The 144,179-nt window shown below is 44.6% G+C and overlaps 3 protein-coding genes across 6 annotated transcripts; 1 reads left to right on the plus strand and 2 right to left on the minus strand.

The window, feature by feature from the left end:
• Nucleotides 1-2,737: 2,737 nt before the first annotated feature.
• On the minus strand, nt 2,738-12,673 carry CRIPT (CXXC repeat containing interactor of PDZ3 domain). Its single transcript, XM_088477266.1, has 5 exons — nt 12,552-12,673; nt 9,711-9,776; nt 8,485-8,539; nt 5,056-5,159; nt 2,738-3,135 (listed from the first exon to the last, which is right to left on the minus strand). Exons 1-5 carry the CDS (start codon nt 12,565-12,567, stop codon nt 3,071-3,073), a joined length of 306 nt encoding a protein of 101 aa, XP_088333392.1. The 5' UTR covers nt 12,568-12,673; the 3' UTR covers nt 2,738-3,070.
• PIGF (phosphatidylinositol glycan anchor biosynthesis class F) lies at nt 12,661-39,670 on the plus strand. 4 transcript variants are annotated; one of them, XM_088477262.1, is made up of 7 exons: nt 12,661-12,743; nt 20,164-20,231; nt 22,975-23,209; nt 24,312-24,403; nt 27,203-27,319; nt 29,061-29,169; nt 39,363-39,670. In XM_088477262.1, the coding sequence occupies exons 3-7, from the start codon at nt 22,982-22,984 to the stop codon at nt 39,474-39,476; spliced, it is 660 nt and encodes a 219-aa protein (XP_088333388.1). In that variant the 5' UTR covers nt 12,661-12,743; nt 20,164-20,231; nt 22,975-22,981; the 3' UTR covers nt 39,477-39,670. The 4 variants fall into 4 exon arrangements, with proteins under 4 accessions (XP_088333388.1, XP_088333387.1, XP_088333390.1 ...); XM_088477261.1 differs by having other exon boundaries at nt 12,683-12,777; XM_088477264.1 differs by having other exon boundaries at nt 12,715-12,749.
• On the minus strand, nt 38,414-97,558 carry RHOQ (ras homolog family member Q). The gene is made up of 5 exons (XM_088477265.1): nt 97,016-97,558; nt 85,537-85,595; nt 60,980-61,144; nt 50,119-50,214; nt 38,414-39,864 (listed from the first exon to the last, which is right to left on the minus strand). The coding sequence occupies exons 1-5, from the start codon at nt 97,155-97,157 to the stop codon at nt 39,709-39,711; spliced, it is 618 nt and encodes a 205-aa protein (XP_088333391.1). The 5' UTR covers nt 97,158-97,558; the 3' UTR covers nt 38,414-39,708.
• Nucleotides 97,559-144,179: the final 46,621 nt, after the last annotated feature.

Here is a 144,179-nt window from a genome sequence, read left to right on the forward strand (position 1 = left end):
GCTCATTCTATAAAACAATAAGTACAAGCGGATTAGTTGCTAGTGAGTATGGAAAGAAGTGATGTAAAAAATTGTTCTCTAAAAAAATATTTTGTTTTTCTAGTCTGTGAGCTCTAATGAGCAATACTCAACCGTATAAGTCCCCATCTGATTTTTGTGTATGAATTACAGTATATTCTAAACGAATTGTAATAGACAATATGACACTGAAGTGCCATCTTACATATATAAGCCACACACATTTATTAATATATACACTAGCTGATATACCAGGTTTCGCCCGGGTAGACCTTAGATATGTACTGCTTCCATCTCACCTCTACAATAACAATCCTTCACGTCTATAGTACTGCATCACTGCTATGGTAACAAATAACTATCTCTCACCTGTGTACTAACACAATCCACTCCCTCACCTCTGTAGTAACACATTTCCCTACCTCGTCTATGTTGTAACACATTCCCCTCCCTCATCTCTGTAGAAATACAATCCCTTCTCACCCTGAACCCACTACTATATGCTTACCCCCCTAACCCTGTACCCAATAGTGTGTCCTTATCCCTTAACCCAATACTGTACCCTTATCCCCTAGCCCTGCACGGGATGCAGTCAGGAAGCAGACTGTCGAAATTCTGGCCGCTGGCATCCCGATTGTGCAATACCGACAGGGGACTAATGATAGGCATCCCAACAAAGGTCGAAGGATTAGGCACTTACAGGGAGTATTAGGCACATGGGGGGGAGGTTGCCAGTCTTCCGACATCGGGATTTGAACCGCCGGACACATGTCATACAGATTCCTCCCTGCACACATAAAATTTAATGCTGTAACAATTAGCAGATAATGCTCAACAACACAAATCCCACCCGGCAGAAAGGAGCTTAATGTATAACCTGACTACAGAGAGAGGAGCCCTATAACTACTCTCCGAAAACAACTGCAGCAGGCACAGATTAAACAGCTGCTCAGCGTCTCAGCTTGTGTGTGTGTGTATGTGTGTGTGTGGGGGGGGGGGGGGGGGGAGAGTGTGAGAGAGAGAGAGAGAGAGAGAGAGAGAGAGAGAGAAAATATGGCAGGACTTCTGCAGTGAGTGAGTGCCCTTGGTGAGTGCACCAAGGGAGCGGGTTAGGAGTTAATGGGGAGAGCCTGGGGCAATAGTTGTTTCAATAGAAGCAGCCCATTGCCTGTGCCCTGGTGGTCTTGCGGAGGGCGCCAGGCGGCCTGGGCGACCGCTGTCAGCCCCGCTGGTGGTCTCCCACACCAGCGTTGACAGCCACTACAGCTCTTGCCTTGTTAGCACTGCTCGCCCCGGTGTCCGGCTGTGGAGCGGCACCATGGGCATCCTATAGGACGCCTAGCACTGCTCACTCATAGTATAAGAAAATAAAATAAAACTAATTAAAATAAAGCTATTCTGCTTAAATGCAGTCTCTAAAACAGTGCCTGCTCCTGCAAGGCACCAGCCTGGCACTGGGCGGGGTATAGGAGGAGAAGCCGGGGCTGCTGAGTGAAAAAGTTTAACTAGTTGGTGCCCGAACTACTCCTGCCCCAGCCGTATTATACCCATGGTAAATGCCTGTATCCCCTATGGCATGAAGAAGAAATAAATATAAGTTTAATTTAACCAGAAAACCTGCCCCAGGTCTTCCTTACTATTAACATTCTGACAGACTCAAAAAAGCCACCGTTAGAAGCAGGTTATATTATTAGGCTTCAACATACTGTGGGGAACAATCATAAGCAATTATTAGTACTGCCCACTTCCAACATTACATACAGCCATCGGGATACCAGGATCTGCAAGTTATAACTTTGCGGGAACCTCAGGCTTTGTTATAAACCATCTGCCTCTATATACTTAGCCATATCTAGCAGCTATCTGGTCGCACAAGAGATCATATATTTCTCCCACTGTCTGATAGTGATACGCCCTAAATGTTTGAATGGGGGGTGCTACCACGGACATATGTTTTATAGCAACAAAAGAACAAGAGAAGAAAATGAAATGTCCAAATTGGTGCACTGAAAATAAATTGTATTAAAATTGAACTTTTATTATTATATTAATAACACATAATTATGAAAAAGTAGCGAAAAATGATTAAAAAGTAGAAAGAAAGTGTAAATAGACTGAAAAGTGTAATAAAATTAAAGCAACGCCCCTACAATTCATGTAAATTGTATTGCTGGTGTTCCTATATTTTACATATAAGCTAGATAGGGTACATTGTAACCCAATAAAAATGGTATTATATAATATAAAGATTATCCTATAAAGTTACATTTTAATACAATTTATTTTTAGTGCACCAATTTGGACATTATTTTCTTCTCTTGTTCTTTTGATACTTAGTAGTTAGAAAGGAATTAATGGTTTTAGAAAGAGAGATTCTACCAGCAAGACCAGAGAAATCCGTGACATGACAAGGTAGACTCAGAAAAGTGCAAACATGTAACTAAAATTATTTATTTACTAAACAAATCTGTTCTGCTGACAACAACATAATTCCCCCTTTATTACAAAGGTAGGCAACCTGTGACTGCACAGTTGATGTGGAACTACAAGTCCCAGGAACCCTGCCAGAGGTCGGAGATCCACAGGTTGCACAACCCTGACACACAACATAAAATAAACACACAATTCGGTTTAGTTGCAATGTAAAAGCTATGAAAAGAAGATTCTTCTTCTGTGTCTGAAATGGTCTAAAACAGTAACGACTTCGGACGCATATGATTCAGAAATGTACAGTTTATTTTATAAATGAAGATACTGAATGTGCAGAATATTTCCTATAACTCTGTATGACTAATATAACTTACTGGGGAAAAAAAAACCTCGATGTTTACAAAGAAGATCAATAGCAAATTCTTACATAACAAAAACAAAAAAAATTAAGATACAGTATTAATATCTTGAAAACTAAAATAAGAATCAAGTGTAAATAATTGCTCTATTAAGTGTCCAGAAAAAAATATGGTTATCTCAAAAAATGAAGAACAGGGAAAAAAAAAAAATAATAATAATTTACATTCACCAGACAATAAAAATGGCGTAGTCCAGGCCTTGATTACACAGAGGTTTGCTTATAATTCTTGGTGTCCAGGACTTTCTTTCCACACATTGCACAAATCCCTAGAATATAAAAATAAGAAATTAGACTGTAGCCAATATGAAATCAATATAAATTACTTATTTTAAAACAGTTACTACTCTTAACATTTTAGTAGCACAAAATACACAATTATAATCAAATCCTATGTATAATAATGAGTAAAAGGACCCAGTACTCCACACTCACCACCGTGCAATTTGGCACAGCCTATTCATGTAGAGCAAAGGTTCTCAAACTTGGTCCTCAGGACCCCACACAGTTCATGATTTCCAGGTCTCCTCACAGAATCACAAATGAAATAATTAGCACCACCTGTGGATCTTTTAAAATGTGTCAGTGAGTAATGAATACACCTGTGCACCTGTTGGGTGACCTGGAAAACGTGACCTGTGTGGGGTCCTGCGGACAGAGCTTGAGAACCACTGATGTAGAGTATTCAGTTCGTGCTCATAAAACCCTTCCCTTGACCACACGAGAAGATTTCCAGTGCTACAGCTTGATTCATAGTCAAGCAAACTATTTTATTGACAATATTGTGTAGCAGAGTGCTTGTATATCGCCCTGGATTTAGTAAAAGAACTGAAGAATTTCAGGGCTAAGAGGGTATTGAGAAACCAAAGCAACCATCTTGCAGATGGTAAGATATGTGCTCAAAACACATTTATGTTTTCCATTGGTCAGCAGGAGTATGTATTGGCTTGGTCTGTAAATTAGGGTCAACTAAGTTCCTTGTCCCACCATCAGTACCTGAGTGGACCTGGGGAGGAGGCCTCACAATAGGGATATCATTGAGCTATACTCCACTACAGAAAAGCCTTCTATAATGCAGGGACACTATCCCCTACACTGCAGAACACTAAGGAAGTCCAGCTCCCCTCTTTCATATAATGTGGCCCCTTTGTAGTTATTTCCCCATCTTCATAATGACTTCTGTAATGCAGGGATGTTCTTTGGAGATCACACAAGGAGGGGCAAGAGCTTAATTATCTAAATCGCATCCCTGTTTCAGTTAGTCTCTGACTATGGTCCATAAACACCAAAAACAACGGTCACCCAGCGGCTAGATTACCATCAAAGACACAGAAAAACTGCAGGACATTTTCCAGCAACAATATCTCAGCAAATTATCTGGTGAACAAATTAAAAATTACTTTTTGTATTATAAAGTAGTTTTGAAGAAAAAAAATGTTTTCCCGCTTTAAAAATGCCTTGTCCTAAATCCACTCACTTCCCAATAAAAGAACTTTGGCAGGGGCCCCTCCATTGGAACCCCCACCATTTGCTGCATTTAATAGTGTACTGGTAGTCACATATGGCTGGGGCCTATGTCTGCAACTATTTATTATGAGGTATGGGACAATCAGCACGTACTATAAAACACGCAAGAGCCCAAATACCAACCCCCCCCCTGGCTTTCGTCGATGCCAACATCAGCAAGCGTGTATGCACATACCGCTGCAGTTATAGGCTCATACACACATTGTCTAGGGGGTATGAGCCTTTATACTGTAATGTTCCTTTGGTAGGAAGGAGAAAAACAACAGGTTTACAGAAACAAGGAACATTAGATGGCCTAATATACAGTCTGAGAACACCCTCTGCATGAAAAACAAACCTGTATTAATCAAATGAGCACAATGAGGGCTATTTACTAATACTGTTAAATGTGTTAATCTGCACTAACAACTAGCACAGCAATAAGCAATTCACTGTCACCCATCTAAGGCAAGCTAGACAGACAATAAAGCAAACGTATGCACAGCTGAGCAATGTCAGCAAATAACTTTCATTGTCTGTGCAGGAAAGGTCCATAGCTCTGTAACTAGCTTATCAGTCCATTAAGAAACTGGATCTTTACATTGACAAGAGCATGAATTACTTGTCTGATGCCTGCTCACAGAAATGAGCACAAAGTAATCAGTTTTTGTTGCATTACTTACCCTTCTTGTAGGCACATCCCTGGCAATAGTGAGAACCTGGCTGGTGAACGGAACTTTTACAAATACGGCATATTGCAAAACGATTTTTACCATATGGGTCGAACCTGTGACAAGAGTTGGACATCTATGAACTTCGATTAAATGATCAAATATGTTCTCAAACACAGCAGCAGAAAACATAACAAATATTCCAATGGACACATAAGCGTATCATTCAGCCATATCTTGCCTATAGAAGTCATACAGACTACTATAATCTGACCTACCAGAGCATAAATAAGTAACAGAGAAATGCCCAGATAAGCAGTTGATCTTGTCCAGTTCAGACAAGATCTTGTTGTCCATTGTTGCAGACATTATTTGGGGGCTACTTCCATTCTACATGTGCAGAGGACAGGTTTAGAAGGGCAGCACATCAAAGAACTCATCTCATTTTCTGACCTATTTCCTTTACAGTTTTCTCATTTAGGGCTGTGTTTGGATAGCAACAGGAAAAACTATTTTCTAGATAACCTCTAAAAAAGGAAAACAATAATGTAATACTGTCAATTTAAAAATCTAAATGAGATATTATGAAAATATACATATTAAACACTGATAAATGCTTACATGAAAAACAAGTGACTCATTACATATTTCAAAATTAGGGATATATTCAATAACGAGTGTTATTCTTGTTATCACTTGTTACTAATCAACCAACAGTTAGGAGCCGATTGGTTAGAGCACCATTTAAGATTAGTGTAAGCATTTATCAGTGTGTAATGTATATATTTTATTAATTATACCCCCTAACTGTGGAAGTTAAATGCAAATTAGCTAATGAATTATCCAATTTCTGTTAATCCTCCATATACCTGTGGTTCAGCTCCATACTGCATATGCACACAATGTAAATTGAGATCTGGGGAATTTAAAGGCCAAGTCAACAACTTGAACACTTTGTCATGTTCCTAAAACCATTCCTAAACAATTTTTGTAGTGTGGCACATCATCCTGCTGAAAGAGGCCACTGCCATCAGGGAATACTGTTGCAATTAATGGTTGTACTTGGTCTGCAACATTGTTTAAGTAGGTGATACTTGTCAAAGTAACAGCCATATGAATGCCAGTACCCAAGGTTTTCAAGCAAAACATTGCCTAGAGCATCACATTGCCTCTACCGGCTTGCCTTCTTCCCATAGTGCATCCATCTCTTTCCCAGGTAAACAGTACACACGCACCTGGCCGTCCACATGATGTAAAAGAAAATGTGATTCAACAGACCAAGTCACCTTCTTCCATTGCTCCATGGTCCAGTTATGACGCTCACATGCCCATTGTAGACACTTTTAGCTGTGGACATTCCGACCGGTCTGCGGGTACGCATTCCATATGCAACAATTGGAGATGCACTGTTCTGACACCTTTCAATCATAACCAGCATAAACTTTTTCAGTAACTTATGCTAAAGTAGCTCTTCTTTGGGATCGGACCAGATGGGCCTTGGACACCCATGACCCTGAAGTCGGTTAACCAGTTGTCCTTCCTTGGACCACTTTTAGTAGGTACTAACCACTCCATATCGGGTACACTCCACAAGACCTGCCATTTTAAACATGTCTGACCCAGTCGTCTTGCCATCACAATTTGGCTCTTGTCAAAATCGTTAAGCTCCTTACGCTTGCCCATTATTCCTGCTTCCACCACATCGGGGCGATTCAATTGTCTTGGACGTCCCCTGCAGGGCGTCTATAGGATTGGTACCGTATTGATTATAGTATAGGATTGGATCATATAGATGCCCAGCAGGGGGCGCACAAAACATTTTAATTATCCCCATCAAATTCAAGAACTGACTGTTCACTCACTGCTTAATATATTCCTCCCTTAGACAGGTGCCATTGTAACAAGATAATCAATGTTATTAAATATTATATATGAAGGAAGTAAGGAGTACACAACTGGCTCTATTTTATTCTCTGGTTCAGATCAGCACAAAATTCACTTTTATCAGTACAGGGCCAATCACTTATGAATTGACACTATACTATATTGGTTATGTTTTCTACACTAGGATGCACCTTTGTTGTTATTTTTTACAGAACTTTTCAGTAATCATTGTGTGATTATCAATAAGGTGCTGCCACCTTATGCAAGGAGTCATTTATGCATGGGAAGGATATTTATTACAGCTATATTGAAGGACATACCATATTATATCTTGGTGTGTGCACTTTACTTAGGACAGTGGTCTCCAACCTGCAGCTCGCGGTCTTAATTCTGGTAGCTCACCTAGCTGCAGTACTGCCGAGTCAACTAGGAGGAAGTGACCTCTGATGTGTGCTCCCGCGTGGCGTCAATGCCATGGGTGGAGCCACAGCAAAGCACGTCAGGTGATTTCCGCAGCCTCTACAGCAATCACCTGACGTGCTTTCTCGTGGTTCCACCCACAGCGGCTACTCCCGCCCAACCCTGCCAGAAAATCACACAGCAGCCCTGCCTATATCTTTTGCTTCTCTACTGCACGTACCTCCTTGGAGCCAGTGATTAACAGTGAAATGTGCCGGTGTTTGAATTTTATTTATAAACTACAACAATATCACTGTAATAATTAAATGCATTGTTATTCTGTGAAGCATTTTTTCATTTTCATTAAATAACCTTCAATTGTTCGGTTATTAGCCAGATTTTTTTTTTCTACAAATTTAATAGCTCTTCAGGAGGTTTCATTTTTCTAAAGTAGCTCACACCTCAATTAAGATTGGCGACCACTGACCTAGAACAGACTGCGTGCCTCATCCTGCAGTTAACTGAATCTGCTCCAAAGTGTCTCATTAGTTAAAACTTAGAGTATATAAATAAATAAATAATACAATAAATTTATTTCAAGGAAATCTTATGTTGAAAAAAAATGTCCCATTTGTCTATAGTGTGAATTGCCTTCCATGTAGCATTGGGAGTCACTGGGAAGCTACAGATGTAAACAATTGAAATGTGTCTGTATGTATAAATTGTTTCAGTTCCAAAGTAGATTCCATAGAATAAACTATGGTAAATAACAGAAAAGCACAGACACTAATGCTGGGTACACTGGCAGATATATTGTCGATCAATTGATTGGCCAGTATATTGTGTGCCCGTTGGCCAGTCTGTACCAGCGATATGTCTGTGAACGGCGTCGTTCACAGACATATCGCGACGGCTCTGCTGCACAGCCGATGCTCAATATATCTGCAGATATACCGGTCTAACATGCTGTGTGTATTTGGCCAGATGATGGTTGTTCAGTATGTATGAACAACTATCATCTGCAGATATATCGGTCAGGTATGTACTCAGGTTTACAAACAATATACGGATAACAATAAATAAAGTAGCTTTCTACTAGAAACTCTGCACTTTAAGATAATAAAATACAGAATTACAAGTGTCAGTCACTGGACTTACCTGGCCTTCTTTGAAGTCAATGCCTTGTTTTCATTCAGTTTTCGGCCTCCACTTTCTAAATAAAATGCATGACACAGTCACATATAGCAATACAGCAAGTAAAAATAAAGGCAAGAGTTTTTTTTTTTAAACAACGAACAATTAAAATGTTTCATAAAAATAATCATATGGATAGACACAAAATACAAGTCACACACTATATTGTAACAATCATATATTATCTGTAATAATAATTATTAAACATGTTCAATATATCATGGTTTCACAATACTTCTTATTAGACAGAAATATATTCATGTACTGTATGTTTGTGATAAGTATTGACAGACCATGATGGCCATAACATGCCTGAAAAAACCTGTGTGTAAGAAACAAGTTGGTAACAAAAAAACTCTACCATGCTCTCACTCCTTTGCCGCAGGATGACATGTTAGGAGGCAGGGCTTTTGTACTCGAGCAGACAGTGACTGACAGGCTTTATGCGTTGTCCTAGAGATGTAGGAGAAGCTTCAGCTGCCTATAGTGGGGTGTGGGAAGTGACATATTAATTTGAAACAGAGTTGCAGGGGAATGCCAGGGTAACAATGTATTTTACCTTTATGGTTCATATGTGAACATTTCAGTTTTGGGAAAAGATACATTTGTTTTGTTGGGTTAAGGGGGCCGTACTTCTACATGCCGATTCTCTGTTCTGCCTACGCTGATCTGCGATCAAAATCGATGATTGGCGACATCGAAGATTGGTGATTCGGCAACATACAGCATGTTACAAAAAAAACGACTCGCCAATTCTAAACATTTGTGGGTCGGAATCTGCGAATCATGAGTGTTCATGTTGGATTTCACTAATTCCCCAACCCAGGCATCAGCAGAACGGGGATCTGCCCCTATAGCTGCCTGATATATGGGCCCGATAAGGTGTACACAGGACGATAGAAAGGAAACGTCAAATAAGGAATGATGACTGGGAATGGAATTTCTGCATTGCATCTGTGGTGATGTGGGGTGCTGAAGAACAATTTGAAATTTAAGGAATTTAGAATGGTTTTATCATTGTAGACTACAATAGCATGTGTCAAACCACATTCAGGATTAAAAAGAGTTTGACTTCCAGAAACAGTCATTATCCATGGCACTGAAAACAAGGCTTTAGAATATACATTTATATTTTCATTATGTCCTGGAATAGAATAACTTCCCTATGATTCTACTGAAATGCAAAATACCTGTGGTATTCCTGGCACCAGTCTTCCATGTATCCGGAGTAATAACTGTGCCCAACTTCTTCTCACCTGTCATTAAATAATCAATAATCATTAATAATCAAAATGTCACATCTTAGTTTCAATGGCAACACATCTAAATTGCAATTACACTTACAGTATATGTAAAATAGCAAAAGTTCACTGACTTTTATAGGATTTTACACCTCCACATGACTACATTTATTGGGTTACTTACAACCTATGTAAACTTATAGTATGTGCATTACTTTCCCTTTATGACTTACTTCTATGCTTCTCAGGCACGTTTTATATGCTCGGTAGTTACTTTTTCTTTGACAAAGCTCAAACATCTCAATATCCGGTTATCACACACTTGTATTCCTCAAAAAAGGTACAAATAATCAAATTCCTAGATATGAGGATTACTTCATAGCCACTGAGTTGCTATACCCATTATAGATTTAGCTTACCATAAAACCATAATCACAACTACTGGGTTAAAACAACAAAACGAAAAAAATAACTAAGTTCTCACAATCGTCAGATCAAATTAAGGGGAAATGTATTAAGCTTTCTGAAGAGTTAAAGTGGAGACGTTCCCATAGTAACTAATTATCTTCTACCTAACATTTTACAGAATGTACTTTAGTGTTCCCGCTAGGCTGCTTAAGCAGTGCGCCACGTCCTACCCGAATTTAAACGGGCAAATTGCGCCCTGCCCTTTTAGCGCGTCCTGATAAAACAGCCTGCCCTGTGCCTTCCCCATCCGCGGGCCGCAGTGTGATGATATGGGTGCGCGTCACAATGACACGCCCCTCCTCGGCCGGCCATGTCCCCTTTTCGGCAGCAAGCACACCTTTGATACGCACATAGACTCCCTGTCTGCCCCCTTAGCGCTATGCCCTGCCCACAGTCTAGCGGGAACACTAAGCTGATTGGTTGCGATCGGCAATTTCACCAGTCTTTAGATGGTTTGGTACATTTGTCCATCAGTTCTATTACATATGTCTTAGAATGACAAGACACCCAGATAGTAGTTGCAAAATGTATCTTGTGTGACATGTACTATGCAGGGTGCTTAGTTCCACGAGGCTGTGTTTTTCCTGTCAGGTGACAAGACAGGATATATAGAGAATGATTCTAAATGTAAAGGGCAGGGATACACTAGCGTCCTTTACAACACAGCGGTTCCTGCCTCAGAAACAGACACAACATGGGCTTCTATAGTATGCCCACAGTATAGTAGAGAGTTTCCCAAACACTGTCCTCAAGGCACCCTAACAGTTCAGGTTTTTAAGGATATCAATATTTGTGCACATATGGTTTAAATCAAACTGACTGGGGTACTAATTAAATCAGCTGTGCTTATGCATGGATATCTTTAAACCCTGGACTGATAGGGTGCCTTGAGGACTGAGTATGGGAACCACTGTACTAAATAAACAATAGCTTGAATCTGATTGCTATGGGCAACACCTCCCCATGTTCTCTTTAGAAGGTTAGAGAAATCCCCCCCCCCTTTTAATGTGATGAAACAAGATAGTTATAGTCATAAAGAAACAAACAAACACTCCCATCTGACTATCAACATTTTAAAATAAATTCCAGGGCTACATTGGTTCTGAGATGTCTCATGACCAGAATCTCTATAATAATATGCTTCTGAAGTTGGTTTTAAGATAAGGCATTTGTTTAGATATAGAGGTTCTCTGATTCAATATGAACTTACATTGAGGAAAGAGAACAAAAATATAAATAGTAGGGACCTACATTCAATACACAGAATAGGGATTATTCCATATTGGTTAAAAAGGGACAAAGCTTGTTACAGTGACACAAATGACTCATCTCCACCTTCTAGAACTCAGTATATTGAGCAGTACAGATATATGTACTAGCTGGATGGTTTTTTTTATATCATACATAAATGTTGGAACCATTAATAATAATATTATTTATTAACAGTTTCTTATATAGCACAGCATATTCCGTTGCGCTTTACAATTGGAACATTAACAGAACAAAACTGGGTAGTAACAAACAGATATATAGGTAGGAAGGCCCTGCACGCAAGCTTACAATCTATAGGGAAATAGGCATTGATACACAAGGATAGGTGCTATATATTGCATTTTGGTCCAGCCAGAATGCACAGTTTCTTGGTTGGCTGCATGATCCAGTCACACAGGAATATCGACCAAATATCATGAGGATGTGAGAGAAAGACGATGTGTGAGATTGTGTGTGGACTGTAAAAGGGGATGTAATTAGATATGGAAGCTATGAAGGTTATGTGGTAGGTTCTGGAATCTGATAAGCTTGCCTGAAGAAGTGAGTTTTCAGGGAACGCTTGAAGGATTGGAGACTAGAAGAAAGTCTTATTGTGCGAGGTAGGTTATTCCATAGAGTGGGGGCAGTGCGAAGAAAGTCCTGTAACCGTGAATGGGAGCAAGTAATGCATGGGGATGAGAGACGCAGATTTTGTGCTGAGCGGAGAGGTCGGGTTGGGAGATGTTTTGAGAGGAGTGAAGAGAAGCATGTTGGTGTGGTTTGGTTAATAGCCTTATGTGTAATTGAAAGTATTTTGTATTGAATACGGTAGAAAACCGGCAACCAATGATATGGATAATGCCATCATGATATAATGAATGAGAGACACACTTCTAGGTTATGGCTGTAAATGTCAGCACAGGGCCTAGAGATAAACATTACTGTCTACATATCCTGTAATCAGGTGTGGGGGAGAGGGAGATTTCAGCAACCTATGACTCTCTAGCTGCTGAAGAACTACAGGTCCCAGCATTTCCAGGCCGTCTGGCTATTGGATAGGGGTGTACTCACACTTGTCACACACCATTCTCGCTCAGTGTGCGGTCACCGCTACTGCCAGCTGAGGCTGAGCAGGGGGCTGGAGCAGGACTGTAAACAAGAAGCGCTTCCTATAACGTCACTTCCGCCCTCCCTCTGACCCGCTGCATGTCACGTGCACCCCGGACGTGGCATTGATTGGCTGCTGCAGGCGGCGCCGCTCAGGTACAGGTGAGGGAGGGCGGTGGTGACCGGACAGGTGAGGTGTCGCTGTGGTTACCGGGTGTCCCGCTCCCGGTCAGCTCTCCTTACTCGCAGTGACAGTGTTCTGTGCTGGCCTGGGCAGGTGCGCTGCACCGGGACCTGGACATGATGTGTGTACCGGGAAGCGCCAGGGGGAGCTGCCGCCTAATACTATATACCATACTGTTACCTGGGGGAAACTTTATACAATGATTGGGGAGCAGACATTACATCTATTCTATGTGACTCAGATATGCTCTGCAGCAGCAAACCTGCTCGGGCAACTTACTTAGCTAGCTCCTATGAATTGTAATGTTTATAACTATAAGCAGCATGGCTGTAAATGCTGTCTATAACCTTACTGTAATGTAATGCAGCGTGGCTGTGTACACTGTCTATAACCTTACTGTAATGCAACGTGGCTGTGTACACTGTCTATAACTATACTGTAATGCAGTATGGCTGTGTACACTGTCTATAACTATACTGTAATGCAGTATGGCTGTGTACGCTGTCTATAACTATACTGTAATGTAATGCAACGTGGCTGTGTACGCTGTCTATAACTATAATGTAATGCAACATGGCTGTGTACGCTGTCTATAATTAATGTAATGCAACATGGCTGTGTACGCTGTCTATAACTATACTGTAATGCAGCATGGCTGTGTATGCTGTCTATAACTATACTGTAATGCAGTATGGCTGTGTACGCTGTCTATAACTATACTGTAATGCAGCATGGCTGTGTACGCTGCCTATAACTATACTGTAATGCAGCATGGCTGTATATGCTGCCTATAACTATACTGTAATGTAGAGTGGCTGTGTACGCTGCCTATAACTATACTGTAATGCAACGTGGCTGTGTACGCTGTCTATAACTATACTGTAATGCAGCGTGGCTGTGTACGCTGCCTATAACTATACTGTAATGCAGCTTGGCTGTGTACGCTGTCTATAACTATAATGTAATGCAGTGTGGCTGTGTACGCTGTCTATAACTATACTGTAATGCAGTATGGCTGTGTGCGCTGTCTATAACTATACTGTAATGCAGCGTGGCTGTGTACGCTGTCTATACTGTAATGTAGCATGACTGTCTGTAACTGTTCAGGGTCTTCCACTGGATGGATTTGGACAACCTCACATAATGAAACTTAATAACTTGAAGATTTAAACCCGGGCAACACCGGTTACTTCAGCTAGTGCAGGGCTTGACAAATCTTTCTAAAACCTAGGAGCCAGGATGAAAGTGTAGGAGCCAAACCCCCCCCTTCCCCCGGGACAGCATTGCTGAGCATCTACGCCCCAGGCAACCAACCTCCATGGCCACACCACTAACTGGGTACCCCAGGTAAACCACCCTCCCATAGCCACATTACTGAGAAGCTAACCCCCTTCTCCAGGCAACCAACCCCCAGAAAGACAACCCCTCCGCAGCCAAAAAACCCCGGGCAAGCAAAGTCACCACCGGCAGTGGCCGAACTAGAGAGTGGTGGGCCCAGATGAAAGAATATGCCTTGGGCACTCCTATGCAGTGCCCCCAGTAGTAGGGCCCCCAGCAGTAGTCCCCCCCCCTATGCAGTGCCCCCAGTAGTAGTCCCCCCCCCTATGCAGTGCCCCCAGTAGTAGTCCCCCCCCCTATGCAGTGCCACCAGTAGTAGTCCCCCCCTATGCAGTGCCCCCAGTATTAGTCCCCCCCCTCTATGCAGTGCCCCCAGTATTAGTCCCCCCCTCTATGCAGTGCCCCCAGTAGAAGACCCCCCCTATGCAGTGCCCCCAGTAGAAGTCCCCCCCTATGCAGTGCCCCCAGTAGAAGTCCCCCCCCTATGCAGTGCCCCCAGTAGAAGTCCCCCCCTATGCAGTGCCCCCAGTAGAAGTCCCCCCCCTATGCAGTGCCCCCAGTAGAAGTCCCCCCCTATGCAGTGCCCCCAGTAGAAGTCCCCCCCTATGCAGTGCCCCCAGTAGAAGTCCCCCCCTATGCAGTGCCCCCAGTAGAAGTCCCCCCCTATGCAGTGCCCCCAGTAGAAGTCCCCCCCCTATGCAGTGCCCCCAGTAGAAGTCCCCCCCCTATGCAGTGCCCCCAGTAGAAGTCCCCCCCCTATGCAGTGCCCCCAGTAGAAGTCCCCCCCTATGCAGTGCCCCCAGTAGAAGTCCCCCCCCTATGCAGTGCCCCCAGTAGAAGTCCCCCCCCTATGCAGTGCCCCCAGTAGAAGTCCCCCCCCTATGCAGTGCCCCCAGTAGAAGTCCCCCCCCTATGCAGTGCCCCCAGTAGAAGTCCCCCCCTATGCAGTGCCCCCAGTAGAAGTCCCCCCCTATGCAGTGCCCCCAGTAGAAGTCCCCCCCTATGCAGTGCCCCCAGTAGAAGTCCCCCCCTATGCAGTGCCCCCAGTAGAAGTCCCCCCCTATGCAGTGCCCCCAGTAGAAGTCCCCCCCCTATGCAGTGCCCCCAGTAGAAGTCCCCCCCCTATGCAGTGCCCCCAGTAGAAGTCCCCCCCCTATGCAGTGCCCCCAGTAGAAGTCCCCCCCCTATGCAGTGCCCCCAGTAGAAGTCCCCCCCCTATGCAGTGCCCCCAGTAGAAGTCCCCCCCCTATGCAGTGCCCCCAGTAGAAGTCCCCCCCCTATGCAGTGCCCCCAGTAGAAGTCCCCCCCCTATGCAGTGCCCCCAGTAGAAGTCCCCCCCCTATGCAGTGCCCCCAGTAGAAGTCCCCCCCCTATGCAGTGCCCCCAGTAGAAGTCCCCCCCCTATGCAGTGCCCCCAGTAGAAGTCCCCCCCTATGCAGTGCCCCCAGTAGAAGTCCCCCCCTATGCAGTGCCCCCAGTAGAAGTCCCCCCCCTATGCAGTGCCCCCAGTAGAAGTCCCCCCCCATGCAATGCCCCCAGTAGTAGTCCCCCCTGTACAGTGCCCCCAGTAGTAGTCCCCCCTCTGCATTGCCTTTAGTAGTGCCCCCCTGGACAGTGCCCCAGTAGCGGCCACTCCCTTATGCATTGCCCCCAGTAGCTGTCCCCCCCTATGCAGTGCCCCCAGTAGAAGTCCCCCCCTATGCAGTGCCCCCAGTAGAAGTCCCCCCCCTATGCAGTGCCCCCAGTAGAAGTCCCCCCCCTATGCAGTGCCCCCAGTAGAAGTCCCCCCCCTATGCAGTGCCCCCAGTAGAAGTCCCCCCCCTATGCAGTGCCCCCAGTAGAAGTCCCCCCCCTATGCAGTGCCCCCAGTAGAAGTCCCCCCCCTATGCAGTGCCCCCAGTAGAAGTCCCCCCCTATGCAGTGCCCCCAGTAGAAGTCCCCCCCTATGCAGTGCCCCCAGTAGAAGTCCCCCCCTATGCAGTGCCCCCAGTAGAAGTCCCCCCCTATGCAGTGCCCCCAGTAGAAGTCCCCCCCATGCAGTGCCCCCAGTAGAAGTCCCCCCCTATGCAGTGCCCCCAGTAGAAGTCCCCCCCCTATGCAGTGCCCCCAGTAGAAGTCCCCCCCTATGCAGTGCCCCCAGTAGTAGTCCCCCCCATGCAATGCCCCCAGTAGTAGTGCCCCCAGTAGTAGTCCCCCCCATGCAATGCCCCCAGTAGTAATGCCCCCCTATGCATTGCCCCTAGTAGCGGCCCCTCCCTGTATAGTGCCCCAGTAATGCTCCACCCCCCTATACAGTGTCTCCAGTAGCGGCCACCCCCACCTATGCAGTGCCCCCACAGTAGAGGCCCCCCAAACTATGCAGTGTCCCCCAGTAGCTGCCACCCCCCCATGCAGTGCCCCTTAAAAAAAAAACCAAAAACCCCACAATTTACCTGATCCCCGCTCCTGCCGACGACCGCCGCTGTCCGCTCCTCCAGGCCCGCTCTGCCCTATGGGAAAGATGTCATGACGTCTCTCCCATCACCTATATGCCTTGGGCACTCCTTGCAGTGCCCCCAGTAGTAGTCCCCCCTATGCAGTGCCCCCAGTAGTAGCCCCCCCTATGCAGTGCCCCCAGTAGTAGTCCCCCCCCCTATGCAGTGCCCCCAGTAGTAGTCCCCCCCCCCTATGCAGTGCCCCCAGTAGTAGTCCCCCCCCCTATGCAGTGCCCCCAGTAGTAGTCCCCCCCTATGCAGTGCCCCCAGTAGTAGTCCCCCCCTATGCAGTGCCCCCAGTAGTAGTCCCCCCCTATGCAGTGCCCCCAGTAGTAGTCCCCCCCTATGCAGTGCCCCCAGTAGTAGTCCCCCCCCCTATGCAGTGCCCTCAGTAGTAGTCCCCCCCCTATGCAGTGCCCTCAGTAGTAGTCCCCCCCCCTATGCAGTGCCCTCAGTAGTAGTCCCCCCCCTATGCAGTGCCCTCAGTAGTAGACCCCCCCTATGCAGTGCCCCCAGTAGTAGTCCCCCCCCCCTATGCAGTGCCCCCAGTAGTAGTCCCCCCCCCCTATGCAGTGCCCCCAGTAGTAGTCCCCCCCTATGCAGTGCCCCCAGTAGTAGTCCCCCCCCCCTATGCAGTGCCCCCAGTAGAAGTCCCCCCCCTATGCAGTGCCCCCAGTAGAAGTCCCCCCCCCTATGCAGTGCCCCCAGTAGAAGTCCCCCCCCTATGCAGTGCCCCCAGTAGAAGTCCCCCCCCCTATGCAGTGCCCCCAGTAGAAGTCCCCCCCCTATGCAGTGCCCCCAGTAGAAGTCCCCCCCTATGCAGTGCCCCCAGTAGAAGTCCCCCCCTATGCAGTGCCCCCAGTAGAAGTCCCCCCCCTATGCAGTGCCCCCAGTAGAAGTCCCCCCCCTATGCAGTGCCCCCAGTAGAAGTCCCCCCCCTATGCAGTGCCCCCAGTAGAAGTCCCCCCCCTATGCAGTGCCCCCAGTAGAAGTCCCCCCCATGCAGTGCCCCCAGTAGAAGTCCCCCCCCCCTATGCAGTGCCCCCAGTAGAAGTCCCCCCCCCCTATGCAGTGCCCCCAGTAGAAGTCCCCCCCCCTATGCAGTGCCCCCAGTAGAAGTCCCCCCCCCTATGCAGTGCCCCCAGTAGAAGTCCCCCCCCTATGCAGTGCCCCCAGTAGAAGTCCCCCCCCTATGCAGTGCCCCCAGTAGAAGTCCCCCCCCCTATGCAGTGCCCCCAGTAGAAGTCCCCCCCCTATGCAGTGCCCCCAGTAGAAGTCCCCCCCCCTATGCAGTGCCCCCAGTAGAAGTCCCCCTCCCCCTATGCAGTGCCCCCAGTAGAAGTCCCCCTCCCCCTATGCAGTGCCCCCAGTAGAAGTCCCCCCCCCCTATGCAGTGCCCCCAGTAGCGGCCACTCCCCTATGCAGTGCCCCCAGAAGTGGTCCCCCCTATGCATTGCCCCCAGTAGCTGTCCCCCCTCTGCAGTGACCCCAGTAGTAGACCCCCCTATGCATTGCCTCTAGTAGCGGCCCCACCCTGTATAGTGCCCCAGTAGTACTCCACCCCCCCATACAGTGTCTCCAGTAGCGGCCACCCCCACCTATGCAGTGCCCCAACAGTAGAGGCGTCCCAAACTATGCAGTGTCCCCAGTAGCTGCCACTCCCCCCCTATGCAGTGCCCCTTAAAAAAAAACAACACAATTTACCTGATCCCTGCTCCTGCTGACGACCGCCGCTGTCCACTCCTCCAGGCCCGCTCTGCCCTATGGGAGAGATGTCATGACGTCTCTCCCATCACCTGTTGCGGGGTGAGCCGGACGGCAGAGCTATTGAGTGAGCTTCAGCCGGCTCACTCCGTGGACGACGCAGCAGCCAATGAGGGTCTGTCTGACTCTCATCTGCTGCTATAACAAACATACAGCCGCCGCTGGCGGCTGTGTGTTTGTTACTCTGCAGTGTGGACCGCACTCACGGTCTGCACTACAGGGCCCGGGGGTTGCTGAAAATCTGGTCGCCAGGCAGCCAAATCTGGTCACCATGGCGACCTGGCCCCAGGTTTTGTTAAGCCCTGAGCTAGTGTGTGTGTGTGTATATATATATATATATATATATATATATATATATATATATATATATTTGTAAAAACAAGTGGACGGCACTCAGGGATTTAAACAAATGCAAAAATATTTGTATTTAGCATAAATAAGGATGTTACATCTTGGGGTAAGTTATTTTGCATTTGTCTAAATTGCTGAGTGTTATCCATTGGTTATCTCTCGTGTGTGTGTGTGTTTGTGCGTGTATATATATCATACACATAATACACACTCTCTGAAGCCACTTTAGTAGGTACGTCTTTCTAGTACTTAATAGAACCGTCCCTAACTTGCTAGCATGCTCCCAGATTTTAAAGTTTGGTTTCTGGAAATTTGTAGCTCAGAAAATGCCCCTTCTTATTATATCTATACTAGCATATTGGATCCAGCATTTGCCAGGTCAAGGGTTCTCTCCCCTTCCCCTACACTTACCCTGGCTACACCATCTTTTGGACAATCCCTGACTTCTGACCTTGACGCGTCTCGACCCCTTACTATGATTGGGCTGTCCCTTCACTCCGTTCCGCACACTGGGATCCGTTGACAGAGGTGCTTTCTGATTTCCATTGCACATGACTGAGATTGGACTTACCATAGCAGATTATTGTATGGATACTGAATGCAAAGATCGCTAGCTATCCATTTCTATTGTCAATGCAAAATGTATATGTACTGAAGAGGAACAAACTACAAAAATATGAAAGCATGTTGTAATGGTGGTTTTTGTACACTAATGTCCTCCTTTGATAGCTCCATGTGTGAATTGTATAAAAGCACCTGCGATACAGCGTAGTATCCCTGTAAACTATAATACTTATGTGGTTGTATTGGATATGACGTACAAATTCAGCATATCAAACAGGATAATCTGTCTGGTGCCAGAGAACAGATGTCCCTGTATCCTAGATGTGTGTGATGTGACTGCAGCAAATCTCCTGCAAAAAACAGTTCAATGTCTGCATTTCAGGGGATTTATTTTTCAAGATGAGATCTGATCAATTTTCCAGAAAAGGACAGATGCAGGAATGGAACTGGAGTTCTGGTTCTGTTTGGCTAAATCAATGGACCCAATTCACAATCTGCACCTAAACCTGCCTGCCCAATCATCCCTTCATACTAATTATTTCCAACACACCTTTGCTGCTTCATTCTGAAACCTGACCCCTTGAAGCTGAGCAGTGACACAGGAAATGGTTGTACCATCCAGTAACACACAGACTGGTCCAAGCTATAAGCTTGTGCGTCTGACCTGTAGTGAGTTGAAAACCAAACTCTTTTGAAGAATGTTCTTGCTGCAACAGTTTACATTGTGTGTACTTGAGCTGCCGGCCTTATGTTCATTTGCATTCGTGTATATTCTTTAAATAGGCTACTGCAGGAAGTGTAGTGCATATCACAGCTTACAGAATATTGTATTGAAGCAGTGAAAAAAATTTCGGTAGGATATCGTTTTTTTTTTAATGTGTAATTATTCTATTTTTCCTAGATGTAACCTGCTAAAAATAATCCATACGTGGCAACCTGTCCAAAGCGATTGAATGCTTTCCTTGTACTGTGAGTAATTACAAGTTGCTGATCATTTATGGCTTTGGTGCAACTAAATGTTTCCTACCAATGTTCTGCTAACCGCTGCATTGGTCCAACAAACAGATTGTCAGACCAGCTAAAAGTGACTATTGGCTGTCAGGATTAAGTATTTTATGCTTAATCTTCTATTGGGTCAGTTGTTTATAGCTCAATATAAGGGGTGTGTTCTGCGCTATTCTCAGAAACAGTAAGGGAAGGGGAAGGGTAATTCTCTAATGGTGTAATCATAGGCTGCCACAGACCACTGCGATCCCTGTCCTGATCACAGAAAATAGCAAAGTAGGTTATGGGTTTGGTCTTACTAGGCACACATGGGGTGTAAACTTTATATATGTGGATTAAGATAAGAAATGAGTGTGAAAAAAACAATGTTTCAAATTTAAATTAGTATATAGTATTAGTTAGAAAATGTCTGCAGGTCATAAATATGTTGATAATAAAACAACAGGATATGAGTGCATATGTGCAGTAAAATTGAAATTGAACTGAATAAAATACTGTGAGCAAAAATAAACAGAATATACAAATTAAATTGAAATAACACGCAATATTCACATAAAAGTAGTCTGCGCATATACGTAAATGAATAGCAAGTCAGCTGAGTATTCTTTATATAATTAGCATAGTCCAGTTCCATATATAGGCCCGTATTCAATTTGAAGCGAAAAGCCGTTTTCGCGTGTTTTTGGCGAAAACATTTAGCCGACGACGTCATTTTCGCCGATTTTGATTTTATCCGTATTCAATTTGAAAGACTTTTCGCCTAAGCGGAATGTCAATGCAATGTAATAGGCGAAAAAAATTCGCCTGTGAATAGCAGATGGAAAAAAGTGCAGAATTGGGGTTCTGGGGTTCAACGTTGCGGGAACCCCCCGTGCAGCCTTCAGACAGTCCCCCAAAGGTAAACTGTGTAAAAAAAAAAAACACTTAAGGACACCCTGAAAAATCACTTTGAATTTTGGGGGCGAAAAAAAAAATGTTGGACAAAGATAAAAAATAGCGAACTTGACTCTGGGGGGTCCCCAAGTATGCCCCAGGTGTTTTTTTTTATCATTGCAGGTGCTTGCGGCAGGTGGATTTTTCACGATTTTTTTAAACTTCACTTTAGCAACTTTAAAATATTCTGGCCCCCATTTTCAAGTACCCAAAATTTGCTGGGATAAGTTATTTTCTACAAAAAAACACCAGAATACTATTCTGCACCACTTATACAAAAACGCTATTTAGCAGCTATTGAGCCCGTTTTAAAAACACCAAATACCTTCAGCAAGCAAAATCGGGGGGTACCATAGTGAACCCCCATGTCAGAGCATCTTTTGGGGGGTATCAGGCTGATTTCCCCAAATCTGACAGGACTCTCCGCTTGTTTAAGTTTCGCTGGGTGCCGTTTTCACGTCCTTTGAAATTGAATACAGCGAAAAGCAGGCACGTGCAGAAAGTGTTTTTTCCAAAAAGACGCGATGTAGGCGGAAAGTTCGGCAGGCGTAAAGTCCGGGACTTTTCGCCTCAAATTGAATACAGGCCTTAACAGCACAAGCCGCCCGTGCCTCCGGCACTCACCCCCGCCAAGGAAACAGAAACAGAGACTGTGCACGGAGGACGGAACGCTGCCCGAACATCGTCGGAGGAGAAAGCCCAAGCTAGTAACACACACCGCTCCAGGACTGATGACAGTTCACGGAGGACGTAGCCCTGGCTGAACATCACTGCAGGGGGAAGATAAGGCGGTTAACCCCCACAAGTCCAGGACAAGCCTGCAGATACCTATGAACGGGTTAAGGTAGGAGGTGCGCGCACGGTTTAGTGTGGCCATATATTTTACTCTTTGCTTTTTTTCTCCACTACTTGCATTCCGTTAACACAGAAGTCTCTCTATATGGAACTGGACTATGCTTATTATATAAAGAATAGTAAGCTGACTTGCTATTCATTTACCTATATTTGCAGACTACTTTTATGTGAATATTGCGTGTTATTTCAATTTAATTTGTATATTCTGTTTATTTTTATTCACAGTATTTTATTCAGTTAAATTTCAATTTTACTGCACATATGCACTCATATCCCGTTGTTTTATTATCAACATATTTATGACCTGCAGACATTTTCTGAAATCACAGAAAACACCTCAGCGCTAATGAGCCAGTAATTCAAATATCAGTGCAGCAGTATTAAAGAGGTGATTGCCAACCTCACAAGCATAAGCAATAGAAGAAAAAAATTGCGCTGTGATATTTAGGTTGAGACATGGGAATGACACATCAATATATAAAAAAGTTTAATACTTTAAAATAATAACAAAAACACAATAATAAACACAAATGCAAACACAATATAGTGGATGTGAAATAAATAATCAGCACTGCTAAATTAGCTCATAAGAAATGTAACAGGCAGGTAATTAACAAGCATGCAGATTTAGGGAGTTGATCAGGCTCCAAAATCTAAAAACACACTCTCCTATATTAATGGCTAAGCCATCTACCTGTATAGATCATTACAGTGATCATTATTTTAGGCTTTCAGCCTATACAGAGTTGCAGCTAATATAAAAACTCTTTACAACACAAATTCTTTCGTGGTATGGAAACTTTCTATATGTAGATAATTGTGGAATATTTGCAAAGCCTTACATCTTTCTCACTAGGGCAGGAAGGCCCAGTTCCAAAATGTCAGTTCTAGTCATACTCTTTATTTTTGTGGTTTTAAGGGACATCATGGATGAAATAGAGCTAAGGCGGCTGTCGGTTGGACAAGTCCTGTGTGTGCTGGCGGTTTTATTCTCGTTGTGTGTCCCACCACTCCTCCTAGATGACTTCTCACTTCTGGGAACGCACCTCACGTGGATGGGAATCTGCTCCACCTGTGTCCTCGCTGTTAATATTTTATTATTACTTACACTGAAACCAAATCCTTCAAACAAAAGAAGCTCCTTTGCAAATAAGGTAAAAATCTGTTTGTTCTAGAAATCTGTCTAATCGGGGAGAATGCCATTGTTTTTTGCATACCAGGAAGTAATTTGCGCTTGACAGTTATTCACAAGTTTAGCCGACGGGTACGAGTGCCACGTACGCCCATTACTTATTGCCCTTGTCGCGCAGAAATAAGGTCCAGGTTAGAGCGCCCATACAACCGACATTTTACAGATTTCTGCTTGCCACCTCAGGAGGGTGCGAGCAGAAATGTGGGTGCCCGTCGGAAGAAACAATTGAATAGCTCCCGATGGGCTGGATAGAGAAATGAGCTGTGAACCTGACTAGGTGGACTTGGTGTCTACAAAATGCACTAAATTACCTGTACTTGAGGTCTTCATGAGTTTGTGTGATGTCTTTTTACACTTCTTATATGTCATATCAAGTTATCTTTTTTACACTTCTTATATGTCAGACGGTTACTTTTTATTTAAGTTTGTACCTGTAGTCTCTCCCTTCTTGCCAAAAACAGTAAATTGTGAATTGCATTCTAGACCATTCAAAATTTGTCATATGGATCTACTAATAAAAAGTACTTTATGGAGAATGTAAAATCTAGGAGCCAAATGTAATAGGGTGAGAGTTTAGAAAATGTGAGAGTTTAGCATTAAAACTCTCACACTAATACATTGATCAAGTTGTATTTTCAAAACCGGAAACACCTGGATGAAAGTTTTTAAATCTTGAGTTTTTTTATTCTGAAAAACATATAAGTTTGCATGTTCTGTAACGTTACTACATTGGCTGAGTTTAAATATGTGAGCGTTTTCTCTCACATTTTCTAAACTCTCACCCTATTACATTTGGCCCTAGATTTCATTTGGGACATAATAGGGCCAGTTCTGTGCAGCCGAGTGATAGATGGTGGTAAACCAATGCTATTTGTGTAGCTGGCATGTATGGTTGTCTGTTATCCATTCAGTATCTTGACACACATCCTAGCTGAGCTTTCCTCCTGCTAGATTTCGTTACCGAGTGAGTCTCCTGCTCCCATTTACTTCTGTCTAACTTATGTAATGCTACAAGTTCATGTAAGAAAAGTGACTTTGTGTATATATAATTATTTGTTTTGTAGGTCAGTAAGCTGTACAGATCCTGTAAATATTTCTTGGTTTCCTGCCTGCTGTTTCATGGGATTATAGTTCTGTATGGCGCTCCTCTTGTAGAGTGAGTATTTTTAAGAAAGGTCCTCATTTAAACAAATCTGGTTATTTACTGGTTGTCTTTGTATCTGTGAGTGTGATTAGTGATCAACTTTTGTTACATTAAAGGCGGGTAGGATATTTATTCTTTGTGATATCATTATAATCAGTGTGTGCATGTTCAGATCAGTGTCAGGTTTAGCTTTTAGCTGTTTTTAAGGGGTTGGGTATGAAATCCCGGCCATTCAATAGCTGCCTGGATGAAATGCCGACGCCGGAAGCCCGACAGAAGAGAATTCCGCCGGAGCATGTAAGTACCCTAACCCTACCATTCTCACCCTCCCTAGCACTTCCTTAGGGGTGCCTAACCCTAAAACTCCCGGGATGGTGCCTACCCCAAAGTCCCCTGCGGGGGTGCTTAAACCTAACCCTCCGCACCCTTAACCTAACCCTCCAGGGGGTGGCGGGTGCCTAACCCTAACCTCCCCCCAATGGCGCCTAACCCCCTTTCCCCTACCCTAACCCTCCTGGGGGGTGCCTAAACCTATCCCCCCGCGGCTAAGTGCTAAAGAAGGCTGGACTTCGATCAGTTAGGCATTCCAGCATCGGGATTAAGATGAGATAGGTGTCGTCCTTTTTTGCCGACGACGTTCTTCTAACTCTAATTTCTCCCCATACGTCTCTACCGAAACTCTTTCAAGTTTTGTCTTAATACGGCTCACTCTCTGGCTACAAGATCAACCTTTCCAAAACTGAATCTCTCGCACTCAATATCACCCATGGCCTTGGATCTCCTGCGTCACAATTATAACTCCTCTAAAATTAAATATCTAGGAGTCTATATAACAAGCAGATATGACACCCTATTCTCTGCAGACTTTCCCCCTCTGCTCAAAACAATGAAACTGGACCTCCTCCGATGGCGTGATCTAATTACTTCCTGGTTAGGTAGGATAGTGGCAGTTAAGATGAACCTCGTGCCTAGACTACTCTACCTCTTCCAGACCCTCCCTGTTGCTGTTCCAAATTCGACTTTATTGCAATTACATAGGTGGTTTGTTCAATTTGTATGGAAATCCAAGCCTCCCCCTATCAGTTTTCTCACTTCGTCGCCCCACTACCAATGGGGGCAACGGATTTCCTGATGCTAACCTTTATTATGCTACCCATTTAAGTCAGGCAATAGCCTGGTTTGCTTCCAAGGTACCTAGGTGGGTAGAAGTCAAAGCCAATTTGTGCGATATCCCTTTTATATCCGCTATTGTAGGATTGGCTGCACCTGACAGGCCTCAGTCTGTTCGCTTACATCCGGTTATTTCTTTTACATGCTCCGTTTGGGATCACTGTACATCTCACTATAATATTACCTCCTACCCATCCCCTATTACTCCTTTATGGTTTAATCCGGCATTTTCCCCGGGTTTCAACCTCGCCCGCTTCTCTAAATGGATTAAGAGTGGGGTTAGGGTGTTATCTGATATCCTCGACTCGGGTGGGTGCACCTCTCTGGGTTCCTTACAGAATAAACTCGACATATCTTCTATCAACACTTTTGCCTATATTCAAGTTCGACATTTTAGCAATTCCCTCCCCCCCAATTCAATTGATAGATCTTTTACATCATTTGAGTCTTTGTGTCTCCGTAACCCTCTCATGAAAGGTATCATATCTGTTATTTATAACCTTTTGCTCTTTGTTAAACTCCCAGATACGCCAAATCATGAACTTCAGTGGGAAAAAAATTTAGGGAGTCCACCTGATGGAGGACACATGGTCTGTGGTGCGATAGAGGGTGTCTAAGTCCTCTATTTCTTCTTTAATTAAGGAAAATGCCTACAAGGTGTATTATAGATGGTACCTGCCCGTTTGCACAAAATGTATAATTTAGCCTCTGATCAATGTTGGAGAGGTTGTGGCGAGATAGGTACTTTCATACACATATGGTGGTCATGCCCTAAAATAGCCCAATTTTGGGATGGGGTTACCAGTCTCCTCTCGGGAATTTTTCAAATACCACTGTTTAAGTTTCCCTGGTCTTTCCTCCTTGGCTGTCCACTTGAGGGCCTTAATAAACATGCTGATAAGCTCTCTTCACATATTTTAAATGCAGCTCGATGCCTAATTGCAAGACACTGGAAAGATCTTGACCCTCCTCCTCGCACACAACTTATAAATAAAATTTGGCACGTGGCGGCCATGGAGAAAATATCAGCTTATATCCACAATACGTCTCCTAAGTTCCTCATAGTTTGGTGTGACTGGTTCCTATATAACAGCACCACGCCACACGGGATCCTGCCATCATGCTTTTCAAACCTCCTACTCTAACGTTCACAATTAACTTATTTTAGTTATTTGTTTATTTTCTCTCCATTTTACTCTGGCGACTTTTATTCAAGTTTTCCCAATATACAATGTAGACCCGGATTCGGCCTCCTTCCCACTTATCCTGTTCCCCATCTTATTCTTCCTTTTCTTCTCTCTTCATTTCTCCCTTCTCTCTTTTGCTCATTTTTCTGTTTCCTACTTGTTCTCTTTTGTATTTTGTACTATTATTTACAGTCTATTTTGAATTTGTGCTATGATATATAGCAATCTTTTTACTCTTTTTACTTTTGCTTTCCTGCGAGTTATAATAGGTCTTATTATGACACCACATTATGATCCTGCCAGGAGAGCCCAGAGAAGCCAGAAATGCCATCGCTTTCTATCAGTAATACATCTTCCAGCTTTTGTGGAGAGCTATTATCAGTGCTGATTGCAAGGTAGATACGACTTACTGGCATTGGTTTACTAATCTCTCCTTGCTATGTTTTCTTTACAGATCATTTGCAGAGACCTTTTTATTTGCCGTTCTGTTATCTTCCTTCACCACATCCCGCTGTATTTGTATATTGGGACCAAACTTCCACGCTTGGGTCAGGGTGTTCAGTAAAGATGGGTATGTTTTCATTTCTTTTATTTCTTTTAGGATTTAGTACAATACTGCAGTTGAGTATACTTTTTGATAGTTTTCTATTGTGCATAGTTTGATTTTTTTCATTTGTTTTCTCTGCAACATTGAACCATTTCTCATATTACTTTTGGAATATCCGCTCTTTGCTCTATTTAGCAGGGTACCAGCACTCAATGCTGGGGCCTTAATTTAAAGGCCAGAAAGATCTGCAAAGGCCCTGATTGTGAGAGCTGGAACCTTGAGAGAATGGGGACAGACCCACTAAAGTACTAATATTGGCATTTTAGTACAGGTTATAATAAAGCAGAAGTTACTAAGAGGGTTACACTGTGTGTGTCAGTCTTATGCCAGCCATAGATGGCACAATTAGTGCAGACGACCTGACTGATTTACTAGGGGAGGAGCAAGATGTATAGATGAAATCTCCATTCATAGCCTGAAGATGGTTGTGCGGATCAGGCAGGTTTGATAACTGTTATCAGGCTGAACGATAATTATTCATGTCCATACACTAAAGTATATTCGTTCAGAACAGTTGATCCATTGGATGACCCCAACGATTATCATTCAGTGTATAGCCAGCTTCAACCATTATAAATGATCATTACATAAGCACCTTTTTGCTAAATGAATAAATAAATGTACACTGTCTTATCCTATTCTTAACAACTTAACTGGCAAATATTTTTGACCCCAACGATTATCATTCAGTGTATAGCCAGCTTCAACTATTATAAATGATCATTACATAAGCACCTTTTTGCTAAATGAATAAATAAATGTACACTGTCTTATCCTATTCTTAACCACTTAACTGGCAAATATTTTTACCAAAAAAAATGCTGAGAAATTGTCAGGGTTTTTTATGATTGAATTTGGTCAAGAACATCTATTTAAAACATACCCATCAGGGTTTTATTAGAACAAAAAAAATATATATATCTTTTTTTTTAATCACCTCAATATCAAACTTTAAAACTTTGACCAACAATATATTGAATCTGACGTGTCTATACCAGGCAAGTAGTTAAAAAGATTTCAAAACAGCAGATTTAAAATGTAATGGGAACAGAGTCAAATATTGCTATCCGTATTAGGTATTTTGCTACATTTTAGATATGTCTTCTTCTAATATGACACAATTATGCACCAGTGTTGCTTCCTGAAGCTTGCAGTATTTATATTTTTATTACAGGTGATAGGAGAGCATTAAGTGGAAATAGTTATTTCTTTGTCATTACTTTGTCTTAGGAACCAAATGAAAAGACACAAACTATTTCACATTGTGTGAAAATAATATAAATTGACTATTCATAGTGTATATAATGACACTCTCCTTCTGTTAGGTGAGCGACTAGTTTAATTTCTTCCTCCTCTGTGATTTATACGGATTCAAAGAATATAAAGCAATACAGTGCTACCTGTAAAGAGAGAAAATCTAAAGAACAAATAAATGAAATGTCACTCACCCTTTGAATAGATGAAAACAACCCTAAAGAGCTGACAATCTCTTGCAGGATTATTTTGACAATCAGTGCTTCTGAAAACGCTATTCCATTAGCAGTTAGTGATGTGCTCCCTCTCCTGGCACCTAGGTAACTGCAGGAGTTGGACCAGTGATGTTCTTCTAGTCTAGCAGTAATTTATAATGTATTATTTCTTGTACATGATAAATTATTAAATACAAATGTTGTGCTAATTAACAGTGTTTAATTATTTGTTTCAGTGCAATGTCAGTCTGGGATCACAGTCTAAGGATCACTACCGTCTGCAGTATAGTGGGAGCTTGGCTGGGAGCATTTCCTATACCATTAGATTGGGACAGACCTTGGCAGGTTAGTTGTTCATACAGAGATGATCTATCCAACTATTAAGTACATATGCTTTACACTACTTCATAGATCATCAGTCATGCAAGTTTTTGTTACAGAAGTTTCACGTAAGGGGAATTAAACTTGTGTGAAGTAACCAACAATACGGGTTGGATTGAGTTGGTCCCACCCCGCGAGTCGTGCAGCTATATGCTGCAGTCACCGTAGCTTTCCACTCGCTTATTTTAGTTTGCTACCCATAGGGCTGCCTGCAAATATCTGTTGTGTCTGGGGGGAGAGATCAGGGGCTTTTGCAGTCATTTCCACGCCATTACAACGGCATCTCTCCCTTCTCACAGCTAATTGAATCGACCCCCTACCTGTCCGTTATTAATCTGTGGGGAACTTTATGAAATTTATATTTATAAAGCGATCATAGTAAATTCCTACCCAAAAACCCAATGAGCTTACTACTGATTGCTGGTTTAGATAAGAATCCGTTATTGTAAGGGTGATGTAACTGTCAGCGTCTGATCATAATTATGTCATTAGAGATGTGTATAAATGCTATAATAATCCTCTGATCCTAGTACATCCCCTCCTGCTTGTATAGGTGTTCTCTGTCTATTAGCTAATCAGGTCATCACAAAATGATATATACACACTACAGGAGAGCTGAAGATTAATAGAAATAGATAGAGCAATGTCATCACTAACACCATGACCATCGTGGAAGCTGCTTACTTCTGTAGGAAGCGGGTGTAAATACATGCCATAATCCATAAAGAACAGAATTATTAATGACCGTATTCAGGCAGGAAGTAGAATCTTTTAATCTGTGAATAAATAATGACATATGACAGAAAACAGAAGAGAACATCTACCCGTTCTCTATGAGATGCTGTATGCCAGGTCCTCATAGTAACAGGAAGCTGGCGTGAATGAATTATGTGGGTTAATAATGCTGTTGACAGTATAATTAAGACTTAGGGGTTGATTCAGAGGTGGGCGCAGTTGCAGCCACATCTACGTCTGCATGCCAACACCGTGGCCGATGGACTTCCTACTGAGATGCCCACTGGTTGCTGTGCTAATCTGTTGCTGTGCGTATGTAGACGCACCATCGGTCTCACCATTGAAGACTGCAACAGCCCTGTGGAGGTGCAATTTCTCTGTCTACACTCGGGCGTCTGTGTCAGGGCACCTGCTGCTTTTAGGCACAGTCTGTGACTGCTATACGCCCACTTCTGGGTAGCCACCCAGAAACGCCCACTGAAATTACGGCTCCCGGCAGTAATCATTGAGACGTATGCGCAGTGCGATCGGACACATGCACAGTACTTATAACATCGGGCAATTGAATGAATATTGGCATTGCATGCAGGTACCGCACACTCCTGAATCAGGCCTGTAATGTGGCACAGTAGAAATCGTTTTCAAAGTATTCTTTAAAAAAGGATATCCAAAGTACACGAGCGTGTAATACCAGTTCATCAAGTTACATAATTGTAGGTAAATGCTTATTCGCTCAGTAAGTATAGTGTACAAAGTACCTGTTTGCATTCTGTAACGATCTTGCACAAACTATTTTACTTTTGTTTGTGCCACTTGGCTAGAATCACTATGCCCCGATGTATAACGTTAAGGAGTTCTGTTTTTATACCGTAATTTGGCCACTTGGCTAGAATCACTATGCCCCGGTGTATAACGTTAGGGAGTTCTGTTTTTATACCGTAATTTGGCCACTTGGCTAGAATCACTATGCCTCGGTGTATAACGTTAGGGAGTTCTGTTTTTATACCGTAATTTGGCCACTTGGCTAGAATCACTATGCCCCGGTGTATAACGTTAGGGAGTTCTGTTTTTATACCGTAATTTGGCCACTTGGCTAGAATCACTATGCCCCGGTGTATAACGTTAGGGAGTTCTGTTTTTATACCGTAATTTGGCCACTTGGCTAGAATCACTATGCCCCGGTGTATAACGTTAGGGAGTTCTATGACTTGATTGGATGCAGTGCGGTGCCTTGTTCATGGAATATCTAAGGTTCTGCATTGAATCTACCATTCTACCAATGTGATCTTCCTGTTAGTGCCATGGTCCTAAGCAGTGACATACAGATGTGTCTTTGCTGCAATCACGCTAAAAATCCCCTCTCTGCGCACCAGGTCACGTCAGACTCTACTAGCGCTGGTGTCTCTTTTTTTTTTTTTTTTTTTCCAAAAAGGCATCTAATTTGCAGTTTGATGCGACTAGGACATAGCAGCAGACTGCTGATTAAATTTGATATGTGACACTTGTGTATCATCTGTGTGTTGCTGAGTCTCTGAATCTGAAGATTCTATAATGTAGCAGCAGCATTTTTATTTTTTTTTTAATTTCAAATTCCGTTGTGGTTCATCTACATACAGACTCGGCCACACACAGATATACTAGTGTCATATATCAAATTAATCAGCACAGTCTGCTGGTGCATCCTAGTTGCATCGCTTTGCGGCTCATTCACGCCGGGCAAGTTACGCTGTGTGGCGTATTGAGGCTAGATCTATGAGGACACATCTGTATAATGAAACTGATCCAAGACCTAGAGTATTCAGCTGTCTGATACATACTCTCTCTTTTCCCAAGCATGGGAATCCGCTCAGCAGCAGGAGATGAATGTGCTGATCTTATGGGAGGCATGGTCCAGTCCGTTACTGTGATTGTGTCAGTGGGGACAGGCTGCATGCAGAGGGCCTGATACCAAGCTGGAGTTGGTATCAGGAGTTGGTGCAGTTTAGAGTCGGTCACAAACGACCATTATTTTGTGGTTTGCACATGCGTCGGAGCCACACTGCGTGTGTGCCGCTATGGACTTGCCATGCCAGTCGCAGTGTGGATTAGGACACAGGGTGATTGACAGACAGCGACTGTTTAGGGGAGTTGTGTGTTGCGACCATTTCGGAGGCATGTCCCAGCTAGTGACTGCATCTTCGGACGCAGTGTCAGTGGCCCCAGCATCTCATCTGTGATGGACATTCTGAGCAGCCATAGGGTTGCACGGAGGTCCGATACTGCGTCTTCGCACACAAGTGGCTGATCTGAGAAGCTGACGGTGGAGGGTCTTTTTTTTTGTTTTGGTTTTACACTTGACGGCTGCTGCAACGTTTGCATAACTTCTCAGATCCGCTGCGTAAGAAGACACAGCACTGACTGCCTTTTCGGCCACCTCTGAATCAGGCCCAGCGGCAGTGACATGATGTGAGGAGAATGGGACAGCAGGAAGTCAGACCACACACTTAAAGGTATATTTACTAAAGTGCTGGTTTTTAGAAGTGGAGTTGTTGCCCATAGCAACCAATCAGATTCTAGCTATTATCTTCTAGAAAGTGCTAGATAAATGATGAGTAGAATCTAATTGGTTGCTACAACTCCATTTCTAAAAACCTGCACTTTAGTAAATATACCCTCTAAGAGTTATATAGTGGAAAGAGCAGGGTCCCCAATAGCTATTCCACTGCACTTTATAATTGAGAATAAACACAGTAAGAAAACAATGCTGCTCATTAACATAAGCTCTTCTCTCAAGCTTTGGGTTAATACATTAGGTTTATTGCTACACACTACATATTGGTACAGCCAGACTGGAAAGTAAGAAGCTATATGATCCAGTCACACAGCGATGTTGGTCAGGGGGTTGTTGTGGTACAATTGCTTAATGAAGCTATGTGGGAATTTTATAAGTTTGTCATGAGTTCAGGGAACACTTGTGGGTTTGGAGGCTGGAAGAAAGACTTGTTGTGCGATGGAGAGCATTGCAGAGTGGGTGTAGCCTATAATCGTGAATGGGAGCAGGTAATGTGTGGGTGAAAGATGCAGTGAGAGTTGAGATGGGAGATATTTTGAGATAGGTAAAAAGATTAGTGCAGCGTGGTTGATAGCCTTCTACAGTACGCTACGCAAATTATAGTTTGGATTCAGTAAAATTCAAGCAATATAAGGACTGGCAGAGCAGCAGAACATCAGTTTAGCTGCTACGCTAAAAATATATTACAATAGTGAAGGCGGAAGATAGTGAGCGCATGAATTTTTGGCAGAGCCATGTGAACATATTCTGGAAATGTTGCGAGGACCCTGTCACTGTGCGGCAGGAAGACTGGTGTCCAATGCACCTTCCAATGCTGTATTCTCTTCAATTGTGAATTCAAGTTACATTTGTTGACAATCGGTTCTGTAATTTAAATGAAGTGTACAGTGTGTGTTTTTTTTCCCCCTAAATAAAAGGAACCATATGCATTCCATACGTAGGACCCACATGGTGTGGTGGATAGACACTCCAGCCAGCACTGCAACAGAAAGTTTTCCCAAGCTAGATGGTAGGAAAAAGGCAGACTAATGTATACCCTCCATTATAAGGATCAGCTGCCTGCACTTGCCCAACAGGCTTCACTACCAACCTTATTGGGTAGTCCCATTTATTTGAAGACCTTTCCCTGATCTTGTTCTGGGAGAAGGTTCAGATATGATCCTGCTGCTGTATCTGCAGTACCACAGGGTTTCTGGCATTACCAGATTTTTTTTTTTTTTTTATATTGAAAACATTTTAGACTTCACATGGTTATATTGGCCTACAGCATTTACTATCGTACAACTGGTATCTGCTGTCTCCATGTTGTTTAATGTGCATTTCTGATCATTTCACCAACTAACAGGTGTATCACAAGTCGCATTTTAAAATGGCCTCTTTTGGAGTTTTTTGGCCATAGATAAACTTTATTTGGAAATATGTTTTAACTACATGACATTTTTCATTTCCATCAGCATATAGATTATCTATTGGAACACAGCTAACTGAAAGCTTGAGCATTTTATTTTGGGTATTTATTACCCATAAGGCATTGCTTATGAGGGCATCTGATCAAAAAACAAACTCTTAAGGGGGAATTTGATTATTTTTGGGTGCCTGATGGGCGATATTCAATTGTTAAGAGCAAGTGCCACAGGCACCTATTTATTGGGCATGTCACGTCCAAATGCTCCAGGATTAGTCACGTAAAGCAGCTAAACCCGTACAAACTACTGGGCGTAATGAGTTTGGACGCCTGCTGTAACCTCCTTAGACTTGTGTATATAGTAAACCATACTTAAATTACATCAGATATATGAACTTGCCAATTATAAAAGGAAGTGCAGTAATGCGCTACCTCAGAGGTTCCCAAACTTTTTTCAATCACGGCACCCTAGAGTATCAGAATTGTTTTCAGGGCACCCCTAAGCCAAAAGTTTCTCATTGAGAAATTCTGAAAAAATAAAGTAAATTGTGCTACCTGTCATCCTTAGGCTCAGTTATGTGGTAATATACAGGTTTGTCCTTCTGTTTGTCCACATATTTACATTGCATTGACTATAAATAATTTGATTTTGTGCTAGACCACCAACCTGAGGTACCCCTGCAAATGTCCCGAGGCACCCCAGGGTGCCACGGCACACACTTTGGGAACCACTGCGCTACTTCATATCTCAGTGGTAACTGGGGAGTGATAGCACAGTACTGGGGAGAAAGCGTTTGTACTAGATATGTCATGGTGGATAGGGTCCTACCATGGACATAACCTTACACGTGGTGTTTGTATGTTATCTAAGTTTGGTGTAATAGTAGCAAAAGGAATCCTAGTGCCACATAAAAGGAACATGGTGAAAAAAAGCAATCGGGAATGTATGGAGCAGGTCCTGTTGAACAAGTATATATTGCATAGATATGTGGTCATCTCTAGACAGTATCTTTCACATTCAGACTGCTCTAACTCCTAATTAGGTGTCTAAGGTAAAATGGCGTTGGTGTCATCAGACTGTGGTTACACATGAGGAAAGAAATCTTAAATTATCTGAATTTTCTAACACTAAAGTGCACTTGGCTTAATATTCATGAGATTGCAGACTGTCAATACTCTATGAACCAGTGCCTGCTGTATCTTTGGCCACGAAGGTATATAGAGTTGTCCCTGATTCCTTAGTCACTTTATAGAATGCATCTTATGGCCATCATTTCAGCCCACACCGTGTGTGTGTGTGTTGAGAATACGATGTCTTTTTAGTACATGCTAAGGGTGTAACTATTATCTCCTCCACTGGCTTCATCCATTAAGTCCACTGTGTAGGAGTTACCCCTGATAATTGTGGCTTAGGGCCTGACTCAGAGGTGGAGGCTATGTTAATTTTTTTGTATGGTGTATACAAGATTGAAGTAATAAAAAATATTATGTTTTCTAGTTAATATATATATATATATATATTTATTTGTGCAGTAGCTGCATGCTTGAGGATGAGGAAAGCCCCCACATTTGTATATGCAGGTTCCACATTTCTCTATAACTGATCAGTGGAGCCTGGTCTCTGCCTTGGACTGAACCACTATCCCAGTGGGTGACTTTAGCGGCACGGGAGTGCACCCTGTTTCTGTTTGAAGATCTGGCTATTGAAGTGCCACTCTTACAAACAATACTTCAAGTATTCACGATTAGAACACATGCTTTAAAGAATTTTGACTTAGGTTATTTGATTATTGACCATTTCATATAGCTTTACCTTCAATTTTTTATGTATTTTTACCGCACACCTTTGTATTCTTACAAGTCCGTTACAAAAGTGTATAGTCACCTTTTTACAGGCGCTTCATAACCCAAGATATACACCAACCACCATTAGAATGCCTTTCCAGAGAGGACGGCTTACACAACATTCAGAAGCTAGGAATAAATACTACACAGGTTTATTAGGCATGATATATGAACTATGCTTATCACATCAGCAATAGTTGCTCCGAAGAATGACTGAGGCACATTGGCATGATCAAGTTGTGCAGAGGCTCGCACTGAGGTTGTGCCACGCTTGCTTGTGTGTAAACTAGTGATGCACATTTCACAAGACATGTACTATACCTCCGCTCTAGGCAAAGTTGCTTCCTCTTCATATTGGGGATGGCTACTTTGCAGAGCCTTTACTTTACAAAACGTTACATTTCAGCTACATCATTTGTATGGTATTACTATATGGGGAAAAGTGTTCATGAAATCCATTCTCTTGCTGACGAGATTTTCAGGGTATTAAAATAACCACATAGTGTTTCTTTTAGCCTTTGAATGTAAAAAGAGCAATATAAAAAGTGCCTTTTCAGTTATCCAATAGAAAATTATGACACAGTATCTACGGAGAAGTTTGTTTTCAAATCTACAACATGCAAATACATATAAAATGCAGCTATAGAAAAAAAGCCACACTGGTTTAATACTCTTTATAGGTAAATTCTGCAGCACTAGGCCATTTCCCCCATCTAGTGCTGCACCACTTTAGTCTGGCTGCATACAGGCAGTAAGGACACACCCAGGGAGCCATTCACATACATTGTGGTGCATACCACTGTGCTTTATGCCTCCTGTGCACATACACTAATGCTGTCTTTCCGTATTCTGCTGTTTTAAAGTGCAACATTTTGGATGTCTGCAAACATATGTAAGCACATGCCAGCTAAAGTAACCACCACTGTCTGGCGTCGCTCTTGGGTCACCTACTTAATTAGATCTTCTCCTTCTTGCATTATACTGCTAGTTTAGATGGCGTAAGGGGACACTGGGACTGCATTTAATTCATGTCCTATTGTGCATTTAAATGTGCTTTCAGGGGATGTGCAAATATTTGGTTCCACCCCATTAAAAGCTCTACTCTAACCTGCTAAACTAGTTACTCCTCCAAAACAGCCCACAATCTCCAATAGCTGATGTAAGATTTAGGAAGATAATCTAATGAACATATTTGTTTTTGGTTGTGGAATCCAGTGTGTTATTGCAGGTACCCCTGTAGCCCCTGCTGTCTCGATAAGCTAACTCACACACATGCAGTTAAAAGTATAAATGTATAATTAGGTTTGTGAAGACATAAAAAGAAATTGTATTTAAGCTTACAAACTCAAGTAAACTACAACTAGTCAATTCTCTAAGTACAAGTTTTTAAATATCATTGAACGGCCAATGGTTCCCAAACTTGTATTTAATAATGGCGCCCTAGAGTATAGCATTGTTTTCATGGCACTGAGATATTCAGCAAAAATGAAACAAAGTAAATTGTGCTTATATGTCACTCTTAGGTTTGGTTATGTGGTGGGTGACAGGGCTGCGCTTCTTTTTGTCCACATATTTTTTGATCGGTAAAGCCCAATGCTAATGACGGCCAAACACACTCACTAAAAATAATTTATTTTTGTACTGGACCACAAACCCGAGGCACCCCTGCAATTGCCCTGAGGCGCCCCAGGGTGCCATGGCACAGAGTTTGGGAGCCACTGAGCTACTCTGAAATTGCTTCTTTCTATATATTTGGTTAGTGGGCACTTTTTTTTTTTTTTTCAATATATATTTATATACATTTGTCTCAGAGTACTTATCTACACTGGAGGCAGCCATTTATTTTTTTTTACCATTTCTCTAATGACCTCACTGAAGCACCAGTTTCTGGTGAATAGATAGACTGCATGCTTTTGAATAATAGCTTGGCCTGTATAATGGCTGGCCTTCCCTGAGTGCAGGGTCCACGCACACTTAAAAAGGCTGTGGCAATACCATTCCACTCTATTGAATTTTGTTTTTGAAAATGCCTGGATTCATTTATTTTTGAAAATCTGATTTGAGTGCTGTAAGAAGAAAGCCTGCCACCTAGTGGAGTAGGTTGATTTGTTACAATATTACTAGTACACAAGTTATGTAGGGTACACACTTGAAGGATGTGAGGAACGACTGACCAATTTAACTATGTAGGAACGATATTGTGCTTACATTCTTGCTAATCGGCCGCACGATGTATCTGTTCAAAAGAATCAATTTAAATATGCCCACCAAGTTTTCAAAGGTTCCTGCAGCAAACACATTGTATGGTCATTTGCAAGCACAACAATATGTACATGTTGTGTGTGTACGTATATGTGTGAGATATAATCTATATATATATATATATATATATATATATATATATATATATATATATATATATATATATATATATATATATATATAATGATTTTGTTCACAGATGTATTGGATGTTCACTCTTATAGATGGATGTGACTATTTATCATTCATCGGCTGTACAAGTGATCTATATGTCCCCTAGTGCGATGGTGTCAAACTCTGGCCCTACAGCTGCTGTGGGACTACATATCCCAGCATGCCCTGCCACAGTTTTAGCATGCCCTAATAGCAAAACTGTGGCAGGGCATGCTGGGATGTGTAGTTCCACTGCAGCTGAAGGGCCAGAGTTTGACACCACTGCTCTAGTGTGTACCCAGCATTAATGTAACCATGGTGCAACTGTGTGTTTCACTAAACCTATATGTGAAAAGTAGTATCTGCAGGGCTACAAGCCTACATGTTTTAAGGCAAAAGAATTACTATTTACTGAATTTCAGAGTTATATGCTTTGTGCCAGTCTGTTATTCTTTTTTTTAAGTTTGGGCACCCTTTCTGCAAAGTTTTTTTTTTTTTTTCCCCTTGTTGAAACCTTCCTGAGCCTATTTTCAACAGCTATGGGCTCCTAAGCAACTTACTGCAGGCTTTATTTTATAGGTTAGATTGTTAGAAGGCATTTTGGTTTTTATAGCCATCCCCTGCTTTTTATCTTGGGATTACCACTGTTGGAAAGGTCAAAGATGTCAAGTGGAACTTTGATATCCAGTTAAGATTGGGACATTTTGATTCCTATGGGTGAGGTGTGTGTGCCCTGAATGATGTCAAAAGTGGGTGAAAGTATTTAAATACAGTTACATGGAGTGACAGGCTTATATAATACACTTTTACATTCCACCTGTCTTTATGTAATGTAGTACAGGGCTTCATTCTGGGGCTCTACTGCTGTATATTATGATCTATCAGAAGGAGGTCCAAGTGTTGACCAGATTGGCCTGCACTATACTGTGCTTAATACGTGGTGGTCACACACTGCAAAACCCACTCCCTTCCTTTGGATTGTTACCTCTGGTTTATATATAGAGGATATGTTCACAACTGTTTGTATCTTGACAAAGGTCCTTGTACAGGACCAAAACATCGATGACAATGTATTGCATTATATTAATAAATCCTGCTAATGTTTCAAAGACTGGTGAGTGCACCTCTTCATTTATACATGATACAGATATAATAGCGTATTCCTGACATTGTCCTAATAACAGCTTGTTTTCTTACTTCCTGCAGGTATGGCCCATCTCCTGCTCGCTGGGGGCTACGTTGGGGTACTTGGCAGGTCTCCTGCTCACACCATTCTGGATTTACTGGAACAGGAAACGTCTCACATACAAAAGCAGATAACAAGAGCAGAAGACCAGAGCTTCGGTTACAATAAGACTTGAGGCGCAGTCACCACGCTGCACACATGTAGATCTGAGAACCTGCATCTTTCCATCAGAAGAATCAATGAGCAATCATGTCCCCATTGTTTTGCTGCCAATGTTATATTTGCATATCGGGTCAATAAAATCTTTGTGCAGCTGTGGTGCAAGAAATCCGTACCATATGTTCTCACAGGAGCCATGCATGCATCTCACGTGATCAGACAGCAGTTTATACATCTTGCGCCTATTCTCTTCTTCATACGGTTTTTCTTTGGAGTTAGTATAGCTATAATTGACTCATCAAATACAGCCTTCAGTCCTTTCTGCGTTAAAGCCGAACACTCGACGTAGCAGCATGCCCCGATCTGTTAATGAGAAACTTATTTAGGTACAATACCAATGAGGTTACAGTATATCATCATCATCATCATTATTAACTGGTCAATATAGCATTTTAATCACAAACAAAATCTTCCCCTTACATCAGCCCTGGGCAAAATAGAGACCTGTCCAGTCCATAGGTATGATGAGACCTCTGCCAGGTAAGCCATGACGGAAGAAGATGGAATATACAGTTTGTCTTTGTGGACTTTAAGGTAACAAAAGATTATCCCTCAGTGGTGACAGGTTCCCTTTAAGTAATTCACAGATTAATGTCTGATGGTTACTATTATTGGTCAATGTCTTATGTTTCCACAGGCAGAGTCTATACTAATAAATGTATTTAACACAATGAATTGGTTGTTTAGCAAAGGAAGGCTATTGGAGGGATTACTGATACCATACAGCACATGTTGTGATGTAAGCAGTCAGGCGTGATTCCTCTGACTTCCTGACGTTATGCAGAGAGGTGGAGGGGTGGGTGGTTTTGTTTCTCCTGTCTAATATTTCATTTATAGTCACATATTGTGACAATAATACTTTTAATAAACACTTATGTCAAGTATCAGATGGAGTTGTATTAAGTAGAACATTAAAAAGTCAAATTTTCCGGTATAATGAGATGCAAGTGCTGTTATACCAGAACAGGGCTGGTTTATCCTGCAGAATGTCACCAGGCCTGGTTGACCCTTACAGGTTTTGAGAACCTACAAGTCCCAAGTTGTCCAGGTGTGTCTTAATCCAAATCTTAGTTTATGCAGACAGCATACATTTATTTATTTTTTTCTATTGAAAAGCGAACTGTATAGTTGCACTGCAGGAGTTAAAGCAACTCACATATTTTAAAAGGCATCTCTATAATGCATAGTATAGGCAGCAGCATATTCAATAGTATTCGTTTTATAATTAACTATGATTGTCCTGGTTTTATCTGTGTATGATTCAGTCAATTTAGATAAATGGACATTTAGTAATGGCCACATGTTTGAGCATGCTATTGCCAGCCCAATGATCCAGTGCGAGCACAGGGATCAATTGTGGGGGAAATCTATATCGAACACTATTAGAGCAGGTGATCTGTAGATCTAAGTGCATTGTCTGCATGATAAACGCTAACCAGTCATGTGTAAAAAACAAAACAAAAAAGTCTGATAGTAAAATTTAAAGAAGCCCCAAAGTTTCCAAATCATCCTAAGAATACCTGTCCTCCTAGCCCATATAAGTATTTATTACCAGTTATTTATATAGCGCATACGTAATCTGTATGAATTACTGCTGGACCCCTGGCCGGCGGTTCAAATCCCGACGGCGGCTGGCCGACAGAAGAGGAAATCCCGATCGTCCCTAGGTAAGTATAAACCTATTTTTTTCCCCCTAACCCTCCTTTAGGGTGTCTAACCCCCCCCCCCCCACTGCCTGTCCCCCTAACCCTCCCTCCCCCTACTCTAGCCTCCTGGGGGGGTGCCTAACCCCAAATTAATGTTATTGAGGTTAATAATAGCGTAGGAACAAAAAAAAAAAAAACCAATTTATGTGATTTTAGCTGTTTTTATGCTTTTTTTTTTTTTTTTTTTCCCCAAAGAAATACAGATCCAAAACACAGAAGGGTGGTTTTGGCAAAACCAATCCAGATCCAAAACACGAAGAAAGATCCAGATCCAAAAAAAAAAAAACACGAAAAGTGGCTGGTGCACACCCCTAGTTAAAAGCAATGTACCTATTGAGGCTCACTTACATCTCACAATGCTGGTCTGTGTATCTGCTGCAATCTATTCCTAACCAAATTAAACAAGAATGAAATTAAAATAATTATTGATATGCCATGAAGTAACATCTACTAAGGTGTAGCTGAAAAGCGGCCAGTGCTTAAGGCAGGGGTTCCTGAACTCTGTTCTCAAGGCACCCTGATAGTCCAGGTTTTAAGGATATCCATGCTTGTGCATAGATGGTATAATCAAAATGACTGAGGTACTAATTAAGTCAAATGTGTATGGAGTTTAGGAGCCACTGGTTTAAGAAATAAGTTCCTCATTGTTTGTTCGTTCTGTCTCTCTCTCTCTCTCTATATATCACCAAAGAGAGAGGGCACTCACCAGGTATTGTAGTAAAAGATTCAAATCACATCTTTCATTCTTATCTTTAAGTAGCAGACCTGCTACTTAAGGTGGTTCCTGCACATTAGTGATCAGTACTTGTGGAGAAATCTCTTTGTGTGTTGTGTGCATATCCTGAAGATGGTCCTGATGTGGACTGAAACGTCAGCCTTTTCCAAGAATTAAAGATGTGTTTTTAATCTTTTACTACAATACCTGGTGAGTGCCCTCTCTCTTTGTTTGGATCCCTGAGGAGCACCACACTGTTGATTGATTTTTGGCTTGTTGTGCAGACACTAGTGTGTGTGTGTATGTGTATATATATATTCATTCACAGGGGGCTCTGCACTCACCGTAATAACTACCAATAATACACATAAGAAGCAGTGGGGTTTTGTTTCATGAATCTATATCTATCTATCTCCCTCCCGTTCCAGTGAGCAACTTTGATCAGAGGTTCTCAAACGCGGTCCTCAAGACCCCACACAGTTCATGTTTTCCAGGTCACTGAGCAGTTGCACAGGTGTATTCATTACTTACAGAGACATTTTAAAAGTTCCACAGGTGGAGCTAATTATTTCACTTGTGATTAAGTAAGAAGACCCAGAAAACATGCACTGTTTGGGGTCCTGAGGACCGAGTTTGAGAACCTGTGCCTTTGATAATGAGGTGTAATAGGATTCCTCTATTATCAATGTTGCCTATATTCAATTCTTTGCGAGTTCCTGGTCAATACTGGTTTGTTGGAATTTCAGGTCACATAACAAACAAAGTATTAGTATGAAGTATTCTCACTTTTGCCATCTTCAGAGCTGTGCAACACAAACAAACAACTGCTAAAGAGCAATTAAAGCCCCCCCTACTGGAGTCCAATCGGTTTTAAAAAATATTACACAGCACAGCACTGACTGGAAGCGCAATGATAAATACTCAGCAATTGTGTCCATTGAACATAAGAAAACTGCACTCAGGCAGGAGAACAAGGAACAATAACTATTGTGAGGATGTAAAGCTAAATTGCCTGGAAAAGATCGCTAGAAAGACACTGTCCTTGAAATGGGACCACTTTCCTAAAAGACAATTTATCTTCCTGTTCAGTGGGTAACAAAAATTGCAAACTATGAATCTCCGACCTGTACAATGTATGCTGCAGTTAGAGGTTGGCTAAAGAATAGAAATTACAGCTATAAGAGAAAACAGCGTGTGAAGTACACAAAGAACCTGCTCTGCAAAAATATATGGAATAATGGTGTTTTCATCATCAAAATAATAAAGCATATATCTCCTAAAAAATGCATTACTTCCTCCAGCACTTTATAGAAACTAAACATGCTGATGTCTTGGAAGAAATGGGTTATGCTTATGTGGTGTGTGTCACAGAACTATGCCGGGCATATACTATACAATTATCTCTCACAATCTGGCTGGTTGGAATAAAAATCTGGTAGTGTACGAGCAAATTACAATCGACCATTTGCTCACAAACACTGGAAAATAGACAAATGTTTTAAAAAAAAGATTGTTTACATTTGTTTGATTTGTCTGTTTTCCAGTGTTTGGGACCATATGGTCGAATGTAATTTACTCCTATACATTACCAGGTTTTCATTCCAACCAGCCAGATTGGACAGATGTCTGACAGAAAATTGTGTAGTGTATGTCCAGCATAAGCTGCTCTGGTAGCTGTTAAAAGTCACAAGCAGCATTTAGGGCTAGCTGAAAATGAGTCACAAGCAGCGTTTAGGGCTGGCTGAAAATGAGTCACAAGCAGCGTTTAGGGCTAGCTGAAAATGAGTCACAAGCAGCGTTTAGGGCTAGCTGAAGGTGAGTCACAACAGCGTTTAGGGCTAGCTGAAAATGAGTCACAAGCAGCGTTTAGGGCTAGCTGAAAATGAGTCACAAGCAGCGTTTAGGGCTATCTGAAAATGAGTCACAAGCAGCGTTTAGGGCTATCTGAAAATGAGTCACAAGCAACGTTTAGGGCTAGCTGAAAATGAGTCACAAGCAGCGTTTAGGGCTAGCTGAAAATGAGTCACAAGCAGCGTTTAGGGCTAGCTGAAAATGAGTCACAAGCAGCGTTTAGGGCTGGCTGATGAGTCACAAGCATCGTTTAGGGCTGGCTGAAAATGAGTCACAAGCAGCGTTTAGGGCTAGCTGAAAATGAGTCACAAGCAGCGTTTAGGGCTAGCTGAAGGTGAGTCACAACAGCGTTTAGGGCTAGCTGAAAATGAGTCACAAGCAGCGTTTAGGGCTAGCTGAAAATGAGTCACAAGCAGCGTTTAGGGCTATCTGAAAATGAGTCACAAGCAGCGTTTAGGGCTATCTGAAAATGAGTCACAAGCAACGTTTAGGGCTAGCTGAAAATGAGTCACAAGCAGCGTTTAGGGCTAGCTGAAAATGAGTCACAAGCAGCGTTTAGGGCTAGCTGAAAATGAGTCACAAGCAGCGTTTAGGGCTGGCTGATGAGTCACAAGCATCGTTTAGGGCTAGCTGAAGGTGAGTCACAACAGCGTTTAGGGCTAGCTGAAAATGAGTCACAAGCAGCGTTTAGGGCTAGCTGAAAATGAGTCACAAGCAGCGTTTAGGGCTATCTGAAAATGAGTCACAAGCAGCGTTTAGGGCTATCTGAAAATGAGTCACAAGCAACGTTTAGGGCTAGCTGAAAATGAGTCACAAGCAGCGTTTAGGGCTAGCTGAAAATGAGTCACAAGCAGCGTTTAGGGCTGGCTGATGAGTCACAAGCATCGTTTAGGGCTAGCTGAAAATGAGTCACAAGCAGCGTTTAGGGCTATCTGAAAATGAGTCACAAGCAGCATTTAGGGCTAGCTGAAAATGAGTCACAAGCAGCGTTTAGGGCTATCTGAAAATGAGTCACAAGCAGCGTTTAGGGCTAGCTGAAAATGAGTCACAAGCAACGTTTAGGGCTAGCTGAAAATGAGTCATAAGCAGCGTTTAGGGCTAGCTGAAAATGAGTCACAAGCAGCGTTTAGGGCTAGCTGAAAATGAGTCACAAGCAGCGTTTAGGGCTAGCTGAAAATGAGTCACAAGCAGCGTTTAGGGCTAGCTGAAAATGAGTCACAAGCAGCGTTTAGGGCTAGCTGAAAATGAGTCAAGCAGCGTTTAGGGCTAGCTGGAAAAAAAACTTGAGCAAAAAAATGCTTCAATAGACATCAGAAACTGTTGTTATTTCTTCCACCACGGTGCTATGAGCAATTAAGCCTAAACAGGCAATCTATTATTATTTAATTAAATCTAATGACCTATAAAAAAAAAGAAAAAAGTTGAAGAGCGAAAGAAGGAAGAGCGAGGAAAAAGTGGGAGAGAGAAACTGTAAATAAGGGGTAAAGAGACTGGGGGGGTAGAGAGTGAAAGAGATGGGAAGGGATCCGGAAATAATAGACTGGTACACTGTACACAACAGGCAAATATAATTTATCATTTAAGCCATTCTCTTCTTGAAGTCACTGGCAAAACATCACTAATGATAATGTCTAAATGCACTGTATTTTTAGAAACAATGGATTGGATACCTGGAAATAATTATGCATAAAAGTGTCTGGCTTCCGGACAGCCTCTCAAGTTTATTGGAATGAACATATTTCTGAGTTCACAGGTACAACTTTGTTCTGCTGCCACTTATCTCAGTGGTGACCGTACAGAAGCGGTCAGACATTTTAATAAGTGCACAGCTGGAACACAGGTAAATATTTCGGCAGGGTGTCGGATTTCTATAAACGTCCCTCGCGTTTACGTAGCAAACAACTTTTACTACCATCATACTTAGGCTCCCTGCAGTTCATCAGCAGTGTGCAGGGAAATAACCAATTATCCAATGGGAGCGGTGCCGACAGCTGTATCAGGAAGAGGGAAATTAAACTACTGTGGTTTCTAATTATAATGAAATGGGGCATTACTTTTATGACCATATAGATGGTGCATCTCCTGTAACACGTATTCCAGCACTGGGAATAACTGGGTTTTTGTATGATGCTCTATAACCGGGACATGTCACATAGCAGGCCTCCCCCTATCCAATTCCCATAAAAAAACAGCGTGGGCCAAATGTCATAGGTACTAATGAGGCAAAACTGCTGATTTCTCAGGATTTAAAGTTGCAATTTTATATTTATTTTATTTTTTAAAGAAAACGCAAAGTAGTTTTTGCTTTAAAAACAAAAAACACAGAAAAGAATTGCCATGTTTGGCAAATCGGAACCTACAACATTCGGCCCACCACTTGGATTAGCAGAAAATAATGATTGTGTGTGAGCAAAGCATGTAATATCTATTATATAATCGTTTATGGTGTCCATCAAGAACAGTAGAGCAGACGGCACTGGGACACCCAACTGTTGACTGCTACCCATTGGCTGCAGCAGGATACCTGACGGGCCTTCCCATCCCTCACTCCATGCATGCCCAGCACCACACTCCCACTTTAGGCAAAGCCCAGGAAGCATATTCTGGTAAGCACCGGAGATCAGCTGTGTTCCCCAGAGAGGAAACTTCACTGAAGAACCTGAGGGAGGAAGGAACTATGGGCGATGGAAGACACTAGAGGCGCCACTGATTGAAGTGATGTGTGCAGTGAAGCAGTGTCCTTCAGACGGAGAGAGAATTTCACAGCATAATCTGAAGGAGCAGCGGGGATGGAAGACACTAGAGGCGCCACTGATTGAAGTGATGTGTGCAGTGAAGCAGTGGCCATCAGGGGTGGGGGAAGAGAATGAATAGGAGGAGATGGGAGAAACGGGAGAGAGAATGAATAGGTGGAGGCGCAAATTGAATTGAGATGTGGTCTAAAGTGGTGACCATTGCAGGGAGGGGGGTCTGGGGAGAGAATTAAAATAAATATGAGGAGATGGGAGAAACAGGAGAGAAAGAATGAATAGGTGGAGAAGCAAATGAAGTGAGGTGTGGTCTGAAGTGGTGGCCATTGGGGATAATTAGAATGCTGGCTATTTGGGATGGATAAAGAGAAAGAAGCACAGGAAAAAATGTACAGTGGGAGATGGGAGGAGAAGGGGATTCGGTAGGGAGGGGGGAGAGACTGAATAATGAGAGTTATGGTAATAACTTACCTTTGTTAACTCTCTCTCTTCGAAGTCCATAAGGTCCACAGGGAGACCTTGGGATGTAGGTGATGGGAACCAATACGGGAACCACGCAGTTAAAGCTTTTCAGCTCCCAGGATGCATTGGGTCCACTCTCCCTATACCCCGCCCCCGAGCCAGAGGCACCTCAGTTGGTAATAAGCCAAAGGCCAGAGGAGGTTAAGAGAGAAGGAAGACTGCTACACTCAAGAATTACATTCTCACACAGGAGACGGAAAACCAGTGACCAGCAACATAGCCCATATGAAGCCAGGTGCGTCAGGGCAGGTGCCCTGTGGAGCATATGGACTTCGAAGAAAGAGAGTTAACAAAGGTAAGTTCTTACCATAACTCATTTTCTTCTTCAGGATCCATAGGCTCCACAGGGAGACCTTGGGGATGTCCCAAAGCAGTTATATTAATGGTGGGGACGCTTCTGTGCTGAGAGGAGGGGTCTGCATAATCAGTGGTAGTCCCCGTGAGTGAGGGACGGGCTGCTGTGGTACCCCCATCGGAGGAACAACAGCCAGTCCATAATGGAGGCCAGCAACTGAGAAAAAAACGCCCAAGGGGGCTTCTGTATGGATGTCGGGGAGTACGAGGCACATGGTGGGTTATAACACCACATACATAACCAATCCCGAAGAACATCCTCCTCACTGAAACCTGCAGTACATAATCTGCAAGATTGCGACATAAGTACTGTACAGGAATGCAGGAACCCGTTGCCAAAATATGGCACAGTGCAGCACACAACAGTATGTGACAGACCTCAGATATATTGAATTTATATATTATATCTGTGTGTCAGGTAAGAGCTACCCTAACAACTACTGTATTAGGGCAGAATGAGAGGGTATAGCCATAAGTTGACATATAGAAAAAAAAAAAGACACCGATAGCGCTAGCACAAGTCACATACAATGCAGGAAAGACACTGCAAAGCGGCACTAAACTCAACTACACAGACGCAGTGTCTGGTAGAAAATAGTGATACATGCACTGACCCTGGGGAGAGGTATGCGGGGGGACCGGACCATGCGCTGTCCTGGGAGAACTGCGACTGCACCATATAAAGTGGCCGCCGGAGACCTCAGAGGGGGCGTGTCCGGAGGAGGAGCGCAGCTCAGGGAAGTCAGGCTGCAGTGGAAAGGCGCGCTGAGCTGAGGTGAGAAGCCGCTTAAACAGGGAAGCTGTCTCCCCTGGCGAGTTATTAACCGCTGGGACACTGGTTTCCCGCACCAATATATCCCTGGTGGTCAAGTGGAGCGCGATGGCCGGAGCCTGCGTCCACACTCAGCACCTCCGGTCTGTCCCCTGAAACTGGAGGTATCGACTGCCATTACCCGCAGAAGGGCAAAAGCTTAACTGTTTTTATTTCCAACTTTCAGAGTTAGAGGAAAGAAATTCTACAGTATGTGCGGTATTGTACAGTAGCTAATGAGAGGGAGAGATATATACATCTATATGGCAAGCGGGATGCAGTTACCAGACCGGGGGATGGAATGCCGCCAGTCTGAATCCCGACGGTGGAAGCCGGACACGGGACTTAAGATAGGCGTCAAAATACAGACACCTATCTTAATCCCGATGTCAAAATACAGACAAGACGCCAGCCCGAACGAGGTAAACGGGGACGTCTTAGCTGTTAGCCGTGAGGGATGGGGGAGGCTGGAGTGTTAGGTTTAGGTAGCATAGCAAGGTTGGTGTTTTTTTTTTTTTTGGGGGGGGGGAAGAGGTTAGGGTAAGGCACCACTGAGGGTGGGGTTAAGCACGTAGGGGGAGACCGCTTTAGGCACGAATGGTGAGGGTTAGGCTACAAGAAGGAAGGGTTAGGGAGAGAAGGGGGGAGGGTAAGTATACTTACCCGACCCGTCAGGATGCTGCTGTCAATCCTGAAGGATTGATATAATTGCAGATATACCATCCACTGGATATGCATTATTGAGAGTTCTTTTGAACTTGGAACTATTTTCACACCCCCCAAGTGAGACGGAGCTGTGCTGCCTAAACTACCGGAGGAGACAGTGTTTCTGTAATCAAATACTGCCTGGGAATTACAAATCGCAGCCTGAGTAAGGCGATCACTGGATGAGACAGCACACTTGTTATCGGCACTGCCCGTGGAGTACAAGCCGCAGCGAGAACAAGGTAAAAGACTAAGTTATTTTTGTTGGGAGAAAGCTGGGTATTCGTACCGGGATACTGTGACTCCTAATTGATGCTGACCAGCTGACCCTAACAGGACTGAAAACTGTTTCTATAATCACAAACTCCACTTGGATGTGGGTGTATATATATTGCTCTATAACGGAATAGACTGTCTGCAAATTATATATTTGTTGAAATTTGGAGTAATTCCAACCTCCAGAATCTCTGTAGTGGATTAAAGGTATATATGCACTATGGTGCTCTTGAGTATTTGAAAGTGAAAATTAGTGCAAGTCTGTGTTTTATGGTTGAAATTTTTATAATAAAACTTTCTTTATGCCTATGTGCTCATGTAACATCGTGTAAGCGCCCCCTATGATATGTTACTTAGACATATCCAATTTTTACTTTCTTGTAACAACTGTAATCAGATACATCTACTGGGAGGCTGCTTTAATTTGAATACAAATAGATAGTCATTATGTACAAAAGATTGCGCCTAGTTCTAATTTAGTGAATTAATCAGCACAGTCTGCTGGTGCGTTCTAGGCACATTTCATTGCGACTTAGAAGCATATTCGGTTTAAAAAAAAAATACGCCCGACGCTAGTAGTCTCATGGGACCTGGCGCACAGAGATGGGCTTTTGGCGTGACTGCTGCAAAGATCTATAAGGACATATCTGTATTTTGCATATGTGTTCAAATAGATACTTCTGGAGGTCTTTGCTTATGTGATTGTAGTTTGCTTTGTATAGTAATAAATAATAATAATGTGAGACTTTTGTACACGCAGTAGATTATCAATGAAAGAATGAAATGGCCTCTCTTTCCCTTTAATTCTGCACGTACAATGTACAGAGCATATAAAACTGATGGAAGAACATATTTTTATCTCCTTACCTCTTTGGCCAGCTTATGTCCTTGCTCAACGGTAATGGGTTTTTCCTTCACATCATTTAGCTTTGCTAGAGTCTTGGGATCATCTCGGAGGTCAATCTGCAAATCATAAAAATAAAAGATTTTTTTCTTCTCTCTTTTTTTAGATTCTATATGAAAAAAGTCAAATCAGCGCATAGACATAGCAAACGGAAAGCACAAACTACTCCCTTGTGCCCTCTGTAGAAACTCTCTTTTAGTAACACATTTAATGAGAACCAAAAACTGAAAGTAACTGATGCAGCCAGACAAAATGTCACACAGGCACTGACACCATGTGTTCAGCCAGCTAAACACCTTTTAATGCCAAAAGACCAAAGAATAGTCTATCTGAATGTCCTGAATGCATGCAATTTTTGACAAGTGTCGGGCCAATTTCAATGTTGCCTGCAGCGTTCACAGACATTAATGTATAATAGAGTTCCATGGGAGCACTCATTAAGTATACGGTGCCGCAGGGAACTGTAGAAATTATGGGCATATTATGGTGTATTGCAAGTTATGTTCTTTTGAGGCGTTAGAATTCTGTCCACACAGATAAATAGGAAGTTTCAATTACCCTTAGGAAGCCCAGAGGTGGTCCTGTGTAATTTCAATTAAAATGTACATTCCTTATGATGTCCTGCGAGCAGGAAAAGTCAATTACCTGAGAGGAGATCGTACACATTGCCTGTAGGGTAGGTGTACATATAGATAACTGGAGGATGCTTACGTGGCTCCTAACACAGTGGGAGGTAAACAAACAGTCTTAGGACTAAAAAGTTATTCAGACTATAAGCAGATATCAAAGCCTTGTCATATTGTATCTGTTTCTGGCTAGAAATTTATATTTCTACCACAGCTAGGGGTTCCCAAAATCAGAAAAATATACCTGAAGTCTGTACACTGGGCTGGTGTGATTTGAGAGTCACTAAGATGTATGGTTTGGGAGACAAGAGGTATCTAACCAATCACACATTTAACCTCATATAGTATCTTAAATAATAGAGATTAATGTGAACAGTGGCGGTTGCAATGTGGGGGAGGGTTGTTTAAACAATAAAATTAGGTCTGCTCCTAAAGCTGCTGCCAGAGATCAATCATTAAAACTCAAAGATCAGCTGGGTCTGTGTGATTGACAGGTGCACCGGATTAGCCCACCCCCTGGAGCTAGCTGATATAGGAGTCTGGGGAGCCAGGCTAATAAGGCATGCCTGTCAATCGCAGAGAGATCCAGCTGATCCCCGATGTCACGAGTTGTGGTCTTAGCCACCCTTAAAGAGTTAAACATTCATTCATTGCTGTGTCTAAACCTCCAACAGACTATCCCAGTGATTACCGCTCACCTGGCTGCCCATCCTGACCTGTAACCACTCCCTATATATTTCCAGGCCTAGGAAAGACTCATTGGGGCATATTCAATTGCCAGCGAAAAAGTCCCGGACTTTTCGCCTGGTGCACTTTCCTCCTACATCGCTGGTTTTGGATCCGGAAAAGTATTGCGTACGCGGCCGCTTTTTCTCCCTATTTAAATCCAAGGGATGCGAAAATGGGACCCGGCGAAACTCAAACAGGCGAAAAGTGCTGTCAGTAATCAGCCTGACACCCACAAAAGATGCACTGATGTGGGGGATCAGTATGGATACCCACGAATAGCCCGCTGAAGGTATTTGGGGTACTTAAATGGTCTCATTAGGTGCTAATTAGCGTATTTGCATAAAGGGGTGAAAAATAGCATTTAGCAATATTTTTTCATCAAAATAACTAGTCCCAGCAAATTTGGAGTACCTGAAAATGGAGGCTAGCCTATTTAAAAGTTGCTAAAGTGTAGTTTTAAAAAACATGGAAAATCTACCTGCCGCAAACACTTGCAAAAGTAAAAAAAACACCTGGGGCATACTTGGGGACCCCCCTGAAGTCTATTTCGCTAGTTTTTAAGTTTGTCCCCCAACATTGCACTTATTCGCCCCCAAAACAAAAAGTACTTTTTTGTGGTGTTCAAAGATTTTTTTTAAACTTTGATGCAGTATACCTTTGGGGGACTGTCCTAACACTGCATGGGGTACCCGCAACTTTGCACCCCAAAACTGCACTTTATTCCGCCTCCATTCATAGGCGAATCTTTTTCGCCTATCTTAGCTTAGGCGAAAAGTCATTGCAATTGATTTGGACGGAAAGTCTCCAACTGGCGAAATGACGTCGTCGGTGAAAACTTTTCACCGATCACGGCTTTTCGCCTGCAATTGAATACGGCCCATTGTCTGAACAACTGTGTTCCTTCCTGAGGATCTTTCCAGGCTCAGTGTCTCATGAGTTTCCAGAGCTTTCTCCTGTGGATACTTTCCTTGTTGAAACTCAACCATTACTCACTTGTACCATCGCTGTTTACCACTCAGCGCTGTGGCTTCCACGCTGCATTCAGATTACCACTGGGACGGTTTACCATCGCAGCGCCACAGCTTCCACGCCGCAGACAACTTGCTGTTGTCTGCATTCCATCTACCGCTGTGCATCATCTGTCAGCACCGCAGCTTCCACACCACACAAACCACTCACAACCCCAGCTCCAGTTCTACCAGTGTACCTGCGGTGCATACCATCTGCTGTTGCCACACATCTTATCACCTGCGTGGATTCCACTCTGCATTGTGCGGGCATCACTACACTCTGTGGCTATAGTGGGTTAGTGCATAATCTAGGTTGACTATTTTGGTTATCCTGTACTGTAGGCTCTTGTATTGGGATGACAGTCAGCGTTCTGGTTCAAGGTCTGGAGAACATGATCGGGTCTCGGTCTTTTAGCATAAAGGTGTTTAGTACTGTGGGTACCTGAAATGTCTCTCTATCCTGAATTCCCCTTCTGGATTATCGTCCATGTCTTGTGTCAGAGGTGTACCAGGGATATAGCTTCATTAGTTCTTTCCTGGTTACATAAGACTCAGATTCCTGGCTTGGTTCCCAGTTTCAGACTGTCAGTCCTATACTGTTTTGAGTTCAGGCTCTTCTTGTCGCTGGAGTAGTTCTCTGGCCCAATTAGTCCTTGGACCTGCCAGTACCTGTATTACCTATGAGTCGTGGTATCTTGAAGCCTCGCTGTTTCCTGTACTCTTCAGATAAAACCCTGGACCCAGTGCCAGATCTACAGAAAACCAGAACCGTGATACCCGGCTAGTTTAACGATCCCTGGAAGTAGCATTTGGAGCCGGGTAGACTTAATTTTATTGCTAAAACGCCACCCTCCCTGGCAGTTTTGAACTGTCCTACAGCTCCTAACTTGTAACCGCCACTGAACAGTCCATACAAAAATGTTGCTATTACACAGGGGAAATTATGTACAGTTATTTATACTTAGTTTAAAAGATATGTGGGCAGTTATGGTAAGAATCCTGTATAATTAACTGATCAGCCAGTCATCAGGGACTTGGTCATGACCGCACTTTGGCAGGGGGAACAGGTAACAAAAAGTATGGGAGTCTTTTGTTCTGTGTCAGACTTTGGGGGGGTCAATTCTGAGCTGAAGTTTGTACCTGCATTTTCTTCTGTCCCCCAACCCAGAGTAAGATGCGTGTAATTCTGTTTAAGTTTCTCTTATTTATTTTGAAATTGCAACACGTATGTAATCTGTAAGCCTTTTTATCTATACCATTTCTGTAACTAAGCATTGTACTTTCTTTTGTAAATAAGCTGTTCCTTTATTAGTCTATTTTCATATATGCTCAAGAACCAAGTCTTTGAAGAGGCTATTAGATTGCTCAGGTTACATTATAATTATAATTTATTGCTGGAAGCAGGGGGAGACCAGCTGTGTGGTAGTCTATTTCGCCGAGCCAGCGCAATTGTGATAGAGTGTTAAGGGACCTGTGGCTCCATCTGGGCACCACATCCAGACATTTCCCAGGTTTGAAATTCAGGAGTCTCACTATCAGTTTCAGGCTCTCCCGTTCGGCCTCTCGCTGTATCACTGACGTACCACCTTCTGCTGCGACATCAGTGGTTCCTGCCACTGCTTTGGCATACGCTGTGAATTATCTAGATCCACTTGTTGAGCAGCCAGGAAAGAGACCGCTAACAACCGCCGCACTCTGCTCTAAGACTCACTCCCACTTCCAGCCGCGGCTCCCTGTGGGGTAAGGAGAAAGAGCCAGAACGGACCTCGGCGTGGCCTCGCCAACTACAGTGATCCGTTCACTGCGATACAATTGTGTACAATAAGATACCAGCTATCAAACACTGAAGTCAAATTATTATTAGAAGCTTTCTGGCTAACACTCCGTAACACTGGGACGCCAGAGTCTATCAATCACAATTGACGGCTGTGTATTAAACAACCGGCATGCCTGCATTATAAAGTGAGGATCTTGAACTGACTTATGCTTTACTGAATTGATACTTTTCAATTGTGGAATGTTACATAGGAACAAAGTAACCTATTCACGTGGCTTGTAATCCAAATTGAACAAATAGACATTCTATATCTAATCTCAAGCTGCTAGGATCCAGTCATATATGCATGTGAAATTGTTATGTGCTGCTGTACAGGTTGAGTCTCCCATATCCAAATATTCCGAAATACGGAATATTCCGAAATACGGAATATTTTTAGCATGACTGAGATAATAAAACCTTTGATTTTTGATGGTTCAATGTACACAAACTTTGTCTAAGGCACAAATGATTAAAAATATGGTATAAAATTACCTTCAGGCTGTGTGTATAGGTTGTAAATGAAACATAAATTTATTTCATGTATGTACACAAACTTTGCTTGAGCCACAAAATTATTGAAAATATTGTATAAAATGAGCTGCAGGCTGTGTGTATAAGCTGTATATAACACATAAATGCATTCTGTGTGTAGATTGGGGTCCCATTCCCAAGATATTTCATTATGATATGCAATTATTCCAAAATACAGAATATTCCGTTATCCAAAATACCCCTGGTCCCAAGCATTTTGGATATGGGAGACTCAACCTGTATATGTATAGTCATTGTTTTTATATCACATCTTAACTATTTGTCCATGTTTTAACAATTAAACCATTAAATTGTATTTTCTATTTAAAACCTACTGAGAGCAAACAGTTTCATATTTATTTTTCCTATATTGGTTATCAAATATCAATACCAAGCGCAGTAATCATTGTATTTGTTCTCCCCAGGGCCTTTTTGATGGGCGCTCAACCAGCACTTTTCTTACACCGCCTGGAGACAACCCAGCTTGCAGAGTGCGTTGGCGCCGGCCACTGGGGGGTGGTGAGGGCAGCTGGGGTGCTCAATGAGCTTAACCCACCTTGTACAGAAGGTGGGCTGCAGGCAATGCGGACTCGCAGCCTCCCTCTCTCCTGCCTGGATCCGGGTAGTGGGTGGGATGGATGGGCTGTTGCTCGCTGCCGTGATGGGGTTCGGTCCGCAACCCCCCTCACCCCTCAGCGATCCCAGCACTCCACCCCCCAACACCCACACACTGGCAGCATCATGGTGCCACCCAGCATTAGGGAACTTTTGGGGAGAATACTGCATAAGTTTAAGAAAATATAATTAGAAATACTTCTTTTTACTTTATTTCATTGACTTTAAAAACACAACTAAACCTGAAATACAGTACACGATATTGCAGTAAAAAAAATGCCCACAATCTGACAAAACTGATATTTTACACATACGAGGGTGAGTCAAAAATTATCCGCACTCTGGCTATAGAATTTATTTTAATCAACTTTCAGAAAAGACAAATCCATTATTTTTCGACATAATCTCCCTGCTTTTTAATACACTTTGTCCATCTGTCAACAAGCTTTCGTATTCCCTCATTGTGACCATCGCCATGGGTTACGGCGATTCATCAAAGCCACGTGTCATGACTGTATGTATTTTGTGTGCCAAGGACAAAGTGTGTGTATTATAATTCCCCTAAAGTATATAGGCCCTCATTCAGAGCCGTACGCTCTGAGCAGAGCGCACGCTCTGAATGAGGGCCGGGCTCCATTTTCATGGAGCGTCCTCCTGGACGCTCGTATAGCTGTGGGTCACCACCCACAGGCTATACGAGCGTGCATTGTGATGGCCGCGATGGTCGAGACCATCGCGACCATCGAATTTGCGAGCCGGAGCCTGCGGTTGAGGTTTTCAACCGCAAGCTCCGGAGTGATTTTGGCTCTATCAGAGCCAAAATCACTCCCACTGACATCACTAGTGATGTCAGTGGGCCGGCTTCTGACGGGAGGCGTTCCCGTGGGAACGCCCCCGTCAGGGAGGCACGCCCCCGGCACGCCCACCAAAGGGGGCATGCTGTCAATCAACATTGACAGCACGCCCCCTTTGATCGGACACAACGAGCGAAGGACTTTCCTTCGCTCGTCGCGTCTGGCGCATGCACACGACGGAGCTCCCTCCGTCGTGCGCATGCTCAGTCCATAACATCGACCCACTTGCGAGCGGACAGCCGCTCGCGAGTGGGTCTGAATCAGGCCCTTAGAGCCTGATTCAGAGCTGGACGTTATTTGCGGACGGTCGTTCCAAAAAAGGGGCCAGCTATTTAAATTGAGCGCTCGCTCATTGCGGTTTGTTGACGCCTCTATGTCTGAGCGAGCGAAGGAAAAATGCGCTCGCTATTTTGTAAAGACGCCCCTTTGCCGTTCGCATCATACATCATCTCCGCTATTTATTAGATTAATGGGGTACATCGAAAAGGAATCTGAACTGCTCGCAGTGCTTGTGGTAGGTTTTTCCTACCGCTATCACTGTGAGCAGTTCAGGCTAAAAGACAACCAAGTGACGTGGTCGATGACGCTCCTTTACTAATTATGCACTCCCATTAAACGCCCTTTTTACCGTTAGGCACGCCTGCGTTCGGATCTCCACTCCCCCGTTTTTAAGCACCTTCCCGTTACCACGCACAAACGGTACATTCTGTCAATCAAATTAGCAGCCCCTCGCTGTTTTGCGAGCGCACGATTTCCGACCGCAATGACTGGTTTGCGCATGTGCATTAAGACCATACGCATGCGCAGTTGTGCGAACATCGCTCATAGCGAACGAGCGGCTCTGAATCAGGCCCATAGTTCAGAAATGGCTGCTTACTATGAATGGGTAGTATGTCAAAACTGGATTGCATAAGCTAATCAGAACAAGTGACCAGGTGACACCTAGCCTTTGAAGACAAAGCTTCATGGACGTAACATCTGCTCTCACCCTAGATGGCCATGGTCGTAGAGCAGTGCACAGTCCCACTGGCTGCTAAGAGGGTCATTTGTAGCACCTTACATTATCAGGTTTCCTACAATAAAATATTGTCAAAGCCCAGAGTGTATATGAGGTTTAGGTGGGGGCTGCTGAGGGAGAGGGGGCTGTGGAACCATAAGAGTCAGCTACTCCTGCCTGTCTAGGTTCACTCTGCAAGGGAGTAGCTGCGTGGTAAGAGTGCTACCCTATCTCTCTTAGGGCTTCTTTCAGGGGACCAAACAGGTGATAGTCCGATGGGGCAAGATTCGGACTATAGGGAGGATGCTTTAAAGTTTTTGGAGAGTGTCGACAGAATGAACAGCGATGTGAGGACATGCATTGTCATGCAAGGACACAACACCCTTGGATAGCAGTCCTCCACGTTTTGTTTGAATTTTAGGCTTCAGCTCTTCAGTGAGCATCTCACTGTAACAAGCACTGTTGATTGTTGAACCTTTTTCCCGATAATGTTCCAATACTGGCCCTTGAGGATCCCAGAAAACTGTAAGCATCAATTTTCCAGCTTATGGTTGACTTTTGAACTTTTTCTTGGTTGGCGATTGAGGATGTTTCCATTCCATACTCTGCTGTTTACTCTCAGGCCATAGTGATGAATCCATGTCTCTTCACCAGTAATGATTCTTTTTAAGAAACTTTCATCTTCCTTAGAGTATCGGTCCAAATTTTGTTTGCAGATGTCCAAACGCTTCTGTTTGTGCTCTACCGCGAGTTGTTTCGGTACCCATCTCGCACAAACCTTTCGAAACCAAAGTCTATCATGGTTTATTGCATAGGCAGAGCCATGGCTGATTTGCAAATGATTTGCAACACAATCCACTGTCACTAGTCTATCTATTCCCCCCCACCCCTACCCCCATTCTTTTTCATAGGTATATAGAGTGTCAATGTCAGAGCAACAATGAAAGAATGTGTGTTGTAGGGATTTATCTCTTATTCTATTATATTGAGTATATTAATTATTTGAGAGATTAGCGCTATGCTAATTGGAAGGGTGAAGCTGTACATTATTAGTAGTATTACGCTATACTCTTAGATATGGGAATCCTGGAATGTATTCTGTGGTGTCCACTGAATATTCAGTCAGAATAATTAAATAACCTTGTGTCATGTGGGATATTGCGTTTCTTTTGTCTTTTCCCCTGTCATGATTATCATTTTATACCCCTAGACATAGGAATCCTGGTCTTATCTTATGATGTTTATTTAATATTCAGCCAGAATAATGAAATGACCTAGTGTCATGAGATATGATGTTCTCTTCTGCCCTGTTCCTTTGTTCGTCTGTTCTGATACACTAGATGGTACCTATCAAGAGAGAACTGGTTCTATAGATACTTAAAAAATCCATTTATTTTTATTGTATTTCATTTGTGTATTCATAAATGGATTATATTCATGTGCTTATTGGGGTGATATATTTATGTATTTTAAAAGGGAAAGCCTTGAGATGTGCTTTCTGAATATAATTATATGAGTCCTCTCTCTCCCCATATTTATGGGTTATTATAATGTGTGATGAGAGGTTGGACTCTAACAAACAAATATAATATGTGATTTGAGTATTGAGTAATGTTTTTTATATATGTTTTTTTGTTTTTATTTATCTGTTTAATATGTTCTGCCATGGTGATGTCACTTACTTCATGTGTATAAATTAGAAGATTCAAACATGTTGTAATGACCATCGTATATGGAAGAGTTAATAAGGGGTTAATAATAACCCTGTCATGTCTCAAGAGTGGAATAAATTGGGATCTGATTAATTAAGCTTAAATTGATGGTCTAAGATGGGGAGTGTTACTTCTGAGGAAACAGCTTGTCCTATACGGCTGAGAAACGCGTCAAGACACCCCCCCCTTTTTCATATGCACCAGTGATGTGTTGGAAAGAAGATCTGCTTACACTCTCCTACCCTGTCAGCCTGATCCTCGGGACATTGGGCTTCCCCGTCCGAGTGACGCACAGTCACGTGCCGAGTCACGTGTTCGGACATCAGCTGGTTGTTGCCAGCCCCGTGTGGAAGTGTGGAGGTATACACACGGCGAGTGTGGAATCAGACCCGGTGCACAGTACCACAATAGGAGGGCACAGTTACAGAGGTAGCGTGAGAGTACTACGAGCAGTCTGGCAATACGACCGGTCGTTTATGTCCCCATTGCCAGCACAGCGGTGTGCCACGTGAGTACTCACATTGAACTTTCAGTAAGAGCCGTGCACTGCCAGAGACTCAGTATCATCAAACGTGGTAGGCTTATAAGCCAAGGGGAATTGTAGGACAGCTATCCATTTAGGAAAGTGACTGAAATACCGGTCCAAGCACCAACGGAGTCCGGTCATTGTCATCCATGACACTATTTAGTTGGGCATAGATCAATAGTCCTTGTTCATGACATTATCTCATGGTTTATTCTGGTGTGGGTAATACCAGTCATTATTCTAATCATATTCATTTTTTATTGGCTGATCATTTTTGTCTGCCGGACTGGGTGTTTAAATACTGTGTTATCTGTACCCACAGAAAGAATCCTATTGGTTATTGAAGGGTGCTATGCCATAACAATTTCACTGGTGCTGTTATTAATATATATCAGCTGTGAATTCACAGTGTGCTTTGTCTTAGAGCCTTTGTTTTATGCTGTTATTTATATTTTTATATATGTAATTAAATATTGTTTATAGGATTTCTGTGGTCAGCGCTGTTCATCTGTTCTACACTAGTCTATCCAACAGACCCGTTCACGTGCACGGTCAATGTTCTTATCAGTCGTGGACAGGCATCCGGCTCCTTCTTCATGGCTGACACTTGTGTGACCTTCTTTGAACTTCTCTATCCATTCATACATACTTCTTCGTGACAAAACACTTTCTCCATAAGTCTTCAATAAATATCGGCACCAGACACACAGGAAACAAATCACTGCATGCTGCGCTTCTGTTGTGCATATCACAAGTGGGGCAGCCATGTTTTCTTGCACTGCAGTTACAAATTAAATAACGTAACACGTTCACACCTGCGTTGATAAGACAGTGTGGCCAACAGAAGTTTTAATATAACTGCAGTGCAGGTCATTTTTGAATCACCCTCGTGCATTTGCTGTTTCATTTGGGCTACAGTTCTCAGTTATCAGACATTTTCTACACCTGAAAGGTTCCCTGTAATATCCTGTAAGTAGTGTTCATTCTAGCACCCTGCAACTATTACAAACCGTGCAGTTCCTCTTTCCTGCCTGGGGTGTCACTCTCTGCTCTGCTGCTTCCAGCACACACAGCTAATGCAACAAACTGCTGAGATACAGACCACTGTTTGCTAGAAGCACCAGAGCAAAGAGCGACACCCCAGGCAGAAAAGAGGAACTGCACCGGTTGGGACATGTGCAGGGTACTAGAATGAAGACTACTGTAAGGACAGTGAAAATGAAAAAACTTAATTAATTTAATGCATGGCTGGAGGGCATGCACAATCCAGTACATTTAAATCATCTGAAGGCAGACAATCACTGAAAAGATTGCCTGAATGTTAATTACTGTTCACCTTATTTATACGACACTTTGTACATAAAATTAAATATAAAAGTTAAATAAAAAATGTGTATCTATATACCTGGGTGCCCACCAGTAAGAAAGGTACATTTGGGGCATACTCCTTCAGCTCAGGGACCCATTCCTCCTTCACATTCTGAAACGAGGCCGGATTTACCACTGAGAAACAGATCAAGAAAACGTCGGTCATGGGATAAGACAACGGTCTCAAGCGATCATAATCTTCCTGAAAAGAGAGAGAATAGCTCATGCTCAGCTGACCCAACGTAAAAACATACACTGGAGATCATATCATCTGGCAACAATCTCACAAACACTTTATGTATACATACTGTACATGCCTAGTCGGAAGTAATCTGTGCTGCTGTTAAAGTCCTGATGAACGGAACAGTTTCAAAAATGAGTTCACAGAAACCATGTTATCAAGATAAAAAAGCCCAAAACACCTTAAAGCAGTAGGATTCGAAGGTCCTATTACAATGTTTTTTGTTTTACTACATATTGCACTGTTTCCCATCTCCAATCCACAGGGAACCCTAACAATACATGTTTTACAGGATGCTACCAAATTCACAAGTAAAATAATTACTACTAGCTGTAGATCTTTAACCACTTAACTGGCTAATATTTTCCCCAAAACTAATCAGAAATTGTCAGGGTTCTTTTTATGTCTAATTAGGTCAAGAACATCTATTTATAATTTATCCAACGCAATTTTATAAAAAATAAATAAATATATATTTGCCTAAAGCATGTTTATTCAAGAGAGGAGTACCGCTGCTAGTGCATGTTCCGGTGAGAATCAGGTATTTCAGCAGGCACCCCTACAGGATTACATTACCATGTTATATGACCGAGTGCAGTGAGTGCCGGTATTCTCGTCTATATCTGTATTATGTACAGTATACATAAATATGTGGTATTTAGAAAAGAAGGCACTCAAAAGGGACTTTAAAACAAAACTTATCTTATGGAATATACATTTTGGCCCAGGACATTACGCCATAGATAAGTTCAGGAACAGAGTGCCTGTTGAAAATTAAATATTATATATATATATACATATATACAGTCAGGTGCATAAATAGTGGGACATTGACAGAATTTTCATATTTTGGCCTCTATTCACCACCACAATGGCTTTGAAATGAAACAAGCAAGATGTGCTTTAACTGCAGACTTTCAGATTTAATTTGAGGGTAATTACATCCAAATCAGGTGAACGGTGTAGGAATTACAATGGTTTCTATATGTGCCTCCCACTTTTTAAGGGGCCAAAAGTAATGGGACTATCAACTCAAAAGCTATTTCATGGACATGTGTGGGCTATTCCCTCGTTACTTCATTATCAATTAAGCAGGTAAAAGGTCTGGAGTTGATTCTAGGTGTGACATTTGCATTTGGAATCAGTTGCTGTCGACTCTCAATATGAGATCCAAAGAGCTGTCAGTGAAGCAAGCCATCATTAGGCTGAAAAATCAAAACAAACCCATCAGAGAGATAGCAAAAACATTAGGTGTGGCCAAATCAACTGTTTGGAACATTGTTAAAAAGAAAGAACGCACCGGAGAGCTCAGCAACACCAAAAGACCACGGAAAACAACTGTGGTGGATGACAGAAGAATTATTTCCCTGGTGAAGAAAAACCCCTTCACAACAGTTGGCCAAATCAAGAACACTCTCCAGGAGGTAGGTGTATATGTGTCAAAGTCAACAATCAAGAGAAGACTTCACAAGAGTGAATATAGAGGGTTCACCACAAGATGTAAACCATTGGTGAGCCTCAAAAACAGGAAGACCAGATTAGAGTTTGCCAAACAACATCTACAAAAGCCATCACAGTTCTGGAACAACATCCTATGGACAGATGAGACAAAGAAACATGTACCAGAGTGATGGGAAGAGAAGAGTATGGAGAAGGAAAGGAACTGCTCATGATCCAAAACATACCACCTCATCAGTGAAGCATGGTGGTGTGGTAGTGTCATGGCGTGGGCATGTATGGCTGCCAATGGAACTGGTTTCCCTTGTATTTATTGATGATGTGACTGCTGACAAAAGCAGCAGAATGAATTCTGAAGTGTTTCGGGCAATATTATATGCTCATATTCAGTCAAATGCTTCAGAACTCATTGAACGGCGCTTCACAGTGAAGATGGACAATGACCCGAAGCATACTGCAAAAGCAACCAAAGAGTTTTTTAAGGCTAAAAAGTGGAATGTTGTGCAATGGTCAAGTCAATCCCCTGACCTGATTCCGATTGAGCATGCATTTCACTTGATGAAGACAAAACTGAAGGGAAAATGCCCCAAGAACAAGCAGGAACTGAAGACATTTGCAGTAAAGGCCTGGCAGAGCATCACCAGGGATGAAACCCAGCGTCTGGTGATGTCTATGCGTTCCAGACTTCAGGCTGTAATTGCCTGCAAAGGATTTGCAACAAAGTATTAAAAAGTAAAAGTTAGATTTAGGATTGTTTAGTTTGTCCCATTACTGTTGGCCCCTTAAAAAGTGGTAGGCACATATAGAAACCATTGTAATTCCTACACCGTTCACCTGATTTGGATGTAATTACCCTCAAATTAAATCTGAAAGTCTGCAGTTAAAGCACATCTTGTTTGTTTCATTTCAAAGCCATTGTGGTGGTGAATAGAGGCCAAAATCTGAAAATTCTGTCAATGTCCCACTATTTATGCACCTGACATATATATATATATATATATATATATATATATATATATATATATTCTGCACCACAAGTTATCCAGCAAAGGTAAAACCTGCCACAGACTGACCCTTGATGAAGGTGTTCTACCGAAACAGGCCGTCGGGATGGCCATTTGCTGCCCTTACATGCTGACATTACTCGCCCACACTACAGGGATGAGTATTATGCCTTCATTATCATGATGGCTTTTTATATGAAGATGATTATCTAGCTGCTCCATTAAATAATACCCTTTTGGATATCAAACTAAATGGTGGTGTGCTGGTCTCCTCAGGTTTTACCTTTGTTGGATAACTTGTGCTGCAGATATTGGATAAATTGACCTGGTACCTACTGATCTCAATTGCAGGTGTATGCGATCTGACACATGGAGACATGGAGATATATATATATATTTTTTTTTTTTATTTTTTTTTTGTTGAAGCACAACATTAATATTGACTTTTAACATATCATTCAACGCGACTTTGCATTTCCCCAGTGGCAGCCGCCACGTATACACTAGGGCACAGGTTCTCAAACTGGGTCCTCAGGACCCCAAATTGTGTCAGTGAGTAACAAATACACCTGTGCGCCTGCTAGGTGACCTGGAAAAAGTGAACTGTGTGGGGTCCCGAGGACAGAGTTTGAGAACCACTGCACTAGGGGCTAAGGACTGCTGGATTTATATTCCCCTGGTAGCTGCTCCTCTCTGCAGCCGCCGGGTGTGGAGTGCAGTGATCGACAGCACGGCAGACACTAGGGGGGAGGGTGCAGGGATGCAGAGGGGGGCCGGAAGGTCCCTCTGCAATTGCCGGCTGCTGGAATATTATCTTCCATCAGTCGCCCAGAGTATGTTTCTGGCTGGTCGCATTGTTTGCAACCATGTCAGATAAAGCACAGCCCGGTGTGGTTGCAAAGGCCAGGCTAGTGGTTAAAGTGTGTCAGTCAGTAATGAACACACCAGTGCTCCAGCATGGAATATGGGAAAACTTGTGCACCAAATGCCTGATGCATTGCTCAACTCAAATCAACCGCAATTGCTTCTGCATTGTGCACACAACTAAAATGTATATATTTGCCCGTGTGCAGAGCTGAAGGCATCTTTCTGGATAACCTGCTCCTTGTCTGTAAACTTAGTTGGATAACAGTCTATGGGCCTGATTCAGACCCACTCGCAAGCGGCTGTCCGCTCGCAAGTGGGTCGATGTTGTGCACTGCGCATGCGCACGACGGAGGGAGCTCCGTCGTGCGCATGCGCCAGACGCGACGAGCGAAGGACTTTCCTTCGCTCGTTGTGTCTGATCAAAGGGAGCGTGCTGTTGATGTTGATTGACAGCACGCCCCCTTTGGTGGGCGTGCCGGGGGCGTGCCTCCCTGACGGGGGCGTTCCCAAGGGAACGCCTACCGTCAGAAGCCGGCCCACTGACATCACTAGTGATGTCAGCGGGAGTGATTTTGGCTCTGATAGAGCCAAAATCACTCCGGGCCTTGCGGTTGAAAAACTCAACCGCAGGCTCCGGCTCGCAGTGGCGATGGTCGCGATGGTCAAGACCATCGCGCCCATCAAACTGCACGCTCGTATAGGCTGTGGGTGGTGACCCACAGCTATACGAGCGTCCAGGAGGACGCTCCATAATTATTGCTCAGAGCGTACGGCTCTGAATGAGGGCCTATATCGCCATCAGCAGGGTGCACTTGCATTAGTCTATGCTTGGTGCTAATGATACACCTAGAAACAGGTGCATTTACGCTTCGGTCCAACTCTGTATAAATTGCAAACCATCTATGAACTTTGCCTACGTGATAACGTCCCATTACAGCCCAGTAACGCTCCTTCAGTTGTATGGGGAAATGAATCTGAAAGCTCTGCATCACCCGCACTTGCGTACACCTGGTTCCTGAACATGTGCAATGCAAAAAATCAATATATGTAACGCAAACAGGCATGTGTTCTGCACCAGCTCCTATGTAGGGAAGTGCATGTTCTGCAGCACTTGCTGCTCTCTCCTGGGCAGGTTTTCTACAGCCCACACAGCAGGAGGCCTGCGAGGCATTCATGCTGATGTAAAGCTGGGTACACACTATACGATGTGTATAACCAGCAACAGAACAACGCAATGTAATGATACATCACACTCGCTGTACACAGTGCACAATCCAGTGTACGCCAGCGCGATATATCACTACATGCTGCACGTAGCAGCATGGCGTCATTCATTGCATCGTCCCATCTGCTGTGCAGAACAGCAGATGTGACTATGAAATGAACGACCATCACAAACTAAAGATCGGATCGGAATGATATATAGTACGGATTGTTCTATATATCATTCCGATCCGCGATGGAACAATATATCATACGCCGGATCGTATAGTGTGTACCCATATTAAGACATCAGTGAGCAAACGGGCTCAAGGATGAATGAAAATAAAAATAAATTGCAATTAACGAAGAGATTATCTCAGGGGGTTGGGTACGGAATCAGAATCCCGACACCGGCATCCTAACAGGGTTAGGATACGGACACTTGTTGGTCAGTAACCTAACCCTACCCCCACTCTCCTCAGTGCCTGAACCTAACTTTCCCCCTTGTGCCTAAACCTAACCTCCCCTTCCCCACACCCTAAACCTAACCCTCCCCCCTTTAGTGCCAAACCCTAACCATCTCCCTAGTACCTTACCCTAACCCTCCCCTTAACCCCAGTACTTACCGTAGGAATGCCAGCGCTGGTAATCTGACAGGTGTCAGGATATTGGGGCCGGCATTCTAAGCGCCGGTAACCAGACTGTCAGGATATAAACCGGATCCCATCTCAAGAGGCTTGTACAAGAACAGGAAAGAATCTATGCCCTATAGGCACACAGTATAACTTTCCTTGCATTCAAGACTTATGCTAATGTTACATTAGGTGCAGGGTTAAAGTTAGGGGTAATTAGGATAGTCTTTTCTTCATCCCACAAGATACTGATAGCATAATTTGCCTCTCTCATTCAGGTCACAGCAAAGTGAAACCAATGATTCATTGCAGTGGGACACCAGGATAAAGATGCTATTATGCTGTGCGATATGCCCAGGGTGACCTAGTATGGATTAATAAGGAAGTCTTTACTATACTGGAGACTACAGGACTCTAATTCACTTTATTACCAGCCCATGGAAATGGAAGAGAATTACCACTCAGATCAGTTGCACCAGCACTTGGGACAAAAAACAGAATAGGTGGTCTGAGAAGAGGGTGGAAATGGAAAGGCATCCATATACGTATTATAGCACAGCTGCACGCATCTGACATTTGTGCCTGCTTCATACTGGAGAACCAAAACCTGAGAGGGAAGAGTGCCGTAAGTACAGTAAGGGCGTATTTGCATTATGCCAACTAGATGTGGAACGAAAGGGAGAAGCATATATACCTGTCAGTAGCCGTATTATCGTGGGTTCCTGAGGCATAATACACATACGTACACGCTGTCAATTTTCAGAACTAGCTGCCACTTCTGATTGTCCGATTGCAAATTCACTTTGTAAGCATATAGGTCTTTCTCTGCTACCCGTGCATAGATTATAGGTCTTTCTCCGCTGCCCGTGCATAGATTATAGGTCTTTCTCCGCTGCCCATGCATAGATTATAGGTCTTTCTCCGCTGCCCGTGCATAGATTATAGGTCTTTCTCCGCTACCCGTGCATAGATTATAGGTCTTTCTCCGCTGCCTGTGCATAGATTATAGGGCTCTCTCCGCTACCCGTGCATAGATTATAGGGCTTTCTCCGCTGCCCGTGCATAGATTATAGGTCTTTCTCCGCTGCCCGTGCATAGATTATAGGTCTTTCTCCGCTGCCCGTGCATAGATTATAGGTCTTTCTCCGCTGCCCGTGCATAGATTATAGGTCTTTCTCCGCTGCCCGTGCATAGATTATAGGTCTTTCTCTGCTGCCTGTGCATAGATTATAGGGCTCTCTCCGCTACCCGTGCATAGATTATAGGGCTTTCTCCGCTGCCCGTGCATAGATTATAGGTCTTTCTCCGCTGCCCGTGCATAGATTATAGGGCTTTCTCCGCTGCCCGTGCATAGATTATAGGGCTCTCTCCGCTGCCCGTGCATAGATTATAGGGCTTTCTCCGCTACCCGTGCATAATTATAGGGCTTTCCCCGCTGCCCGTGCATAGATTATAGGTCTTTCTCCGCTACCCGTGCATAGATTATAGGTCTTTCTCCGCTACCCGTGCATAGATTATAGGGCTCTCTCCGCTACCCGTGCATATATTATAGGGCTCTCTCCGCTACCCGTGCATATATTATAGGGCTTTCTCCTCTACCCGTGCATAGATTATAGGGCTTTCTCCGCTACCCGTGCAAAGATTATAGGGCTTTCTCCGCTACCAGTGCATAGATTATAGGTCTTTCTCCGCTACCCGTGCATAGATTATAGGGCTTTCTCCGCTGCCCGTGCATAGATTATAGGGCTCTCTCCGCTGCCTGTGCATAGATTATAGGTCTTTCTCCGCTGCCTGTGCATAGATTATAGGGCTCTCTCCGCTACCCGTGCATAGATTATAGGGCTTTCTTCCGCTGCCCGTGAATAGATTGTAGGTCTTTCTCCGCTACCCGTGCATAGATTATAGGTCTCTCTCTCTGCTACCCGTGCATAGATTATAGGTCTTTCTCCCTAGATTTGCCCCCTTTTTTTTTTTTTTATATAAAATTTGGGGCCCAAGCAAAATTTCTCTGGTGTTGGGAGCCGCCAATGTAGTCTCACCTTCTCAGCGTACCTGCAACTCTAGTGATCAGTCCATGGCTTTAGTCATATTGAAGCACTGTTAACCAATCAGAGATTACTTACTTTTACGCCAGCCATGGCCTGATCAATAGAAGGAATTTCCTAGAGACATAAAAGGCCAAAACAGGAAAATCCGCACACTCCTGGTCACAGTGAAGAGTGGAGCGCTCATGGGCACAACAGAGGAGTCGTGGGCCAAGGAAATATACTTACCCAATAATATGTACCTATACATTGTTCTATACATATGTAATGTTATCTTGATTTTGCATGGGGCATATGTAGTGGGTATACCTAGTATCCATTGGAATAGGTATCATTTACCGCCAGCCATTCGATTCCCGGCAGCATCAGGCCGACAGAGGAACAGATCCCGGGAGCGGCAGCCTTACAGCGCTGGAAATCCCAATCGTCCCCAGGCAAGTATGAACTAACCTAACCTACCCCCCTAACCCTAACCCTCCCTTTGGGGTGCCTAGCCCTAACCTCCCCCCCAAGTGCCTAAACCTAACCCCCCCTTCCCCGCTGCCTAAACCCGAGTCCCCCCTGGGGGGTGCTTAACCCTAACTTCCCCCTGGGTGTGCCTAACCCTAACCTCCTGTGGGGGGTGCCTAACCCTAAGTCCCCCCCGGAGCCCTAAACCTAACCCTCCCCCCCCCCGCGGCTGTCCACTAGCGGCACACGGCGTCCCATCGATCGGGATGCCGGGCGACGGTCTCCTGGCGACGGTGAAATGAGCGAAGTCTACATCTAGACGCCGGTCATTTCACCCTCGCCGGGATATGACAGTCGGGAAGCCAGCTGTCGGGCATGATTCAGAGCCGCTCGTAAGCGGCCGCTCGTTTGCTCCAAGCGATGTTCGCACATCTGCGCATGCGTAGGGGTCGTAATGCGCATGCGCCAACCAGTCATTGCGGTCAGAAATCGTGCGCTCGCAAAACAGCGAGGGCCTGCTAATGAGGCGACAGAATGAGGCGTTTGAGGGTGGTAGCAGGGGAAGGTGCTTGAAAACGGGGGGTGGAGATCCGAACGCAGGCGTGCCAAACGGTCAAAACGGGCGTTTAATGGGAGTGCATAATTAGTAAGGGAGTGTCATCGATCACGTCACTTGGTTGTCTTTTAGCCTGGACTGCGGGAAGTAAAACCTACCACAAGCACTGCGAGCAGTTCAGACGCCTTTCGATGTATTCGATTAATCTAATAAATAACGGAGATGACGTATGATGCATCTGTACAAAATAGCGAGCGCATGTTTCGCTCGCTCGCTCAGACATAGAGGCGTCAACAGACCGCAAAGAGCGAGAGCTCAATTTAAATAGCCGGCCCTTTTTTCTGAACGACCGTTCGCAAATAGCGTCCGGCTCTGAATGAGGTCCTCTGTGCATCCAAACATCATGCATGAGGGAACCTCCTGTCTGAGGGAAATGTGAGTAGGTGTAGGGTCACCAGATCAACCATGTACATCTGCACATACCTGAAATAAACATTCTTTGCTATGTACATACGTTTACCAATATGGTGTCACACACAGCACTTTACAACTCGGCATTAGCAAAACAATGCATATTGGAAGGAACCAGGAATCAATACAAAATACTTTTACTTAAAAATAAGGCTATTAACCAAACCACACCAACATAAGTCTCACTTCTCTTATCACAAAATATCTCCCAACCCAACCTCAGCACAAGATCTGCATCTCTCATCCCCATGCATTACTTGCTCCCATTCACGGTTACAGGACTTTTTTCGGGCTGCACCCACTCTATGGAATGCCCTACCACGCACAATAAGACTTTCCTCTAGTCTCCAAACCTTCAAGCGTTCCCTGAAACCTCACCTCTTCAGACAAGCTTATCAGGTTCCAGAACCGCCCACATAAACCTTCATAGCTTCCAAATCTAATTATATCCCCTTTCACAGTCCACACATAACCTCACACATTGCCTTTCTTTCACATACTCCTTACCTTTGGCCAATATTCCTGTGTGACTTGCTCATACAGCCCACCAAGACACACTGCATTCTGACTGGACCAAAATGCAGTATATAGCACCTATTCTTGTGTATCAATGCTTATTTCCCTATAGATTGTAAGTTTCTGAGCTGGTTCCTTCCTACCTATATATCTGTCTGTTATTACCCAGTTTTCTTCTATTAATGTTACCAATTGTAAAGCACAACGGAATATGTTGCGCTATATCAGAAACTGTTAATAAATATAGGGAAAACAATAGGTTTTAAGTCCCTGACCACAGAGCTTACAAACTAAATCGGTGATAGAAGACACCGTAAAATAACAGACTCAAAAGGGTGAGGTAAAAAGTGATGAGGTCATAAAAAGTTCACAAGGGCTGTGATTCTGCCCAAATTTTCTTTAACTCGCAAATCAATTGACCTGGTTGTCCTAGCAGAAGCCTTCCAAATAAGTGACAGGCCTTGTGAGCCGGGACCAAATGACAGGAAGGAGCAATTTTGTAAATAAAAATGTACAAGACGCACAGACATTATTAAAGGGTGGTGTTATGTATATTAACAAATCACAGCTTACAATGACCAGCAAATGACTGCACATTACCCACAGTCTGCACCCATTACATTATTCAGCACATATTATTACACTGATCTAAAGCCCCACAAAAATGGTTATGCAAACAGCTGCTGATGCAGAGAGGAATGTCCATCCATTTGCATAGCGCATCTCGGGTGAATTCGCACTACACATACTCAGCAAATATGGCTATGCAGGGTCGTACACAATTTGTGCAAATTGAACCTTACACCTGGATAAGCATAACTTGGACGGGAAGAAGCCTTCCCAAGTAGGCACAATTCAGTGATGTCGTGTTCAAGCAGATGCAGGCTGGTGATAACTAGTAGCAAGCTAGGATGCCCGCGGGTGGTGTAGGGGGCAGCCGGCTCCATGTGCTGACAGGACTCGAGGAACAGTCCTGTGCATGGGACTGCGCTGGCTGGAAATGAAGCTGTCATTGCATCTAGCGGGCAGCTGCCAGTGAGAGCTGTGCGGGGGTGGAACTGTTATATAAAGCTGTAAGGCATGTGCCCAATAGATTAAAGGGGTGGCATGGGTGCATTTTGTGGGTGTTCCCTATTGAGCGGGATGCCAGACTGCATTTTTACCCACTTAAACTCTATAAATACAGTATTCTTAGATGGTGGAATCTACTTTTAATAAGAAACTTAGTACATTCTAGAAGCACTTTTACATTAAAGTGCATTCTTACCTGCACTTTAAGCGTTATTCTAAAAGCATTCAAAAGTAATATGTGTAATAAATGGTGATTTCCCCTCACCCTCCTGGGTAATATAAGAAATAAATGTGGGTAGTCCTAAAGTGATAGCAGCCTGATAGCTATGTCCCATTGCTCAGAGTGCAAGGAGAATTGGCGGCTGGACGGGAATGGACTATAAAAAGATGATTCTGAGGCAGGAGCAAAGCAAAAAAAAAAAAAAGCAAGTAACTTTGTATCTGGAACAAACCAAGTTACGATGGAGGTGGTGGAATTATATTTATTTTTTACACATGCAGGATAAATACTGGCTGCTTTTGCATGTAGTCCACAAATAAAGATAATAGCTTTATTGTTACACTGCAATGTAGATTTCAGTTGGGACACTTTTCTCCCAAATCTAAATCTCTCTGTAAATTTTATATCTGCCCTATGTACAGTGTAACATGGTTTTGTGAAGGTGTAAGTTACTTGCTCTCTTTTGCTTTACCTCAGAATCCGCCCCTTTGTTACGCTCTCCACCATGCACACTGGCCGTGATAGTGTATGTGCACATTGGTTTCTTTGGGCAGTTAGATGTGGGTGTGCAAACAGAAGTGTTGAATTGCACTTTTATAAATAACCTTTGGTAACAGCAAATTTCCGATTGGCTTAAATATTAATATGGTGCTGGGGGCCTGATTCAGCACGGATCGCTATTGCAATCGCAGCTACGATTACGCACGCAGCGAAGATATGCTAATGTCTGCCACCGCTCAGCCAGCATAGAGACACCCACATACGCTATCTCACATCTGTAATAGCTCGCAGTCCTGCTTATACATCGGTAACATCGGCCCCTCACGCACAATTACAGCAGCTCTGACCAGTCTCAGAAATTGCAAGTCTCGTTGCACGCAGTGAGTACTCAAGCTGCGTATGGCGTCGCAGTGGCTAATCTATGCATGCCCAGGAAACGGCATTCAAACGGACTGGCAGGCCTGCATTTCTCCGACCACTCCCCGGTCACCACCCCCAAACGTCCCGTCACTGACTCTGCGATGGCTTTCTATCTGCGTGCGTGATCAAAGTGCGATCACAATTCTATCCTGCGCACACGCACTGCGTTGCATTCGCAGTACACACCATCGGCCGATCTGCGTACGTGGTTGCAATTGGGATCCCTGCTGAAATCAAGGCCCTAGGTCACCACTGCTGGTTTAATACTGACTTGTTCACATGTGCTCATTATCCTTAACATAATTAAAAAGACAATATCCTGCAGAGTCTCAGGAACAATTTAACCTGAAACCGCAGTCATCTTGGCCTCGTTTATTAAACACCACATCTCAATATTTCCAACGACCACTGAAAAAAACTGAATGCAGCATGGATGGATGATGGGCTCTTTTTAGTAAATTAAAAAAAAAAAAAGTCTCCAGTATTTTGGCTAAAGAAAGCATACAGTATTGTCTTTTCATTTGTGTGTACAGTCTCGCAGCCCCCATAGGTTTCAAAGGGGGCTGCGCACAAATGATATTTATATAACGGAGAGGAGCAAAACTTCAGCACAGCCAGACGTAACGCCATCCAGAGATCTCTTACTGTTTCTGAGAGGAGAAAAGCAGGGAAGAGACAGTTCTCTTCTTGCTTTATCCCGGAGTGCAGGGCTTTCACGGGTCCCTAGGACCCATTCGGTGCATGTGCAGTAGGTGTTTGGACCTGTGCCGGTAGGTGTTTGCACAGGGGTCCACCGCCCCCCTCCCTTACCTGTCAGCAGCTAATGTCAGTACAGCCCAGCATCAAGGGTCAGGATCCCGGCTGCAGAATCCTGGCAGCTGCAATACCTAAGGTAAGTATTAGGGGTTAGGCTGCAGAACCAGAGGGTTAGGTCTAGGCTACGGGAAAGAAGGGTTAGGGTTAGGCTGCAGGGGGGAGGGGTTAGGCTGCTGACCAGAGGGTTAGGAGAAGGGTTACCTTACTTACCTGCAGGCAACAGCATTTCAACCATCGGTGTTCTGGCGTCAGTATTGTGACCACCAGCATTGTGTGTGCCAGGATCGCGTACCCAACCCGGACTGAGAACCTCCTTTTTCTACACGCTGGGACTTCCTATAGAATAAGTAATGCTGTACATTCAAAGCCACCATCTGCTCTGGTCTTTGGACTGTATGATGTTATGAACCTTTGAAAAAGGAAGTTACCACTAAGGAATTTAAGGACGGGACTTAGTGACAAATTATTCATACAGTATATACCTTATGTGGAATGAGAACATTTTGAGTGAGCGCATGTAGTGGCTGTGTTAGATCATTTATGTTTATGTATTTATCATTTGTGTGTTAGGTGACGCATAGTTTTTTTGCAGCTCCAAGTGTGCGCAGTGTGTGGTCGACAGTTATCTTGTAAACATGCCTCAAGTCAACCAGTCCATGTCCACAATGCATCATATCTACACGGATGACATATGGACATCACAGACTGTAGACAAATAGTGGTGTCTTACCTGGTCCCAGCAGCATCTCCAGCGTAGTCTTCCGGGTCCTGTCGGTCACGTGAAGAGCAGATCCGGCGGAGACATTTGAGAAATGGCATTCCGGTGAGTAGTCTTCCTCCTATGCCTAACCCCCTCCCCCTAGTGCCTAAACCCTGCGCAGCTTACCCCTAAACTCCCCCCACTCTAAACCTCTGCATATTGAAAATATTTACATTTCAGATGTCGATTTTATGAACATGTTTACATGATGCCTGTCGACATGTTGACATTGTGGTGCCTATATTATGCATGTCAACATCGTAGCGGTCAGCCATGTGATCACGTTTGAATTAAATATAGAGACAGAGATGTATGCACCTTTTTACATGCCGGCATCATATTATCCATGTGGCATGCAGCTATAAATATTCATTATGAGACGTCCTGGCAGGAGCATGCTCACTGTACTCCAGAGAAACATCCGGTGACATCAAACTGTGGGAAGCCTGCCAGCACACTGGCATCAAATAACCACATGACCCTCTACTGTCACAGGGTCCTCAGATTACACCAACTGTGTATGTAAGTAATTCCTCATGCACCCTGGCAGAGTAGAAGACATAAAGGAGGGGCACCGTTTTACAGCTGGTGTTCCCAAGAATAGTTTGTTTGGTTTGTACATTGCAATTAGGCTTTTACTGAAGCTGTACTATTTATGTTCATTTTTCAAAGTTAACTGGGTGGGTTCTTTACATTATACCCATGGATGAGGTTTAAAAGATGTCATGTACATAGATTTTAATCTTTAGAAAATTGTTGCTCCACCCTTCAACTGAAACCACCAAATGTCCTGTTTCAGCATAGGGCGTAAATACGCCCTAAATTATATATAGTGCACCATCTTTCCATCAAGCTCACTTGTGTGACCTGAAGACCATGACATGCATCATACACAGTGGGAACCTAGTCCTACTCATCCGGTTATGTTGGGTGCATGGGAAGTCTGCATTACGTGACAATATTCATTGTGAGCGCATCCTGGGCCTGATCCTGAGTCACATGCAATGCCGATATTCACAAAACCCCCACGGTGCCTGCGTTACACAAAGTGTACACACGAGGGTGCTGTTGTGATCGATTCAGATGGTATCAGAAATGGCGCAGAAAAGTGACAGGCATTCCTGGGCAGTGGAAAGATGTGTGCGCAAAAACTGTCCATCCCATGGGCGTGTCAGTGCAAGCGTCTAAATTCACAGATGCACAGCTGCAGCCATAGGGGGCCAGAGTCAGATGGAGAAAGGGCACCTGCTATAGGGCCAGTGCAAGTGTCGATGGTGCGAGTGATGGTTCTGATGGTGGTGTCTAAAGAAGCACCTGCGGAATTACAGCGCGCAGGCACACTGAAAGTGGCCGTCACAGTCCTTGCACAGTCAGATACACGCTTGTACACTAGGGGGAAGGCCGATACTAGCATTTACATATAACTTGCAGCCACCACTCCGGCAACAGACAAGAGCAAACACAGGGCCTGATTCAGAACCGGTCGCAAACACTGAGCGCTCGCAACCGGGACGATGGTGGCCCAGAGTGCATGCGCACGACGGCGCCGGCTCCGTCGTGCACATGCGCGAGACCCGAATAGCGACAGGCTCTCCGTCGCTCCGGGTCTCACAACAAAGGGGGCGAGCTGTCGATGTTGAGTGACAGCACGCCCCCTTTGGTGGGCGGGCCAGGGGGGGCTGCCCAAACAGAGGCGTTCCCATGAGAACGCCTGTCGTTTGGGGGTGGCCCCACTGACATCACAAGTGATGTCAGCGGAGAGCTTCCGGCTCTGTTAGAGCCGAAAGCTCTCTGGGGCTTGCGGCCACGAGACTCTACTACAGTGATTTTCAACCTTTTTCAACTCGAGGCACACTAGGCAAAATTTTAAATTGCCAAGGCACACCATACGGCGATGCGGCATGCGCGACCTATGCAAAAACATACACATTGGCTCTCACATAAAAAAACAAGCACTGGCCTTCACAGGAATAAAACACACATACAATGGCCCCAAAGATATAACACACACATACATTGGCCCCCACATAAAAAAACATAACATAGGCCCCCACAGAAAAAAAAAACATAGGCCCCCACAGAAATAAATAACATAGGCAACCACAGAAAAAAAAAAACAACAAGGACCCCCACAGAAACAAACAAAAAAACAACAACACATTGCTCTCCACAAAATCAAATCATACTGGCTACCACATCAAAAATAAATGTAAATTTTTTTAGACTTACCTGTCTGTCATCGGCTGCAGGTTCCCATGGTGCAGAGCTGTCAGCAGTGGCTGGCTGGTCGCGGACGGCTAGGAGGAAAGGGCTTCCTGGCCGCTGGAGGGAGAGATGTACTGGCTGGCCACGGGCGAGTGGGAGAGAAGGGGTGGCTGGTCGCGGGCGGGTAGTACTGGTTGGCCGCAGGCAGGAGTTAGTGAAGGGGTGGCTAACCGCTGGCGAAGGTGGGAATACTTCCTGGTCGCAGGCGGGAAGGAGAGAAGGACTGGCTGGCCGCGAGCGGGAGGAAAGGACTGGCTGAGACTCTGTTGGGGCGGGCAGGCAGGCCAGGCAGGCAACGCGGCATGCGTGACCTGTGATGTCACGCTGCCGCGTTCAGGCAGGTCACGGCCCGGGCGTGCCCCTGAGCCTCCCAGAGGAGCTCAGTGGCAGCGCTGCCCGGGCCGCAGCTCTTTAATGTCACCGGCGGCTCTAGCGCTGCTGCACACCTCACAACCGCCCGCGGCACACTACTGTGCCGCGGCACAGCGGTTGAAAACCTCTGCTATACCACAAGGGTCTCGTCGCAAGCCCGATGGTCTTGACCATCGCGACCATCACCATGGCCGCTCGCTCTAGCTGTGGGTGGTCACCCACAGCTATGCGTGCGGCCAGGAGTCCGTTCTAAAAAAAAAAAAGCCCTGCCCTGACTCAGAGCGAGCGGGTCTGAATCAGGGCCACAGTTCCTTCCATCTCTGAATCAGAGTCCGCTCTACCCAACAACCCCTGCTCCATTATTTCTATTACAGAAAATAGGTGCTTGTTAAATGCCAAATAGCTAGGGAAAATATGAAAATTAAACCTGAACTCCCAGGTAGGATGAAGAATGAATCACCCTATCCACCGCTCAGCGGACCCCCAGGGGAAGGAGGCGACCATGCGGCCACTTTTCTCCCCCAAGAATGCAGGGTCGGTTAAAAAGCCCAGCCCAAACTGTGTAGGCGGTGTGACGCTGAGAGGACCAATACACAGCCATAGCAGCTACACATTGGTCTGCCAGACGCTCACACCCATCCCAGTGCCCATTTCAAACTGGTGAGCCATAACTTCCACATCTGACTGGGAGTATAGTTTAAAAAATAAAAAAAAAGCAAATACAATGAATAAAGCAATTTTCTCACTCTACACCCCCTCCCTTGAACGGAATCGGTATGTAATGCCGCAGGATGAAATGCCGGCGGACTAAATACCGACGCTGGAAGCCCAAACCGTCAGGATCCTGACTGGGGCTAGTAAGTACCCTAACCCTCCCTTAGTGGTGCCTAACCTCCCCCTGTTGAGGCCAAACCCTAACCTCCCCCCGGTGATGCCGAAACCTAACCCTCCCGGGCTAGTGCCTAACCCTAACCTCCCCTCAGTGGTGCCTAGCCCTAACCCCCCCTCCCCACATCTTAAACCTAACCTTCCCAGGGTGGTGCCTAACCTTGGGGTTTCCTAACCTAACCCCCCCCAGCCCCCCCCGCCCCCAGCGGCTAAGCACTAACACTGCCTGGCTTACCTTCGTTCAGGAAGTCGTCTGTCTAGACTCCGGCGTCGGGATCTAGACGGGCATCGGCATTTTGACGCTTGTCTTTAGTCCCGCGTCGGGATTCGCCGGTATTTAGTCAGACAGCTTCCCGGCTGTAGGCATTTTTACCGCATCCCCCCTGAACGGCCCTGTCCTATGCAGGTGCCTATTTTGGCAAACACAGCCCTGGTTTCCTCTGCCTCTGGAATAATAGGAAGGAAATCTATATAAATCATTCTTAATCCCGCATGGAGTCTGCTGCAGAGTACGCCCATTTCTGCAGCGAATCTTACGCATATAGGCAATGTGCATGTTCTGAATATCGATGGCAAAGTTCAGTGAGGTCGAGAGAGTGCAGAGTTGGACACAAACGTAAAAATCACTGTTTAAAAGGTGAATCATTTGCACAAGCTATAGGCTGTTACAAGTGCTCACTGACAACAATGAAGCATGAAACCAAGCATATGGGGTTGTGGGCACCACAAGATGCATCCAAGTCTGCATAAGGCCCTAGATTACAATAGGTGAAGTTGAACTTTAATTCCGATTGTACATTTTAACTGCAATCAATGTGCGGAGTAATATCCAAATTAAATTACAAACTGGCAATTCTTCCGTTGCGAACTTTAAATCACAGACCATCTGCTTTACATCTGCGGCTTAAAAAGAAATTCTAGTCTGACTGTTCAGCAAGTGACACGATTCTGTGCAGCCAAAAATAAATACCAGGGAGAAATCTAGATTTTAACAATAAAAGGACAATGACAACCGACGACATGTATGAAACGTGCCAGAACTAATACAGTGTCTATAAGAAAATAGTTTCGGTCCTGAGTCAATGACCTTGAGCAGCTCGTGATCAGCAGGTTCCAACAAAACAAACTTATTTTCTTTGCAGTGATGTTTTCGCCAGTTATACCCTCACAGTGAGAGAGGTACAAGACTACGCCAACACACAGCGGTAACACATTGAATTACGATGCCGGGTAACCTGAACACCGAGGAAATTGTAACAGTTTACAGTACGGAATCATCAAGTAAACATTAGAGGGATAAATGCTGCCGAAATCTACATATCCAGCAAAATATCTGCAGGCTAATCAAAGTAGCACCAAATGAGATCATCTAATTTCCCAAGTTCCGAAACAAGGTCAACGGGGATTTCAAATGCCATGATTACGCATGATGTATTCTGCGCACAAAAAGCTTGATTCCTCAGCAGATATCCTTTTATTAATATGAATGGTAGCTGCCATATTTGTTACTATAAAAACAGAACAGTTGGAAGAAGGTATAATTGCTCACAGCCTTATTGTGAGTCTTTATCATTGGAAATCGATGTTTGTTTCTTTGTAATTTGTAATTATGTATGTAATTGCACCTTGTACAACTTATTATCATGGTGTTTCAATAAAAAGATTTTCTTAAAAAAAAAAAAAAAAAAAAAAAACACAACAGTTCATTATATTCTTGAGTATTTACTATTAGCGCAGCCTGTTTTCCATGTACTCAATATATAAAAATAGTTGCAATTTCTAAACGTTTAATACAATATTTGTGTTCAACCCTTTCAATTAAAGCTTCATATCTGCACTTCAATTGTCTCTCCATTGTATAATTTGAAATCTGTAGTGTTGGCGTGCAGACCCAAAATGATGAAAATTGTGACAGTGTCCAAATATACATGGATGTGTTAAATATATATATATATTTATTTTTTTTCCTTTTTTTTTTTAATTGGCTCCCCACAAAATTGACCCTAGTGTGTGTATGTGAGCCAGTGGTAGGGAATATAGAGTGTAAGCTCCATTGGGGCAGGGACAGATGTGCATGGTAAGAGATTCTCTGTAAAGCGCTGCGGAATATGTGTGTGCTATATAAATAACTGGTAATAAATAATAAATAAAATATGGGGAAGGTCCTATTCAGACCACTATAATAATAAATGAATAATGGTAAACATAAGATACATATTTATTATACAAAATATAAAACAATAAAAAGGGGAAAAAACACTAAAATAAATGAATAAAATCAATAATTATACAGGTAAGAATAAAAAAGACACCGAAATCATACATGGGTAATATCATAAATTAAGAAGAAAATGTCATACAAAACAATTAGAACCATATACATAAAAATGTTAATCACTAACACAATGGTGAACAAAATTCATACCGGTTAAGCCTCTATGTCAGAGCCGTGCTGATGTGCAAGTATCCGGATACTGCTTTTGAGGAAACGGCAAGTGCCGAGAAACACCTCAAGCCTGCCCCACGTTTCCTGCTGCACAGCTGAGACCTCTGAGTATCAGTCTGATGCCGGTTCACACTGTGGAGACTCCGACTGAAGTGCTCTGAGGGACTATCTGGAACACCGCGCACTGCTGTTCATTGCCGGCTCACGATACAGAGAGAGCTTGTCTCACCAGTCAGAAACTCCAGGGTATTGACGGCCCTGTCCACGAGTGCACTCGTCTCGGATCACCACCCCCACAAGACGAACCCAACTGGAGTGTAAGTTACCACCTATACCAAATTGGTAAAAATACATCTCTATTTACAAAATGAGATTTCATTGTTCTCCCCACGCTTTATTTGTCGGGCGGTCCGCCCGGCAAAAATCCCCCACCGCCCGTCAGTTGAGCCGCACTGAGAACTAGCGGCGGTGCAGCCGGTGCATTGCACCGGAGCCCGCACCCGCTGCTAATGTCCCACAAGTGTAGGGCAGACCACAGTGAGTAGCGGTCTGCCCTACACAGAAACAAACACGCAGCCGCCAGCAGCAGCTGTGTATTTGGCTGGCTGCGCTGCTATGACAATGAGAGCCATTCCGGCTCCCCCCCCGCAGCGGTTGATGGGAGAGACATCATGAAGTCCCTCCCATAGTGCAGAGCGGGCCGGGAGCAGCGGACAGCGGCGGTCGTTGGCTGGAGCGGGGATCAGGTAAGTTGTCTTTTTTTTTTCTTTTGTGAGAATGCGTTACTGTATAAAGGGGGATTCTACTGGGGGCACTGTATAATGGGGCTGCTACTGGGGGCACTGTATCATGGGGCTGCTACTGGGGGCACTGTATCGTGGGGCTGCTACTGGGGGCGCTGTATCGTGGGGCTGCTACTGGGGACGCTGTATCATGGGGCTGCTACTGGGGACGCTGTATCATGGGGCTGCTACTGGGGACGCTGTATCATGGGGCTGCTACTGGGGACGCTGTATCATGGGGCTGCTACTGGGGACGCTGTATCATGGGGCTGCTACTGGGGGCACTGTATAGGGGGTCTGCTACTGGGGGCACTGCATAAGGGACACTATTTAAACCTGGGGGTACTGCACAAGGGGCCAGTCTGGAGGCACTATATAGGGGCACTACTTCAGCCTGGGGGTACTGCATAAGGGCAAAGCTAAACTACAGGGGGCACTGTATAAAAGGGGAAAACTACAGGGGGCAGTGTAAAGGGCACAAATACAGGGGGCACTGCATAAAGGGCACTTTTGACTGAGAGCCAGTGGGGGAGCAGCCTGAGACCTGTCGGGCTGGATTGTTAAGGGAGATACCCCTTTTCCCGGCGCACAAAATTGCAAAGGCCCCCACCCGGCTACTTTTTGATGCCACCCAGCTGGAAAAAATTTCTGGGGAGAACACGGAGTTTGATTTCAGCACGCGCTGTTACTAACATCTCCAGTACTGTATATTTAACACCGGCACCACTCAGACTGTGCTTAGAAGCTTGGAGTTGCTTCCTTGAAAGGCATTATATACACAAGAGGAGACTCTATTAACGGTGTAAATCTGCAATTGTATTAATTTTTCCACTGAATACATACGATTGTTCATCATCAGAGAGGTCTATGGGCCTCATTCAGAGGCGGTCGTTACATGCAAGCGGTCGCTCTGAATCAGGGCGGCCGCTTGCATCCTGAACGGCGCCTCCTTGTCGATCGTTAAGCTGTGGGTTAACACCCACAGCTCTAACGACCGACATGGGTCAAGACCATCGCGACCATCGGGGCTTACGACCAGACCCTAGGGTAGGGTCTGGGCACTCGGAAGCCCCAAGGAGCTTCCTGCTCTGTTCGAGCTGGAAGTTCCCCACTGACATCAGCAATGATGTCGGTGGGGCCGCCCCCAAACGGCAAACGTTCCGACTGGAACGCCTCCGTTTGGCCGGCACGCCCCCGGCGCGCCCAGCAAACGGGGCGAGCTGTCACTCAACATCGACAGCTCGCCCCGTCTGCTACGAGACCCCTAACGATGGAGTGCCCGTAGTTAGCCGGGTCTCGCGCATGCTCACAACGGAGCCGGCTCCGTCGTGCGCATGCGCTGTGGGGCAGCTCACGACAGACTCTGAATGAGCTCCTAAGTGCTTAAGGATTGATACCGGTTTTATCCTGTTATCACTGGCCAGTGCACACTAACAAATGTACTCCATAACCTGAAATCCAGGAATAAAGTTCAAAAGGGAGATTTAGTTATTTTTTTTATTTTTTTCATCTATTAACACGTTTAAACAAGAACTGGCAACAGTGTCTGACACTATGATGAGTTTTGGCAACAATGTTGCATATCAGCACGGCTCTGATATAGAGGCCTAACATGGCTGAATTTTGTCCACCATTGTGTTAGTGATTAACATTTTTATATATATGGTTCTAATTGTTTTGCATGTACATTTTCTTCTTAATTATGATATTACCCATTTATAATTTCTGTGTCTTTTTTATTCTTACCTGTATAGTTATTGATTTTATTCATTTATTTTAGTGTTTTCCCCCCTTTTTTTTGTTTTATATTTTGTATAATAAATTTGTCTCTTATGTTTACCATTATTCATTTATTATTATAGTGGTCTGAATAGGACCTTCCCCATATGTTGTATTCACTTGTGTTTGGGCTGTCATATAGAGATAGCGCTTCTTATTTGTGCTTCTAGAGCTAGGGAAGGCCGGACAGGGTAGAGGAAGCCCTTGGCTGGTGAATTCTTGACACTGCCTGTCCGGGATTACTAAGCCTCTGGACTCCATACAGATGTCCTAATTTCTGGACTGTCTGGAGCATTCCCACCAACAAAGTTCTGCATCTTTTAGCATGTTAAAAACGGTGGCCATTCCTAAGAAGCAAAAAACTATTAATTACGATATCAGTGACATTACTAAAGTCCCATTGCAGGAACCACGGTAATGGTTGTGAATCAGATATTATAAGCCCCTCATTTGCAATACCTGACAACCTCACCTCTTTTGTCCCCCAGTCCATTACTTTCACTTTGTGATAAGTTTTAGAACAACATAAAAACTGTCAGTAAAACAAACCCGGATACATTTCTGTAATTTTCTATACAGGTCAGTGTAAAATATTTTCAAGGTCGATCAATCTTAATTATTTTGGTCAAATTGCCTACGCATTTATACAGCTCTGTGCTTCGGGGTTACATCATTAATGTTTGGACAATTAATTAAATCTCATAATTTCTAGGAATAGTGCTCATTATGCCACTCCATAAAGTCCAGCTACATGAACACATTTCAATACGTACTCCCCTGGGAATTCAAGTAGACTGTGCATCACCCCTGCCTAATCCACCCGCTGCTGTAACAACTGTTCAGTGGGTAGAATAATGATCACAGAGCATTAGATTCTTGTATGCGCTTGTTGGAAGTTATATTTTTTCCCATTGTAGTGGATAATAAAATGCTTCCATCATTCACTCCTAAAATGGGACTGCAATGACAGATGACATGGATTAGGCATTATAACCACGTGGCTGCCAGAACTGAGAGCAAAACAACTTATATCACTCACAAATTAAATGTATTCAAAGATATTTTTTTCTGCTCAAGTTCCACTATAAAGCGATTAGATGAACACTAGATAAAAATATATATATTTAAATTATATGTACAAGGTGTCTATTCATGCATTTTGAGTGGTCTGGTAACCATTGATGGGGAACGTGGGGTGGTCTTTTTGGCACTAACGAGGCATGTAGGGCTTGTCCGAGGGATATTAAAGGGCATGTGGGTTGGTCTGATTGGCATTGATGAGGCATGTGGGCAGGGCTGGCCCACCCGTTACGCGAACTACGCAGCAGTGTAGAGTGCCAGCCAGCAGAGGGCGGCGGTCCCCAGCGCCAGTCCTTCCCGCACCCTAGCGCCGCCACACTCCTCCTCCTCTCCCCACCCCCCTCTTCGCCGCCACACCCCCCCGCCACCCCCCCGGCCGCAACAGCCGGAGCTCACCCCTGTATATATGCTATACCTTAGTGTACCAAATTCATAAAATGCCACACAGCTATAGTGACGCATCCAAAATTTTGTCCTTCAATATTACAAAGGTGCCTTCCTCACTGATCAGCACCCAGCACCCGGCCCAAACAAATCCTAGAGTGAATACTAATATATACTATAAATAGCATGGAAGTTGGGAGAGACCCTTCGGGAACACAGCACGGCTGTGGCCCTGGTGACAATGAGTAAAGACACACTATGACATGCCGGTGAGGAACAACTTGAACCAGCTAAGTCCACCAATTTTTCAGGAGCTCAGTTAGAATTCTGTGGTCCACATAATAACCAAATTTGTTTGCTACAGAAACTGAGAAAAAATAAAAATTCCTTTCCTTGCTGCATATAACATCAATTCACTACCCGATCCCCTAATTCAGATTTAAGTGAATCCATTAAAAAACTTACAATATGGGAGATACTGTATCTGTCTTTGTTAGAGCCTCTGCGAATATACTAATTTCCACCACAAATAGTAGTAACATCTGGGAACGACATCGTTCACAGACATATCACGTCGGCTGAGCTGCAAAGATCTGCAGATATATTGGGGCATTGTGCTGTGTGTACGGGTGGTCAGCCGATCGTCCGTACACTTGCAGCGGAGGCTGCGGGGAGGGGGGGTGCGACATGCTCCCTCCGGGCCTGCGGCTAGAAGACAGATGATGGTTGTTCAGTGTGTATGATAAACATCCATCATCTGCAGATATATCTGTAAGGTGTGTACCCAGCTTTAGGGTAGGGTTGAGCAATAAAATTCAGTTTGTGGCCTATTTGCCAATTACACTTATGGGGCACATCCACTAGACGATCTACTCCCTGTCCAATCTCTAAACGATTTTCCCTTGATTTTTTCCCTTGAAATTTTATCTTTCAGTCTGAACGATTTGCAAACGATCTTTAATAGATCAAGTGAAATTGACCTGCATGGTTCGGTCGACTGACGAGACAATCAAACGACCAGCGGGAGCGCGCATCGTTGATCGTTAACGACCAAACACTGCATGATTTATAAACGATTTTTAAACAATTGAACGATAACGACGTCGTTATCATTCAATCGCCTGCTAAAATCGTGTAGTGGATGCCCCCCTTTAGGGTGCCTTGCAGATAACTTTAGCACCTGCAGCGTGTCATCAAAGGAAATATAAAAAAATAGAATATATCTCTTTGCCTTTGCAGCTTTGCTAGTTACCTAGATGTACTTGTGTAAATTAAACTACCTACTAAAGATATTTTAAAGTTTTGCTGAACAGTTAACAGAGATTGTGCAGAAAGGATATAGAATACGCAACATCCATTATACTCACTTGTCCGGCAGTGTCGTAAAGCCCGAGGAGGTACTGTCTGCCGCCAACGGTAACGCTGACTGAAAGAACAGACATATTATGTCAGGCGAAGCACAAATGGGAAAATTACATCACAAGCTAATGAAGAATTCTTCTCTACTGGACCCAAGACAGGATAAACTTAATGGTACATCTACAAATATGTATGTGTATATCTCTATCTATCCAGACAGATCTAGATCGATCTATCTCTCTCTCATATTATATATATATATATATATATATATATATATATATATATATACACACACACACACACACACACACACACACACACACACACACATATATATATATGGAATTGAGAGCAAGAAAGAAGGGGTGCCACATAGTGCATGAAACTGTAAAACAGATTTTATTGCAGACAGCGGACATGAAACTCGTTCAATGAATATGCGTACCACAATCAGCGGTCAGATACCACCGCAAGTAATAAAAATGAAGAAGCCTGAATATCACCCGAACGTCTCCGGGGACTCAGTCGGCTATTCGACCAGTAATGGAAAGCAACGCCAAACCACATTCCAACGCGTTTTGTCATCGACTTCGTCAGGAGGCTGGTTTGGCGTGAATAACAGGCATGCTCTTATACTAGTCATCCCATCTACTTCCACAGTATAAGAGCATGCCTGTTATTCACGCCAAACCAGCCTCCTGACGAAGTCGATGACGAAACGGGTGATATTCAGGCTTCTTCATTTTTATTACTTGCGGTGGTATCTGACCGCTGATTGTGGTACGCATATTCATTGAACGAGTTTTATGTCCGCTGTCTGCAATAAAATCTGTTTTACAGTTTCATGCACTATGTGGCGCCCCTTCTTTCTTGCTCTCAATTCCAGATAAACCAATACCCACTTGGATCCGGGTTTTAACATGGGGAAGACGCCGGCCTGTGTGGTACCTGTGGTCTGTGCTATATCTGGCGTCTGTGACACAGATTTACTTTGTTCCAAAAGTCCATTTATTTATTGGATTCTAAAAAACTTTTCACAGTATTACATGTGTTTATGCATTGATTGATTGATTGATTTGCGCACTGAATTTACTGTATTATATATATATATATATATATATATATATACATATACACACACACACACATATATATATTTCAGCAAGGAACAAGCGGCACTTACGTCTCACAAAATAATACAAGCAGGCAGCAAAAACAATCCAACGTTTCAATGTATTTGTCACAATGGGATAGAAGGGAAAACTTGTGATGCTGGCAGAACGTTGGGGATCGGTCCATCGCATCAATATCAGAGATTGAATTCTTACCTAATGGCCACAGGCACTCGCACAGTGGGCCTGACTCAGACATGTACGCAATGCTGATATTTGCCCTGTTGAGCGATTATCATCTGACGTGTATGTGTCACGGTTGCACTGCGCACACGCCAAGGTACTTTACCCTATGCTGCTCACAGTGAGGATTTATTTGCAAAATGATTGACATTTGGAGGCGAATACGGAGGCTGGCAGCAAAAATGTAGGCATGTCGTGATTGTTTTCCGGGGTGTGCCTCAGCCACAAACTTCGATCCCAGACGCAGATAAAGGGGTCTATTTAATAAGCCTTGGATGGCGATAAAATGAATGAAGTTAAAAGTCCCAACCAATCAGCACCTAACTGCCAAGTCACAGGCGGTGTTTGAAAAATGACAGGAGCTGATTGGTTGGTACTTTATCTCCACCCAAGGCTTGTAAATAGACCCCAAAGTGGTTCCGACGTCACAGTTAAGGTGGCCATTCTGCGCAAATATTAGGCTGTTCAGATGGCCAATTATCGAATGACCTGTGGTGGATGCATGCGTGTATGCTGTTGCTTGAATTTACAATGACCTCGGTGGGCGTCTCGATACATATCCCAGTATCTGCGATGCACAGAAGCAGCATGCGGGATCGCAGCTGCGATTTCATTAGTGTGCATATCTGAATCAGGCCCAGTGTACACTAAACTAAATGCAGACATTCATTCTTGTTGAACGCATACAGCCGATATGAATCCAGAACCCCCCCCCATGTTTAAATAGGTGTCATCTTTATCAGAGCACACTAGCACCAGCCCAGTACATGGTGTAAGAGATGCGTCTGACAGTATCCTGCCTGCAATGATCACAAAATGATATCAAATATCAGCAGTTTTGAATACCTCCTAAGACATGTACTTATAGCAATTTTTTGTAAAATCTAGGAGCCATCTTAAAAGTTTAGGAGCCAGACCATAGTCCATTACCAAAATATATGAAAGGTTGTATAGACCAACACACATGCCCTTTCAGTGCCCCTCAACCCAGTAGTAAGCCCCCTGTAATAGAGCCCCCAGTAGTAAGCCCCCTGTAATAGAGCCCCCAGTAGAAAGCCCCCTGTAATAATGCCCCTTGTAATAATGCCCCCTGTAAAAGTGCCCCCAGTAGTAAGTGCCCTTTAATAGTGCCCCCAGTACTAAGCCCCCTGTAATAGTGCCACGCGCAAAAAAACAAAAACAGAATACTTATCTAAGCCCCGGGCCTGCGTCCGCCGCTCTTCGGAACTATGGGAGAGACGTCATGACGTCTCTCCCATAGTGCCCGTGGGGGGAGCCGGACGTTGGAGCTCAGGAGTGAGCTCCGGCGTCCGCCGCTCCTCGTTACTATGGGAGAGTCGTCATGACGTCTCTCCCATAGTGCCGGTGGGGGGAGCTGGACGCCGGAGCTCAGGGGTGAGTCGGGCGCCTGCTGGTAAAATTTCAGCGGGTGCCCGGCTAATGGAGCGTCACTGCGGCGGCAGCATGGGGGGGGGGGGGGGCTGGAAAACTTGGTCGCCAGGAGTAAAATCTTAGTCACCAAGGCGACCGGGATTTGTTAAGCCATGACTTGTAGGGCTCAATTCAATTTGACACAACATATATGCCGCGCTTACGGAAGTTCTGGGCTTGCAGCTTTTTGTTCGCAGACCTGTATGGCTGGTGGTGTAACTTGACCAGGATTATGTTTTTGCCAAGGTTTGAACTTTGTCAGGGCCACACTGTTGCACAATCCCTAAAAATGTGGACACTGTTAAATTTACTCATGTTCCGGGGTTGGCTCCAGTGGAAATTGGCAGTCTGCCAAAAACCTGTGAGAAAACTAGTATCCTTTTAACCTCAGTCTGAGCAAACTTGATGACTCATGCAAGTTAATATTATATCCATAGCCTCTGTGTTTGCATTCAATGGTGTAACTAGAACCTTTTGGGCCACATAGCAAGATCTTAAAAGGAATGCCCACCGAAGGGTAAAAAAACACATACATTTGCCCCACACACAGCCCATTCATGTTTTGCCATACAGAGCCCATTTAGGTTATGCCACACAGGTGTGCCCCTTATACACATTATGCCACGCAGTATTAGTGCCCCTTATACATAATGACACACAGTAATGTCCCTTACAAATTATGCCACATATATAACGCATTATTCCACACAATAGTAGTGCATCATACACATTATGCCTCCCCTAGCAACTCACCTCCCCATGTCCCTTCAGAAGCCTCTCGCCTCCCCTTGTGTGCCATCAGCAGCCAGCAGGTGTGGATTTGGGGCTAATTACAGCTGGCGCATCGGCAGACAAGGACAGACAAAGACAGCCAGCGCAATCTGGCGTTGGTCAGGAGCCAATCGGAGCTTGCGCACTGGCAACCAATCTGGAACTACCACTTCTGATTGGCTGCTGATCTGCAAGCTCCGATTGCCTTGCGACCAGCGTCGTCGTCTCTTCATGACTGCCTGCCAGTGCGCAACCTGTAATCAGCTGGCGGGCCGGCACCAAATCAACACCGCTGACACTCAGGCCCCCCTCGGCGGCCCTGACTAGACCTGCCCACCTTGTGTGCATGACTGGGTGCAGGGGGAGCGACGAGCCACAGAGGCAGCTCGGGCACCATAACAGCCGCACCCCTTGCACCCATGGTAGTTACGCCACGGTTTGCATTCATGTTAGCAAACATTGGGGTCCTTTTCAGGATCAATGGAATGGGGTTATAGGCGAGGACAAATGTTAACAAATAAAAGGCTGAAGGTGTATTTCAGGGTCCAGTCTTCAACCCGGGGAACACCGGGTATACCAGCTAGTTTTTAATATATGCCAACTTGCATCTTAATTAATTGGCATTTTAAGCCTCCTATTCCAGACAGTTCCCAGATATGTCCACCAAGGCTGAAAATATTGGGATATGTCAGAACCAAACCCTAAATTGTATTTTAAATTCACTTAATTACACATTTCTAGGTCCAACAAATTACAGCTCCTTTATAGTCATCACTAAATCTTAACATCTCTTATCCGGCCTCTTCTGAGTCACCGACTAACTCAAGGCTCCAATAAATGATACAGAAGCCCAGAATAGAATACAAATGAAAGAGAAAACTGCATGCCATGTAACTTGGTTTATTTTATGGTTCTACAAATGTTTGGCAGACTATAGGACACTTGGCACAGAGAAGCCAATTTGCATATTAGCATTTGTTATTATGAATAGAAGCCACCACATGAATATTATCAGTATCGCTAAAATCTTTCCTAGGCTCTTGAGCCAAACTCTCAGGCAGCCAAATAACATATTGAATTAATTTATGTATGGATCCATTTTGGTAAACGTGCTAATAAATTTTTTTTGCTATGAAACAAACATTACAGAGAAATTAACAATGATTAATAAATGCTTATGTGCCATTTCCAGAGCCGCTGGAATGAGACCTCTTTGTCAAGGTCAACCCCCCCACCCTCTCCCATCAATTCACTGTATAGGGAGGCTAAGACCGAAATACTGTGCTGCATACCACTTGTGGCGCCATATAAATTAAGTTTATTATTAATAACTGATGAAAACAGTTTTGTAATGTTGACCATACACGCTATAATTATCGGGACGATCCGCCCGATATCGGCGGATCGCCGCGATAATTGTAGCGTGGGGGGGGCATCCGAGGGTTAAATATTGCTCGGTCGGGCATGCTGGATTGTCCAGCATGCCCGTCTGATGCGATATTACCCGGTAACTGTCGGCCGCATCGGGCAGTGTATGCCCAGCGCGGCCGACAGACAGACATTTCCTGTGTTCCTTCCTACGGAAGGAACAGGGAAATGTCTCCTCCCCCGGGGGCGGAGCACGGATGTCGGGCTATACACTGTGAGATTTCTCTCACAGTGTATGCCGCGGACATCTGCGGCTGGCAGCCGGCCAGATAAAATGTCTGTCGGTCTGACAGACATTTTATCTGGCAGTGTATGCCCAGCATAACATTCAGAAATATTAAAAAGGTCTACCAATGAGAGGGTGAGTGGACGAACTTGGAAAGGGGGCTCATTTCTAATGCAAAAGGGTATAGAAGAGGTGTAAATGTATATAATATAACTTTCATTTCATTTCTAGTGGAGCTTTAACTTTGAAAATAAATTAACACCCGTCCTTGAGAGCATAGGAAAAACAGACGTGTGATACAAATAAAAAAATTTATGTGAGAGCGATAACTTGAAAGGGAGAGATAGTTATGCTTGATGGGGAAAATATATCCCTTATAATAATACTATAAAGTGATCTCTAAATGTCATCCGCTTCTGACAATGCCAAAGGTTATAATAACATTTATCAACCAACTATTTCAAAAAGTATTTTCTTTGGGCAATTTTTTTTGAATAAGTCTGATTTATTCTTTGCCATGATGTAACCCTGGAACGGGCTGAATGCTAAATGACACCTTCGCTGGCATGTCTTGCTGTAATGCTGAGGAGATCAGAACATTGGCTGAATGTCATACACTTGTTCAGCTTTCCTGTGACAGGCTAGCCAGGCTTTGCCCTGTGTCCCATCCTAATATAGCCTAGGAAAAGGAAGTTTCTACAGAGCCAAACTTAATAGAGAAAAGTTTTCCACACACCCCGTCAACATCATTAACACGTGGCACTGTTACATAAAATATATAGTTTAGAATTGAATTCATGTAAATGGTTTTTATGTATTATTGTAAAATGTATCCTAACATTTTTTGAGAAAAAAAAAAATGTTTTGTCATTCCTTTAATATATGTCCTTGTATAAGGTGGGAAGTGATGGCACATGACTGGCTGTGGAAGTGTTCTATGATTGAACGTATAACTGTCAATGAAGTGATATAGCGTTCCCGCTAGGCTGTTTTAGCGGGGCGCGGCGCCCTGCCCTCCTTCTGGAGGGCAAAAAGCACCCTGCCCTCCAGGAGGAGGGCAAAAAGCGCCCTGCACTCACAGCCTGCGGGTGCCGTTCTCACCCGCGGGACACAGTGTCCCGCGGGTGGAGAAACATGCGGTGATACGGTCACCGCCGGAGAATAGACGCCAGGCATCTATTCTCCCTTTCTGCCGCGCTTGGGGGCTGCCCGGCATGTCCGTAAGCGCCAGGCACGCCCCCAAGTATGACAAAAAGGGGACACATAATATAGACAAGCCCCCTTTTCATGACCATGCCCCCTTTTCGGGCGTGCGCGCGCGCACCGAAGGTTACCCTCTCTAGCTCCAGCGCCCTGCCTGCCGCCGGAGCTAGAGTGAACACTAGTGATACCATATCTTGGTGGATCCCCTAAAAAAGCAACCTGCACAGTTTCACATTTAGAGGTCGAGTGAATTATGGGTGATGCCTACGAAGCAGTGCGTACCTCAGCTGCACTTCTGGTATCCACTAAATGGTGTATACGGTCGTTATAGGATGTGGTTGCCAGAATTCCAATGCCGTTGCAATGGTGCATCACAGGAATCGCCCACAATTTGTCCCAAGTGAATTGCCCCCTTAAACTTATGTATTATAAGCACCCACTTTGGAGTTCCATGGAGGTCTGTGACCTGTTTTCAAGTACTCAGTTAAAATAAATAACATTACAAATTATATATATTATAATTTGTATACAGTATATTCCGATGAAGCATGTGGAGTGCCGGCCAGCACAAGTTTAAAAAAAATATTTATATATATATATATATATATATATATATATATATATATTATACACACACACACACAGGCTGAAGTGCCCAGCGTGTTGCCCGGGTTTAAATCTTCAAGTTATTGGGTTAGGCATCCCAGACCAATTCCCACCCGTCTCTGAAGTTTTCATCCAAATCCATCCAGTGAAAGGCCCAGAATAGACTCCCCGGGTCAAAGTTCTGCCAAGAGTACACCACTCTTTTTATATATAAAAAACGTGCAAGTCAGTGACGCCCAATGTGAGTTGGTTTTGAGAGTTCCACATCTGAGTGGAGAACAGTTTACAACTTCTCTTAGGGTGCATGCACAAGTAACGCTATGGGAGTAAGTGGAGCATGAGTGGGTGTCTTCAGTCAGTCTGATATAGAGCTCCAATAAAGGGCAATAGTACTAAAGCTGGGCATCCACTATACAATTTTCTGTCAAATATCTGTCCAATATGGCTGGTTGGAATGAAAACCTGGTAATGTATAGGAGCTAATGACAGTCAATCAAATGGTTTTAAACACTGAAAAAAAGGACCAAAAAATTGTTCAAGTTGGTTACATTTGTGTGTTTTAGCTAGGGATGTGCAGGCTCAGATAGGTTCGAGTTTACACGCCGAGTTCTGATTTTTCCCTCCAAAAAAACAGAACTCAGAAAGAGGCAAAACGTCATCTTGCATGGGCAAACATCATCATTCCTGGACTTTGGGCCTGATTCAGACCCACTCGCGAGCGGCTGTCCGCTCGCAAGTGGGTCGATGTTCTGGACTGAGCATGCGCACGACGGAGGGAGCTCCATCGTGCGCATGCGCCAGACGCGACGAGCGAAGGAAAGTCCTTCGCTCGTTATGTCTGATCAAAGGGGGCGTGCTGTCGATGATTGACAGCACGCCCCCTTTGGTAGGCGTGCCTCCCTGACGGGGGCGTTCCCACGGGAACGCCTCCCGTCAGAAGCCGGCCCACTGACATCACTAGTGATGTCAGTGGGAGTGATTTTGGCTCTGAAAGAGCCAAAATCACTCCGGAGCTTGCGGTTGAAAACCTCAACCGCAGGCTCCGGCTCGCAGTTTCGATGGTCACGACCATCGCGGCCATCAAACTGCACACTCGTATAGCCTGTGGGTGGTGACCCACAGCTATACGAGCGTCCAGGAGGACGCTCCATTTTCATGGAGGGCGGCCCTCATTCAGAGCGTGCGCTCTGCTCAGAGCGTACGGCTCTGAATGAGGGCCTTTGTCAGCGTGGATCTAAATAATGAATTTACCTCAGAGTTCCATGCCATACCATGTATGAAAGCACTTTCTTTTGGGATGTGGACAGGAAGTCGATGGTCACTTTGTCGACATTATGGGCGGAATGTACTAAGCATCACATCCGCCTGCTTTCGGGTACATGCACCTAGAATATTGCAAAGGACAGCTCTCCAGAAAAGGGCTGTCCTTTGTGATGGCTCCCAACAGAGGGACTTCCAGGGTTTACAACCCAGAAGTCCAATCGGACTGCGCATGCGCAGAAGGACGCTGGCCAGAGTAGTGATGGGAGGGATCCAATCAGATCCCTCCCAAGACGAAGCGTTCTGATAAAAAGCCAATAGGCATCTATTGGGAAACGCCACGTTCAGGTGGCGTTATCCACCGGGACAAAGCACCAGAATGCATCACATTCCGATGCTGTGTACATATGGGGACTGCGGTAAAACCTTTACCGCATTTTCCCCGTTAATACATCCCGCCCACTGTTTTTGATGCATGTTTAAAATTGCAGGTGTCCGATTACTGCCGCCGGCATTCTGCTGATGATCTCATCACCGTTGACAAAATGACCATCGGCCTAGTGTATGTATCCCCTTTTTTTTATATGGTCTGCTCTGTGATTTTTCATATTCCTATAACTTAAAGTAGGGGGTTGTATATATAAGTAGGTAAAGACATTTGTACAGCACACCTGTGCATAGATGTCAACACAGAGGCAAGTATGCTAGGCCAAGGTCACAATTTCCTGCGCACATCTATGGGGTGTGAGGGAAAATGTATGGTGGTCGTGAGGTGCTGGCATCTTCACCATTTCCCACGTCGCTGCTAACTGAATTTAGCATTACCGCAAAGTAATACAGCCTGCCAAGTGCCGTCCACACCTGCGGGCCGCAGTGTCCCGCCGGTGGGGAAAATTGCAATATAGTAATTACCGCCGGTGAGTGGATGCCGGGTGCATGCGCCCGGCATCTATTCACAGAGACATGAGCGCTTGGGGGCTACTCGGCATGTCCGGAAGTGCCGGGCACGTCCCCAAGAGGGATGAAAAGGGGGCGCATCCTAAAGACACTCCCCTTTTTCCCCGTAGCCTCTTACCCTTTTCGGGCGTGCACGCGCCAGAGTGCCCTTTCTCTAGGTCCGACTCCGGACCTAGAGTGAACACTATGAATTGTTCCCAAAAATTGCAAGGAAATTACAAATCCTCCCTCTTTATACCACCTCCTTCAAAACACAGTCATGAACATCCATTTAGCCTTAATCCGGGATGTAGTCAGGAAGCCAGCGGTTGAAAATGCCGACTGCCGGCTTCCCGACAGTGAAAGCCCGGCATGGGACTAATGGTAGGCGTCTAAATACTGACGCCTATCTATCATTAGCCCCACGCCGAAATCCCGTCGCCCGGCACACCGAACATAGGGGATGGAGGGGGTAGGTTTATGGACTCCCGGGGGGACTTAAGGTTGGGCACCTCCCCAGGAGGATTAGGGTTAGGCATGGGGAAGGGGGGGGATAGCATCAGGCACCCCCTAGGGTTAGCAGCCCCCCGGGAAGGTTAGGTTTAGGCCTCCCTGGGGGGGAGGTTAGGCTTAGGCACTAGGTTGGGAGGTTATGGTAAGGCACCACTAAGGGAGGGTTAGAGGGCGGAGAGGGGTAGGGATAGAGTTATTACTTACCCTGTCGGGATCTCCATCTGCCGGCCTTTTGGAAGTGGTATTTCATCCGCTGGGCTTAGGTCCGGCGGTATAACATACCAATTCCCTTAATCCACGTGATTTAGCTGCTCAGTCATACTGTCCAGTAGCCGCACAGTAATCTTAATCTTAACATGGGTGCATTATGCAATACGTCCTATGATAAATTGTTTTGACGCAGAACGATATATTGTGCGGTTCACCTAGAGTGTACACCCATTCGCGCATGCATGGCGGTCGTTCATCGCCGAGTCCCATCTGCTGTTCTGCACTGCAGATGGGAAGATGCAATGAACGACGCCATACTGCTAAATGTAGCATGAAATTTTATATTGTGCGGTTGTACACTGGATCCTGTAGCGTGTACAGCAGGCATGATACTTCATTGCATCGCGTTGTGCCGTCGCTAAGTACACATATTGTAAAGTGTGTTTCCCAGCTTTAGTAGAGAGTCAAATTAATACATGCAACCGATGAAAGTGACATCTACCTGTAATAATATAACAGCAGGGCTTTTAAACAAGTTTTACTACAACCAACAAATGTGATAACAAAACAGAAAGGGAATGGTGGCTGCAAGTGAAGGCTTGGAGGGCCGCCTGTTGCCTATCACCGATGTACATACAAGTGTCATCAAACCTGAGACAATAGAACTATTCAATGCTCTGGCCATAAAGCCGGGTCATGCAGTGCAATCAAACAATGACCACATACGTGGCCCGAATTTGTCTGCATCCGACCAGGTTTACCAGTCACCTGTTACTGAATACCTTACAAGAAAATTTGTTGGATAACTGTGGCACATGACCAAATTACACTCATTGCATTTAGGATGGAAACTTATCCATACATTGCTAAATACATTTTCGTTTCCTATTGTTTTGAGCTAAGTGGTCCTTTACAATAATAGCTCCACATCTGGTTAAATAACTTGTTGTTTCTCGGAAACCACTTCCCATTAGGATGACTGCATGTGACATGCAGTATAGACTACTAACAGCATAAAGAGAAGAAATATTTGCTGACCTCACCGCCATCGCATCTGATACAGGACAGAGATACAAGTGGCATCATAGATATCTCTATGGATTATTCCAATGCTTTCCAGGAAAACATGGGGAGGGGGCACAGAGGAGACAAGAGAACTACTGTGTGTTTGAGTGGGATGTCGGGCAAAGAAGGGTCATCTGCTGATTGCTAGGAAACAGTCCCAGACAGCCCTGGAGCTGCAGTCATCATGGTAATCAGGACTGGCACTAACTGCCACTTTACTTTCTGGAGGGCACAAGCAGTAGAAGCCAGTTTCAGCTCCACATATGCCAGCAGTTACTGCTCTTGTGCAGACTACTTGCCAGCTGTAATGTTACATAAGCCACATGCAGCAATATATATATGATGTAATGTGTTACTAATAAAAGCTGCAAACATGCGCTAGTGTGTGTGTGTGTGTATATATATATATATATATATATATATATATATATATATATATATATATATATATATAGCAGATAAGTGATGGGAAAGTCTTACCTGCATAGTGGTCAAACACTGTGGGCACATACTCCTCTGGGAAGGCATCATTGGCATAGCTCATGAGCAGACAAGTTTTGCCCACCGCCCCATCTCCCACCACCACGCATTTTAGCATACTACTTCCAGTCCCATTCGCCATGGATCTTCATCTTAACGAGTCTGGCCAGGGATGAAGCCAGGTAACACTGCACAGCCTGACATCCCCTCCGCTCCTTCCCTAAAAGTGCCTGCTGCCGCCCGGCGTCCTCCCCCAGCAGCAGCAGCAGCAGCAGCAGCACAGAGATGACACAATGGTGGCGAGTGTGAGACTGGGGACGGGACGTTCGTGCAGCGCATCTCACAGCAGCGCTCTCCCTGCGCTTAGCGCCGGGCGCACGAACATACTTCCCTCCAGATAATCTTATTTCTTCTTCTTCTTCCAAAGTGTGTGCACTTGTCCTCCCTCCCCCAACTTGTAAGGGCAGCTGCAGCACTTCCCGGCTCTGCAGTCTCAGCCAGCCTAGTTTGCTTGGCCGTGTGGGGGGCTGGGAGAGCAGAGAGACAGCTAATGTGCCTCTTAAGGGACCGTCTTCAAAGCGCTTCCTGCAGTGTACAGAGAAGGAAGATTGGAAACAAACTAATGCCACATGTGTCACTAGCTGCTGCAAGCTGGCATCCTCAGCCTTGTAATAGCTGTGACTATCAGCCTAAAGCCTTTATATGCTGTAGAACATTATTTGTTTCTGTATTATACAGATGAACTAAGCATTGCCACCAACCTGGACACAAATGTCCAGACATCTGTAACTCCCGCAATTTTTTTTAAATGTATTTATTAATTTAATTGTCCATTATAAGGGCCCTGGGTTTGATCCCGGATGCAGTTCTTATCCATAATACTGTATAAATTAAATGTTTCCTAATGAAACCTATGGTTGTCTTCTACTACACACAGCTGGTTAGCGTTGGGTACAGAATGCTGACACTCAGGATGCCGGCTGTCAGAATCCAGTCGTTGGCATTCTGACGGTTGTGATGCCGACACCTGCAGGTAAGTATCCTAACCCTACCCCTAAACATAACCTTCCCTCCTCGCAGCCTAAACCTAACCTACCCCCCCACCTCAGCCTAACCCTCTCCCTAACCCATACCCCTTCCTCCATGCACCTGAAACCTATCCCCTCCCCCTAAACCCACTACATACCGATTCTGACTGGTGTCGGGATTCTGAGCGCTGGGATATAAACTACATCCCGCTGGGGAAAGTAAATGCAGGTGTGTCAGTTTAGGGAGAAGCTTCTGTCCCCCACCAGTTGCATTTTATTCCACAGGATTAATTACAGGAGCTAGAAGAAGAAGAACATGTAAATGGGGAGCTGAGAGGTGGGAGCTGGTACGGATTACCAAAGCCCTGGCTTGCTGGCTGGGGCCTGGGTCCACCACCTAGGTTTGCACTAGATCCGATAATCGAAGGAATGCGTTTCTGGATGTTTTTTAACCATTTTATCGCATTCATACACACTATACAATAAATGAGGCCGATCACCCGATTATTGTCAAATCGGCCCAATAATTGTATAGTGTGTAGGTAGCTTCAGTCCTGTATCCGGCGCAGAATCAGCCCCTATACCAGCAATACAGTACTCTTGTCATTATTCCAAATGTATGCCTATTTGTACACACATTTCCCATTGCCAACCGCTATGCTCAGATCCCTTATTACACAGAACCAATTTTCTACCAATTTTTACATGGTTCAGCATTAATGAAGTTATGTCAGACAACAACTCCTCACAGGACCACATCACTGACTCCAGATGCCCCCTCTCAGTGGTACTGAGCCGTTCATCCCAGCAAATAACTTGAAAATCACCCTCATCTTTGGCATATACAAGGAGGTCACGTAGTGGGCCACTACCTAGTTCCTTCATCAGTAAAGGTCCCCATACATCAGCAATTGATTGTGGCAATTCTGCAATTTGCAATCTATTGTGTGTAAAAATCTGCAATGTATGGGGATCGCAGATTGCCACCAAAAAGTGATTGGAATTGTTAAATCAGATTGTCCAGCATGTTAGATTTCACAGATCGATTGGGGCTGTAGATTGCTAGTGTATGGACATGATCAGCAGATTTGCAGACCGTCACTAGTAAAATGATGGGCCTTTCAAGATTGGCAGTTCTGTGTTTGCTGCAATCGATCTACAAATCACTTAAAAAGATCTGTAATGTATGGGTGCAGATTGCTAGATTGGGAAATCACAAAAAGTAATCCCCCAGCACTCAGAATGAAATCAGCAAGAAGATTTGAAAAACTACATGGTGGTATATAATTCAGAGATCTCAGTTGCATATATTTGCAAGAATATGGCTAAGCTTCCAGGCCGCGTCACGGCATCTCTGATACTGGAGGTCCCTATCACTTGGTCTGGGTTTGGGGTGCAGAACCCCAAAAAAGCTGGCGAAGGCCAGCCACCCCAGGGAAGCACACCAGTGAAAGACTAAAGTGTTAATAAGAATAAAGCAAAATCTATGTGTTAATAAGTGATACATAAGTGAAAGGTGTAATTAAAATGCTAAGAAAAGAATAATATACACATGCATACAAAGAGAAAAAAATATAATGTGAAGGTGTTAAAGTGCTAAATAAAGTGTGCCACCCCATAGCAGCTCGGCCACACCAACCTCGGGGGGCACCACACCCCAAACCCATCCCCAAAACTGATAACTATATCCAATTTGGGGTATGTAATTGCCCAATATAAGGCCACATGATAATGGCACATACAAATATACCTGAATTGAGAGCCAGCTTACATTGAAGTCACCCCTAAGTCCTAATGGCACTAAAAGAACCAGCATGCCCTCCAAACGCTGGTCCCATCATGCCTCTCAGTACAGCAATACATGTTGGTAGCTGCTCAATCACTTCAGTAATATCACTCAGGTTCATGGAAGGGAGGGGTTAAGGCCCCCATACATCAGAGATTGATTGCAACAATCGTGCAAGTTGCAATCGATTGTGTATAAAAATCTTTCCCTTTTTCAATCGATTGTGGCAATTCTGCATTCGATTGAAAAAGGGAAAGATTTTTATACACAATCGATTGCAAATTGCACGATTGCTGCAATCAATCTCTGATGTATGAGGACCATTAGTCTATACTAGAAACAACAAAAAGTAATCCCCCGGCACTCAGAATGAAATCAGCAATAAGATTTGAAAAACTACATGGTGGTATATAATTCAGAGATTTTAAGGGGCCCACAGACATAGCGATGTGCTCACAATCAGCCAATGTGTACGATTCCCCTTGAAACTCTCCCCGGCAGCTCCGCACACGGTCTACACACGATTTGGTGTCCAATCTTCATACGATCTCTCCTGCATCCAGACTTTTTACAGTGCATCGCGTCCTAGATTGTCAGATCTGACCTACTGCACGGCAGATCTGACGATGCGATGTGCGACCAGCGGGGACGCGCATCGTGATTGTGAGTGGGGACTCACGATCTAATGGTGGGGACTAATTCTAATGGTGTGCAGTTGTTAATAAAACCTAAAGCATGTTTTGTTGAAAAGATAACTACTAATTATAAAACCATATTCACAGTGGAGTAAACTAATGCATACATAAGTACTTAACAGAGAATGATGTATTCAGAATAAACTGTCTAAAGCTAGTATACAAATTTAAATAAATACTAAAGAAATTACTGCAAAGATTGTGTCTCTCTAATTTAATCACCAGCTGATCGCTGTGTTCAAGTTAATATTCTCCTTTATCGTTGTTGTGCCAGTCAATAAATGGTTAAAAAGGACTCCTCTTCCTTTTGTAGAGTGTGTATATTGAAGTCTGATTCCTCGGATTACGGTGTCCCGTAGTGTCCGGTGCCTAAGTGAGCTGTCACTGTGTCCCTGGGTCGGAGTTGTCTGCAGATGTTCTTAGCAGGTGTCCTGGGGTGAAGTGAGAAGTGTCTGGGTGCAGATAGGGAGACCCTTGGCTGGGCCTCGGTGTCCATATGGGACAGTCGGAGGTGAGAGGCTGTCAGCCTGCGACCCCCCGTGTACTCGTAATGCAGACTGAGATGCCTGTTGCCTGGGGAGGGGATAGTGTGGTGCAGGTTCTCTCAAACCATCACCGCATACTTCCTCCACTGTATGGGACTCACCTCGTGCTCCTCTCGCCATCTGTCTCCTTCCCCGCCACTGCCGATGGAAGCTCCATTGCCGCGGTGACTTCCTGGGTCATCGTGCGCTGCGTGACATGTGACTTTCTAGCCGGGGCAGTGTGCAGCTCAACGGCTTCCTGTGTTGTGTAGCGAATTTGTTATTCTGTAATTGATTTGAATGGGAGAATGTTTTCAATGCGTTTCTGTCCTTTTTATGACCTTCCTCTGGAAAAGTTCAAGGCTTTTAGGTGTTTTTTTATTGTCATGGTAGTCCCGCCCCTTTCCTTTCCTGTTGCCATTTCACAATTTTTTCGTTGAAAAAACGCAGTTTTCGCCAATGCCAAAAAAATTTACGTTTTTGCCGCTAATTGAATACAACCCAGAGTGAGAAAGAGCACCTAACTGTGACCCAGGACAAACCATGTTGCAATGAAGGGGTGCAAATACATACATTTTATTTAGCATGTAGGGTAAATACTGGCTGCTTTTGCATGTAGCCCACAAATACTGCACAGCTTTATTTTTACACAGCAATTCAGATGACAGTTTGAGCACACTCCTCCCAAATCTAAATCTCTCTGCACATTTTACATCAGCTCCACCTGCAAGATGATCAGTTACTGTTTCTCACTCTATTCCCAAAGCTGAATCAGGCCCTCAGTGCACTGCCGGCAGCCGAGTGGAGGGGTGGGGGCCCAGGACGGAGACTGCACACGGGACCCCTCCTCTGTTAATACACCCCTGCAGCCGAGACAGGACAAGCTCTGCAGATGAGACTGGAGTCACTCATAATATCACACCTGTAATGCTGGCCATACACGCTACAATCATCGGGGTGATCTGCCCGACATCCGCGGATCGCCCCGATAATTGTAGCGTGTGTGTGCAGGTAACCGAGGGTTACATATTGCTTGGTCGGGCTTGCCAGATTGTCCTGCATGCCCATCCGATGCGATATTTATGAGTTAAACTATCGGGCAGTCTATGCCCAGCCGCGGCCGACAGACAGACATTTCCTGTGTTCCTTCCCATGGAATGAAATGGCTCCTCCCCCTTGATGGAGCGCAGATGTCGCAGTGTATGCCGCTGACATCTGCGGGCTGGCAGGCATTTTATCTGGACGTGTATTTTCAGCTTTAGTACTGCCTGCAATTATTCTCGTTAATAAAAGGAAGAAATCTGATAAGTCCAGATTGACAGACTTTCATCTTGGTTCAGTTTTAAAAGTTACCACGACCAATAAGATTTCTCCTGAAATTGAAAAATTGGTGACAGCAAAAAGATGTCAAATATCGGGAAGAAAACATTAAAGTTCCTGATACTTGACATCTCTTTGCCAAACTCTTTTGCTGTTTTTTCTTAATAATAAACCTCTCAAAATTGCATACAGTATAAGACTTTTTTTTTCTTGCGGCCCACACACTCTAAGACCTTGAATTTTCGGCCCGGTTGGGATATCGAGTATGACATGCCTCATCTAAAAGCTAGTGCGCTACCTATTCAGCATGGTATAATTTTGGTGAGGATGTCACCTTTCTTTGGCACTATTAGGAGCAGACAGTGGACCTACTATGTCCAAAGCTACACATATAAAACATTCCCCAGCTATTGTCAAGAACCTGAGGGGAGTTCAAGCATTGGACCGCCAAAGCTACTGCCAAGTGGCACAGAATTAGCAGCAGAGCCGTAACTAGACTTTTTGGTGCCCTGTGCCAGAAAAAGCATTGGCGCCCCCCTCATTTTTCAAAGGGACATAATGCACCCAAAAAAGGGCCATGGCTTCATGGGGAAGGGTCAGGGAAGAGATAGGAGAGGACAGGAGATGCTTGGGATGAAATAAGAGGAAGCTACAAGCAAGAATGATAATAAACAGAAATTTGACAGGCCCAAACAGCGCCCCCTGACCTGTGGTGCCCTGTGCGATGGCACCGGTCGCACTACCCTAGCTACAGCCCTGACTACCAGGGTGTCCATATGTCACACAAAGTTTTAGTTCAAGAAAAGTTCTCTGTCATGTGTCAGAGTTCAGTACCATAAGTGGTGTCCAGCCTGAGGGATTTGGTGGGCAACGCAAAGCTGCTGTGCAGGAAAGTCTTGTGGAAACCAGTGACATGCAGTAAGGTCACTGGCTTACATGGAAACGGGTCTGAGTGCTGGGAGCCTGTCTCACCGCCTACTCCCTGTAACTCTCCCCTCACTACACTTAAGGTTCAGTGTCCATTTATTCTCCTACCTGCATCACTGTGTCTTCTCTTGCTGACTGAGCTCCAATCTCTATCACTGCAGTGCACTTCCTGCTCACATGACACATCCACAGTGTCTATCACTGTTCGAGGCATGCCCTCATACTCAGAGGCATGCCTCTATTAGCTCTCTTTCTGTGCAGCCTACTGCCCATTGTGTGGCCCTGCCCCCAGCTCTGCAAGCAGTGTCTGACTATACAGAAGCGATGTAGAATTGTTGCTGCCTCATCTCTCATCTCCCTGCAGTTCCAAGGAGCTCCACAAAGCTGGTGAGCGTTAATAATAAAAATTATTACAATAAACAAAGAAGTGGTTTATAAGTTATAAATATCTTTGTATTATTCTAATAATTTTTATATAAAATCTCAGGAGTATGACAGGGAAGGCTCTGCCTCCATTGGTGGAAACACAGGTTGAACGTGCTCCAAGTGTTGTCCTGTCCCCTCCTTCCTTTCTGGCTACATCAGTTCCTCGGACTCTGTCATCTTGACACCTTATGCTTTCCAGAGTTAAATCAGAGAGCTTCCTTGGACCCCTTTTTGTGACCATAAATCTCTGCTACCTCTGGTCATTCTACTAGGTGTATCACCTTTGAATTATCATGGAACTTGCTCAAATTAATTTATAAGCCGAAGCAGGTGATAGAGAGTTAATTTAGAAAAGAAAACCCGAAAAATTCCCTATGAATATTGCTGTAAACCAGGAAAATAAAACAGACATTCATTGTAAATAGAATGCAGAAAGTTAGTTCCATACATTTGAAAATATGTGAGGAGCCACCAGCCACTTCGCAGCATTTATGACAAGAGTGGTCCTAACTCTAAACAATCAAAGTCACTATATGAGTTCATACATTTGTGTGTTTTATAAATTGAAAGCTAAATTACCAGGAGAAACCTGTCTGGATGACATCAATCACTGGACAGTCATTCCCAGATCTGTGCTTTCCACTACTGATCACTGGATCTAGCTCTACAAGGGGGCAATGGGTTCTCAAAGCAAACCAATAACATGGGGCTGGATAGAAACAACATCCTTAGTGCTGCTGGGGGACATTGGGCCTGATTCAGAGCCACTCGTAAGTGGCAGCTCGTTTGCTCCGAGCGATGTTTGCCCAACTGCGCATGCGTACGGATCGCTATACGCATGCGCGAACCAGTCAGTGCGGCCGAAATTCATGTGCTCGCAAAATAGCGAATGCCTGCTAATTTGAGTGACAGGATGAGGCGTATGTGGGTGGTAACAGGGGAAGGTGCTTGAAAACGGGGAGTGGAGATCCGATCGCAGGCGTGTTTAAAGGTCAAAACGGGCGTTTTATGGGTGTGCATATTTAAAACAGCAGCGTCATTGACCACGTCACTGGGTTATTTTATAGCCAGAACTGCTCGCAAAATTGTGGTAGCAAAAACCAACCACAAGAATAGCGAGCAGCTCATACCCTGTTCGATGTACTCGATTAATCTAATAAATAGCGGGCATGACGTAGGATGCGAGCGGACAGGGGGCGTAGTTTCCCAAAAAATGACCGCAAGTTTTGTTCGCTCGTTCAGACCTAGAGGCGTGAACAGACCGCAAACAGCGAACGGTTCATTTGAATAGCCACCCCTATTTTCTGGACGAGCGAGTGCAAATAGCGACCGGCTCTGAATCAGGCCCATTGTCTCCGCCAAAGAAAAGATATAGCTGAGCTATCTGGATGGCCTAGTGTCTAGGATCTGTGGTCTCTAGGATCTGTGGTCCTGATTCAGAGCCGGATGCTCTGAAAGAGCGCTCGCTCTGAATCTGGGCGTTTTTTTTTTTTTTTTCTGCGGTCTCCTGGCAGCTCACATAGCTGTGGGTGACCACCCACAGCTATTGCGAGTGGCCAGGATGATGGTTGCGATGGTCAAGACCATCGCAACCATCGGGCTTGCGACGAGACCCTTGTGGTAGGGTCTCGTGGCCGTAAGCCCCAGAGAGCTTCTGGCTCTAATAGAAGCTCTCCCACTGACATCACTTGTGATGGGAACGCCTCAGTTTGTGAAGCCACCCCCCTGCCACGCCTACCAAACGGGGCGAGCTGTCATTCACCATCGACAGCTCGCCCCCTTTGGTGCGAGACCCGGAGCGACGGAGCACCCTTCGCTAGCCGGGTCTCGCACATGCGCACGACGGAGCTGGCTCCGTCGTGCGCATGCACAGTGGGCAAACATCGACCCGGTTGCAAGCGCCCAGCGCTTGTGACCGGGTCTGAATCAGGCCCAGTGTTTGTTGTGGACCCAGGGTGGAAACATCGTGGAGTGCCGGGATGGAGGAGAAGGCCATCGCCAATGTGGTCGAGTAATCCAGACCCTAAGCTGTGCGAGCATTTTGAAGGGAAAGAGGATCATCCAGTGACGTATGAGTCGGTCCGTACACATTTTACGCTCGCATCTGCTAATGTATGTACGCCCCAAAAACGCCTCGCCACGCCTCGCCACGCCTGTTTTTCAGCGATGAGAGAATAGGAACAGAAAATGAATTATATTGAGTGATGGATATTACTGCAAAACCAACTACATTGGGTGGATGTTAAGAACGCTGATCAACAACTGTTCTATAAGGGCAATTTATGAACCTCAGAAGTGAAAAACAACAGCGTATATGGAAGTTTGATGTGATTTATTTTCCCCTAAACCTGCAAAGCACAGACTGATTTTACACCAATATTTCCAAAGATCTGGCAGTGGGACTTGGAATGCACTAGGTCAGTGGGTCTGGTTTCTTGTAATGAAAGAAATCCGAATTTAACTGTGAGCTGAACTTAAAACTAATGTCATAGGTAATGCTAGAAATGTTAACAAACTTGAAAAAAAGAAAGCACAAACTAAGGCACTTTGAGAAACTCCAATCTCGTGGATGCATCAGTGATCTCCTCCTCCCATCTGACCACATGACCTACATGGACCATCTATTATGTAGCTGTTGACCTAGCAACTTTTATAACGGCTCCCGCAGTGGTGTTTGAGTATTATATGACACATCGTTGAGGCTTCTTGTACTATTCTCCATACTTAGATGGCCATCTCTAAAAGGTAATACAATATTTGTTATTTGCATGTGTGTTAAGGATTTCAGTGGAGGCTTCTCACATCGCTTCAGTCATAGTCTATATCAAACTCAGTCCTCAGGTCCCCACACAGTTCACGTTTTCCAGGTCACCTAGCAGGAGCACTTTATTCATTACTCACTGACATTTTAAAAGTTCCACTTGTGATTCTGTGAGGAGACCTGGAAAACATGCACTGTTTGGGGTCCTGAGGACCGAGTGTGAGAACCTGTTGTCTATGTTATGAGACTGTTCATAAATTTTACACAGTCTGATTACACACCTGTGCACTACTATATGCTTGGTAATTAGTTACTGCTGTGGCACTACAACTACTAACGGCTGGATTTATGAATGCACCTTACTACTATTTAGTACTAACCAACTGTGTATGGACTTAACGTGTTAACAAGTACGAGACCAACTGCTCTTCTGGTGATTAACTCATTGACGAGCAACTCATCCAGCTACGGTCTGACAGATATATTCTGCCAGGTTTTTATTATGTAGAGTTTTATATGGTTTAGAATATTTTTTGCACTTATGCAACATATTGAAACTTTATTGGTTATGTTTTTTGTTATTTCATTGTTGTTTTTAATTGTCTTATTGGATTCTGATTTTTTTGTCTTATTAAATTATTTTTAACATTACAAAGTCAAATCTTTTAACATTATATTTTCCTAATTTACATTTTTATATTTTCAATTTGGAAACTACTCAGCACCTCAAGAGGTATTGGTAGAGTTACCCGTGGGGTCGGGCTGCAGAATATTTCCTATGTTTTTATTATTTAATTTCACATTACGGGGTGATTTAGAGGGGGACGTAGAAAAAACATAGTTTCACCTCTGCACATGCGTCCGAGACGCACTGCGCATGTGTCTCCATGTATACCACTGGGGACACAGATAGAAATTGCACTGAGATCTATACAATTTTAATGGGTGTTTCTGGCCGGCAACTGGGGTCCAGTCCCGGGCCTGTCGTTGTCAGTGGCTGCATGGCACTGACACCAGTGGCCATGGTCACTTTTCTGCACCTGCCATGTACATGTGCAAATTCCGACAAATGGTGCTTGACAGACAGGATTGGAGTGATGGGATAGGATGCTGGAGTGATGGGGCAGGAGGCTGGAAAGACATGAAAGTGCTTGGAAAGATGGGGCTGGAAAGACAGAAGGTTAGAGAGACACAGGGGGGTCGGAGACTGGAGAGACACAGGAGGCTGGAGGGGATGACACTGGGCAGGAGATGACACAGGGTGCACGAGTCTGGTTGAACCTCTGTTGTATGATGGTGACATTGGTTACATTCCTACACAAACAGGCATCTTCTTAAGTGGGTCACCAAAGGGACTTTTCCACCTGGGCTCTACTTGGTCTAGAACCGGCCCTGATCAAAATTCTATGTAGAACTGTATGCTCTTACCTCTGTCTGTCTGTAATTACCCAGTCTTGTTAGATCTACTATAGAGGTGAATGATTACTGTGTTACTGGAGTGGTGAGATGGAAATGGAAACAGTAAATATCTAAGGTCTACCCGGGTGAAACCAGGTACATCAGCTAGTATATTACAATATAACAGTGGCGATGCCAGGATGGAGGCTGTAGAGTTTGCATGGAGGCATAATTTCCAACAGTCCTGATCTTAGCCACAGTCCTGATTTGAGGGGATATGGTCCCGAGGTCAGGACATCAGAGGTGGTGGCAGGGCTGGAGGAGGGCTCTACTATGCCGCCCTGTTCTGGCCCCACCCCCAAACCAGTGACATTGTGAAGTCACATCTAGGGAACGAGGTCATCGACACTAGGAAGCAGAGCACTGCTTGGAGTGTCCTTAGGACGCTGACAGCTCTACAGACTGCATCCCAAGGACACTCCGGGCGGCTTTGCAGCAGTGTTATTGGCTGCAGGGTGCCGATCCAGACACCCTGTAAGCCAAATGCAGGAAGTTTTTTGCTGCTAGTTGTTGATAATCATATAAACACTGTGAGGAGCACTGCTAAACAATTTAGGAAAAAGTATCAAATATGCCGTTACAAAGCACTTCCCTAGACACTGAACTATCGCCTAGCACGTCTTTAGATGCGTCATCAGTGCATCTTGCACCAAAATTGCACCAGTCCAATGGCAAATGCAGACTTTCTTTCTGAGTATGGCCTCCTATATAAGCATCTGTGTACGCACCCGCGATACTCCCACTCCCATAACATCCCCATAAGATGGACCATCTTCATGCATCCCTCTGGCATCCTTCTACGCATGCCGCAAGGGGCGCTGGGAGGGACCCGATTGGATCCCTCCCACTGGGGCTTTACGAATAGAAGCCCATAGGCTTCTATTGGACAACACCATGTGAATATAGCGTTGCCCACCGCTTCAAAGCCTCGGAGTGTATCGCATTCGCATTGATGCATATGAGAAATTCAGTCGAACCCCAAAAACTGCATTTTCGTGGGTTTGACCGCATTTCTGACATTAGTGCATCCCGTAGATCTGGAAAAGAACAGATCTCGGGAATTCCGGATATAAGATTTCATAATTCTTTATACAATAGTAGTAAGGGAAGACACAGGTACATCAAGTGCAAGCTTTCATAAACTTAAATTGTGCATATTTACCTGAACGGGATAATGTCACCGCTAACCAGTTTCTGTCTTTATCCATAACATAATAACAGTACATTTCTTCAGTCATCTGCATCTGGCTCAGTGACTCTGGTGCCACCTTAATGGTAATAGAAATGGTTGCTAATAGCAGAGCTTTATTAAATGTTCTGCTGTTCTTCCAGCCAGAAAACTGGTTCTGCATTTAGACACATCTTAATTAAAGCTATGTTTCAACGTGCCAGCTTTTGCTGTGGTCTGTTCATTACTGCAACTTTGTTTTATGATGCATGAATTATGCATGGCCTCAGATCTGCATCCAAGTATAAGCCACATATAGAGATGGGATTTGGTGCTTAAAGATCCGAGGTCATAAAAAAATGGCAAACTCCATAGTGTACTAAATATGCCTGACAATGTACAAGGGGGTATTTAAACATTAGAAAAATCTAGGACAAGGGGCCTGATTCAGCAAGGATTGCAACTGCGATTAAGCATGCAATCAGCTGATTGTTGTGTTCTGCGTCTGAGAATGCATTGCAGTGCGTGTGTGCAAACACTTCCACTGCGATTGGGACTGCGATCACAGTGACTACACAGACCCATCGCAGAGTGATTGACAGGAAGTACCATTTGGGGGTGGTGATGGGGGGATGGTCGGCGAAACACAGGAGTCCCAGTGCATTTGAATGCCGTTACAGGGGCGTGCATAAATTATTTACTGCAATGCCCTACGCAGCTTGTGTACTCACTGCGTGCAATGAAGTTAGCAATTCCTGAGTAAAGTCAGACCTTATATAAGTGTGCGTGAGGCTGTGATGATACTTGATGTTACCAATGGTTTTGCAGTCTTGCTAAGTATTACGGATGTGTGTAAGGTAAGGTGGGCGTCCTTATGTTAAGCTGCGTATGGCACAGCGATCGCAGACATTAGCATATCTCTGCAGCATACTTGCCTACATTGTAAATCCCCTCCTCGTTAGAAGCCCCGGAGAGGGGATTCTGTGACATCTTCGGGGAAGTGGACGGGATGCAGGAGATATGCCTACTCTTCCAGGGGTGTGGGTGGGTTACCCAAAAAATCGGGAGCCTCCCGACTTCAGGGAGAGTAGGCATGTATACTTTGCAGTGAGACTGTGTGCGTAATCGCTATTGCAATCGCAGTTGCGATCCGTACTGAATCAGGCACAAGGATCCTTAAAAGTATGCAGATTCCAGACCCCATATACCGTACTTATTAAACCATAATGCTAATATATTACATCAGCATCCAAGAGTTATGCAGCAACAGAGGGTTAGTTCAATATTCAAAATAAAGATACTAAACAGTATCACCCCAGAAATTGATCATTATAGTATTATTATATATTGTGCAGTGAGAAAATAAAACATTGTACAAAACTGTAGTGGTTTGTTTGTTCTTCATGTTTTTATGTATTAGGAAGGGTATGCAGTTGGGAAGCCAGGCGGACCTAATCCCGATGGCCGGCTTCCCTACTGCTTAATCCCGGCGAGGGTTAAATGACAGGTATCTAAATCTAGACGCCTGTCATTTTACCGACACTGGGAGACCGGCGCCCGGCATCCCGATCGAAGGGACACCGAGGGTGGACAGCCGCGGAGGGGGAGGGTTAGGTTTAGGGTTCCCGGGGGGGGACTTAGGGTTAGGCACCCCCCCGGGAGGTTAGGGTTACGCTAGGGGAAGGGGGGGGTTAGGTTTAGGCACTTAGAGGGGGGATGAGGGTTAGGCACTGGGGGGAAGGTTAGGGTTAGGCACCCCTTAGGGAGGGTTAGGGTTAGGGGAGGGAATTACAGGTGTCCAGCGGTAAATCATACCGATTCCATTAGGAAGTCATATGTAAAATACAAACATTTCTGTCATTGGGACTACGGACCTCATGCAAAATCGGTCGCAAGCGGCCGCTCGGTCGTACGCATCCGATGTTTCCAAACCACGCATGTGCACGGTTAGTTGTGCGTGTGTGCGTACGAGTCCTTGTGATCCAAAATGCTGTAGATCGTACGACTTATGAGCAGGAAGTGGCTTCCGGGAGTTGATTGACATGAAAGGCCGTTTGTGGGTGTTGACGGGGGTGGTGGTCTGAAAACGCAGGCGTGCCTCAGCGTTTTGAGGGCGTTTTAGGGGCGTAAATAAATTTCCTGCTACGACCGACATAGAAGGCCGGAAGTAGTAAAACGTCAATCTGCGAGCAGGTTAGAGGCCTGGCTGATCGTACAGCTTGAGGTTGGGTATGTGCTCTCGCAAGCCCTAGAGTACAATCGATATTATCAAATGTTATTGATGTTAGGATTGATGTTTCTATTTTGAGCCACACAATGCAAGCAGCTAATAATCGATAGATGAAGCTAATAACACTGCTAATTGGCTTGTAATTGATTCAGCTGCGTTTGCATTAGCGAATAATAAGAATAAATAAATTTCATGGGGATGGCTTTTTCTATGCGTTTTTTTTTATTTTTGTGGGCATCAACACAACACAAGCGGCCGCAACCATCAGAAGAAAATTAACATACAGCGACTGACAACGATTGACTCGATCGCTAGATGCTATCACTCGTTAGCTAGAGGAGGTCTATTGTTCATGTATGGGCGTCACTTTGGTTGCAACCGACCGGCAGTGCGATCGCTTCCTTTTTCAGTTTCTCGGTCGTTAGGCGTACGACCGAGCGGCCGCATACGACCGACTCTGAATGAGGTCCTACGTGTGGAATCTATTCAAGACATCAGATAAGCCCACACTTATGTATCTATGGTACTGTATTGGTTCACTTTCAGTAAATTTGCACTATTAGGGATAAATTTACTAAGATTCGAGTTTGGTCGAGATTGCAGTCTCGGGTGAGTTTAGGCATGTTTTTCATCTCGTAAATTTACTAAAGGCAAACTCTGGTGAGTTTGGGAGAGAATTCTCACTCGTAAAATTCGGGTGACATCGCAGACTCGAATCTTCTCACCATCAGGCAAATTCGGAAGTACTTTTCATGAAAAAGATGCAGTTTGCAAATATACTAAGAATTTAGTTTTAAATCGCGGGTGAGAATGTAGCAAACTCGCTTATAAAATTAAATTTTAAACACTCACCTGCGGAGCTGCTAGTTTGCCAGAAACATACATAGATCATTATGATTTGTGTATGTTTCTGAATGTGTACTTAATGTAAAGTGTTTCTATTTTAAAAAAAAAATGACGTAGGGCCCCTCCCCCCCCAAAAGCATAACCAGCCCTGGACTGGTCAGCCAGTCCTGGTTCCAAAAATTAAAGGAAAACAAAATGAGTAGGGTTCCTCTGTGATTTAGGAACCAGCACCTGGCTGCAGGGCCAGTGCTGGTTTTAAATATAGGGGGAAAAAAATTGCATAGGGGTCCCCCTATATTTAAAACCAGCACTGGACCCAAACCGACCGGGGTGTAATGCCACAGCCAGGGGACCCTGTTACTGGGTCTCCTTGGCCAAAGCATTCTCACCCCAAGCCAGTCAGCCCAAGCTGGGGATCTCAGGGGTGGGGACCCCCCTCTCTCGAAACCCTAGGCTTGGACTGAAGCCAGGGGCTCTTCCCTGCACCCCTGGAGCGGTGGGTACGGGGGTAATAAAGTGTTAAATAGCTTAACATGTAGCGGCTGCTCATTGGCTGGCCCACGTGGAACCAGCCCGTGAGAAATAACAGATGATTTCGGTCATCTGTCATTTCGCGAGGTGTAAGTATATGTGACAACTCACAACATATACTTGCACATGTTCGGCGTGGTTCGCGTAAGTCGTTTTTATGTTTTGCCAAGACCATGGATGCTACGGAGAGCGGTGCCAGGATGGAGGTGAGTATGGGATCTTTTTCCCAGGGACATCCGTGGAATCTACATGCGAGAAGAGGACAGACCTACTGTACAGGTAAGTAAGTGTGAGTGGGTTAGGTGCATGGAATAAAGTTTTACTAGATACGGTGTGTGTGTCCTGTGGATATTTTAACTATTTTACAGTGGGGGTACGGGTGTCAGCTGCCTGCTGACACTTGTAGTTCCACAAGTGCCAAAGGGCAAGCATACTGGCACGCACCTGTAGTTCCACTGTAAAATACAATAGTTTACTACTATTTAAAACTTTATTACCACCGTACCCACCACTCCAGGGGTGCGGGGAAGAGCCCCGGGCTTCAGTCCAAGCCTGGGGTTTTGGGAGAGGAGGGACCCATTTTATGGGGGGGTCCCCATCTCCCCTGAGATCTCTGGCTTGGGCTGACTGTCTTGGGTTGAGAAAGCTTTGGCCATGGAGACCCGGTAATAGGGTCTCCTGGTTGTGGCGTTACACCCCGGTCGGTTTGGGTCAGGTGCTGGTTTTAAATATAGGGGGACCCCATAAGCAATTTTTTTCCCCTATATTTAAAACCAGCACTGGCCCTGTATATATATATATATATATATATATATATACATATCATGTAATAATAATAGATTTATATTATTTTTTTTCTTCAGCCAGTGCAGGGATTGGGCCCAGGGCACACTGAGGCTATACATTTTACGAGAGAAAAAGAAATAGAGAATAAATATAATATATATATATATATATATATATATATATATATACATTTCTATATATTTATATATACACCTCTATATATATCTATAGATGTATAGATTTATATTATATGTTTTAAGACCTGCCATAAGGAAATTTTATATATATATATATATATATATATACACACAAACACATATACATATATATATACATATATATATATATATATAACATTGGTCCTTTACCAAACCCCTTCCCTACCCATATGTACTGTACACACACATCCCACACCCACACACCACTTACCTGGTTGTGGAGATTATGGGGGTAGTCATGACTACAGAAAGGAGGGTTATAAAGGTTTGAAGAAGACTGGTCACAGAAGATGCCGAGCACTGGGAGTAGAGGAGTGGGAGGTTCTCCAAAGTGCACATTCGCGCCAGGGGAGGAGCCAGCCACTGAAGCATAGTACTGGCTAATAGGAGCTGGCAGGCCCAGGTGACAGGGGGCGTGCCAAATCGCGGGTGGTGTGGCCACGCCCCATAGAGAAAAAAAAACACACTTTTGCAGCGTGCTGTTGCAGCGCATGGGGGGAGATGTAGAGCCGTATAAATGCCCCAAGGCATTCCAGATGCCCTAGGCATTTGCTTAGAATGCCTATGCCTAGGGCCGGCTCTGCTAATGCCATCTGAAGATGGCGTGAGCCACTGACGCCTATGGGCTACACTTTGCATAATTAGCCTGGATAGGGTTTCCCCAGGAATGGTGGCCTTATATGTGTAGTCAGTTGGACAGTGCTGTAGCCCTGGCAGCTCTCCGAACACATCGCAGGGCCGGGCTCCTGGTCGAGCCCCTGTCTCTGCGAGTGCTGGATAATACATTCCGGTGCTATGATCATATCTTGTAATAAGATCATGGGCAGTAATGTCATGCCCAGATTGCATTGCAAGTGCAATCATTAATAAATAGGCCTCTTGGAGAGTGTTGTAACATAATAAAACCTCTATACGCTCCTACCTATACCTTCTAAAAGCCTGCCTATACCTTCTGATATTGACGCTATTTGCGTACTCAGTCATACAGTAAAATAAAGACTTTAGACCTTGAACATGTGTTTCCAAAGCACAAAGTATTATTCAAGTAAAGTACAGTCAGTTACACGCTGTGATCTAAGTACAATTTAGCGCAAAGAATTATACAGACCCAAGATACAGTTATACATACGCACGCGCTCTGGACCAGATACCGGCATCAGCAAGAAACCTCTGTCACTCAGCAATCAGCAAGAACACTCCAGACTGGGGTCACAACACACATATTTATACCCTTACAGAAACAGACAACACAATAGAGAGGTTTGTTACTGATCCCATTGGTTCCCCATCACGGTGCGTTTGTTACAGGACATTTAACAGGTTGATTCAAATGGACACAGAACAGCCTCTAACAGTTTGTTGCCTCCTCTATTCCCCCTGCATGCAAATCTAGGTTGTTGGTTTCACAAAATACATTTTGGTGCTTTATATCTCTACGGTCCATAAGTTGAGAATGCATGTTGCGATCTTCACACCGATGATACCAGAAAGCTGTTAAGAAAGTGCAGATCAGTATAATACCAAACACGGCTTACTTATCACGTATTAAACCTTAGATACCAAAATAGCCTTTATTTCACAGCATTTGTAATAAATGAATAAAACTTAGATCTTATACTTTAAAGCTATGGAACCTTTTATGTGAGTGTGCATTATGTAGGTATTAGGGGTTTGGGAAAAGACGCTAGTTAGGTTTATCTGATTTGGGGCAGATGTGCACGCATGCAGCTAATAAACAGCGTTCGCATGCAGGATATTGTGCATTCGCTAATGTGCGTCATGTTAACAGCACAACTGTGCGTAATGTGCGGTGTTTATGCATGTGATTTTATTTATGATGGATTTAATATATATATATATATATATATATATATATTATTTCTTACTAACATTTTTCTAAACTGCAATGCAAATGTGTTATGGGCAGTGAGCTTCACTCTCAAACAGGGTGGAGACCCCCAACCGTGCTGGTGCCAGCCTGTCTGACAGTGAGTTTAAAAGAGCAGATTTCTTACCATTGTTCATTCAGTCAAATTCAAGTGTCTGGGCCATATTACAATTGCCACAGCTACACCTGTCCACATATGGGGTCTCTCCCTTTACATGCAAAAACACCCACAGTTCCTGGTGTACTGTTTTTTTCTAATTCCTTTTCTCAGGAAGCTGTTTTTCTAGTTGCTAACTTATACTGTGTTTGTTTTAGAATATTTCTATGCAAGGTTGTCCCCAGAATGGGCCTGTCATGGCTTTTAAAGGGATTACCAAAAACATTGCCATCTGTACTTATTTTTAAGATGGAGTCTGGTTTCCATTTGCAATATGGCATCGCTCCAAGCTAATTTTACACTGATTCTGTCTCAGCCACTAAACCAGCTTCGACAAGAGAGATAAAGTGGAGAGTGATAAACTGCCAACTAATCAGTTCCTAACTGTCATTTTTCAAACACAGCCTGTAACATGACAGTTAGTAACTGATAAGCTGGTACTTAAGCTCTCTCCATTTCATCACTCTCCAAAGCTTAGTACATCTTCCCCATAGAGAGAAAGAAAGAGAGATTTGAGGTCTCTTCTGAGCTGGCGCAAGTGCAGTGGGCAAATAGTGGACCGTGGCTTTGGGTACGGGATGCAGGTGCTCAGGATCCCATCGGTCAGAATCCCAATGCTGGCATCCCCCTCTCCCTACCCTAACCCTCCCTCCCTGGTGCCTGAACCTAACCTCCCCTAGTGCCTAAACTTAACCTCCCCCTCCTCACACCTTAAACCTAACCCTCCCACCTTAGTTCCTAACCCTAACCCCGCTACTTGCCTTCGAGATTCCGGCTGTCAGGATGCAGGCGCCGAATTTCTGACAGGTGTCGGGATTCTAGCGCCGGCACTCTGATTGCCAGAATCCCCACGGTCGGGATATTGACAGGTATCATGGACTGCACATGCTCTGTAAAGTCCCCATTTTTTTCTTTTGATTACAGAGCAGGGGTTCCGGGAGGCAAGAGTGGCATCACAATCTCTCTACCGTATTTTTACTATGGTTCCAGCGATGATCTGATCTGCTACATATAAAGACTGTTTAGAATTGTTTTACCTAACTGGTGTATGTGTGTCTGCTCTCCTATTCCACCTCTCCAGTCTCAAGAAGTCAAAAGTGTAGGAGGCAAAATGTTTATTTGGTGCACATGTGTGGTACAAAATTTTGGATTTCACACATATAAGCCACATGTAAAAATAAAAATGCCGAAAATTGTTTCTAAGTGGTTCTGAACTGTCTCTAACGGGGATAGCGAGGGAGGTTGTAGAGAGAACAAATCTTTAACTCTGAGCCATGGGTCTTGGTAGTGGTCTTGAGGTAACATAGTAATGTAATCCATACCCATAAAGTATCCACGGAACCAGGGCCAGTGCGATACGGTCAAGCCGGTCCTGCGTAGCAGTAAGGAGCTGGGCTGGAGTGGCGGAACCACCTTCACCATTTGCCGGGCGCCCGTTGGTAACAAAATCCTTCCCTGCAGTTGGTAACAAAATCCTTCCCTGCAGTTGGTAACAAAATCCTTCCCTGCAGTTGGTAACAAAATCCTTCCCTGCAGCTGAAGGCTGGAGCTCACTCCAGAGCTCCACCTTCTGGCTCCCACAGTGTGTGTTAGAGAGACGTCATGACGTCTATCCCATAGTTCCGAACACGAGGCGTTGTCAGATGGCTGCGGGCGCAGGAGCGAGGCTTTAGGTAAGTACAGTGCTGTATGTCTGTGTGGCATAATGTGTAAGGAGCACTACTACTGGGAGCATTATGTATAAGGGGCGCTACTACTATTTGTAAAATATATGTGGACACATACACTTCTTCTTCTACACACCTGCATAGATAAATATAGTTTTAGATGAACAAAAAATATACCAACATATATACGAAAAATATTATTATTCTATTCAGTGTTAATACATTTTGTTTACTCTAACAAACTTCTTACTGTCTCTGTAGGTTTAATAATTTACTCTCAAACACAGTTTCTCTGTTTCACGTTCTCTCAAAGTCTTGTTGTCCTTAAAAACTATACGAGCGAGATCCACAGAACATGACGACTATGACTGCTCCTCTAGGTTGGTACATACTGTAACACAGTCCAGTTTGGCTAAACCCAACTATTGTTTTTTTTCTCCCCACACCTTGGAATGGGGGGTGTAAGATAACTGTCTATATGATGCTCAAACACGTGTAATTCCTGAACTAGGAGTGGTTACTTCTCAAAGGGTCTCCTATAAGTCAGTGCTAGTGAAATTATATTACACTCGTTCCTGTCTTCCTGCATGAGAGTATCCAATTGTTTAAGGATATAAATGTTTCGGTTTTGCTGCTAATTGAGCAGATACCTTGGATTAGAGATGTTATTCTGCAAAACTACTATACCTGCATAATAAATAACACTATCTAACTATTTGCTTGTATTGCTTTTAGTGAGAGGTATATGTACATTAGCAGGCTCTACCACTGACACCAATCACATAGGAATAGGTTTTGTTGATCAAAGTGATACTCCAACTCAATATACAAGTCCTTCCCCTGCTCCTTTAGTAGCTGCACACTATAGTCAATACTCTGGGCACTATATCTAGCCTCTCTTTATGGAGATATGCACCCTCGTTTGGCAGCTGCAGGCTGTCTCTGTGTGATTTCTGATGGGCTATCAAGGGAGCTGGCCTGACAGCTATTGCTGTTTCACCTCTAATATCACTGGTGCATCCCTCTTCTAGAGTGCAGCCTCTCAGCTATGGGGATGTGCTGTGACTCCGCCCCCTGTCTGCTTCCCCGTCAGCTTACCACGAACCCTTCACTGGTCTCTCTCTGTCCGGGTCCCCGCCTCCTCAGACAGCCCGGAATGTCTCCTCTCCACCAACACAGCTCCACAACTGTGCTGATCAGTGGCGGCTCTGTTTCCTTCATCCCCACCCAGCGTTCAGCTGCCACGGCAGTGCCGCTCTCGCCGCTGGGACCATTGCTGCTGCTCACTCGCCCCAGGAAAAGCTTTTAGAAGCCGCTGCCAATAATTTCTTCCCAGGGAGCTGATGACTGCTTTTCAGCTGCAGTTGCTCTCACAGCTCCTGCTGTGACAGGGTTCCTCTCCGGCTCCACAGGGCACAGGGGGGCTGAGCACACAAGGAAGGGAACTCCTGACTAAATGTCAACTGCTGTCTACAGCTGTTATATACCTTTCTCCAACCGGCCCCTCTTTCCCTGACGGGAACCAAATCACTCCCATCCATATCACTCCACTTCTTCTTCTACAGTGCATTGGTATCCTTATACACTGGGGCATATTTTTACCTCACAGCCCATAAAAAGTTTTACATACACAATGCATTACTCAAATATATATTTCATGCATTACATTCATCTATATACTTAGTTTTACCTCACACTTTGTACATTTATGAATATTGCATAAATATATGAGTGCAGTTCTTCTTTTACCCATAACCAGGGTTACAAACACTGGGCCGCAACTAGGGGGGGGGCTAGAGGTGCAGGGGGTGAAAAAGGGCTGACAAAGCCCCTGCATGCCCAGCTCAGTCTTGTAGTGTGCAGTGACTTGGAGGCTGCAAATTCCATATGGACGGCTCCATCCGCATGGGCGCTGCTGAAAACGGCCATCCAAAAATGCCGCCGCCGAGGAGGACAGATGCTAGAGGTCCTTCTGGACCTCTAGTGTCTGTTAGGCTAGCACAATGCACATAGCATTCCCAGAAGTGCCAGGAACTCTGGTGCTGCCAGGAGAAGATGCAGAAAGCTGCATCTTCTCCCGTGAAACCCCCTGGCAATGAGTATAAACCCCCTGGCAGTGAGCATGAAACCCCCTGGCAACGAGCATGAAACCCCTGGCAATGAGCATGAAACCCCTGTCAATGAGCATAAACCCCATGGCAATGAGCATGAAACCACCTGGCAATGAGCATGAAACCCCCTGGCTACGAGTATGAAGCCCCCGGCAATGAGCATGAAACCCCCTGGCAACGAGCATGAAACCACCTGGCAACGAGCATGAAACCCTTGACAACAAGCATGAAACCCCCAGGCAATGAGCATGAATCTCCCTGGCAACAAGTATGAAACCCTCCTGGCAATGAGCATGAAACCCCCCTGGGAACGAGCATGAAACCCCCCTGGCAAGAAGCATGAAACCTTCCTGGCAATGAGCATGAAACCCCATGGCAACGAGCATGAAACCCCATGGCAACGAGCATGAAACCCCTGACAACGAGCATGGAACCCCTGGTAATGAGCATAAAACCCCTGACAAGGAGCAGGTAATTTTAAAATAATTAGAAGCCTTACTGTGGGGCATAAAATGGTGTCGGGCAAATATGTAAGTGGCACCTTGGTAATAGGCATTACAGACTGTGGCATAATGTGCAATGGGCATTATAGTGTGTGGAATAATGTAAGTCACTATACCAGGGACGTCTGACTAGTGCTCTGCCTTATGGAGGAGCAAGGACAAAATCCAGGTACGGGAAGGGAGGGGGCGCAAAATTACTGCTTTGCACCGGGTGACAGAGATCTTAGTGTCGGCCCTGACAAACACAACTGCAATTTGCATGCAGATAGAGCGATTATTTGCCATTGCGCATGCGTACGCATCGCAGTGCGTGAAGGCAGCAGTGCGTCCGCTGTGCATTCATGCAAACCACGGAGGCCCATTGCAGATTGATTGACAGGAAGTGACCATTTGGGGGTGGAGACAGGGGGTGGTTAGCAAAACGCAGGCGTGCCTGGCCGTTTGATCGCCGTTACGTGGGCATGCATTAGCCACTACAATTGCATACGCAGCTCTGAGTGGCACAAGAGTTCCCTGGCCTGCAACAGGTCAGACCTTCCGCAAGGGTAAAATGGTCGCCGATGTACTTTGATGGTACCGATGTACTTTGGGGTGTAAGTAGGTATGCGTAGTTGTACGCAGGTGAGAAGGCAGTAGTGGGCATCTTTATGCTTGGGTGATCTTTGCTAACATTAGCATATTTTTGCAACTGCGTTGCATATGGAGACGCAGTTGCGGTCGCATTAGCGTACATCTCTGAATCAGGCCCAGAGTCCACCGTCTAGGCCCAACACAAGATTCTGCCCGTCCTCATACGGTTATCCTCTGCTGCCTCCATTTTGGCTGCCGCCCATAAAATGAGTAGAATTACGTGGATGAGTCATAGTTTACTCCTGTTTCAGGACCATTCTTGCGAAGTTTCAAGTGCAAGGACAGAAATGACACCGGTTTGCTTTGCTCTAGGTTGATCCAGGCACATACAAAAATGTGCTCTTTTATATTCAGCAAAACTGAGAATATTCCAGGGGAAGGACTTTAACTATTTTACATCGGCTGAGGATGCCTTTTCGGGATGGAGAAGCTATGGAGTGAGCCGAAACATCCTCCCGACCTCTCTCTACATGATCTCTGTATTTATGGGGCTGTGAGCACTTTTGAGTGAGTTTGGGCTGCTGTAAAGGTGCCTACACACTTGGCGATGTGCTCACGATGTACAATTTCCCTTGAACTCTCCCCCGGCAGCTCCCCGGCAGTCCTACACATAATTTGGAGCAAAAAAATGCCCAATCTGACTTAAGATCTATCGTGCATCCAGTGCATTGTGTCCCAGAATAAAGTGCGGCTGCTGCGATGACTCGCACCTGCGAGTACATCACGGCTAATTGGATTGACCACATAAACTTACTCAGCCTAAAGACAGGGGTGATCTAGACCTTCCAGACGTAATGACATTTTCTCAGGCAACGACTTTCAGATATTCATCCGATTGATGCTTGGGGCATGACTGTTTTACTAACCCAAGTCTGGAAGAATCTTTGTTTTCTCCTTACTCTCCTGCGGTCGTCCTCCATACTTCTTGCTCTAAACTCTCTAAAGTGGTTCTTACCCACATTAAAATAGAGAATCCATAATCGCCTGGATTCAGATCCTTATTTAACCTGATATTTGTCATTATGGAGTAATCCTGATTTTATACTGTTGCTCACCATTCGCCAGAATCGTCACTATACCACCTTATGTAACAAGGGAATTGCAGCTATCTGCCGCATTTTTGATCCAGGAGGTACTCTGTGTTCTTTTTCTTCACTGTGGGGGATGCATACTATAAATAATTCTCAATTTGTTTTATACCTCCTGGCCAGACATTATGCGTTTAGTAGGTTACCCCCCAGCACTACTCATCTTGCACAAAAAGTAATCTTTAGTTTCTATTTGCACTCACCAATAAACAAACATTTAAATGACGAATTTCACATTACGATATATTGCCAACTGCTACGGATCAACTATGGTCCAAAGTATTGTAAGCCTGGCGGAATTTCAGGATCCAGAACATATTTTATCTTCTCTTCCATCTGTGGTGTGTACCTTAAGATCTGTTAAACTTCAGGAAATCCATCTTAAATTTCATTATAGAGCATATATCTCACAAGCCCAGAGACAGCATATGCTACCAGATGAGCCCACAAGTTGCCCAAAATGTCATTTATCCTCTGAAACATCCATACATAATGTCTGACCTTGCCCTAAAATATGAAAATTTTAGTTTAGGATTAGAACCTTCATAATACAAATAACATGGGTCACAGTACCACACATTTGGGAGGTTACTTTTAGGCTGCTGTGATTATTTATTTATTTAGTTTTTATATTTTATTGTTAGGAAATCGACATATTGTAATACAAATGTATCTTAAATAATCCTCAGCATAATAAACACATTGCCGAGAATCATCCAATTATAACAATTGCAGTATATAAATCCAGATATTTATATATAAATTGCAGTTGCGCACACAAGAAACAATCACATACACTGTTACATATTTAGCTACGGTTACAATTACCATTATCATTACCATTAATGGGCCGGCTTACAGTTATAGTGTGAGTCAAAATCATAATCAGGATCAAAATCAAGATCAAAAGGGGGGGCCATTATCAAGTACTTCCAAGTTAAACCATGATGTTAGTTGGAAACATCTCCATAAAGAATCCTTAAGTGATGGGGATAAAGTATGAATATAAGGTAACCATGTACCAAAAAACTTTTCAGTAAGGTTTTCTTTATTGGTGGACGTCTCTGTCCAGTCCATTGTAAACAAAAATATAATTCTAGGATGTAATAATGTAAGAGTAGGTGGGTTAGGTTCAATCCATTGTGAGAGAATGGTCTTTTTTGCAGCTGCAGTCAATTTGGCCAGAAGTAACTTATTTCCTTTTGTCAAACCCTGTGAGTGTGTTTGTAGATATATTCCAAAAAACCCAATCTTTAGAGATCACAAAAGCAATTTTTAGAACCTCTTTAATATAATATATCAAGTTCACCCCAGAAAACCTGTACACGTGGACAATCCCACAGGCAATGTACTATATCGGCATCAGGTGCTGAACATTTATAGCAGTTGGTGTTAGGTGCATCACCAATAATATATTTCAATTTGGGGGTGTAGTATGCCCTGTGTAAGATTTTGAGATGCATTTCATTATAAAAGACTGATCCCAATTGTTTATTCATTTTAAGACATGAAAGAGCAATAGTCTTTATGAGGATTTGCGGGAAGACCTCCTTCCATTTTGCAAGTCCTGTAGTACTTGAAACTAGATTAATAAGAGGTCGGGCACAGGAATATATAAAGGAAGTAGAAAAAGGCCCCTATGGTTTGCAACGTAACGTATCATCCAGACGACAGTTTAAATCAGCTGCCAAAAATCCACGCAACATGGTTTGAATATAACTCATTGCCTGTAAATAAGGAAATAGAGGAATAATAATGTAGGGAAATTTCTCCTGCATTTGGGAGTGAGTGAGAGGTTGGAGTGTTTGATCGTGTACAAATTGATAAATATATCGAATGCCACTGGTATGCCAGCGTTGAAATTGGGCTGAATTGCCAGGTGAAAAAGATGGGTTGCCCCATAATGGTAAAAATAGTGAGGACTGTTTGGATAAGTGGGATTGTGATCTAATAACGGCTGCTGTGATTCTTGGGTGCCCTCCTTACTCCCAGTTAAATTATTAGAGTTCTATCTGTTCTATCTGTATTACTTATTCTAGCTAAGAAATCCATCCTACAGAAATGGGTCACACCGTCTCCCCCACATTAGGACTGGTAAAGGCAGAATTACTATCCATATTGTATTTTGATAGATAGAGATAACCTCTATATTAATTTGTTTAAATGCAAACTAGGTTGGCAGTGCCTTATAACTACTCGCTGCTTTAAATCTATCTGCTATATTGCTGCAATCGGGTCGGTGCCCACAACATGCAGCTTTTTATATGGAATCAGTGTGAATGACCGCCGGCCCTATGGTTGAAATCCCGACGCCGGAAGACCGGCAGTAGTGAAGATCCCGACAGGGGATTTAGGTAAGTGTAACTAAGCCTACCCCTTCCCCTAACCTTAACCCTCCCTTAGGGGTGCCTAACCTAACCTCCCCCCTAGTGCCTAACCCTAAACCCCCCTAAGTGCCTAAACCTAACCCCCCCCGTCCCCACAGCCTAAACCTAAGTCTCCCAGGGGGGTGCCTAACCCTAACCTCCTCCCAGGGGTGCCTAACCCTAACCCCTCCTTCCCCTAGCCTAACCCTAACCCTCTCAGGGGGGTGCCTAACCCTAAGTCCCCCCCCAGGAGCCCCTAACCTAACCCTCCCCCCCGTGGCTGTCCACGACCACCGCCCGGCTTACCTTCATTCGGTATGCCGGGTGTCGGGCTCCCTGCGTAGGTATAATGACAGGCATCAGGATTTCGACGCCTGTCATTAGCACCCTGCCGGGATTTGAGAGTTGGGAAGCCGGCGGTTGGCATTTCGACTATTGGCTTCCTGACTGCATCCCTATTATATTTGGGGCGAAAAGTGCAAATGATGTTGTGCACAATGAACTTATAAATCATACTTTAAAACTATTCATCATTATTCATTTTCAAGAATTATTTTATACCATACAAAAAGTGGTTTCAAAACTGCCCACTGTGATTAATGTCTTATCTATTTTCAATTACTATTATTGTAGTATAATATCCAAACAATTAAGCAGGGACACTTCTTAGTACTTAGTATCAGTACTAATATACATATATATATATATATATATATATATATATATATATAATACTCCACAAAGTATTCTTTTGTTAAATACTCCCTCTTAAGACAACCAATTTGTCAAATTGAACGTTTTATAGGAAGAATGCTCCCTCTAGTGTCCATTCAGAGTATCTGATATTGAGCTGAGTATTCTGTAGGGTGTATTTTTTGTAATAATAATAATAATAATAATAATAATAATAATAATAATAATAATAATAATAATACAGTAGCAATATTAGCTGAGATGTTTACCCTTTAAAGATACTTAAGGGGCCTATTTATCAATAACTGAGACTTGTCATCACTAATTTTCAGTCCATATCGCCAGCCGTAGAAAATATATTGTGTGTATTTATCAATGTGAGTGAATCTGGGCAGCTCTTCCAAAAACCTGCTGTTCTGGTGAAGACGTATCCTGCAGTCCGATGTGGAGCACATTTGCCTTTACTGTCACAGCTGAAGGCCCAGAGAAGATTCTTCTCCAGCCAGGCCTCCCCACAGCGAACGGCAGGCTAATACTATCGTCAGATGGAGCAAACTTACATAGACGAGCTCTACAAAGCTAGGCTTTTGCTTAAAAAATACATTTCAATGTGCATCATAAAATAACAGTGATAAAATACAAAAGACTTGAAATCATGGAGACTGCAGGCGACAAAAGATATTATAAGAAATTATAAGAAAACAATATCATAAGAATATTATAAGATACTAGTATGCCCATGGCGAACACTTCACCATTTTGAACCCGGAAGAGAAGTACGGAAAATACTTTGCTAGATAATGGCTAGCTCATACTTTAATACGACGGAATTGGGTAATAAAAGATGTGTGTGAAACATAACCGGCTAAGCCACAAACTTTTTTGGTTTTTGGAAAAATTTTTATTGTAACATTTGGCCAATTGTAAGTGCGATGATATATTTGGCCATGGACTCTGAAGCAAAATGGACCGCTTGCAGAGGGTATTGCAAGCTGAACCCCTATAAATGCAAATGATAATGCACGGTTACTCCGCCTCACCGTCTCCCAGCCTCCAGCCAATCAGCGGCTGCCGGCAGCTCTCGTGGAGAGCAAAGAGGCCTTGCTTTCGAGGTGCAAACCTGGTGCTGATTGGCTGGGAGTTGCGAGCTTGGAATCAACGTGTTGGAGAAAGTAGGTGAGGTAAGAGCGCCCCCTACGGCAGCAGACTCATGTGTTGTGCCGCCAGCGCACCTTCCCTTATTATGTAATAGCTACGCCACGCAGCCAGGCGGCCAATCAGGAGCCGAACTGGGCAGAACATAAGCAGTGTCCGCACACGGCTTGGGCACTGGGTCCATGTGAGAGTACAGACCACCAGTAGAGCCTGAGAACAACAGCTGGTGGCGGTCACCCCTATCCCACTTCCTCCGGGTCACTGTGCCGGCTCTGTGTTCTGGTAGTTTTTTAAAATTTTTAGGTTAGCTATACCAAAGCATTTATTATGGTATTTATCGATCTTTTTTTATTTTTATTTTCTTTTAGCAAATTTTAGCAAATTTTATACAGTTTTATTCCAAATTCTGTAATTTATTTCTGATTGAAATCCGTTGCCAAAGAATCAAATGAATATCTTTATTAGTCTTTGAGATATTCAAATTCAAAGAGCGTTCCGGGCAAAGGAACTAAGCAAATTAGTTATAAGAATACTGCAAAAAAAGTGTTATAAAACAATATGTGTTATAAAAGTTATACATTAAAATATAAAAGGACAATATCTGCTTAAATATGAGAGGAGGACTCACTAACACGGGCTGTAGCAGGACAATAGTGCGGCCTGGGCCAGCATTTCTTCCTCCCCCCACACATGTAAAGTCACATAGTCACAAAGAGGGGGCCGGGACCAGGACTCTGATAGCCTGGCACATCCTAAAGACGTGCTGGGTGACACTCAGGCAAACGCATTCCAGGTACCCTGCAAGACAAATGTAGGTAACAGCGGCAACAGTGGTGACAGCACCTATTTGCACACACCTAGTTACAGCCCTGCATTAACAATGTGAACAGGTAGTACACCCAGGAATTAGGAGGGTCTTGTCAAAATAGAAGATCCCTAAGAGCCCTATTCATCATTGGGGGCCGTATTGCCCCCAACGATTAAGTATCCACCTCGCCATTGGGGATACTTAAGTATCCACTGTGCAGCAGGGGATACTTATCACCAGAGCAATTCATCATTGCTCTGGTGCGCGGACAGCTGCTCCGAAAACCTGTCCCCACAGAAGTAGCTGCATTACTTACCTGTCCCCCATTGCCGCTTCTGGCAATGCGTGATCCGAGGTCACACATGTGCAAAGCCACCGGGCAGTCAGTGAGGAGGTAGGCGGAGGGATCCGCTCAGATCCCTCTTCGCATCCCCGGAATGTCTTACCATATAAAGGGGCGGGGTTGCTAGAACAAGTGCCATCTGAAGATGGCCTTTGTTCTCACAGGCAAACTCCTGTGCTGAATATCAGGTGGTCCTATTCGGACCCTTAATGTTGAATAGCCCAGTAGCTTAAATAATCGGAAACTAGCGTTTTACGCATGGTTAACAGGCTATTTAACATATGATGAAAAAGGATACTAGACAAAAATAGTTTTCAGTGGAATTATTATCCTTGCTTTAGAAATAATTGTTTCACCATCTCTCTGCCTGTCAGTTTCTCATTGTTCTGTGTTTGCAGTTCCTAACATATGCCAGGTAAGCATTGCCATAAACAAAATAAAATTGAAAAACACAAAAGGAAAACGGTTGGCAGCTGGCACATGTCAGAAGTTAGAACACACAAATATTGGCATATGTAATATACAATTACATAGTATCCCAGGCGCTTGTCACCAGGGGATTAAGCCAGCGGAGCAAGATATTATAACAAACCTATGCACAAATGTCCAATCAGCCCTGCTGCATTTGGGACAAATAGACCAACAATCCCATGCACTGTAGGTGAATAGTGGTAATTTTGGTTCTTTGCAAAAATCTCTATACTGTATATATTTAGGCTTTGAATTTATGTCCATAGGCGATTTATATATGGTGAAGATTGACACTCTAGAAATCATAACTAGTAATGCATTGGTGCCTTCCAGGTATGTACTAATCTTCCAGGAGATGTAACTCTCCGATGAGAAAGAAGAGGCAGCACTCCGTCACTATAGTGAAATTAAAATTAGTATTAGTGCAAAGACATCACACGTAAAGTCGACGTTTCAAGGTCCGCAGAAAGGGTCTCAAAGGTAAAAGGTAAAACTCAAAGGAAACATAAAGAGAGAATGGCTGCCCATCACCCGTCTATTAGACTGGTATTGGAAAGTGGTGACAATGACGGTCGCTCGCCACTTTTTGCCGCTAAACACAATTTATCATGCCTTAAATATTGCATTATAGACCATATACCTCCTCTTAAGAGAGGAGGAGATAGAGGTGCTTTACTACTTAAACAGGAGGCAGAGTGGATACACAGACTAGGCGTTATTGCTCCTGGGAATTTAAGTGATTTGCTTTCTCTAACACCTTTTTTATCATTTCCATAGAGTTTTGGACTCATTCTGTGTGCCTTCTGGTATTGCCCGGCTTACAATGTCAATACATTCCTTGTCCACATGATATTGCTTGCTACATATGTGTATTTCATTGTATCTATATGTATTCTTGCTATTAATGTGTTAGGTCTGCATTCAGGTTTTGAGGTCTTAGCTGTAAGTTTGTATGCATTGTACAGATTGCTGTTTCTATCCCTCGTTGTTTGCCTGGTAACTATAGGGACAGTGCACAAGTTGGGTGGGCGTGCTTCATGCTTATGTGTGATGACGTAATTTTTCTGAGCCACCGACCTGATCCCAGTGTCCAACTACCAGCGCAACAGACAGACACATGTGTGGGTGTAAGGGTATAAGGTAAGCCGTTTTTATGTCTTTTGTATCCTGATGACAATCTTTAATAGATTGAAACTTTTAAATATTGGTGACTCTAGTTTCATTTATTTTTTGGTCCCTGAGTGCGGCATCTGTTGTTTATTCTGTGTTATCTACTGCGGAGGCACAGGACAAAGCAATACTATTTATATTATAAGGAACTCATTGCAGGGCCGGCTCCAGGGGTCGGAACACCCTGTGCCGGCTCTTTATAGTGTGCCCCAACATGAGGGCGTGGCTTAATTACCATAGGCCATGCCCCCTACGTGACGTTGTTTGGAGGCGTGCCATGCAAATAACGTCAGGCTGGCTGGGGGGAGCCTCACTAGCTGGGCTACCCCCAGCCCCTCTCCCATCACTGAATGGATGCCGCGCGCATGCGCGGAGCATCCATTCACATTCCGGGACCTGTCCCAAACCCCCCAATTTGACCACCCGTGGGCCACTTCGGCCCACGGGTGGAACAACTGGACAGTACTGTCCCGCTGAAATTGGGATGTTGGGGAGGGGTGCGCCCTCCATAGGTGGTGCCCCCGTTCGACCGCACTTGTCAAACACCCCTAGAGCCGGTCCCGAGTCATCAGACTTAGCAATAACAACACAAGACATGCATCCTGCTTCAACAACGTTCAGACTAAATTTCATCTGTCATCAGGGTACATAGCAACACCCTGATGATGGATGAAATATAAACCGAAACGTTGGTGAAGCATTATGTGTATCTTGTCTTGTTATTGCTAAGTCCGACGAGTGCCTTACATGTGGGAGACTTGTTCATATTTGGAAAAGTGAACCACAGCTGATGATCCTTTTTACTGCAGTGCCACTCATTTACACTGTAATACACTGTAAAAGTTGTCTAGGGGAGATATGTTTTCCCCAGGTTTCTAACTTCTATCTGGTAGACAGAAACTGATTAGCAGCCTTGATGGATGGATCACCTGTGAGAGACTGATGAAGAGTATGTAAGTCTCTGTAGTGAGTCTCTCACTGCCTAGGGAAAATATTAGCAGCTTGTTGAGAGACACTGTGATTACTAAATGTAAGTGCTGTGCTATAGACTTCTGTTTTGTGAAAGGGATCTTAAACCCTTCCACTCTGAGACAGGGAGTCATTTTGTTTAGTTAGAACCGGACAGGCTAGGATTTACTTTTATGTTTTATTTTTGTGCTGCTAATAAAACTAGCTGTGGATACTACTTGTACCAAGGCCCTGGACTGGTGTACTACTACTTGGCTGCTGCATGACAAGTGCAACTGATAATGCCAGAAAACGGCACCCTTACCCTGATCTTGTCACTATGTATGTACTCGTATGTATGTAGGTGTATACGAGTACATACACCTGTTCATGAAAGCATATCCATCTACCTCTTAACCATGTCACCACGTAGTCTATCTCACCCTCTTGCACTCTCTAATTTTCTCTCCCCTGCTCCTGCCCATAGCTCCCCATGCATTGGCTCACTCCTTCTGTTTTCCATTTGTCTCCCTCTTCCCTGTAGACCAGGGGTAGGGAATCTTTTTTCTGCTGAGGGCCATTTTGATATATATAACATTATCTGCGGACCCGTGCAAGCCATGCCCCCTCCGTGTGACGTCACATGGGCGGGGCCACAATCGCCGATGATTACAGCAATGGAGAGCTGTAAGGGCAGCAGTGTGACCTACTGAATCGCCCTAAGGATGCTCCAGGTGGCACTGCTGTATAGATTCTAGCTGCAGGGTGCCATTCTAGGCACCCTGCTAGCCAGATGAGGCTAGCAGAAAATGCCAGATGAGAGCCAGACAAAATGATTCCGCGGGCCTTATACGGCCCCCGGGCCTGAGGTTCTCCATTCCTGCTTTAGACTGTAAACTCCTCCTGTTCTCATTATCTACTTATCTTGCAACCAGCTACACTCTACACCTCCACCTTGGACTCTCTGCCCCTGGACTCCACTCCTACAACCTAAACCCATTTTATGCACCAATGCCAATGGCTACAGGTTTCAGCTTGCACTGAATATTTCCATTGCACCCCTTGCATCAGTGTCTGTATTGAGATTTGTAATGGTAATAATTGCTATTTGCCCACTATATTGTACTGTACTGTTTTACTCTGTACTGTCTTATTGTTTCACCCTCTGCGGACCACGTGTAGTACCCTATAAATAAAGTTTATTATTATATATATAATACTGTATATATGTATATACTGTATATAAAACTTTTCAAAAATTTAATTGGAAACATAACTCAGATAAAACAATTACATGTGTCTATGGGCGTCTATTCATCATCCCTTAATTTCTACAAAAGTGGGTGAAAATTAACATTTTCCCCTGCTTTTGTAAAATTATGGATCAGGGCTATTCATTAAGCATATAACACAGGAGATATCATAGATATCTCCTGGTTACAATTCTGCCCCGATAATTTCCACAGTCCCCATACTTTAGTTGCGCGAGAGATGGGGTAAGGCACCACCTGCGGCGGCCTCAGGGGGGAGAATGGCGGACAGACCCCAGTGGCCACAGGGGTACGAACACAGGCGGCAGCAAGGGAGGGGAGTGAAACAGACTAGCACAGCGGGAGGAGAATACATCTGTAGCTGCGGGAGAGAAGGGGGGCCGGGACAAACACCAGTGCCTGCGGGGAGGAAGTGGGGCCAGGACAGACACAGGCAGCGGGGAGTTGAACAGACCAACAGCATCGGTGGGTGGGGGGTGCCGGGACAAACACTGGCGGCTGTGGGGGTGGGGAGAGCCATGCAGCAGTGAGGAAGTCCTTATGGATATGTGGAAAAGTATCACTTTTCAGAAAAGTTGACTCTGCAAAAAGTGCAGCTTTTCCGAAGTGATACTTTTGATAATGAGGCATGATGAATGCCTACAAAAGATTTTTTAAACTCCTAACAAGTATAAAACATAATTATCACTAGTAATAATTATGTTATCATAAATAGTCCACTTGTGTCTCAAGTTCAAATGATACAATGGTCCTAACATGTGTCGAAAAACCTCTTGCATAGGAGTAGTTGGTAGCAAGGAATACCTGTGCACCCATGGATGACTCAAAGGGGAATATCAGTGAGTATTTGAAATGCTTTTCTTATTATATCCTTCTGACCTTCGTAAAAAAAATAATATTATACTGAATTGTTATAACTGTTATAATAACTGTCTGTTTTGCATTGTCCCCTTGCAGTATGATTCCCAGCCATCAGGGGTTGCCAGGCCTCTGGTTATGTGAGCTGCAGTACTGGTCCTTACCAGAGGTTCTTTTCTTTGGACTCTACTCTCTGTCCAAGTGTCAGGTAATTAATGACTCAATTATCAGCATGGACTACACCTGACAGCTGGCTATTTAGTCTGTATGAGCCCAACAGTCATTGTTGGGTCATTAATATTTCATGTTTGGGTCCTGTTTGCAAGAACTTTGGATTCCAGTGCCAGTTTCTGCTAAGCTAAGGAACGTCTGCTATTTATCCTGTGTTCTGTGACAGCTAAGCAAAGGAAATTCTGCCATTATTCAGGTTACCATTCTGCTTTGTGTTTCTGGATTTTGTTTGCTTCTGCCATTCACCACATTATCATCCTGCTATTGTTTCTGGACTCTTTTTGCTTTATGTCATTTATTGCAAGACTCCTGTGTACCAGCATGTAATATTCCTGCATGTTTACCTGCAGTCCTCTGCTATAGTATCAACCCTCAATATATATCTTCATTTGTTTCGTCATACTCTGTGACTTGTGTTTAACTGCGCCCATAACACAGAGGTTCTGCCAGCATGAGGTTCTGATCCATGTAATAAGGGAATCCAATAAGAAAAGATGGGGATATTACTTCAGGGCCAGAGCATCTCTGGAGGAGGGTGGAGATTTCTTGTTGCCCTGAGTGCTGCTAGAAAAAAAAAAGTATAGCGGGTCAGTGCTGGGGTGACTCATCATACGCTTGGTCCATGTTACTAGTTCTCACAACAATGCTGCTGTAATCTATGTCAGATTACAGTCAGGTGAGCAATTACTTCACAGGAATAAAACCTGTTTCCATACCGCTTCTAAAGGGGACAGATACTGACACACCTTAGCTAAAACCCCTGACAGGTGCATGTTACTTCCCTGTCCTCCTCATCTGCCTGTTGAACTTCACTGCATATCAGTGTCTGCACCTACCGTCACCAGCAGACTGCCCAGGAGCCATGATTCACCTACGCAATACCGGACGCAGATCATGCAAACATCGACTTCCTTAGTGAGGCTATTATCACTCAGAATGTCATCGTAACCAAGACGCCGAAGCAATGTTTCCTGCATATGGGATTGAAGTAGGCGGCTTGTACATGCCCCGAAATAGCTACTACACACCTACCTGTCAATCACTTGTTAATAAATCCTCTGGGCTAGTGTATTTACAATTCAATTGCTGCACACGCGCATTGTGGCTGTGACGCATGCGCAGTCGGATGATAATCGCTGAACTGCGTGAACAACGGCATAGTGTGCAGGGGCATATCTACTCCATGGCCAGGATGTTGGGCTGCTGCGAGGTAAAGAAGGGGGGGCGGCGCCGGACCCAGGCCCCTCTGGAAGCCTGGGTAAATTGTACCCGCTCCCCCCCCTCTCAGCGCCCCTGTAGGCACCATGAAAATAGGGTACACATTCCCACTTGTGTACCAGGGGAAGGGTTGATAGAAGCATTAGCATATACACGAAGGTGCGATTATGGCAAAAGACTAAAGAGGTCCCTGACTGGGCCATAACTAGGGGTGTGCGACTGTTGCCGCCACACAGAGTGCAGGGCTCTGTGGGCGGCACCATCATCGTCCCTTGCTTCTGGCTAGCAGGATGTCTGGAATGGCACCCTGCAGCCAGGATCATAGCTGTGGTGCCTTTAGACGCTCCTGTCAGGCACCCTGCAGTATGTAGAAAAAAAAGAGATTTGCCCCCCAGCACACTGCAGCAAAAACAATACTTAAATCCTACATAATAATAGCGATTCAGAGGTATTAGTTACACACATTTGCAAATATATGAATAAGCGCCAGGCCAATCGTCAAGGCTCCTCTATACTGGTGTCCCTAAAATTAAGGGGCTCACGTCCGAGAAGCAAGGCACCCCAAAAAAATTCCAGCCATGGGCCATCCCCAGGGCATCACACGAAAAAGGGAATAAAGGTGATAGTGAAGTATAAAGAAAAGATGTGTAAAGATAAATCAATAAGTGTTAATGAAATGATAAAGAATTAAATGACATATATAATGTACAAACAAATAGAGAAGTGATAAAAGTATTCTATGTGAATTAAGTGGTGATGCCATGAGAAAGACCCAGTCAGAACCCCCCCAGGGGCCCCACTCCCAAACGCTCACCCCAAAATAATTATTGCTACATAATGGTAGCACCCACTCTGGGTCATATAATTGCAGTTGATGTACTGCATGATAACCGTACATATATAAGCTGAGAGTTAACTTACCTTGGAGGTACCCCAAAAAACCTCCACATGGCACTATAAGCATCAGCACCTCCTCCTAATGCTGACTGCCTTCATGCCTCTCCAAACTTGCCAAAAAAAATACATCAAAAGTACATCAATTGTAATTATATGACCCAGAGTGGGTGCTACCATTATGTAGCAATAATTATTTTGGGGTGAGCGTTTGGGAGTGGGGCCCCCGGGGGGGTTCTGACTGGGCCTTTCTCATGGCATCACCACTTAATTCACATAGAATACTTTTATCACTTCTCTATTTGTTTGTACATTATATATGTCATTTTAATTCTTTATCATTTCATTAACACTTATTGATTTATCTTTACACATCTTTTCTTTATACTTCACTATCACCTTTTTTCCCTTTTTCGTGTGATGCCCTGGGGATGGCCCTTGGCTGGAATTTTTTTGGGGTGTCTTGCTTCTCGGACGTGAGCCCCTTAATTTTAGGGACGCCAGTATAGAGGAGCCTTGACGATTGGCCTGGCGCTTATTCATATATTTGCAAATGTGTGTAACTAATACCTCTGAATCGGTATTATTATGTAGGATTTAAGTATTGTTTTTGCTGCAGTGTGCTGGGGGGCAAATCTCTTTATTTTCTGTGTTCAGTGTAAACCCCGCCCTTTACAAGCACCTGTGTTATGCAATTAAGCTGATCTGAGCAACTACCATTTTTTGGCAACCCTGCAGTACGTGCCACTGATTAAAGTGTCCTCAGGATGCTCCAATCAACGCTGCACTTACCGGTGCTGCGAGGACTTAAGGATGTGAGATAGCGGTAGTGGACGTCTCTATGCCAGCTGAGCAGTTGCAAACATTAGCATATTTTCGCTTCATAAGTGCAGGTGCGATCTCAATAGCGATCTGTAATGAATCAGGCCCAGAGTTCACAGGGGCGAATCCGGGAAATGGGCGCTTCTGGGTGGTGACTGGGCGGCGACTTTTTGAACACATGGATCTGTTCCATCTAGTAGGAATGTAATGGGAGTGCCGGGGGCATGTAGGCTGACGTCAGTGCTCCAAGAAAAAGTAAAACAATAAGAGTGGCGCTCACCCATTAGCAGCTGTTTAAATCTCCCAGAGAGAAAATACATATAATAAAGAAATGGATATGCTCTAAAAATTCTCCATATGCGGCTCGGTCAATTATAAATAAGTTTAATAAATCTAATTAATATAATACAGGGTAACAATATACATTGTTAATAATAGTGCATACATATATATATATATATATATATATATATATCCATATAAAGGAGTATTTACTAGAAAATTAGACGGTGTGCACACTGAGGGCCTGATTCAGAGCCAGACGCTATTTGCGCTCGCTCTTTCAGAAAAAGGGGCCAGCTATTTAAATTGAGCGCTCGCTCTTTGCGGTCTGTTGACGCCTATATGTCTGAGCGAGCGCATGAAACATGCGCTCGCTATTTTGTAAAGAAGCCCCCTGGCCACTCGCATCATACTTCATCTCCGCTATTTATTTGATTAATCGAGTACATCGAAAGGCGTATGAACTGCTCGCAGTGCTTGTGGTAGGATTTTCCTACCGCAATCATGCGAACAGTTCAGGCTAAGAAACAACCAAGTGACGTGGTCGATGACGCTGCTTTGTTAATTATGCACACCCTTAAAACGCCCGTTTTGACCGTTTGGCACGCCTGCGTTCGGATCACCACTCCCCGTTTTCAAGCACCTTCCCCTGTTACCACCCACAAACTCCTCATCCTGTCACTCAAATTAGCAGGCACTCGCTATTTTGCGAGCGCTCGATTTCCGACCGCAATGACTGGTTGGCGCATGTGCATTACGACCCATACGCATGCGCAGATGTGCGAACATCGCTCGGAGCGAACGAGCGGCCGCTTACGAGCGGCTCTGAATCAGGTCCTGAGTCTATGGGAATTGCTGAAAACTTGCTATGAGGCACTCACGCACCATATTCAGGTACTCTGGTGTGTGCGGAGTGTCTTATCCGGTTTATTATCCAGTAAAGGTGAGAGTTCTGTATTACCCCTTGTGAACCCTTAATTAGCAAGGCCTCCTCGCAAAAAGTCCCATCTAGAGGTCGTTGACAGTTCAGGTTGTCATCACCAAAAGGAACTGGTCCGGAAATAATAAATGCAGTATGCAGGCAGGGAGAATCTAAGTAACACTTCTCAGACGACGTCAGTGCTCGGTTGTAGTGTGCGACGGTTGTGGGATGCCTGTGTGAGACAGATCTTTTGCACCCAGTATGCAGTTCAGCTACTAATGATGGCGACTGCGGCTTTGGGTGGGACAGGTTTCCACATTCAGGGCCTGATTCAGAGCTGGACGCTCTGACAGAGCGCTCGCTCTGAATCAGGGCCGGGCTTTTTTTTTTTCAGAACGGCCTCCTGGCCACTCGCATAGCTGTGGGTGACCACCCACAGCTATAGCGAGTGGCCATGATGATGGTCGCAATGGTCAAGACCATCTCGACCATCGGGCTTGCGACGAGACCCTTGTGGTAGGGTCTCGTTGCCGCAAGCCCCAGAGAGCTTTCGGCTCTAACAGAGCCGAAAGCTCTCCCACTGACATCACTTGTGATGTCAGTGGGGCCGTCCCCAGACGGTAGGCGTTCTAATGGGAACGCCTCCGTCTGGGCAGCCACGCCCCCGGCCCGCCCACCAAAGGGGGCATGCTGTCACTCAACATCGACAGCACGCCCCCTTTGGTACGAGATCCGGAGTGACGGAGTGCCCGTCGCTATCTGGGTCTTGCGGATGCACACGACGGAGCCGGCTCCGTCGTACGCATGCGCACTGGCCTACCATCGACCCGGTTGCGACCAGGTCTGAATCACGCCCTCAGTCGCATGGATTCACTGCATTCATAGGTGGATTATCTCATTACCAGAATCAGCCCCCTTCAACTCTGCATCAGCAATAATGTGTCTTCCTCAGTACACTCCCCGTTGCCTATCCTGCTCATGCTTCCGCTGTCTGTGATTATGAGTACATACAAAGAGAACGTTATACCACAATTTCTTAAAAAGTAAATTAAAGTTGTAAGAATTCTTTGTAGCCGAACTACCACTAAATAGCCCTTAATCATGCTGTTTCTGCAATCACACATACATATAGTGAATTTCAGATTCACTTTTTCCCACGAGAATCTCTCTTCTTGTGGTTTCTGAAGGAAGCAACATGTAGCAACATAGACAAGGTAGGTGGTAAACAATAGAATGCTAGCCACTGTTAAAGCAAAACACACAGAGACTACAGCAGGTGCCGGCTTATTGACAACAACGTAACCAGACTATACAGGTCTCTGAAACCACTTTCAGCCAGACAATGCAGGTTAAATATAGGTCATATTAGTCTACAGTACTTTACTTAACATTTAGGTTTGTTCAACATTTGCAAATGTCATCTCTTCTGCCCGCATATTGCATGTTTTCTATTTTAAAGCAAATGGGAGTTCTAGTAATGCTTGTGCTCTCAGGGCCTCATTCAGCAAGGACCGCAAGTGCAAAAACGCACGTACCCGGTTAATTGTTGCCTTCTGCGCATTGCGCAAACCAGCCACTTCGACCGCAGTGACTACGCAGACATATCGCAGAGTCATTTACAGGAAGTACCGTTTGGGGGTGGTGACCGGGGGTGGTCGGGCAACTCAGGAGTGCCAGTGCGTTTCAACACCGTTACAAGGGCTGCATAAATTAGCCACAGCGTTGGCATACGCAGTATGAGCTCTAGCTGCCTACAGGAAGTTCAGCAATTTCTGGGTAAGGTCTGACCTGCCTTAATTGTGCGTGCGGCTCCGATGGTACTCGATGTTACCAATGTTGTTGCAGACTTGCAATGTATTACGGATGTGAGTAAAGGGAAGTGGACGTCTTTATGTTGTGCTGCAGCGGCATTGCGATCGCAGTCATTTGCATAATTTCGCAGCAACACCGTACGTGCTTGCCGCCACGTTCGCATCAGCGATCCTGGCTGAATCATCCCTCAGTCCATCACTGAACAGGCGCGCACGGAGGGGAAGTTTGAGTACCCAGAAACCCCCCCTGCCCGCCAATCACTAAGTGTACTGTGGATTGCAGTGAGTGCGGTCCGCTGCCACCTGCACCAGGTCATACTACCTGGCAGCTGTGTGTTTATTTTAGCAGCCAGTGAGAGTCAGACAGACTCTCATTGGCTGCTGCGTCCACGGAGGGAGCCGGCTGGAGCTCACTCATGAGCTCTGCCTTTCCGGCTCCCCCCGCCGGGGGATGACGGAAGAGACGTCATGACGTCTCTCCCATAGTGCAGAGTGGGGCGGGAGGAGCGGACAGCGGCGGTCGCGGCAGGAGCAGGGATTTAGATAAGTTGTGTTTTTTTGTGTGTGTGTGTATGTAAGGGACACGGACACTGGCACTGCACAGTGGGGGTGCAACTGGATGCACTGAAAAGGGGGCCGCTACTGGCGGGCACTGTATAGAGAGGGTGGCCGATACCGGGGTCACTGCATAGAGGGTTGCTACTGGGGGCACTGAATAGGGGGGTGGCCATTCTGGGGGCAATGAATAGGGGGACTACTACTTGGGACACTATATAAGGGGCACTACTGGGCGGGACTACTACTGGGGGCACTATATAAGGAGCACTACCGGGTAGAATTCTACTGGGGGCACTACATAAAGGGCACTACTGGGGGTACTGTATGGGGGACTATTACTGGGGGCACTGCATAGGGGGGATTACTACTGGGGGCACTATATTATGGGCGGCTACTACTGGGGACACTATATAAGGAGCACTACTGGGGGGACTACTACTGGGGCTGTATATATAAGGGACACTACTGGGGGCACTGCATAGGGGGGACTACTACTTGGGGCACTATATAAGGGGCACTATTGGGGCACTGCAAAGGGGGAACTACTACTGGGGGCACTATATAACGGGCACTGCAAAAGGGGGCTACTACTGGGGACACTATATAAGGGGCACTGCAAAGGGGGGACTACTACTGGGGGAACTGCAAAAGGGGGACTACTACTGGGGGCTCTATATAAGGGGTACTACTGGGGGCATTGCAAAGGGGGGACTACTACTGGCGGTACTACTGGGAGCACCGCAAAGGGGGGGATACTACTGGGGGCACTACTGGGAGCACTGCAAAGGGGGGGACTACTACTGGGGGCACTATATAAGGGCACTACTGGGGGTACTGCATAGGGGGGACCACTACTGGGGGCACTATATAAGGGGTACTACTGGGGGGACTGCAAAGGGGGGACCACTACTAGGGGGTCTTTACTAAATCATGCTGGCTGTATTTATTTGTCTGTTACATTCATGTTTTTAGTGATAGAGGTGTGTGAGTGTCTGTGTCAGTCAGTGGGTGTATACCCCGTCATAGGCTGAGTGGTATCTTATCACCGTTCACTTTATCTCTTTCCAAGGCTTAGTAAATAGACCCCTCAGACTGATGTGTGATAAAGTCAGTGTGCTTCTAATGTGAAGAAGCTGAGTGCAGTTAATACACTGGGGGCTACTTACTGGGGTAAGGGAGGTTCATTGGGTGTGTGGTGGATTTTACTGGGGGGGCTGCAGTGATGGATGACGAGCCATTTGCGTGGATATCGGCATTTGCATGCCTGAAGTGACTGCAGTTTTATGTTTTACCCTGCATCAAGTCTCTCATTACAACACGGCTCTATAGATTTGGGAAGAGAAGCAATGGAATCTGATGTTACCGCTGAACATTGTATTTTACCTTTATGGTTCACGTCTAAAAATGTTGTTTGTTTTACGCTAATCCCCACTACTAATACCAATGTTAGTTTTTGCTACTTGAAATACAACATTATTTGTTTCTTTAGAATGTTCTGCCATCATATTTCTTGAGATAGTTTAGAATTTTCTGATAGCATAGTTTTTCCAGTAATGCTGCTCACTAACTAGCCCATAGGCGTCTATTGGGTAACGCTATCTAAAGATGGCATTACCCACTGGGTGCATGCTCCGGAATGTATTGCATTCCAGAGCTTGGTACATATGGATTTGCAGCCAAAACTTAGAAGACTGAGGTTTTCTGTGTTTTGACCAAATTTCAGGCTTTACTCATACTTGCCGACATTCAGTTCCCTCCTTCCGAGAGGGAGCTGAATGCCTGCATACTGCGGGGTTGTGGCCAGACACTGATGCCGGTTTGGGGCGGACCCGGGGGCAGGGCCACACGATTGTGTCATCAAAATGAAAGGCATTGCGAAGCAGGGGGCGGGGCCACTATGACGCGATTCAGCTCGAATCGCGTCATGGCCCCCCGCCGCTGCGGGGATTTCTATTTGTGGACTGGGGCAGGCGGCAGCCAGGAGGCTTGCCTGCCTTTCCGGGGGGTCGGAAGCGGCAGCCGATATTCGGGAGGCTCCTGACCAAATCGGGAGGGTAGGCAAGCCTGGCTTTAGTACACATCTCGCCCTAAGTATATAAGAACATGCCTCTCACTGCTTACTACTGCATGCTCTATAACCACATTGTTTTATCCAGAAGATAAGAACTTAGATAATACCATCACTTTTGTAAATAAAAACTGTGGTTTGTACTTTGTAGTGAACCTTTAACCTTACAGAACTGATTTTTTTTTAATACTTCCTGCCTATTACTTTGATAACACTGGGTCTGATTCAGCAAGAAACGCAGTTGCTAATACGCACAAAATCGGGTGATTGTTGCGTACTGCGCATGTGTATGCATCGCAGTGCGTGTTTGCGAACTAGCCATTGCAATCGGGACTGACTATGCAGACCCATCGCAGAGTGATTGACGGGAAGTGCCGTTTGTGGGTGGTAATGGGGGCGTAGTCGGCCGAACGCAAGCGTGCCAGTGCGTTTGAACTTTGTTGCATGGGCGTGCATAAATTATCCACTGCAATGGCCTATGCAGCCTGAGGCCTGATAGCGTGCGTGGAAGTTAGCAATTTACATAAGGTCAGGGCTTGTGCAAGAGTGCGTGAGGCTGCGATGGTACTTGATTGTACCGATGGTTTTGCAGTCTTGCTAAATATTACGGATGTGTTTAAGGTAAAGTGGGTGTCCTTGTGTAGTGCAGCGGTGGCATAGCGATCACAATAGATTAGCATACTATCACAATTGAACTGCATGCATAATCGCTATTGCATTCGCAGTTGCGTTACGTAGTGAATCAGGCCCAATGTGTGGGGTTCCATTTGTTTCACATAAGGCTTTTCAACGGCTGGTGGGAGATAGAAGCCTCCCGCAGAACCAGTGTCGCAGTGGGGCATGTAGGGCCCACCAGGGGTTTACAGTGGTAGGGGCCCATGCTTAAGGGGTATGGTGAACCACCAGAGGGGGTGTGGTCAACCACTACAGCAGCTTTGCTAACCATTTGGTGAATCTTGGTGTAGTTTCTATAGAAGCACACCAAGCACCCATGTTTATCCGTGGTCTTGCTCCATCAGATAACTGCCAGGTAACTGACCCTCTAATAGAGTAACAATGTATAATTTGAGTGCACAGTCTGGAACCTGACACCTAGAGGAAGGGTTGGGGCCCCCAGACAGTGGGGCCCACTGGGGAATTCCCCTGTACCCTGTGAACCAGTCCAACCCTGCTCAGAACTGGTTTAATCAATTTTGTCCCCACAAGCTTGTACCTGGTCCCTTCAGATTTCTCTTTGGTGGAAACATTGGAGGAAGTAGTGTAATTTAATACAACTGATTCACTGCTGTTCTCTCTTAGATCTTGCTGTAATGATTTAAAAACAATTGAAATAGTCCCATTAGAAAGTGTCACAAAGAAATAATAAATCCTTTTAGAAATATCTCTGGCAGTGAACCATTCCCATCTTGGGTCTGCCTTGCTTGGAAGGAAAAACGTCAGACCTGCGATAGATGTTATCTGATGGTCAATAAAGGTACCCACACAAGGTTTAGTTCATGTGCCAATTTAGGAAGACGTTTGGGTAAAATATGGAACGCTGAGTCTCTCAGCCCAGGCATTGGGAGAGAGTCTCTGGCACTCATACAGAGTTGTGTAAGTCTGTTTCTGATGAAAAACCTCTCTCTGATACTACAGCTGATCCTACAACAGTAGCCTAATTCGAGGTTACATGCAGGTCCATTTTGTGGATGGATTTTGACTTTTAGCAGTGCTCCATAGCCGAACATATGCAACTATGATAACAATTACGGGTGAAGTGGAATGTGCCACTGTGCAGTCTCCAACAATAGCTTCTCAAGGGATTCTTTAGTTTCTTTACTAAGATGGCCACTGATACTGTAACTGTGCATGCGCTGCACCATCTTGTTCACTGTGTATGAGTGATACAGTGGAGGACAGCTGTCCTCCACTTAGCTTCTGAGACCTGAGTCAAGTACAGGCATATGACCAGTGTTCCAGCACCTACACCACTACTGCAGTACCTGAGACAGTCACGGGCTGGTGATTTGCCTAACCCCGCTCCGCTACAAGTTCTGCTTCATGCTTTGGACATCCGGTGTAAGTATGGCTATAAAAAAATAAACCACACAACCTTGTTAAGTTCCACTGGACTAGTCGTCTTGATTCCTTATACATCCTCTGGTGTGTACACAACTCTGCTAAACCACCAATTTGTACACACATTTCCAACAGGTTATGGGCCCAAAGCACACAAATGTACAGGTATAAAGACACCCAGGGCGCACAACTATAAAAAGGCACACAGAGTGCACTGCTGTATAAATGCACCCAAAGCACACAACTTTATAAAGACACACACTGTATATGCAGAAAGTGTTCAAGTCACACAGAGTGTATGCACAAAGTGTTCAAGTCATACAGCGGGCCTGATTCAGAGCCGCTCGCTCTGACAGAGAGCTCGCTCTGAATCAGGGCCGGGCTTTTTTTTTTTTGGAGCGTCCTCTTGGCCGCTCACATAGCTGTGTGTGACCACCCACAGCTATAGCGAGCGGCCATGATGATCGGGCTTGCGACGAGACCCTTGTGGTAGGGTCTCAGTCATCACAAGCCCCAGAGAGCTTTCGGCTCTAAAAGAGCCGGAAGCTCTCCACTGACATCACTCGTGATGTCAGTGGGGCCGCCCCCAAATGGCAAGCGTTCCCTCGGGAACACCTCCGTTTGGGCAGCCACCCCCCCGGCCCGCCCACCAAAGGGGGCGAGCTGTCACTCAACATCAACAGCTCGCCCCCTTTGGTGCGAGACCCGGAGCGACGGATTGCCTGTCGCTAGCCGGGTCTCGCGCATGCACATGACAGAGCTGGCTCCGGCATGTGTTGTGGGCCACCCTCGACCCGGTAGCGAGCGCTCAGTGCTTGCAACCGGGTCTGAATCAGGCCCAGAGTGTATGCAGAAAGTGCTCAAGCACTTGTGAAGTTTTATTGCAAATGCCAGAGCGTTGATGTGCTATTTTGGCCGCATGTAAAGATACAGAGGGCTGCAGCAGCACAGAGTAATGCAAGCAGAGCATGTTTCAAACAAAATGGTGTGACAGCAAACACTAGGGGGTAAATTTACTAAGATGGGAGTTCTATTAAGAACAGGGTTGCCTACCCTCCCGATTCGGGCGGGAGCCTCCCGATAAATGGGTGCAGCTCCTGCCCCCCCTGAAAGGCAGGCAAGTCTCCCGCCTGCCGCCGATTTCCCCCCCTGCCAATACCTGTAACCTGTTAAACCCCCACAGCGGGGGGGGGCACAGGCACGATTCACGCTGAATCGCGTCATTTTGGGCCCGCCCCCTGCTTCACAATGCCTGTTTTTCGGCATTGTGTAGCGGGGGCAGGGCCAAAATGACGCAATCGTGTGGCCCCGCCCCCTGTCACACCTGCAAAACGAGCTCAGCCCGTCCAGCCATGCCCCCTTTTGTCGGCCATGCCCCTGTTCTGCCGATCTGGCTGCTCCCTCCCGGAAGGAGCAGCTAGATAGTCGGCAAGTATGATTAAGAAGTGATGTTGCCCATAGCAACCAAA

Source organism: Taudactylus pleione, unplaced genomic scaffold, assembly GCF_031769625.1.
Source record: "Taudactylus pleione unplaced genomic scaffold, aTauple2 ptg000201l, whole genome shotgun sequence".
NCBI classification, from domain to species: Eukaryota; Metazoa; Chordata; class Amphibia; order Anura; family Myobatrachidae; genus Taudactylus; species Taudactylus pleione.

What these genes read in the sequence shown, in the direction of transcription:
- RHOQ (XM_088477265.1), bottom strand. Translation starts at nt 97,157, where the DNA reads ATGGCGAATGGGACTGGAAGTAGTATGCTAAAATGCGTGGTGGTGGGA. An exon ending in AGTGTTTGACCACTATGCAG is followed by an intron (nt 85,596 to 97,015) that starts GTAAGACTTTCC and finishes CTGTTCTTTCAG; the next exon opens with TCAGCGTTACCGTTGGCGGC. An exon ending in GACATAAGCTGGCCAAAGAG is followed by an intron (nt 39,865 to 50,118) that starts GTAAGGAGATAA and finishes TCTCATTAACAG; the next exon opens with ATCGGGGCATGCTGCTACGT.
- PIGF (XM_088477262.1), top strand. Translation starts at nt 22,982, where the DNA reads ATGGATGAAATAGAGCTAAGGCGGCTGTCGGTTGGACAAGTCCTGTGT. An exon ending in AGGGTGTTCAGTAAAGATGG is followed by an intron (nt 27,320 to 29,060) that starts GTATGTTTTCAT and finishes TATTTGTTTCAG; the next exon opens with TGCAATGTCAGTCTGGGATC. An exon ending in ATTGGGACAGACCTTGGCAG is followed by an intron (nt 29,170 to 39,362) that starts GTTAGTTGTTCA and finishes TACTTCCTGCAG; the next exon opens with GTATGGCCCATCTCCTGCTC.
- CRIPT (XM_088477266.1), bottom strand. An exon ending in TTGACTTCAAAGAAGGCCAG is followed by an intron (nt 5,160 to 8,484) that starts GTAAGTCCAGTG and finishes CTCTTGTCACAG; the next exon opens with GTTCGACCCATATGGTAAAA. An exon ending in GGGATGTGCCTACAAGAAGG is followed by an intron (nt 3,136 to 5,055) that starts GTAAGTAATGCA and finishes TTTATATTCTAG; the next exon opens with GGATTTGTGCAATGTGTGGA.